This window comes from Peromyscus maniculatus, chromosome 19 (assembly GCF_049852395.1).
Source record: "Peromyscus maniculatus bairdii isolate BWxNUB_F1_BW_parent chromosome 19, HU_Pman_BW_mat_3.1, whole genome shotgun sequence".
NCBI lineage: Eukaryota > Metazoa > Chordata > Mammalia > Rodentia > Cricetidae > Peromyscus > Peromyscus maniculatus.
In genome coordinates, this window is record NC_134870.1 from 24,816,262 (window position 1) to 24,959,944 (window position 143,683).

The 143,683-nt window shown below is 45.6% G+C and overlaps 2 protein-coding genes and 3 non-coding genes across 8 annotated transcripts; 1 reads left to right on the top strand and 4 right to left on the bottom strand.

Moving 5' to 3' along the window:
• Positions 1-553: 553 nt before the first annotated feature.
• Etf1 (eukaryotic translation termination factor 1) lies at positions 554-33,848 on the bottom strand. 3 transcript variants are annotated; one of them, XM_006977905.4, is made up of 11 exons: positions 33,304-33,848; positions 33,039-33,142; positions 11,821-11,996; positions 11,405-11,544; positions 7,808-7,946; positions 7,424-7,614; positions 6,964-7,093; positions 5,547-5,702; positions 5,162-5,226; positions 3,936-4,083; positions 554-2,815 (listed from the first exon to the last, which is right to left on the bottom strand). In XM_006977905.4, the coding sequence occupies exons 2-11, from the start codon at positions 33,122-33,124 to the stop codon at positions 2,733-2,735; spliced, it is 1,314 nt and encodes a 437-aa protein (XP_006977967.1). In that variant the 5' UTR covers positions 33,125-33,142; positions 33,304-33,848; the 3' UTR covers positions 554-2,732. The 3 variants fall into 3 exon arrangements, with proteins under 3 accessions (XP_006977967.1, XP_015852090.1, XP_076411084.1); XM_015996604.3 differs by having other exon boundaries at positions 32,911-33,142; positions 33,304-33,382; XM_076554969.1 differs by lacking the exons at positions 33,039-33,142; positions 33,304-33,848 and adding an exon at positions 26,625-26,684.
• LOC121824177 (small nucleolar RNA SNORA26) lies at positions 6,219-6,335 on the top strand. The gene has a single exon (XR_006066007.1). It is a non-coding gene; the product is annotated as a small nucleolar RNA SNORA26 (small nucleolar RNA).
• A 5,916-nt stretch (positions 33,849-39,764) lies between the features above and the next one.
• On the bottom strand, positions 39,765-61,483 carry Hspa9 (heat shock protein family A (Hsp70) member 9). Of its 2 annotated transcripts, XM_076554968.1 has the most exons (18): positions 61,155-61,483; positions 58,993-59,363; positions 57,444-57,502; positions 56,948-57,035; positions 55,776-55,957; positions 54,331-54,455; positions 53,425-53,498; positions 53,228-53,334; positions 51,754-51,916; positions 51,037-51,129; positions 46,140-46,349; positions 44,508-44,735; positions 43,609-43,713; positions 42,694-42,811; positions 41,794-41,888; positions 41,212-41,304; positions 40,693-40,833; positions 39,765-40,533 (listed from the first exon to the last, which is right to left on the bottom strand). In XM_076554968.1, exons 2-18 carry the CDS (start codon positions 59,071-59,073, stop codon positions 40,456-40,458), a joined length of 2,040 nt encoding a protein of 679 aa, XP_076411083.1. In that variant the 5' UTR covers positions 59,074-59,363; positions 61,155-61,483; the 3' UTR covers positions 39,765-40,455. The 2 variants fall into 2 exon arrangements, with proteins under 2 accessions (XP_076411083.1, XP_042120274.2); XM_042264340.2 differs by lacking the exon at positions 61,155-61,483 and having other exon boundaries at positions 58,993-59,626.
• On the bottom strand, positions 44,010-44,082 carry LOC121824218 (small nucleolar RNA SNORD63). Its single transcript, XR_006066032.2, has one exon. It is a non-coding gene; the product is annotated as a small nucleolar RNA SNORD63 (small nucleolar RNA).
• On the bottom strand, positions 45,435-45,499 carry LOC121824219 (small nucleolar RNA SNORD63). Its single transcript, XR_006066033.2, has one exon. It is a non-coding gene; the product is annotated as a small nucleolar RNA SNORD63 (small nucleolar RNA).
• Positions 61,484-143,683: the final 82,200 nt, after the last annotated feature.

A 143,683-nucleotide genomic window follows, 5' to 3' on the forward strand; every position in this document is an offset into this window, starting at 1 on the left:
TGCCTGGCTTGCAGTCAGCCCCTCAACTGCTGAGCCACCTCTGCAGTCCCCTGGACTAGTTATTCTTCCTTTCATTTTTTGAGACAGAATTTTGCTATGAAGCCAAGACTAGCCTCAAACTTGCGACCTTCCCACCCCTGCCTCTAGTTTATGTACCACCACACTGGACGATGAGCACTTTTATAGTACTCAAAGGCAAGTGGACATAAGGTTAACTTAGGAATTGAGACTGGGATAAAATTTTGATTTCATCACCGAAAAGCTGCTAAAGAAACCCTTCTTACCTGTTAGAAGGTGGCACCACCTGTCCCTATGGAGTATAGGTAGGTTTGAAATATCTTAAACATAAATCCAAAGCCAAACACACGCAAATTTCCTTCCGGCATAACCCTGGGTTGCAACCCCAGCTATCCTTCGCACAGACAGAAACAGTGGGGTAACTCTAAGGCTGAACATGCATTAGGAACGGCTAATCTGACAAAGAGGAGCAGTCAGTCTCTGGAGTCCAGACTTTTCTAGGAATATTCCTAAAAAATCTCAAGCACACGAAATATATTCTTAAATATGGTTTAATACTCTTCTCCATTTCTGTACATCACAACACCGAGATTCTGCTCTTAGGGTCTCTCTGCAGAGGCTAGCGAGTGCGGGCTACGGTTTTCCCCTCACTTATGTGTGTTTGTATGCGGAAGTGTAACACATATCGGTATATATTGATACACACATCAATATATAATGCAATATATATCACCAAGGAGAACACATTGATTAAAGAAATACAAAAATTTGGCATCATTTCCAAACTTAAATAGTAAAAATAAAAACTACAAAAGGAGCTGCATACCCTAAATGTATCATGTGAAACAACAAGCATATTCAAAAATGTAAATTTACATCCAATTTCTCTGGTCTTGTCATATCACATTAGACCCATTTACAATGGCAAAACCCTAAGGTACTGCTGGGAAGAGTGTGTTTGCTCCTGGGTGTTCTGCAAACGAACAGCAGAGCCCAAAGCAAAAGCCTGTTCTGGTGAAGCCTCCCATGTTGGTGAACACCAAAGAATCGACTCTTCTCACCGGGGGTTGAGACATCAGGTTACACGACAGACAGTCATTTGGACCTCAGAGTACAGTGTGAGAACCAGAAGCTTTACACTGCAGACATACTCCCTCCATTCAAGTGAAACAGGATTATTGGAACGATAGGCAGGTCTGTAACCTGGGAACAAGGAGCTGGTTCAGACCAATAAAGCTACAAGTGACTGAGTCAAGTCAGTGAAGAACAGCAGTCAGGCACTAAAGTGTTAAAAGTACCCAATTTGATACCCAATGCACCCCACCATCCTGGAGAGTGTGGGTGGTGCCAATGGACTTGAAAAACCTTTGGTCCTAGAAGTCCACTTGGCACACTTTCCCACTGCTCCACTGGGCACGTCCTACACTCCGTTTGCTGTTGCACCTTGAGCACACCATGACCTTGTACTTCAACTGGGTTCAAATCCAACGTACAGCCCAGCTGCGAAGCATAAGCTTCAGGTTTCGGCCGACTTTTGGATCCAACATGGTTTAATCCATGGCACCAGAAGCCGTGTCCCGTCCCCCCCACCCCTGCCCTCCCCACCCTCCTCCCACACTTTCTCATCTGAGAGGGGCTTCTAAGTCCCACTTTTGAAAAAGATGCTCCAGCCCCACCAGGGGTTTGAGAAACATGCACAGTCATACATGTCTTGTCTGTCGTTCCTGTGAAAAATCTTGCAGTTCATTTGAAAGAAAAAAAAAATCAAAACATTCACATAATCTCATGCCATCCAACACAAGGAAACACGACCACCTCCCTTTATCAAGAATAGATCCAAGCAAATCACCTTTGAATTTTTTTGGTTCCACTAAAATTGCATGTTTTATTTCTCCAACCCCAGCAATAGCACAGAAGCCCCACCGGGTCCACCCCCAACTGGTTTCTAGTAGGCTGAGATCACAGGAGCCTCATTAACGTCAGGGACACCAAGGGCCCCCAAATGCTTGGCACAGATGTGCCTCCAATAGATGGAAGTCAGGAGTGCACTGCCCCAGTGTCTCAGCACTCAGTCTGACTTTGCATCACCCTGCACCTTTGAAACAGTCTGGGAGTGGGAAGTGAGGGAGTGAGGCCGAAATGGCCTCCTGTCAGCTCACCCTTTCAACATTAAACAGAGACCAAGAGAGAAACAGTTCCAATATTTCACCACATATATTTCTGCTTGTGCAGTCTAGTCTGAGAATGCCATGTAAATGGGTCACTGCGAAATGCAGCAATCGAGTTATTCTCCGATCAAAATAAGAACAAACCAGTATGATCTCACTTCTACTAACTTTTGAAGGTTTACAGCAGTTAAAGTATTTTTGCTTCTATGTATGAAGGTTAAAAAAATCATTTTTTTTTTCATAAAATACAAGAGCAACCAATTTTACCATCAAGTAAAAGTAAAAAGTGGGATTCTTTTTTCAATTAGTCCGGAGTGGCATTTAGGAACTTAGTTGTAGGCTGCTGCGCTGACACCATGACAAACCAAAGTGTAGGGTTGGGTCTGCTTTTGTTTCGCTTTGCTTTTCAGTATCCAATGCTCACGGATTAAGTTCTGGAAATGTTCCAATTGTAAGGCAGGGATCTGTTTGGACTCCACCACGGGTATGCTCCTTGGGTTGAATGCTGGAGGGTGAGGCACATGTTGCCGGACCCATGTCGACTACCTAGTAGTCATCAAGGTCAAAAAATTCATCGTCTCCTCCTTGGTATTCCATTCCCTGGAAATCTACTCGGTACCGCAAGATACCTGGAGAAGCAAAGCAGAGTGAGTAACCTGGGTTCTTGAAGCAGGAAGGGATTGTTCTTCCAAGAGAAGCTCATCCTCTTCCAGAATTACAAAATGGTAATGATCAGCTGCAGGCATGGTGACTCAGAAATATAAACCTCAGTACTCAGGAGGTCAAGGCATCAGGATTGCCCAGCTGGAGGCCAATTTGGGCGTACAGTGAGTCAAAGGCCAGCCCCCCACTAAAAAAACCACAATGGGGAGGGGAGAGATGGAGTAGATATAAAAATAGTGCCTGTGCTAAGCGCCTGATGACCCTTCCATTCCTGGACCCCACATGATGTAAAGAGAATAGACTCCCAGTTATCTCTGACACAAAGCTAAACTCCCTCAAACAAAACACAGGCCCAGCAAGGTGGCTCTGCAGGTAAAGGCACTTGCTGCACAACCAGACTCCCACGGTAGAACCAGCCCTGCAAGCTGTCTGACCGCCATGTGCATGCCATGGCACTCTATTTATTATGTATATATACAGCATGTGTGACTGCAGGCCAGAAGAGGGCACCAGATCTCATTACAGATGGTTGGGAGCCACCATGTGGTTGCTGGGACTTGAACTCAGGACTTCTGGGAGAGCAGTCAGTGCTCCTAACCGCTAAGCCATCTCTCCAGCCCCACCATGGCACTCTTGTGCCGACAAAGAAACACACAAAACAACAAAATCCCAGAGATTAAATATGACTGAAATACATTATGTACATGCAAAAAAAAAAAATCGGTGTAGTGGCACATTCATTAGTCCCAGCACTCAGGAAACAGAGGCAGGATCTGAGTGGATCTGAGTCCAAGCCAGCCCAGTCTACAAAGTAAGTTCCAGGACAGCCAGAGCTATACAGAGAAACCCTGTCTTGAAAAACCAAAACAAACAAACACCACACACATATACACACACACAAAAAAAACCCCTCAGGAGATCATTATTACACATAAAAACCATGACGATAAGCAAAGTGGTTCAAACTAAGGAATGTGCTCCACCTGCTGCTGGCCACACCTCTTCCAAGCAGAGCGAGCATATGCCACCCTGAAGTAAGTTATTTCAGGCCCTGGTAAGAAACCCTGTTTGGAGTTTGCTACTCACCTCCAATTCCACCAAATCCTTTCACAAACTGTGATCCTTCTTGTGACTTATCTGTGACAATTTCTAGTGTAGCTCCAAATTTTTTATAGTTGTTAGCAAACCATTCCAAGAGGGGCATGCTCTCAATCAGTTCATGTTCCTGTCCAGTCTACAGGGCAGTCACGACACAGAAACACCGGGATTAGAATACAAACCGCAGCCTCACCCTCTCAATGCCCCTGCCCATCATCACTCATCCTCCTAACCATTTGGAGTACTAGAAATGTAGGATCCTAAATACATCCTGGTTCTTGGGGAGAGAAACTGATTATTTCAGTATTTGCCCTCAAGCTGCAGCCTCAGCAACAAAACGTCAAACCATACTTAGTTGTCAACTTATGATTCCTATTGTTGATTCCACAAAGTAGGTTGTTGTACTTTCTCTTCATTCAACAGCCCAGAAGACAGAGCAACTCAAAAAAAAAAAGTACACCACATGTGCCTGGTGCCCATGAACTGGAGTTCCAAATAGCTGTGAGCTGCCATGATGATGATGACGTCACCGTGAGATGGCCTCTGGAAGGACAAGTGCCCTCAGCTGTTGAGCCATCTCTTCAGCCCACTTTTGAAAAGACAGCATTCAGTGTTGTAGGTATTTGGTCTATACACGCCATAAGGAGACAAACTGCTGGAGTCAGTCCTCAGGCAGCATGTGCCTTTTCCTCAGCGGCCCTTCAGAACTGAAGGCAGCTACCATTACAACTGTCTTGTTTTGGAAGGCAGTGTTCATTATAAATCATGAGATGCATTTAAACCGGGCTAAGTACAAAGGAAAAGCTGATAAAATGCTAATAAAGCAACATTGGTCTCACAGGGCCAGACAATGCAAATCTATGTTATTTCAAGGATAATAATGTTTTCTTGCTTTCATAACTTTTTAAAAAAATTTTTTTTTATTTTTGGAGATAGGGTCTTATTATGTAGTTCTAGCTGGCCTTGAACCCCCAAGTGCCTGCTTCAGTTCCCTCAGTGCTGGGATTAAAGGCATGTACCACCCCCCACCCCCACCCCCAGCTTCCTTGACTACTTTAGAAGTTTACACAACCCCGATTTCCTCCTCCCTGGAATCAGACCAGTGTGTGGCACTTAGATGAGAATAGGGCTTTGTTTCCCAAGGCTGATACTCTATGTTACCAGTGCTCTAACAATGCTTTTTGTATGTTATCATTAAATAAAAAATGACATACCTCTTTGTCTGTGAAGTGAGATTTATCCTTCTCTTGTTCTGGAGTTAAATAGAGAATTTTCTCCTCTGTAGTATTAAAAGTTAAAAAAGAAAAAAAAAAGTGTTAATCTGGCCATCACAATACTAATAGATATAAATAATAAAAGGACTCCTAGACTAACTCTAGCAAGCTGTCCCATGAACAGCATACACCCTTGGTACCCTGCTCCTATAAGGAAACATTCCTTGGCAAATTTAACTGGTGACAGACATTAACTAGCTGGGGGTGGGGTGGGGGGCAGGGACATTATAACCCTAGACCCTATGCAGTTTTATGTTCCTGTCTAACTGTGCTTCCTGAACACAGGAAATGTAATAGACAGCAACAGTATTTTCTTCTTTTTTACCTTCTGTGCCTTGGCAATGAAGAACGTATCTCATTATATCCAGATTTTCATAGACTATTAGAATTTCTACAGCTCCCATTTCCAAAGCCTTTAGTGTATCTTCAACTCCAAAACAGTACTTGCCTGTGTCCTGGCTAATTTCATCAAAGTATCGCCCTGTGGATTAGGGATATAACAATAAAATATATGATGGTTCTTGATATCCATGAACTTAATCAACTATGGATTAAACATTCAGAAAAGTAAGCACAGCATGCCAAAGTGTACTATGGAGCTAGGCCTGTGATGGTTATATTTGAATATACACAGACCTTTACTTGTCATCGTAACCTAAATGATAGCATACCATTATTTACATAATATTTACAATGTGCTAGCTATTACAAGCAATCAAGAGATAATTTAAAGTACATGGGAGGGTGTACATAGGTTATATGCAAATACTACACAGTTTCTCTAAGGGCCTTGCACAGCTGTGGATTTTATAACTCACAAGATTATGAAATCAGTTCTACTATTCCTGATCATTATAAAGAGAATCCTACTTTCAGGCCCATGTTAGACAGATGCACAGGCCCAGATCCTGTTCCCAGTGCCTAGCTGCAGGCCCACGTGGCTGAGGAGACCAAGGGTTCCTGGACCATCTCTGTTGAGCTCCTAGGTCCTCCCAAGTCTTCCTTTTAAGGTTGGTGCTGTACTTTAAGAGGCTAACACAGCAGGATAAAGGAACTCCGTAAGATCCAGGGAGAGACTGGAAGCCTCCCCTTTGGATCCTGTCTAGTTACAGCTGGGGGGAGAAAAAAGATTCCATGCAGGTTTTTGTTTTCTGCAGCCCAGGCTGACTTCCCGTTTGTTATATAGTTAAGGATGACCTTGAACTTCTGATCTCCCTGCCTCTAGCACCCAGAGTGCTGGGATTACAGGCTCCCTGACCAGTATACCAGTATACTGGAGCTGTGGAGGGCCTTGTGAATGCTTCCGAGCACTCTATCTACTGAGCCACTTCCCCACTGGCCCCACCCTCACCCCAGGGTCCCCCTGAAAGATCAGGCTGGCTGGAACTTGCCGCAACACCACTCCCTCAGCTTCCTGAGTGCCGGGATCACACAGGCACGTGCCACCTACGGCCAGCTGACACTTTCTTTCCCTCAGTGAAAATGTTGTTTTCCATTCCTTTACTCTCTTTTACTTTAGTTTTGTTTGAGACAGAGTCTCATATAACCCAGGCTGGCCTAAAAACTTTTATGGCCAAGGATGACTTTGAACTCCTGATATAACTTCAGCCACCCTAGTGTGGGGATTACTAGTATGGACTACTACCTCCAGGCCTTTCTTTAATGCCTTTTCAGTGTCTTACTTCAGACATACACCAAAAACATTTCACAAAACAAGCAAAATAGTAGCATTTTAGTGATACCTATTAATTTCTTCTCTTGGATGAACTTCACGTTGGAGAGAACTTCAGTAGATAATTCAATGGCTTGGTTGAATCCATTTTCACCACCATAGGATATATCAACTAATTTTAAAACTTTTGATTGCAACCTCTGGCACAAATAGAAACAAAAACATTAGGATCTCAAATACCTTACTAAAATCCCACTCTCTTTCTCATAAAACACAAAGACAAAATGTTACTGGATCCCCCAGGAGCTGGAGTTATAGGTATTTGTGAGCCATCTGATGTGGGTGCTGGACCAAATTTAAGTCCTCTGCATTAGCTGTGCGCACCTTTAACCACTGAGCCATCTCTCCACCCAGAGATTTTTTTTTTAACCTAGGGAATTTATGGCTACGAATGCAAACACATGCATAATATGCTGAGGATGAATGTATCCCACACTAGACTCCCGAAATGGCAGTTCCTTATCTCTTACCTGATCAAACATGTCAGATTGACTTAGTTCAGTTTTAAAGTCAGCTGATCCAGCTAAAACCAGACCAGCCACATTCACTTTGTCTCCAGAAATAAACAGCTGCACAGCAGTCTCTGCTACTTTCCGAACATAGTTATGTCGCTTTTCCATTCTTAAACGGGCAAAACGCAAGGCTGATTGACCTCCTCTGCCTTCGACACAAAAGTGGTGGGAAAGACAGGGGTAACTATTAAAAGAGTACAACATGCCATGAAGTAAAAACAAAACAACCCGTCAAGCTAAACACAGAAAAACCACCACCTCCGTTAACTGTTTAGCACAAACTGATGCTTAATGAGTACTGTTAGACGTAAGTAAAAGGACTCAAGCAGCCCTCCCATATACCGTGTTTCTTTGGGAGATCCACAGTGAATTTGTGCAGGACTTCTCTGGTGTTTCCTTGGAGCGTGCCAAAAAGAGCACCACTGCCGTCTATTACAATAAAACCAAACTTGCTGTCATCTGAAAGCAGTGCTGTAAGAGCCTAAAAAACAAACACAACACTGCATGATCAACTCCAGAGCTCTGCCAAGGCGGGGGTACATTCACAGTGACACACTGACTTCCACCCCACTCAACACGGTGTGACACTGTGGAGGGAAAGGGGTCATTGAGAGACCTCAGCTGTAATAGAACACTAATGTAGAATGGTGTTTTCTACTCTGCAGGGAAGAAGGGGAAGTATTTATTTTTACAGTTACAGTTAGTTCTGGAAACAAGCCAGTGATGGTACACAATGACCTGCACAACTAAAAGCAGCTAAGGTGATTTATCTGGATTTTACCACAGCGAAACCAAGAAGAAACAAAATATCTCCAAATCTCAACTTGGGCAGGCAAGATGGCTCAGTAAGTAAAGGTGCCGGGCAACTATACCTGGTTCCCAACCAATGCGGAGGGGACAGAGTCAACCAAGTTGTCCTGACCTCCACAAGCAAGCCACAGTGTCTGTCCCCTTCTGCCTCCCCCCAATGCACACAACACAAACTTAAGGTGGACACAGTGCAACTCCAGCACCAGAGAGGCAGACACAGGAGGATTTCAAGTTCAAAGCCAACCTGAGCTGCACAGTGAGAGACCATCTCCAAACCCAATCAACCATCTACCAACCCATCAAACAAAATGTCAGTAGAAGATTGTAGTCTCCTCATTTCCCTTTTCTTCGTTTTATTTAGATAGATGGTATATAGACTGTAAGGTCCAAATTAAAGATGAATTTCAAAATTTGGTTCCTAGTTTTCTAGAGTAGTGCTCTGAAGTACATGCACCCAGGGAGCCTCCTGCACTCTGAGCTAGTCACTCCCAGCCAACTTAACTTCTGTTAACTATCAATGATCTCAGCATTACTGGACAGCACTTCCACAGCAAAAGAATTTTGTAAATCAATTCTATAGTAACAAGTAAAGGAAAACAGACGCATCTGAAAAGACTTTAGTTTTGGAATGTTTCTCTCAATTTTAAAGAGTACCCACCTCCAACAGGGTTTCTCTATATAGCCCAGGCTACAAACTCAGAGTGCCTCTGCCTCCTGGGTGCTGGGATTAGAGGCTTTTTGTTTTTGCTTTTTTAATGTGCACTGATGTTTTGCATGTATGTCTATGTGAGGGTGTCAGATCCCCTGGAACAGGAATTAATAGGTGTGAGCTGCCATGTGGGTCCTCTGGAAGAGCAGTCAGTGCTATTAACTGATAAGCCATCTCTCCAGCCCCGGGATTAGAGTTTTATAGGAGAACTACTGAGTTACATACTGTTTCTGTATCTCTGCCTCTCCTGAGAGGTATGTAAGAAGCCCTGGGGCCCACAGAGACATATTTTCTGTGATGGACTGAGACTTATATAGCCTTGAACATCATTAATTGCCAGATTCTGATCTCTTTAGAACTGAGAAATTGGCCGGGCGTTGGTGGCGCACGCCTTTAATCCCAGCACTCGGGAGGCAGAGGCAGGTGGATCTCTGTGAGTTCGAGGCCAGCCTGGGCTACCAAGTGAGTCCCAGGAAAGGCGCAAAGCTACACAGAGAAACCCTGTCTCGAAAAACCAAAAAAAAAAAAAAAGAACTGAGAAATAATTTATCCTATTTTAATTAAAGAATAAGAAACCTTCTTTATAAAAAGGTCTAGAACGCAAGCTACTCAATCAGCAATCCATCTTTAGACAAATGAAACAGGATTAGGTTTGGTGTGGTGACATGCCTATAATGCCAGCACTTGGGAAGCAGAGGCATTGAGAACTGAGTCCAAAAAGGCTAGCCTAGGCCAGACAGCAAGACCCCGTCTTAAAACAAGAAAATCAGGTGTGGTGGGATTCCCTGGTAATCCCAAGCACTCAGGTAGAGTCAGAAGGATCAGAAGTTCAAGGTCACCCTTGGTTATACAACGATTTTGAGAACAGCCTGTCTCAACAAAGTAAACTCCAATAGGGGCCGAGGAAGTGGCTTGGTAGGTGCTTGCTATGCATAAGGACCTTAGTTTGGATCCATGTAAAAAACTAGGTATGGGGGAATGCTGGGTGCTTGGGGTATTAGAATCTTCACCCTTAGCTCTACTAGTCATTGTAATTATTGGGAGAAAAGTAAAAATCAATTATGCTAATGTAATAACTGAGCTAAATAGCCAGACAATACAACTACTGGGTACTTTTTAAATCAGAAAGATCCAAAGTCTGCTTTCATCAAAGTTGATATAAGCAAATCCATCAGCCAGAATGGCTAACAGTCTCAAGAGGCCTTTGCCAGGACACTGGAGGCTAAGAGGAAGCTAAGCTAGATCACCATACAGTCAACCAAGCTTCAACTGGGATTGGACTTCCTGTCAAAGTTAGCAAAAGTCACCCACTGTACACTGTGGACAAATTGTCAGCTCTAATTCCACAGCAGAGGGTTTTCTCTAGGTTGATGAGAGGCAAGGGACTAAAGGAGGTGCCAGCTGTGAATTCCTGATTGCTTCCTGTTGACTGATTTAGGTCAGTCTAATGAGGTTTCTTTTCCACTATTAATGTTCATCACAGCTCTGTCACTCAGGTTTCATAAGAACAGGAAAAGAGAGAAAACAAAAAACAAAACAAACAAAAGCCAAAAAACCTGCCATTAAATGCATTTTATTTGCTTATTTTTCAACAATTTGTGAGCTTAGCACTAAGGTGCAAGAATATAGGCAAGCATCATTGGTAGAGTGAGAGGTAACCAATCAATCAGCAGCCAATCACCTGCCTCTAATTAGTTCCAAATCCAAATTAGCACTTTCCCCAAACATCCTAATGAGTAGTATCACAATAACATACATTATTTTGAAAACAGCTGTGATGGAGGATGCCCAGATGAAGTGCCCAGCTGGTGGAGGCAGGAGGACCAGGAATTTAAAACTAGCCTCAGCAACATGGACCTTGTCCTCCTCCACCACCAGCACCCCCGACCTCCACACAAAAGAATGAAGGCGGGGGGGGGGGGGGGGGGGGGGGGGGGGGGGGACACGACGACGACAAACCTATGTAAAAGGTTACAGTTGCCTATGGTTTAGAAAAGTGACTTCTCAAAGGATTAACTATGACCACTATCTGAGCTACCAATTCTATTTCTACATATATAATCTACAAAAATAAAAGCAAATGGTTACGAACAAATCCCTGTGCATGAATGTTTACAGTGACATCATTCATGAAAGCCAGGCAGTGAAAAACAACCCAAAGATATCAATTTATAAACACATGAATAATGTGGCTTATCTAATACCACGGAGTACTCAATGAGGAAGTGGTAAAATAGTAGAGAACGAGGCTAGCACACAGTCCTGAAAAAGGATAAAGGAAAAGGCTCGACTATAGGATTCCACTCTATTAACAGACGGTAGAATAGTGGGGGCCTGGGGCTGGGGAGGCTGAGGGAAGAAGGGTAGCTGCTCATGGGCTCGGGGCTTCTTTAGCTGGGAATGCTCTGTGCTCATCTTACCTCTGTATGAAACTTGTTGTCACACAAATACAATGATGTATTAATTGGTTTGAAAGGTTCAAAGTCAATGTTGACTTTCTTTTCCTTTCCTTCTTCTGTTACAATTGTTCCACAGTAAACAACCAGACCATTTGGAGGTACTGCAAAGAACATAAACAATTTCTCTACTTTAATTGTTCCCATAGCCACAATTTACACAAAACAGAAAAACCCTTAAGACTCATAGGCAAAATTCTCACCCCACTTGCAAAACTTCCTCAGAGATGTTTCAGTAGGATTCACTCCTTAAGTACAGCAAACACTACTTAGTGCTCAATAAAACAAAAAGCTAACGACCAATGATGCCAGCTGGCTGAAGACCCAGGAAGAAAGCACTGTGGCAGGAGCAGGGTGGACAGAGAGAGAGAAATGGTTACCTTTGTTATAAAGTTTGAGTCTCTGTTGTACAGATGTGATGGCTCCCAGGACTGAAAGGCGGTTTACTCGTGACTTAATGTTAGATGCAGTTCCAAACTCATCTGCTAACATTTTTGCCACTCGTGAAATCTGGTCTTTAGGAGGAATGATCAGCGATATCATGCTCGTGCCATTGCTGGAGAGAGAAACACACCAGTTTAAATTCATGTTTACCATCAGTAAACTGAGCTCCTGTGAGACGTTCCAGAAATCATAAAAACACACTGTCTGAAGAGTACCAGAAGGCAGTAAGTAACTACCCAGGACCACTTTCCAAAGGAAGCCTAACGAGAGCCAGCAGATAGTAGGTGCTCAATGACTTCTGTACTGAGATTAACCACATAATGAAAGCACTCAAAGGGAAAGACTTCATTCTAAGGATGAAGAGAGAAGGTTGCTATGCAGGACCAACAAGCTGGAATCATTCTGGTGGCTCTTCAGTGTGAGAAGCTATGCCAGGACAATGCAACAAGTTTTCCAAAGTCTAGACATACTCCACTTAATACCATCCTTTTCTCCTTAAATATATATATATATATAGAGAGAGAGATAGGGTCTCTCTCTATAGTTCAGGAGCTATGTAGACTACACAGATACTCCTGTCTCTCTCCCAGAGTGCTGGGATTAAAGGGATATGCCACCAAGAATGTTTTTGGATTACAATGATTTGACTAAAAATTTTTGCAAGTGTCATATGGGGGCTAGAGATGGCTGGGTAACTGAAAGCACCTGTTTCACAATCCAAAGAGCCTGGAGTTGGGGGTCCCAGAACCCTTCAATAAGTCAGGTGAGTTCTGAACACGCCTAGTAACACCAGCTCCAATAAAGTCTATCACACAACCTGTGTGTGCAAACACACACATTAAATATTTTTAAAAGAGTAATGCACCAAGAGCCTGATTAAGTATCCAAACAAATTCAAATATCTAGAACCAAAAGATGAGGCTAAGGACGACCCAGGAAAATACCACCTTTAACCCGTTCTTTCAAAACCATCAGCAGCGGCTAACCACCTGGTTCCAGTATTTCTAGTTCTGTTTTTGCTAGCATGCATGAGGTCAAAGGTTCAAACTCTAGCACCAAAGAGGACAGGGCATGTCAGCAGCAATAATAACCAGTTTTGTATGTTGAAAAGCGTTCTGAAGGCTGGTTTACAACATGAACACACTCATCTTTATTTAATGACATCCACATAAAGTTGGTTGAGATGACTGACGCTAGAGAGAAGCCTCAGGAGGGAAAGGAATCTGCTTCATGCCTGTAATCTCAGCACTAGGGAAGCAGAAATAGGAGGACCCCTAGATTCACAGGTTCAAGTGGAGATCATCTCAAAACCCAAGTGGAGAGGGATAAGGAAACTACCAGATGCCAGCCTCTGGTTTCCACACAGGTGCATCCATGTGTGTAACATACACAAGATAACACATAAGATAGAAGACAATGCATGAAAATCACATGGTATGAGTTCTGTAAAGACTATGTAGAACACGTAAACAACTCCCAACACTCAACAACAAAAAGACAACCCAAATTAAAAATCAGCAAAGACTGGGCATATGGCGTGTGCAGGCAGATGATCTGAGTAGGGGCCGCCTTGTCTCAAAACAAGTCTTACACAAACAAACAATGTCAACAAGAGCCAGCAAAGGACATAGGTCAGTGGCAGAGTGTTTACCAAGCAAGCATAAGGCTCTAGGTTCAGTCACCAATACAAAAACTAAACAAAATAAAACTGGGCAAAGGGCTTGAATAGACATTTTTTGTAAAGACCACAGAAAGGCACTTTGGTCTGTCATGGGCTCCCTATCTGGGGTAAGTAAAGCTGTGTGTGTTGCGTCTCCCTGGGAAAAGCTTTGTTAGACAACATGGGGCTGGAGAAATGACTCTTGAAGAGGACCCAGGCTGGTTCGGTTCTCAGCACCCGCATGTCAGCTCCCAATTGTCTGTAACTCCAGTTCAAGGAGGATCTGATGCCCTATTCTGACCTCTGTGGGTCAGAGTCTGCAAGCACACAATTCACTAAACCTTGAGTGATAAGACATCCAATGTTGGCCTCTGGTCTCCACATGCACAAGAAAACGAACCCCCCCCCCCATAGGATACAGAAAAACAAAAACTCAAAGTACTGTCACAGGGGTAAAATGGGATGACTCCAGGAGAAAGAAGGGGTCAGTGGGTCAAGGCCTGAGTTTGACTTGTGGGGCTTACATGGTGTAAGGAGAGAGCCCACAACCTTAGGCCATCCTCTTACCGCATAGGCATGCTACTGCATGCAGACACCCACATACACAATTAAGATAAAAATAAATTTCAAAGCACTCGGGAGGCAGAGGCAAGTGGATCTCTGAGTTCGAGGCCAGCCTGGTCTACAGAGCGAGATGCAGGAAAGGCGCAAAGCTACACAGAGAAACCCTGTCTCGAAAAACCAAAAAAAAATTTAAAAAAATTAAAAAAAAAATAAATTTCAAGAAAGACTGATACACATACGGATTTAAATTATAGCAAATAAAATCAGTCATAAATGACCACATGTTGTCTAGCTAGTTCTACTTACATGAAATATTCATTCAGGAAACAATCTATAGATAGGTAGATATCATGGGATGCAGAGGACTCTGACTATGAAAATGTAGGAAAGTAGTTGTAAGCATGCATGCATTTCTTCTGTTCTTGACTGCAGACATGACTAGCTGCCCAAGAAATTCCTGCAAAACTTTCCCAAAATGATGGCTCACAGCCTGGAACTGCTGCTCAAGCAAACTCGTACTCCTAAGCTGCTTTTTGTCAGGGTGTCTTATCACAGCAACGGACAACTAGGACACAAATCTGAGTTATAACTTTTAAAGGGGGCATATTATATGGTATGTAAACTGCATTTTAAACTAGAAAATCAGTTAGGGCCAGGATAGTGCTCAGTTAGTGGAGCGCTGGCTGAGCATGCATGAGACCCTGGGTTCCATCTCCAGCACAGCTGAAGGCAGGGGGATCAGAAATTCAAAGTCATCCTTGGTGCATGTGTTCCTACAAATCACCATAACAAAACGTACTGGGACCAAAGGATAGACCAATACACCCACGCATGCACACATGTACAAGTGGACCAGCTAGGAAAAGGAAGCAGGTCAGCAGGTCAGCAGGAGAGAAGTAAGAAATAGTGATAGGATGTCCACCACATTTGAATGCTCCGGTTGGTGACACTGTTAGGAGGTTTGACCTTGCTGGAAGAAATATGTCACTGGGGGCAGGCTTTGAGGTTTCCAAGACTGGCTGCTATTTCCAATTTGTTCTGCTTCTTGCTTATGGTTGGAGATGTGAACTCTCAGCTGATTCCACTCCATGATGAACTCAACCTTTTGGAACAATAAGCCCAAAGAAACTCTTTCTTTTTTAAGTTGCTTTGGTGGTGTTTTATCACAGTAACAGAAAATTAACTTAAGTCATAAAACAGACACACAAACACATACCATACACGTAAAAAAAATTAACAGAAGATCGCCCCTTTTAAGGCTATAAAATCAAGTAATTATTAGTGTCACAGGAGTGGGTGGTATCAAATAAACTGAGAACAATATGAACCTTACCCCTGCTACTGAGCCCGTGCATGTTCACCGGAGCCCAAGCCAGTGCTTTTCTGTTTGTTTTAAAGACAGTGTGTGTACGTGTGTGTACTTTGTCGAGTCAGTTTTCTCCTTCCACTTTTATATGCGTTTTAGAACTCAAACTCAGGTTGCTATGTTTTTGCACTTCAGATGCCTTTACCTGTGGTGCTACCATGCTGGCCCTAGAGAGGTAAAGTTAACCAAAAACAGAGAGAGACAAACAGAAAGAGAGAGAGAGAGAGAGAGAGAGAGAGAGAGAGAGAGAGAGAGAGAGAGAGAGAGAGAGAGAGAAGGCAAGCAGGGCATGGTAGTGCACACCTTTAATCCCAATACTCAGGAGGGAGAGGCCAGCCTGGTCTATAGTATGAGTTCCAGGATAGCCAGGGCTACACATAGAACACACTGAGAAATCTGTTTAGAACCATCCCCCAAACCAAACCAAACAACCAAACCAAGCTATTTATTTTTAAGTATATGGTGTTTTGTCTGTACACAAGCCTGTCTTGTCTGCACTACTGCATGCCTGGTGCCCTCAGAGACCAGAAGAGGGCAGTGAATGCCCTGGAACCTAGGCTCGCTCTCTCCAAGAGAAATCAGGGCTCTTAACTGCTGAGCCACCTCTCCAGCCCCAAGACAAGTCACTTTAAATATAAGCTACTTTCTGTGAGGTTTTTTCTGATGAACAATTTTCAAGGACACATATACGGTCACTTTAGAGGCTCCCAGAATCTTTAGAGGCCATAGGAATTCTCTTAAAGGGCCCAGTTCTAAGCGAATACACTAGTTTTCAGAGTAGTTTCCTAAGAGATGGACTTGACAAAGGAGTAGAGTGAGGAGGGGCTCTGAGGAGAGCAGAGATGATGGCGCAGGAACCTAAACCCAAAGGACTGTACAATCTGAAGTTAACGAAAGAGAATATCGGGACAAATTGGGTAAACTCACAATACCTCAAAGCCAGAAAATGATGTGCAGTACAAAGTAAGGACCTTGAGATAAGCTGTTATCTTCTACTTCCCACAAAGCTAGGTTAAGACGATAAACATTCATTAAGCAATTTTGCTCTGAGAACAGCAGGGGAACCTTGCACCCCCACCCATCTAACATCCCAGAGAAGACAGGGCAGTGAATGCACTTAGGGATAGGATGTGATCTTGTTCCTGGAATCCACTGTTTGAAAGGTTCAGAAGTAGAGCAGGGCGTGGTGGTGCATTAATCCAGCATTAAAACCAAAACAGACAAACAAATTCAGAGGTATAGCTTGCCAGTTTTTTTTTTTTTTGAGGCAGGGGGGGGGTGGGGTACATTTCTACCAAGTTGCTAAATGTGAAACATACTACCTTAAAGTTTAAGACTGCTCTGAAGAGATGGCTCTATAGGTCTGAGCTTGGATGAGGACATGAGCTCAGATCCCAGAACCTACATAAAAAACATGTGCTTGTAACCCTGGGGCTGGAGGTAGACTGGCTACTGGGACCCTGTCTCAGGGAATAAGGACAAAGCGACAGAGCAGGATGCCTGAAGCCTTCTCTGGTGCTCTTACCCAAAGACACATTGTTTCCATGTATAACTCTCCCTATGCTACAGGGGAAACAGATTTCTGAATTCACCTTTTTAAGACACTTGACTAGAAAAGGCTGAAATCTAAATTTTGAAAACATAGCCTGTGGAGTGCTGCATGCCTGTATCCCAGTACTCCAAGGCTGAGGAAGGAATAGTTCAGGCTGCTAAAGCTGCCTGATAATTTTTATGTTAGCTTGAACACTAGCAGATTAAAGGCCTCTGCCAGGAAAGTTTCGGAGCAGATACCTTCATTTACTCCACAGGCAAGCCAAAGCTGTCAGACCAGTTTGTATAAACACAAGAGCAGATCAAGGAAGTTGAGTACTTCATATGTACACACAGCAAATACCTCTTAAAAGGAAAATGAGTGCCTAGCATGGTGGTGCACGCCTTTAATCTCAGCACTTGGGAGGCAGAGACAGGCAGGCCTCTTTGAGTTTGAGACCAGCCTGGTCTACAGAGTGAGTTCCAGGATGGGCTCAAAGGACAGGGAAACCCCGTCTTGAAAAAACAACAAAAAAAGGAGACTGAGAAATAAAATGTGCAGCAGGGGGACGTAGCAGCTCAGTGATGACAGGGGGCACGTCAAGGCCCAGAGTCAGATCTTCAGACAGTAGAAAAAGTTCTCACTTGAGGAGCTGCTAGCCATACAGGCCAAGTTACAGACTAGTCTGACTCTCACCACCTACCTCCTCATCTCGGAGACAAGGTCTCACGATGGCTCCTTGGCGGGCCTGGAACTCAGACCTGCCTGCCCAGGCTCCCCAGTGCTGGGATTAAGGCTGTGTGCCATACATTCTGTTTGCCTCCTCCTCTAATTCCAACCGTTTGTTTTTGTTTTTCCACGTTCTCTGCTGTCACTATACCTCCTTTCCAAAATCAAAAGACCCCAATTAAGAAGAGCCAGCGAGGGCACTGGAGAGATGATTGGCAGTTAAGAGTGATAGTTGCTCTTCCAGAAGACCCAGGGTTTGATTCCAACTATCTACATGGTAGCCCGTTCTAGGGGGTCTAATGCCCCTTTCTGGACTCTGAGGGCACCAGGCATTCATGTGGCGCTCAGACAAACATCTACACACATTAAAAAGGGGAAAAAAAGGCAATGAATATACATTTGTAATCTCAGCTCTTGGAAAGGCAATACAGAAAGAGCCCAAGACATCCTTGGCTATATGGTAAGACCTCGCCCACCAACCAACCAACCATAGGAGACCTTCCAGTCCAAAAAGAGCTTGGTCTCTGGAAGCATGGGGATTTAAACCAGATCCACAGCACTCCTAAAAAGCTAGGCGTGGCAATGCATACCTGAAAAACCCCAGAACTAAGGAGGCAGAGACAGGAGATGCCCAGGGCTTCCAGGTTAGTGAGTGGGGAGATGGTTAGTGAAGTAGACATTTGCCCTACAAGCTGGAGTCTGACTCCCCAGAACCCAGCCAAAAGAAAAACAAACATCATCAACATCATCATCATCATCATCATCATCATCAACAACACCACTATCTCAAGATGGAAAGGAGGACTCCCACAAGCTCAATGGCCAACTACTTGAACAGGAAGCAAAACAAAGAAACTCTGTCTCCAACAAGGTGGAACCAACAAACCTGATGTTGTCCTCTGACCTGCGTGTCACACACACACACACACACACATACACACACACACACACACACACACGACAAAGAGGACAAAAAGAAGTTACTATACAGCATGCTGGGGTTGCATGCCTGGAATCCCATATTTTAGGAGGCAGAGCCAGTATGGCCCTAAGTTTGAGGCCAGCTAATCTATACTGAGAGTTCCAGGCCAGTTGGGAACAAAGCATGATCCTGTCTCAAAGCAACAAGAGCCAGTGAGAGGCCTATGAGACGGCTCAGCAGGTAAAGACACTTCAACCCCTGGAAGCCACATGATAGAAGGGGAGAACAGACTGCTCTGACCCCCACCCCCACCCCCAAAATTAATGTAATTGAAAATGGGGGGCAGTGACTCATGCTGTATGGCAATGACTCATATACAGGTCTTAAAAACATACAAAGCAAGATACAACATAGAACAGTGACTAACACAAGCTCCCAAGGCCCTCTGTCCTCCTCATGCTCACCAGGATACTTTCCATTATCAAAGAATTTTCTTCAATGATTTACCCAGAGGATTAGTTTCTGGGAGTCACAGGGAAGGAATACTTGTAAATCGAGTAAATACACAGAGCAAACACAACTACGCCAATTAAAGCCGCAAACACAAGGCAGGAAGGAAAGACTGAGTCAGTCAGTAGCTTTCCCTTTCCTCCCTCCCTCCCTCCCTCCCTCCCTCCCTCCCTCCCTCCCTCCCTCCCTCCCTCTCTCCCTCCCTTCCTCAAGAACTGTTGACAGGGAAGTTTCTCTACCTAGGTCAACAGGACAGGATAGGAGCAGCAATACTCATCTAAGGATTCAGTCCCCAGCACTGTGGACAGGAAAGCATTTATGTGGTAACTTTACCAGGAGATAAAACATAAACATTGAAGGTAATCAGTGAATCTTGGCTTGCACAGAATGCATATGTTTGGTCAACTTCAGGCAAACAATACCAAAGCATCCAATATTCTGTCTCAAAACAATGTCAGCCCGCCCAGGGGCAGCAGTGTTTCTCTGAAGAAACCCGTGCACAGGTACAAGGACACTCCACAAAGTTGTCCTCTGACCCCACATACACAGTGGCACGTGCATACCCACAGATGCACATGGGCACACACCAGGAGACACACAGATAACAAATGCATATACAATGAGATTTCAAAAAGAAAACAAAACAGCAAAGACACGTTTATGTGTATGGCCTTTCTGCCATATGAAAATTGGTGTTCCTCCTGGAGGATGTAGCAGTCAAGTAAATCTTGGGGGTGCTTATCAGACACTGAAACTAACAAGTCACACTTCCTTAGACACTGCCCAGCAGCATCTGCAGTATTCCGCTTTAGCAGCACAGACAGACTAAGCTATCCTACTTATAAACAACCACACCATAACCCAACTTTGACCAGACAGAACACCACTCTTACTACAACTACTTTCAGGACTGGGTCAGAACAGTCTAGAGATGCTGCCCAAGTTGAGGATGAGCATAGCTTCTTTAAGACTCTTTCAGCTCGATGTTCAATGGTTGGGTGCTTCCTAGGATGTTAGTGACCCAAGTTATCATGCTCTCTGCTAAGACCATATCTATTCCATCTCAGAAAGTTCAACTTAGGCCTAGATCATTTCTGGGAAAGATGCCAAGCTAACAACATTATAGGGATTACTACCTGAGAAATCAGCCAATTCCTCTCCAATTTTTACACCATTTTTCAAAACTGTCCTTATTGGACTCACTCACTATAGGACTTCAATTCTTGCTTCTTTTCCTAGCTGTACAAAACTAAACAACTTTTGAAAGTGGGTTGGAGAGAGAGCTCTGTGGTTAAAGTTCGTGCCATGCAAGTGTGAGAGCAAGTTCAAATCCCTAGAAGATGGATATAGGGGCAATCTGTAATCTCAGTGCTCCTACAGCAAGATGGGAGCAGAGACCAGGGGTCCCAAAAGCTTGCCGGCCAGGTAGTCTGATGTGCACAGTGGCAAACTGTAAGAGGCCCAAGACCAACACCCAAAGTTGTCTTCTGACCTTGTGGTGTGGGACGGCATATCCACGCCCTCCTCTCCCCAACAGAAAAAAAATAGGTGATCTTATGACTTTGAGTACAGGTTTGGAATCATGGACATCTGGGCTCAGCCTCTAGTTGTTATTAAGCTATCTGACCCAAAACACATTACACAAATTCTTGTGAATCTTGGTTTGCTTACCTCTTCACAAGGTCAGGATGATTCTGTAGGATAATGTTAAGTACAGTCTGAACAGCAGAGTAAGTAAACACTAAATGATGACTAGATGGAGCTCTAGCTCTTTGTCATCCTGATGGCCCCTCCCCACAGAAACAGGAGAGCACCTGAAACACCACAGAAGTATTACTTGAACTTGGCTATGGCCACACAGAGGCAGAGTGGACTTTGGTAAGTGACAACCACTTTTCTAGGATGATGGCACAAGATTCAACACTATCTAAAATATTAAACAGTCGTACCATATAAAGTGGGAATGGCCATAGCCTACATCTGCAGCGTAGGTTCCATCAGGGTACAAGTCACTTCAAAGAGGCCTGCTATCTTGCCACAGGTTGGTGCTCTCCAGGGTAGAGATCACTGCAGCACACAGTAGTGGTCAAATACTTGAGGAATCAATAGTCTCTGATAACAAAAACAAGGTCGTCTTTATACTATATCTTAATTACATGTATTTATCTGCATGTGAGTACATGTTTGGAGGTCAGAGGTGGAGTCATCTTGCCAGCTCATTTATATATCTGTTATTGTGCCACAGTGTATATGTGGAGGTAAAAACAAAATACAAAAACCCCAACTTCTGGAAGTCAGTTTTCTCACTGTGACAAGGTTTGGAAGATCCAACTCGGGTGAGCAAGCGTGCACAGGGAGCACTTTTACCTGCTGAGTCATTTTACAGGGCCACAATATACCTTTTTCCGTTTGTTTTTGATTTTCAAGACAGGCTCTGCATACCCCTGCCTTTCTGGGAACTCATTCCGTAGACCAGGCTGGCCTCAAATTTCAGAGGTCTGCCTGTGTGCCTCAAGAGTGCTAGGATTAGCCGGGCGGTGGTGGCGCACGCCTTTAATCCCAGCACTCGGGAGGCAGAGCCAGGCGGATCTCTGTGAGTTCGAGGCCAGCCTGGGCTACCAAGTGAGTCCCAGGAAAGGCGCAAAGCTACACAGAGAAACCCTGTCTCAAAAAAACCAAAAAAAAAAAAAAAAAGATTATTTGCCGGGCGGTGGTGGCTCACGCCTTTAATCCCAGCACTTGGGAGGCAGAGGCAGGCGGATCTCTATGAGTTCGAGGCCAGCCTGGGCTACCAAGTGAGTTCCAGGAAAGGCGCAAAGCTACATAGAGAAACCCTGTCTCGAAAAACCAAAAAAAAAAAAAAAAAAAAAAAAAGAGTGCTAGGATTAAAGGTGAAGGCCATTGTACCTGGTGTCAATACAGTTTCTTATAAACAGACATCAGATATTTATTTTAAGCAGCTATAGAAAATATCAACTAAACATTTTCTACTCCAAGGTGGATATGATGATCTACATCTGTAACTCCTTGGAACACTTAGGTGGGAGAATAATGCTTTTGAGGCCAGTCTGGGCAACATAGTGAGATCTAGTCTTAATAAAGTCACTCCTTAGAGAGGAACACATGCTATCTTAAAATAACTAATTGTCTCTCAGCTTTCCCCTCACTAGAAAGCTCAACCTGCCAGGCATGGTGGATCTCTTTGAACTTAAAGCCAGCATGGTCTGTCTACACAGCAAGTTCCAGGCTAGCCTCAAACTCAGAGATTCACCTGCCTCTATCTCTCAAGGGCTAGGCTTAAAGGAGGACTGAGAAACCTTATCTTGAAAAACAAAAAAGAGGGCTGGAAAGGCTTAGTGGTTAAGTGGCTGCTCTTCCAAAGGACCCAGGTTCAAGTCCCAACAGTCAAATGGCAGCTAACAACTGTCTCCAACTCTAGGGGATCCAACACCCCCCCACAGACACACATTCAGGAAAAATACCAAGTCACATAAAATAAAAACAAACAAATCATTAAAAAAAATGCTCAAGTTAGCATATTATTTTACCATAATAAATCCTACAGTTTCAGCTGGGCGGCGGCGGCGGCGGCACACACCTTTAATCCCAGCACTCGGGAGGCAGAGCCAGGTGGATATTTGTGAGTTCTAAGCCAGCCTGGACTAAAGTGAGTTCCAGGAAAGGTGCCAAAGCTACACAGAGAAACCCTGTCTCAATGCCCCCCCCCCCATCCCAGTTTCCTCATATGATTTTGATCTCACCTTAACACCACTATGTATGCCGCAGGTAAGGCGGGGACAGACCCTGGTCAGATACAACACTGAACTAGAGCGTTAGCGACGGGCTGGGAACATAACTAGGTTGGTAGTATGCTTGACTAGCCAGCATACGTGAGGCCCTGGGTTTGATCTCTAGCATCACATAACAGGGTGTGGTGGCAGAAAGATCAGCTGTACAGGGCCTACTTTGAGACCTTGTCTACAAAAGGCGGGGGGAGGGACTACAAGATTGCTTGGGTTAAAGTCATTTTCTGTCAAGTCTAATGACCTGAGATCAATCCCCAGAGCCCACCTGGTAGAAGGAAAGAACTGACTCCCACAAGTAATCCTGACAGGCAGGCATGTGTGTGCCTGCAGACGCATGCATACAACCTATGTTTTTAAGTATAGAATAATTTAAATGTACCAGCCATTTTCCAGTAGTTTACAAAGATCATCTTAGCATTTTATCACCAAAAGCAGACTACTCAATCCTCTAAAACAAGAACACACTTGGTAATAGCCACCCTCACTAAAAGAACATCCCAACATTATCTATTGGAATATTCCACCAGGAAGCAGCAGAAGCTGGAAAATTTCTCTAGTTTTGTCAAAACAATGCACTACACGGAGATATCAATCTCAACCAGAGTTAGGATCTCACTATCAGTGCTCTGGCCAGGAAGCTATAAATGAAATGAAAAAAAAAAAAAAAAAAAAAAAAAATCCCCCTTGCTTGACCAGTGTGGAAGTAAAATAAAGCAAAAGCCACAACTCTCCCATGAATAACTGTCTTTTTGTCACACACTTGTTTCCCTCATCACCAATGTTCTGTTGAGGCTGGAATAAGAGCACCTGCTGCTTTTCCATAGGACCTGAGTTCAATCCCTCAAGCCCACACCAGGCAGCTCACAACTGCCTGTAACTCCAGGGTAATCCGACTCTGGCCTCTTCATGCACCTGCACACACATATTAATTAATTTATTAATTAAAATAAATTAAATCTAAACAACAAGACGTAGAATTTTAGGGCCCAAGAATGTGTAGCTCGGGGTTGGGGATTTTGCTCAGTGGTAGAGCGCCTGCCTACCAAGCGCAAGGCCCTGGGTTCAGTCCTCAGCTGCGGTTATTAAAAAAAAAAAAAAAAAAAAAGGAATGTGTAGCTCAGTGGAAGAGCACTTGCCTAGCATTTAAGGGTCATGGGTTCAATTTCCAATACCACAAAAGATTCTAACTGGTTCAGCCCCCAGCACAATACAAGAATGAACCACACCAGCTATGGGATACATGGGAAGTAGAGACAGGAGGGCCAGTTTCAGAGATCTTATCTCCAAACAATGAAACATCACCATGACAATCGTAAAACTGCAGTCATAGCTTTAGTCTACCATGCCAGAGAGTCTCCAGGCACACAATACAACAGGAATGCCCAAACCAACTTTTCTGCTGTGCCTGGCACATACGAGGCAAACACAAAGTAATCTTTTCTTTCTCTTCTGAGAAAAAGTCTCATTGCTCAGGTTGGCCTTGAACTTGTGATCCTCCAGCATCAGCCTCCCCCCACTACTGGGATCACAAATGTGGGCTTGGCTACTTTATTACTTGGCTTGCAAAGTAACAATCCTTAAAAAAAGGAAACAAAAAGAAAAACCCAGCTTCTAACTGCTGAGCCATTTATTTCTCCAGCCCTGCAAAGTAACATTGTTTTTAAACACCTACCTTACTAAGATACTTTCTAATTTTTGTTCAAGTGGTTAACCTACTTCTTTTTGGATAGCATCCAATATGTCATTTAAGACTATAAATTGGAGGCCAGGTGGCAATGGTGGCTCACGCCTTTAATCCTAGCATTCGGGAGGCAGAGCCAGGTGGATTTCTGTGAATTTGAGGCCAGCCTGGTCTACAGAGCGAGATCCAAGACAGGCACCAAAGCTACACAGAGAAACCCTGTCTCAAAAAACAAAACAAAACAAAAAGCAAAGACTGTAAGTTAGGCTTGGTGACTACTGCCTGAAATCACAGAACTTGGAAGGTTAAGGCACAAGGATTCCTGTGAACTCTGGGCTAGCCTGGGCTACAGAATGATACCTTGTCTCAAAAAGCAAAATAAAGATCACCGCCTATACTAACTCCTCTAACTATGTTAGTCTGTACTTAACTTGGGGCTGAAAATGGCTGTGTTACCATTCCAGGGATGACTAGCAGACCATGTTCTCATTTTTTAAAAAGAAACTTACCCAGGTAGTAATGGCACACCCCTTTAATCCCAGCCCTCAGGAGATAGGTGGATCTCTGAGTTTGAGACCAGCCTGGTCTACATCGAGTTCCAGGACAGATAGGACTATACAGAGAAACCCTGTCTCCAAAACACTAAAATCAAACATACCAAACCAAACCAAACCCCAAAACAAAACACAACTTTGATTACATGTATTTGTGTGCACGCACGCACAAGTGTGGCCCATGGCCATGACACTTATGTGGAGGTCAGAGGATAATCTGTAGGTTTCCAGAATAGAATTTAGGTTCTGATGTATAGCAGCATCTTTATTGAGCCATCACATGAGCCCCCACCTTCTCATTTTATTACGTACATTTTTCTTAAATATCTGTCTACGTCATAACAGATGGTTTGATAAACTTGTCACTTGACTGGCTAACAGTCAAAATGCATTTGTGGATTTAATTTTTGATGTGCAGAGAAAATTGTAACTTGAAAGTCACAGACCTGGTGGAATGGAGCTAGGGTAGGTCAGTGGCAGAAATACTTGTGCAGCATGGGCTGGGTCCTGGAGTTGATCCCCAAGCAGTACCACAAAAACAAACTAAAATACACAGTAGGAAAAGACAAAACCTTTAACAAGGGTCATCCCCCAAAGGCTGTTTCCGAAGATCAATGACAATGTGGTGACAGGAAACCACAGTCCTGGCCAGGTACATGGGTGCAGGCCACAAGCTTAACCAGCCTAGTCAGCCTGGCGCACCCTTTAATCCCAGCACTCGGGAGGCAGAGGCAGAGGCAGGCAGATCTCTGAGTCTGAGGCCAGCCTGGTCTACAGAGTGAGTTCCAGGACAGTCAGGGATACACAGAGACACCCTGTTTGGGGAGTGGGAGGAGGTAGACACACACTAGCCTGGCCTAGACAACACAAATAAGGGGAACTCTTTCCTTCAGCCAACTCAAGACACCAGACATGAAAGCAAAGTTAATCCCAGCACTCAGGAGACAGAGGCAGGCAGAGCTCTGAGATTGAGGCCAGCCTGGTCTACAGAGTGAGTTCCAGGACAGTCAGGGATACACAGAGGAAACCCTGTCTGAAAAACCAAAACCAAACAACAACAACAAAGAAAAACCATCAAGAAAGCATTAAAGGATCAATGTTAGACACTTATACTCCTGCACCTGGGAGGCGGAGGCAGGAGGATTTTCAGAGTTCAAGACTACTCTGGAGCAAAACCCTGTCTCAAAACACCAAGTATAAGTCAGGCCAATGGCCTCAGGTTATCAGGTTATCAACACGACTAGAAAGAGTTGCCAGGAACCCAAAAATGCCAGGTCCTTTGAACCTAGTAGGAAGGGCTGTAACAAGGTAGTAGCCAAGGGTCCAAAGTATGTCAAATGGCAATGATAAAGCCTGCTATTAGAGGCAGTCTCACTGAGCTCTCAGTGCCTGAGTGGGAAGCCACATAATTTCTAACCTGATGGAAAAAAGCTTCGAACCTTCCTACCCCCCCTTTACTCCCTCTTAAGATAGCAGGCTGCTAAAGAATGAGAAGACACCTACAGAATGTATCCTAGGAGAAGATTCTATTCTGAGATTCCTGGAGAATAGGCTGGACTCAGAATCTCTGCTGGAGACGATCTACTGGACAGACAGACCTGATAATGGGCAGGCAAAAAGTTCCTTCCCACTCTTCAAGCACTCTAAGACCATTAAAAACCCTGCTACAAAGCTAATAATTTTAGTTTTCTCACAAGCAAGTATCTTAGCAGAACTGGTATGCAAGTACTCTCTCAAGCCCTATGTTCAAAGAAAAAGAGTCCTCCTGGTCTAAGTAGTGTGGCAGGAAGGACAGGAAAAACCTTACTACACACTGCAGTAAATGCATTCTAACACTGCACGCTTGCTTTCTGAAGAGTGGGTCTAGAGACTCTCCCTTCCCTGGAAGAGTATCTCCTACCACAATGTGTGTGTCAAGACTTGAAACTCAAAGTGATTGTTCATTAGATCCATAGTACATAGTACTTTGTGCAGAATACTACCGTTCTGAATTAAGACACTTGGAGGGGTACCTGAGGAAGACTACCACATCCTATTATAGATGCGCTCATCACTCCCCTTCCTCTCTCTGACCACTTTTTTCTATGTGCAGGTGCATGTCGAGGCCAGAGGTTAACCATGGTCTTTCTCAATTACTCTCTTATTTTTTGAGACAGTTAGGATCACCCTGAACATGTTAGGCAAGTACCCTATGATGAATGATATCACAAGACTACTTTTTACATTTTATTTTGAGTCAGGATGTCATTTAGTTACCCAGGCAGACTTTGAACATGTAACTTCCTGCCTCAGCTTCACAGGTAGCTAAAATTAGTCCAGTGCCACTAGACCTAGCTCCTCTAAGCTATTTCTAAAGGATCAATGTTTGCGTATATAACAGGAAAGCACTAACCTATGCATTCAGGAAGAATGGCACATGCTTAAAATCCCAGCACTCCAAAGGCGGAGGCAAGTGGATAACCAGCTGGAGGGGAACTTGGGCTATTACAGCATACAGTGCTAGACATTTTGACCTATTATGTCAAACATCACCACTAACAATCTAAGATTCACCCCCCCCCCCCCCCCGCGTGGTTTTTTAAGACAGTTTCTCTGTGTAACAGCCCTGGCTGTTCTTGAACTCACAGAGATCTGTCTGCCTCTGCCTCCCAAGTTCTGGGATTAAAGGCATGTACCACCACAGCCCAGCACAATCCAAGATTTCTATTCACAGTTAAATATATATAACCTGTTATATGTCAAACAAGTCTCTGCAATTTGTTTTACAATCATCTCTCCCCTGAATGGAAAATATTCTGATTCTTTTCTCTCTCTTTTTTAAATTTCAGATGAGGGCATGGCACACACGACAAAGGGATGAATAAAAGCTCTCTCTCTTTCGGAGCCTGAATCTTTAATGGTTTAGGTGGCTATAGGAAAGCCTATGAAGATAGTCACCAAGCCCGAGACAAGCCAGTGGTAAAAATTGAGTGTGACTGTATCTTAACCCCCAAAGACTGAGGGCTGAGGCTGTGGCTTAGTAACAGGGTGACAGCCTAGAATGGACAGACCCTGGGTTCAATTACTAGGAGCAAAACCAGTATCTTTCAAAACGGCTTGGAAGGTTCACTCAGTGCTCCCTTGCAACTCTGAGTTCAATCTCCAGTACTCTTCCTCCCAATACATATTTGCAAATGCAGAGTATGCAAAACAGGAAGGAGTAGAGGAAGGGATGGAAAAGGGGCGAGGAGAAAGAGCACCTGACTGGAAGGTATCATTTCTGAAAACCGTATCACTGGTTTTACTTTAGAACTGTGCCATCAAGTGAGAGCCCTAGCCAATGCATTGCCTTTGTCACAACCAGCCCTTCCAGACTATGAAGAGCTACTTTCTCACACTCTTCCTTAAGAAGCCAATACCGGGGGCTAGAGAGATGGCTCAGCATTTAAGAGCACTGACTGCTCTTCCAGAGGACCCGGGTTCAATTCCCAGCACCCACATGGCAGCTCACAACTGTCGGTAACTCTAGTTCCAGAGGATCTGACACCTTCACACCAATGCACACAAAATAAAGTGAAGTAAATAAAAAAGAAAGAAAAAGCCAATACCACTTTCTTCTAAGTAACACATTCTCTTAATCCTCATGCTTAAACCCCATTTAAATATCTTTAAAACCCACATTCACTGAAATTCACTAGTTTGAAAATGTTCTGCTAGGTGGAGTTTGAGGTGAGCCTGGTCTACAGTTCCAGGACAGTCAGGGCTACACAGAGAAACCCTGTCTCCAAAAACCAAAAGAAAAAGAAAATGTTTCTTTTATTAAGAGGAGAAAGATGTGTATCTCCTGTAGCCAACTGACCCTGAACTCAGGACCATTCCTTTTCCCAAAAGCTGGAGTGATGAACTGGTCATGGTGGCTCATCCTATAATCCCAGCACTTGGGAGATTGAGGCAGAAATATCAAGCATTCAAACTCAGCCCAGAACATAGGAGACCCTATCTCAAGAAAAACAAAAAGACCTAGAAACCTGCTCTAAGTTCCTTATTTGAAACCAAATGTGGTTCAACTCATGTGGCATTAGATCCAGTTTTGTCTGTGTGCATGTTTTTCCTTGTAAGTCAACTTTGGGACTATACCTAGACAATCATAAAGAGGTGAAATCATATACAGCCAAGTATTAAGAGACATACATAAGAAAACAACTGGCTGGTTATCTATTAGCACATGTAAATTTAAATATTCAACCTCACTTCAATGAAAACAAAACAGGTACAGGCCCACCAGCTTAGAAACCTTTAGTCTTTGTAGGGCAATTCCACAAATACAGTCTGCGGGACTCAGAGTAATTTTTACGACTAGTCTTGCACATTTGGGTTCACAAATCAGAATGTGGATATTTGGATCACTACGCACAGTTACACACGTGGAAACCAGGCTTAGAACAAACATCACAGGTCACGGAGGCCTCCACAGCCTGCTTTTGCTCCTCTAGCCTCACATTTTCACACTGTGACATTCAGGACAACATTATCTAAGCTCTCAGCCTCAGCTGCTTCTGTGTATCAAACGGTGACATTTATTGATGTGAATGTTAAATGACAATGTATCGCCTCAAAGCATCTATGAAAAAATGCTCAATTATTTTGTGGTTACTTCATCCTGTCAATGTATTTGAACTATTGAGTCCATTTTGTGGGTAGTTCTTTTTAAGATACACTACATTTGGTTGGTTATATACCAAAAGATAACCACATACAGACTGAGTAAACTTCAAAACTACTGATTCAGGTAATTTTTAAAAAGTAGTGTTTAGGCTGATTACGGTGAAAGCACATACGAGCAGAGACACACACATCTCTGGGAGCTGGAGGCCATCCTCAGCTATATGTTGAATTCCAGGCCAGCCAGGGCTTCATATGAGAACCTGACTCAAGGGGGAAAAAAAAGCCGCTGGGTGGTGGGGCACGCTTTTAATCCCAGCACTTAGGAGGTGGAGCCAGGTGGATCTCTGTGAGTTCGAGGCCAGCCTGGTCTACAGAGCGAGATTCAGGACAGGCACCAAAACTACACTGAGAAACCCTGTCTCAAACAAACAAACAAACAAAAAAGTCTTGGGGCCCTGATGACCTGAGTTCCAGCCTCAGAACTTGATTAAAGTAGAAGGAGAAAATCAACCAATGCCCTAATGCCACAAAGTTCTCCTTTGCCCTCTACAAACATCCACTCGTACACACAAAGAAGTTGAAAGAAAGCTAACGGGACAGAGGGAAGCAGACCCACATCTTACCTCTGCCCACAAGTTCCTATTCATTTCTGAGACAATTCTAGGCACCCATCACTACCTTGTCTTGTGCTAGCTGCATCCGACTACAAACCTTAATTAGTTTTCTACTGACATTAACTGGTGCACCCCCAAATACTGGCACATATGGATCCACTTGCCATTTAATTTGTCTTTAAGGTTCATCACAATCATTGCAAGAATATTTTAGTATTAGTAGCTCATCCTCTAACCTCAGCACTTGGGGATGGAAGCAGATCAGGCCAAGCCAGCTTCAGCCAGCCACATAATGAGTTGGGAGGCCAGCTGACTCACAAAAACATTAAAAAAAATTTGGGGGGGGGGGTGTCACATAAAACACTATGAAAATTTAAAGTGTAATACATCTCAGCAATGAAAAATAAATCTTGCCATTTCCCAAAAGAAACTGGTATGTACTGTACCCAGAAAGTTCTGAGCCACATACAATAAAACTGTGGATTCCCTGACCAACATCTGAGATAGACAGGATCTTAACATTTCCATGGGCTCAAGGTGTAACCAAATCCTAGCTAAATTATTAAGCAAAATAGGACAAGATTATAAACTACATTATTTGTTTAGAGGAAGAGTCTAGCTATTTTAGACTGCATAATCCTGTCTAAAATATTGTTTAGCATCCTTACTGAACTTTTCTAAACTAGAAAATAAAGTTTCCAAAGGCTTTTAAGAGAGTCTTAAAACTTTCACGTTGGAGGAGAAAGAAAAGTAACTTATTAAGCAGTGTTGTCTTCAATGTTAACTTCACTCAAACAAGCAAATTAGTAAAGAATTCATAGTCGAACTGCTTCAGAGAATGCACTACATCCAAATTCTAACAAATGGACCAGCCTAAATGAAAGCACCGAGACAACAACGAACAAGTTCAAGTCCAACTTGAAACAATGTAACAGCAGCAAATCCTAAGTGTCAATACCCCACGAGAGCTTTGAGGTAGCCCACTGAAACAATGGTACCCGGCTACTTCTTGGCATCATAATGAATCATGACCTCCATTAACGTTCCTATACGGTATTTTTACATTTGGGACTATTTATTTTCACTCTCCACACGGTACAAGTTCCTATGAGTAAGTCCATTAAATTAAAAAAAAAAAAAACACCTTAAGAAATAACATTAAAAGCATCCACCTTCAACTCAAGTGTTTACACTACATCAAAGAGATGAGTAAAACACCAAACAGAACCAAACTTTCAGAAGTCTAATCCCAAACAGAAATTAGTGCTGCTCATTTATTAAGAATGAAACACCAAAGCAAAAGCACCCTGCTTTAAAAACCACGGACTTAAGTAGAATCAGGCCAAATCCATTTCAAAAAGTTAAACGAACTTGGTGCCAAAGGTGGTCCTCATATCACTGTCAAGCTCTCCACCAGCGACAAACTCGGGCTGAAAAACAGAATGTCATTTGTGTGCTCAAATCAACTTCCCACATGGCCTGGAAGAAAGCCACTCTGTTGTAAGAATGCTCTGGAGTGCAGGAATATATAATGCTCCATTTTTAGGGTGGGGACACCCCAAGTAGTAAAAAGTTTCTCTAACTGGGAAAGTAACAAAATACAGCAAGAAATAGAAGAAACACAAATACTCCTGACACACTCTCACACAAAACATATGGCTACTTTCAACCTCGCTTATTCACCCAGGAATGGGCACACCTACAAATTCTTATACAACTTACATGAGACAGAAACCTCACTTTAAGTCAGTTTTGAATTTCCACAGCATTATTAGTCCACCAGGCAACTCTCTTCCCAAGAAGCTCCACAGGAAAGCCAACAAGGACTCTGTTATTATGGTTCCTATCAAACAGTCCCATTACCTGGAATTCTCTTGAATAGGCACACAACAGATTTGTTAACAAAAAAACCACCACCACCCCATCCCGCACACGCTGGCATTTTCGGTTTATAGGCGGGTCTTGGAACAGCTAAAACCAGGAAGCTCCGGGGTAATTAGAAAACTTAGGGGAAGTCTAAGACCCAGGGAAATAAAGGTGAGCCAGGAAGATCTCTCTTGGCCAGCTCTCCTTCACCCGCCCTCCCCACCAAAACTTCACCCACACGGGACTTGTGAGTCCAAGTGGGGGAGGCCATTTTAATGAGGCCTGGCTGAGGAACGTGAAGCGAGAGGAAGAGAGAAAAATCAGGGTAGGGCGTTCGGAAAGGAACGCCAAGTACTTTGCCCCAACAGCACCCAAGTCGGGTGGCAGCACCGGGAGCCCGAAAAGTGAGGCGCTGGATTCAAGGGCTCGAGGGTGGGTTCAGAAGTAGCAGTGGCTTCCTCCGGAGAGGGGGCCGAGTGATCTGAGCCGTGGGAGCCGGACTCCTGACCCCCAATAGGGGGAAGGACTTCTTCCCCGGCCAGCCGCGCCGACCCTCGCCCTCCAGTCAGAGGCTACTACCCAGAGGTCCAGAAGGCGGGAGTTGGCTAGTGCCGGGTTCTCCTCATCCGGCCATGCGGCGCGGGGGCGGCCATCCTGAGGGGTCCGGGATCCGAGAGGGCACGGGGGGGGCCGGACGCGGCGCTCACCCGCGGGCCGCCTCCAAGCTCTTAATGAGCTTCTTGATCTTCCAGATCTCCACGTTCCTATCGGCAGCACTGGGGTCGTCCGCCATCTTCTCGCCTCCTCCTCCCTAGAGCGGCCCGGCGGGGCCCGGAGACACCAAGACCACAGAGTTAGCGCCGCCGCTGGGGCAGAGCGGCCCCCTTCTTCGCCACCCCCCCGAGCTGCCCTCTTCTCCCCGCCCCGACTGCCCGCCGCATCGGACGCCGGCCTCTCCTACGCCCGCTTTACCTAAGGGCCCAGTCCTGGGCGGTAGCGGCTGCTCCTCCCCGGCGGCGGCTCCGCGGCGGCGGCGGCTCTGACGTAGGACACCGGCTCCCTCTCTCCAGGCAGCTGCATGTGTTGCAATCCGCTCACATGGGGCCTCTGATCTCACTTCCTCCGCCAGGGGCGGAGTGGAAGTCGGCGGGCGGAAGGGAGGGGGCCGGTGCGACGAGGAGAGGCTCTGCGCGCGCCGCGACTTCCCATTGGCTCGCCGCGCTTCTGCTTACAAGAGGCTCGCTGATTGGCTGCCTCGGCGGCCGCGCTGCCTTGTGAGGTATAGGCCGGGAAGCGGGAGGCACCGCCTTCCTTCCGGACCGGCTAGCCGGGAGGAGGAAGCGGGCCGAATCCGAGGGCTCTCGCGAGCATTTTCTCGGCTTCTACGGCCTGGAATGGGGGTGGCTCTTAAAGGGCGCGAGAGAGTGGTCGTTGTCTTTCGTTCTTCCCCCCTTAACCTGCACGGACACCCGAAGCTCTGCGACGCAGGGTCTAGCTTCTCATCCCGACACGTATGTACGTGCGTGCGGTCAGCGGCGTTTGAAAAGCATGGAGGACGCATCTCTACGCGCTTCACCTTTATCGCTGACCAAGTGCATGTGTGCATGGTGGCTTCGCGAACCAAAGTTCAGAATCCCGGCCTCTAGGTCGGGATTAGGATCTTGGCCGAGGCTGGAACCGATCGGCTGCGCAGGGGTGAAGGAGGGTTTCTGATCGTTTCGGTGCTAGTTACTATGGGTTCACTTTGGATTTGGGACTTTTGGGGTTGAAGGATGAGAGGGTTGGTTGCGTGAGGTTGGAGACCCAAGGTATCTGAGAGCATGCATGTTTTGTTAACTGTTGAGCGTGGAGGTGGGGGAGAATGTTGGAAACATTAGAACTGTTACGAATTAAGCTTTCCAATTGTCTGTCTCTCTTCGCTTCACTTGTGTGCATTCAAATATTTGAACTCCGAGCAAGTGCTGGATCTCGTTTTTCTGGAAATAAAGGTGAACCGAGTAAGTAATGCACCTCTAATGGAGCTCATAGTCTGGTTGAGTTTATAATTTTTGAGTTCATAATTTTTCTTTTCTTTTTTCTTTTTTTTTTTTTTTTTTTTTTTTTTTTTTTTTTTTTGAGACAGGGTTTCTGTGTAGCCCTGGCTGTCCTGGAACTCGTTCTGTAAACCAGGCTGGCCTTAAACTCAGAGCCGATTGCTGGGTAAAGGCGTGCGCCACCGCTGCCTGGCAACCGTTCGTAATTTTTAGTTTTATTTGAGGCAAGATTTTAGTGTTGGCCTCAAAATCCGGCCAATACTCCTGCCTCAGCCTTCCGAATGGATGGGGTTACAGCTGTGAGCCACTAACCCCAGCTGGCTTTTATATTTGTATGTTAAAATAATTGCACGAATATTATGAGAGTGTATGACAAGTGGTTTAATTCTGAAATGAGGTATGAAGGACGAAAAAATTTATCTGTGGAGGCCTGATATATTTGAGGAGCTACAAAAAGGGCAGTGTGCTGCAGCAGCAGGGGGAAGAGGTAGTTGAAAGCCAAGCAAAGCATTTGAAAGACGGGTAGGTCTTTCATATGCAATAGCAAGAACCAGAAGAGATACAAGTCCAGGGCTCAGGACCCTCCTAGACTTTATTCCATGTATCCCTCATCAGGATGTTATTCTGTATCTTTTGTAACATCCTTTGGAGTGGATAAAGTGTTTCCTTGAGTTCTGTGAGCCATCTAGCAAGTTATCAAACCCAGCAAGAAGGATCCCCAGTTTGTCAGATGCACGGGTTTCAACCTGGAACTCTTACTAGGCGTCCAAAGTGGGGTTAGGCCTAGAGACTGCTCTTGTGGGATCTAGTGCTAACTCCGGGTAGTGTGAATTGAACACCCAGCTGGTGCCTAGTATGGAAAAAAACACAGGCATATGGCCAGACGTTGAATGTAAACAATTCATCAAGTGTGTTAATAAAACGAATGCCTATTACCTTGGCCGTGAGGATGCTAGGAAGCACTCTACCACCTGCTATCTGTGCTGTATCTGCAACCCTTCCTGGGGTTACATGTTTTTTTTGTTTTGTTTTGTTTTTGTTTTTGTTTTTTTTCTGCCCCAACTAGAGTCCCATAATAGGGATATACCTCAGTTGTAGAACACTTGTCTTGCATGAGCAAAACTCTGGATTTGAACTGTTTCACAGTGGGGGTGGAAAAAAAAAAGACCAAACTGGCTTGGTGGTGCATACCTGTAGTTTAGCTAGTCTATAGCCAGTCACAGCTGCACTGGTACTGTATGAGAGTTGAGGGTGGGGGACAGATTCCTATCTCAAACAAGGAAACCAAAAACTGTGCTTGGGTGGCAATCGGAGGGTAGGGTCATACATGGCCTAAATTCTCTATTCTTCAAAGAATGAGGCAGGAGGATCTTGAGTTCAAGGGCTGCCCAAGCTGCAGAGTAAGTTTAAGGCACCCTGGGTTATGTGAGACCCTGTCTCTAATGAATAAATAAAAAGTCCAGTGGGCCCAGGGCAGTTGGTGGTACACGCCTTTGATCCCAGCACTCAGGAGGCGGAGGCAGGTGGATCTCTAAGTTCGAGGCCAGCCTGGTCTACAGTTAGTTCCAGGACAGCTAGGGCTATACAGAGAAACTGTCTCCAAAAACAAAAGAAAAAGTCTCCAAAAATGTTCAGTGCCCAAGGACTGGCTGAAGTACACTTTGCAGTTTCCACCTTACAGACCACTATGTTGTTTCTAATCTCTACCTTCTGAGTCAAAACTTTAAAGAACTTCAGGTGTTTACTTTGGGATTGATGTGGTCCTATGCTCTATCAAAGGGATTGCTTTTATTGTTTTCAAGACAGGTTCTAACTGAGGTCAATGCTGGCTCCAAACTTGGGGAATTCCTGAGCCCCAGTCTCTTAGGTGCTGAGATTTCAGGTGTGAGCCACATGCTTGGTGGGGGTTTTAATATGGCTAAAGTGTTGTATCAATAATTTTCCTGATCTTGGTAATTGTGGGGATCATGCAAAATGCATGATGAAATACTTAGGATTAAGCATCAGGTGTGGGATGTGCAAGGTAACAAAATCTTAATCTGTATGACAAGTGTTCCACTATACTGTTTCGTGTGTTTTGTTATATTACACCTTCTCTAAGAGATTTGAAGATTTTAAAGTTGAGGGAATATTAATCCATTCATGTAAACAGCATAATAGAGAAACTAATAGAGAAACCTAGAAAGATTCCTTAATTGCCTAGGAAGTTTGAGTGCTATGGCTTGAATAGATCTCCCACCTGTTGAGTCTCTGAGGTAGGACCTAAAGGGGGATGCGGGTTATAGCCTCCTGAATGGACCAATGCTAATATAAAAGCGCTTGAGCCTACAAGCTCAATCCTTTGTTACTCTGCCGATCTATTTGGGATAATGCAGCAAGAAGAAATTTGGTAGCTGTCAGACCCTCAATTCTTGGGCTTTTCCAGTCTCCAGACAGACCATCATAGCAGCACCAAACAGGCCAACAGGATTGCTACTTATCCTGGCCATTCAAATTATGTTGCTGAGGAAACATCACCCATGCTTTTGGTTTTAATTTCTCTTTATATTCCTTTTATAGTTAAGAACTATTCTCCTAAACCAGTTGGTGATGGCTCATGCCTTTAATACCAGGGCTCTTTGGCAGAGGTAGGTGCGTCTCTGAATTTAAGGCCAGCCTACTCTACAGAGTGAGTTCCAGGATAGCCAGAGCTAGAGAAAACCCTGTCGTAGGGGTTATAAAACAAACAGCAACCAAAACAAACCCCTTTGATCTTTCTGAGCATGGTGTTGTGTGCACTTGAGATGTATTTGGGGTGCTGAAGCAGGAAGACCACTTAAACCCTTGAGTTCAGGTAGCCCAGAATTTTAATAATGGCCCTCTTACCTATCTTCTCAAGAAACACAAAGGCTGAGGATGTAGCTCTCTCTGTTGGTAAATTGCTGGTTTTTAAGTGTATGCGAGGCTGGGCTCGATCTCCAGCACCCGATAAACTAGGTGGTGAACACTTGGGAGGCTAAGGCTGGGAGATCAGAAATTCAAGGCCATCCTTCACGGCACAGCTGTCCCTCAAACAAAACACATACCAACAAAAAAACTTGTCTTAGTTGTGTTGTCAATAAAACGTGCCCAAGGCAAAGTGGAGTTTGATTCTTAGCAACACACACAATACCTTTATGTGCTGGGAGATTGACTTCTAGTGGTTTGAAGCCCTAGGTTCAATCTCTAAAGACAACAAAATAAATTCAGGCAGGTGTGATGATTTCATGCTTATAACCTTAGCAATCAGGAGGCTAAGCAAGATTTTTTTTTTCTCCAAGTGTGATGCCAGCATGAGCTAAAGCAAGACAGTCAAAAACTTATTTTCTGGGTTTGATAAAGTTGCACCCACTACCACAGATGGGTTAATCTCTACAATCTGTGTGCATTTGTTTTTGCCTGTATGTATTAAAAGAGCCTCATGCATTCCTGGTGTCTGAGGTAGCCAGAGGGTGCCTGATCTCCTGGAATTGTGGTTATGGATGGTTGTGTCAGTGTGGGCACTGGCAATCAAAACCTAGGTCCTCTGGAAAAGGAGCCAGTGAACAAAATGGCAATCTTTAAAAAAAAAAACAACAACCACCACCACTAAGACAAAGGCCACAAGTTTAAAACAAAGTGAAATCTAGGGCTGGCCAAGAGCACTTGTTCTTGCCAGAGGACCTAGATTCTGTTCCTAGCATCCACATGGTGGCTCATAACCTTCACAACTCCAGTTTCAGGGAATCTAATGACTCCTGACCTGAGCACCAGAGCCACTTACCTGGTGCAAACATATATTTGGGCAGAAGACAAACCTAAAATGAAATTAAAAAAAAAAAAAAAAAAAAAAGTAGCCACATTACGTAAAGCCTGTAGACATTTTTAACAGCTTTGAACAGGGTGTTTGTATAACATATGACTGCTGTGGAAAAAGGCTGAGATAGTATAGCAATCGATCTAAGATTAAATCTGGACTAATCCAACAAGATGATTCAGTGAGTAAAGGTTTTTGCTACCAACACTGATGATCTGAGTTCCATCCCTGGAAATCCACATGGTTGAGAGAATCAACTCCCATAAGGTGTGCTATGGCATGTACACACCCACAGACACAAATGCAAAACTTTTTTTTTTTTTTTAATTTAAGACTTAGGACAATCCAAGTGGTATCTTAGAAAGTACATGAATCTGTATGTACTTTGCTAACATTTTTTTACTAAAAAAGTTTGAGTTGAACAACCTGAAGTTTCAGCATTACCTTGCTGTAAAACTAAGCCTAGAAAGATTAGAGGAAGAGGGTCTAACCAAGCACTTTAGAAAGGGGGAAACATATGGTTTGCATTCCAACATGGGTATGAATCATTCAGCAACCTAAGGGGCTGCAACATAACATGGAAATTGGAATTCCTTGCTTCAGCTGAGGCCTTTACCTTCCGATCTTGGACTCAATCACCACTGGCTGTTTTGTCTACATCTTTTTTTTTTTTCTTTTTTTCCAGACAGGGTTTCTGTGTCGTTTTGGTACCTGTCTTGGCTCTCACTCTGTAGACCAGGCTGGCCTCAAACTCATCGAGATGCACCTGCCTCTGCCTCCTGGGTGCTGGGATTAAAGGTGTGCACCACCATTGCCCAGCCTTTTCCTTTTTTCTGTCTACATCTTAATGACAGTGAGTTGTGTGTGGGATTTGTTAATTCCTTACAGCATATCTAGCTGTATGTACTGTTATTTTTCTGTCTCGGAAACCCTAATATCCTCATCTCTATCTCAAAATGTTTGAAAGCTGATGGGTTTGGTGGTACAGGCCTTTAATCCCAGGACTCTACATAGACCCTGTCTCAAAAAATAAAGGGGTTTATATAGAAAAAGATCGACAGCACATACAGTTCTTCGCAGCACGACTGTTAGGGCTCAGCCGCCCATAGCTCCATGGGGTCAGCACTTGTGTACATAACTGCAGACACACAAGAAAAAAGTATACAAAGTGATCGTTCTCAGAAGGACAACTGTGAGAACACATCAAGGATGGGAAAGCAGAAAGGAAGAACTTTGGGCTCCTGTTCCAAGACTCAGAAACCAAAAATGAGGATGTAATACTAATGACACTGTTGCCTTTAAACCAACTGCAATTTTGTTAAAGCTGCAAACACCTTGCTCAGTATTTTTCCTAGACAGATGACCATGACAACTAGATTTGTTTGTGCCAGTCCTTTGAGACAGGGTCTCACTTTGTAGCCCTGGGTGTGCTTCTGCATCAGCATACATGCCAATATATTGTATTAGACCCTCCACATCTTCAGTGTGTCCACACTTTTAGCCAATGTTAGAAAGTCATTTTCATTTCTCCCTGCAAACTGATAGTGTAGTTACGGTCCTGAAGCTACTGACATTTACAAAGGAAATCAAGATGCTGTTGGAATTTTATTTAAAAAAAAAAAAAAAATCCAGAATGGATGAAAAGAACAATCATCAAGGATATAGGTGCCAGACATAGGCCAGCCAAGAGGAGCTAGAAACGTATGCTTTAGGACCACGAAGACTTCACTCTCTTGTATCTAAGTTATGGCTAACAGAGCTGTTATCCATTGACCTAGCTTCTGCACCTACAAATCATGGCACAGGTAGCTTAGTCTTACAAGGCCTCAGGTGAAGGACCAACCACGTTCACATAGGCCATTCTTTACAGCAGTACTCTTGGCCAACAAGGATCTACATATAGTCTCAATCAAGGTCCATGACAGACTACCTCCACTGGATGTGAAATGGGTTTTACACCTTGAAAACATGGCCACTTCAGCACAAACCAGATATACCTTAATAATGATTGGTACACAGCCCCATCCCACCCCTTCACATGCGGCTGAAAATAACAGGCTAGTGACAGAACAGTATGAACCTGCTACTGCTGAGTTATTCACCCATTAAATGAGTTAGCTAATTGTCACTAAACTTATATATTAAGGAAATTATATATAGAATACTGCAAAAACACAGTAAAAAGACTGAAGTTTGCCCCTTTTCTGCTCGGGAAGTCCCTTTACTCCCAAGCTTCATGGTATGTTGTACTTCTGGCTCCACAATGCACTGCCACTATTACTGTTTCTCCTCCTTCTGATCTTCCTTCTGTTCCCCGGTACCGGAACTTCCAGAACCTTCCCGCTCAGATGCCATCTGTTGAGAAAGTATTTGAGAATCACATTAGGCCTAATAGTTTGCTCTGTTCAACACACCTCATCCTGTATTTATCATTCTCTCCCCTGCCTTGCACACCATGGGACTCCTCTGCCTTTCCCTGTAACATGGACCAAAACAGCCCTCCAGCCCTTGTACCTTTTTATATGCCATCTCAAAGAGTTTCAATGATGCCTGCTGAAGTGAAGATGCTGCCTGTCGAATGTTTTCTCCTGTTTCACTGTCCTTTCGAGCAAGGAGTTCTCTCATTTTGGAAATCTCTTCCTTTAGCTTGTTGCACTGGAAAAGGCAAAACACAATAAAATAAAAATCCTTTTTCTAAATTCTGTCTCATTTCATGTAGTTTACTATTCAAATTTTTGCCCCCCCTACCTCTACCCTTTATTCGTATTTTTATTTTTTTTTTTTTTGGTTTTTCGAGACAGGTTTTCTCTGTGTAGCTTTGTGCCTTTCCTGGAGCTCACTTGGTAGCCCAGGCTGGCCTCGAACTCACAGAGATCCTCCTGGCTCTGCCTCCCGAGTGCTGGGATTAAAGGCGTGCGCCACCAACGCCCGGCTTATTCGTATTTTTAAAAAACTGAATCACTATCAAACCCAAAGAAAAACCAGCTTCAATGAATTGGTGAATATTCTCTTCAATTATTTTAAATAACTTACCTCATCAGCAGGTAACTGGTCCTTGAATTCTTCCATCTTGGTTTCTGTGTCATGAATAATTCCTTCAGCCATATTAACTGCTTCAACACGTTCCTTAGAAAAATTGTGAGTTTAATGTAACTGACTTTCCAATCACCAAGTTTCCTTAACTTCTATAGCAAGTGAGACAGTATAAGTTACTTGCCACACAGATAAACAGTAAAAAACGATAATGACTGTACTTAGAAGCACTCATGATAACCTGAGAAAGAGTTGACTTGGCTTTTTTTTTTTGGAGCTGAGGACTGAACCCAGGGCATTTCAAGCGCTCTACCACTGAGCTAAATCCCTAACCCCATTGACTTGGCCTTGTGACAGGAATTTTGACAGTGTAAGAGAACAATCCAAACCCAGTATGTGCCCTTAATCCCAGGTCCTAGGGAGGCTGAGAAACGATAAGGTTGTGGAATCATCCTGACTACATGGTGTATCTCATATTAAACAAATCATAAATTAAAGTAACAACAGGAGATGAGAAACTCAAGATCAGTGACCTGCCCATGGTCTATTGTCAGTTTTACCAAGTTCAGCAGAGATAATCACCTTCTTTCTCCGGTCTTCCTCAGCATATTTCTCTGCATTTTTGACCATATTTTCAATATCATCTTTGCTTAGTCCACCGGAAGACTGGATTACAACTGGAGTTAATGAAAAGAAAACTCTTTACTGCACTGAGCAGTAACAGTACACTGGGCATTGTGCACACCTTTAATCCCAACACTCAGGAAGCTGGCATCTGAGTTTAAGGCCAGCCATGGCTACAAAATAAGACCCAGACCCCAGTCATTCCCCCTGCTACCCCCTCCCAAAAAAACCCAACATTTAAGTAACTAATCTGAATAATTCAAATTATGAACATTAATCATTCATTGTCTTTTAAGTAAATTGTATAAAAAGATTAAGTAGTCAGCAATCCACAAGGTCAGGCTTGCCTGTTTGCCCTCTCCTAATGTTAACTTATAAAAATATAATTCAGAGATCTATCCCAGCATTGAAAAGGACTGCAGATCTCATTGTTTGAGGCCAGCCTTGTCTATGCAGCAAGGGCTGGAAGGGGATGGTTCAGTGCTTAAAAGCACTTGTTCTGGCAGAAGACCTGGGTTCAAGATTCCTAGCATCCATACAGCAGATCATAACTGTCCATAATTCCAGTCCCAGGGCATCAGACATGCATGAGGTACAAGAAATACATGCAAGCAAACCACCCATACACATAAACAAAGGCAGCTAGCTCCAACACCTGGAAACAGGGGCAGTGTGGTAGCAGTCTCCCTAAATAGGGTAGAAGAGGCATACAAACCGAGTATGTACTTCCCAATAACAGCCACCTTAGTTTTCCTTGATGGTAACTAAACCCAGGGCATCACATATGCTAGAAGGGACTCCACACCTGGACTAAGTCCTCAGCCTCATACCTCATTCATATAACTGGTAAATACTTACTCTGTTGCTCACGTCCTGTTCCTTTATCTTTGGCAGAAACATGTACGATCCCATTGGCATCAATGTCAAATGTAACTTCAATTTGAGGGACTCCACGAGGGGCTGGGGGAATTCCAATCTAAAATAAACATCCAGAGTGAGCTCCTTTCAGAGGCTCGTGTGCTCCCATTTCCAAACAGGACAACCAACCACTTGCTTCCTAAAACAAGTGCTGTCTTCACTTAATGTACAAACAACTTGAGATTTCAGGTGATATAGTTTTAGCACTTTCTGAAATCAACTGGGCTCAAGGCGTAAATAACTAATAGCTGTATGTGCCTAGAGTTGACAGTAAAGGAGCAAACTTCTCCAATGTAGCAGTGCTGACCCAAAACAGTTAGCTATCAAGTGTTTTTGAAACGAGTAATCATGCCACAACTAATTTCTGAGTTAGCACTGCTTCTGAATCTGAACATTTCCATGGCTTTTATAAATTTCAAGTATTGAAAGTATAAAGCACTTTCAGGTAAAAAGTGAATGTGGGGGGGGTTTCATAATTCACCTATGAAAACTGTTTTTTGAAAATAACAACAATATGGGCTGGGGAGATGACTCAGTGGTTAAGAGTACTGGCTGCTCTTCCAGAGGACCCAAGTTGAATTCCCAGCATCCACATGGCAGCCAACTGTCTGTAAGTCCAATTCCAGGGGATCTGACTTCTTCTAGCCTTAGAAGGTACTGTCTGTACTTGACGCACAGACATACACGCAAACAAAAACATCCATATGATAAGATAAAACCTTAGTAAAATAGTTAAAAAAAAAAAACAAAAAATGCCAGTATTCCTGTATGTCAGCAGTTTGGAGAGGTTAGAATACTGTCAGCTTTGCCAACTATAGGACCAAAAAGCATGGTATTCAGATTCAAAATACCTACCAAAGTAAACTGTCCTAGAAGTTTGTTGTCTCCAGCCATCTCTCGCTCTCCCTGACAGACTTTAATCTCTACCTGAGTTTGTCCATCAGCAGCGGTAGAAAATACCTAGGGAGGAAGAAAACCTTCTTAGTTGGTAATCTAATCTAATTATACAGAAGTGGGTAACCAGAGAAATTCACATTCTAATACTGGATGATTCCTAATGTATATTCCTCTCAGAACAAAGCCGCATACCTCTACAAAGGCAGGAATAGGACTAGTGTAAAAGGGCACACAGTGGCTATTGTTTCAGCTAAACAAGTATGTTGTACACAATGATGCTTTCAAGTTGAAGGCATCAAAACAAGGGTTTAAAATACTGGTTTGCTAGCCCAGGGAAACAGGATCAGAGACAGGTATCATGCGCTCAGTCATAAGATGTCATCACATACTTTTTTCAGAATGATGTGTTGACAAATACATACATCACTGCACAAATACCATTGACAGTTTGAGACATGGTCACACTACATGGTCTAAGCAGTTCTCAAACTCAATTTCCATATCTCAGCTTCCCCAGTGTTGGGATGACCCAATCCACAAGAAGTAATTTTTCATCTAAGACCATGTCATGTCCATATATTCCTGCTTGGTATTACACAATCCAGCCCCTATCACCCTGAAATCAAGCCTACCTAGTCCCATGTCTCTAGCCACCAGGCTTTTTATAATTTGCTTCTGATAATAGAATAATAATACAGAGATTTCATTAGCAAAACAAAACCCCAAAACATGGGGTTCTCAAGCCACCCACAGCAAGTGTGGATTTAGAGACAAAATTTTAAGAAGTTCATAAAGTGGCTACAAGCATATCATTCATAGAACTTTAAACTTCTGTTACGAGGGAGGACTGCTCTTACCTGGCTCTTTTTGGTTGGAATGGTGGTGTTCCTATTAATAAGTTTGGTAAAGACGCCTCCTAGAGTCTCAATGCCCAGAGAGAGGGGGGTGACATCTAGGAGCAACACATCGGTGACATCACCAGCCAACACACCTCCCTGAATGGCAGCTCCAATAGCTACAGCCTCATCAGGATTAACAGCTTTACTTGGGGCTCTGCCAAAAAGATCTTGCACCGTCTGCTGAACCTATACACCGAGGAGAGAGAACTTGTTAGCCACACCTGAGGCAACTGCTGGAGTGAGACAGAGCACTAAGATGCCATCACAATCAGATGGACTCAGATCCAAGAATGCGGACTTCTTGTTCATGTTTGACAACTTCGGAGTATCTCACTGTCCACTTAGAGAATCTGTGTTTGCTTCAATTATCTGGCTTCCCAGAGGACATTAATCATTTGAAACAGAAGGCACAAGGCAAGGGATTATAAAATACAGTCTAAGGCAGATCTCTGTGAGTTTGAGGCCAGCCTGGTTTAAAAACTGAGTTCCAGGACAGACAGGACTGTTTCACAGAGAAACCTTGTCTCAAAAAACAAAAACAAACAAACAAACAAAAGTCTACATATTCCAGATAATTAATTGAAGACCAATTTGAAGGATGTAGTAATATCAATTCTGTGGCTGATCTGAGGGATAGTTTTTGATCTATGTTTTAAAGCTAACACAAGTACACAACATCTTGGGATAATTTGTTAATATCAATGTATCCTCCGGACCAGAGTCCTAGGTCTAAATTTATTCTGTACCCATATTCCAATATCCCAGCATTTCAACAGAGAAACAAAACCACCCACCAACCACCACCAAAAGCAGTAACCACATCATTAACTTGGGCCCAAGATAATTCTATCCAGCTACCAAGGAGCAACTGCACCTTCAACGGTCTGTGCTCAGTCACTACTTCTCTACACACGTTTTCAGCATGATGTGTTCATAATGCATCATCGCACAAACCATTGTTGAAGAAACGCAAGTGGCCCCAAGTACTATGCTAGGAAGATGTGTCCAAAACATCTCCTCAAGAATGACTATCATCAAGGCTTGACAACATTATCTTTATAAGACTGGGCTTAAGATTCTCCCTGATATTCTTGCATCTTTTAATTAAAATAAACTAGCCAGGCGGTGGTGGCACACACCTTTAATCCCAGCACTCGGAAGGCAGAGATAGGTGATCTCTGTGAGTTCGAGGCCAGCCTGGGCTACAGAGTGAGTAGTTCAGGAATGGCTCCAAAGCTACACAGAGAAACCCTGTCTCAAAACAAACAAACAACAGAAAAAAAAAACAAAAAAAACAAAAAAAAAACAACCCACAAAACTAAAAAGGTTTCTTGGTGGGACAGAGTGTCACTCTAGCTGAGTCTTGCCTGGAACACCACCATCCTCCTGCCTCCTAGGTGCTGAGATTACAGGAGTAAGCCACTAACCCCAACTAAAAGCACTTTTTGATGAGGTTAGTCTCATCCCCTTTCAAGTAACCAGGTAGAATGGATCATACTCATGTCCACACACAACATAAACTATCTGCCAAGAATGCATTATGTACTGACTTTTTCTTTTTTCCCTATAAGGAATACCATGAGTACATACCTTGGGCATCCTCGTCATGCCACCAACCAGAATCACTTCTCCTATGTCACTCTTGCTGACTTCTGCATCCTGCATAGCTTTCTGGCATGGAGCAATAGTCCTCTTGATCAGATCTGTGACAATGCCTTCAAACTGAGCTCGAGTCAGCTTCATATTCAAATGCTTGGGTCCAGAAGCATCCATTGTAAGATACGGCAAGTTGATGTCAGTCTACACAGAAAATATTTAACTACAAGTCAGTAGGGAGACTAATCTTAATACTCCAATTAAGGTCAAGACCATACCCTAGGGTAAGATGTAGAGAGCACAGAGTCAGCCTCACTAAATTCCTAAGATGCAGGGGAAATATACTGAAATCTACTTTAATGGGGGCAGGGGGGTGTCTCTACATATTAATAATGAAGACTGGGGCAGACAAGCTTAAGAAATTATCATTTGACAGATGTGTCGTGGCAAAAAAGATCTTTAAGAAACACACTGTGGCTGGGAGGTGGTGGCACACACCTTTAATTGCAGCACCCAGGAGGCAGAGGCAGATGGGATCTCTGAGTTAGAGGCAAGCCTGGTCAACAGAGCGAGTTCCAGGACATCCACAGCCGTTACACAGAGAAACCACACACACACACACACACACACACACACACACACACACACACACACACACAGAGAGAGAGAGAGAGACAGAGACAGACAGACAGAGACAGAGAGAGAAACCAACAAAAAAAAAAGCGAGAAAGAAAGAAAAAGATAAAAGAGGTCCATACTGTGTGGGGGATTGTCTTTCACACTGAGTTTTAAGAATTACCCCGGCCGGGCAGTAATTTGGCGCACGTCTTTAATCCCAGCACTCGGGAGGCAGAGCCAGGCGGATCTCTGTGAGTTTGAGGCCATCCTGGGCTACCAGGAAAGGCGCAAAGCTACACAGAGAAACCCTGTCTCGGAAAACCAAAACCAAAACCAAAAAAAAAAAAAAAAAGAATTACCCCATGTAGTTAAGAGTGCTTGCTGTTCTGGCAGAGGACTTGAGTTGAATTCCTAGCACCTATGTGGGGTAGCTAACTAACTGCCCATACTTCCAGTTTTGGGGAATCTGATACTCTGTTCTAGCTTCCATTGGTACTTGCACTCACCTCTCCCTATACATTTAAAAAAAAAAAGAAGAAGAAAGAAAGAAATTCCATGTGCATAAATAAAAATGTTCTTTATCACCAGGTGATAACTGTGCATGCCTTTGATCCCAGCACTTGGAAGGCAGAGGCAGGTGGATCTCTGATGAGAATTCGAGTCTGGCCTGGTCTACAGAGCAAGTTCTAGGACAGCCAGGACTGTTACAGAGAGAAACCCTAAGCGGCAGGAAATGATGAGAAATCAGAAACAAGAGGAATGTTCTCCATCACCTCTTAACATATGCAGACCAAGTTCTAGGAAATTAGTGTTACAGATGATCTTAGAAAAACCAGGACCAATGTACACTGGACATGTTGGTACTGCCTGCAACCTAAGCCCTCAGGAAATTATACATTCAATCATCTTCAGCTATAGTGAATTCAAGGCCAGTCTAAGCTTCAAGAGACCTTGACTGAAGACATCTGACTTGACCATTACATCCATAGAGAACAAGTAATAACTAATATCCAATAAATTCCAAATCCCATAGCTTGGGGTGCTATGTGTGTAATCAAGCATATTTAAATTCAATATGGTAAACATATTATATACTTATATAAAAATATCTTAATAAAATTTACCTAGTTAGTATTATGCTCCTGTCAATGGCCAATTGCTGTGGATTATAACACTAATTGGCCAGTGGCCAGGCAGGAAATACTGGTGGGACAAGGAGAGAAGAATTCTGGGAAGTGGAAGGCTGAGTGTCAGAGACACTGCCAGCCACCGCCATGACAAGCAGCATGTGAAGATGCCTGTAAGCCATGAACCACATGGCAAGGTAGAAATGGATTAATTTAAGCTATAAGAACAGTTAGCAAGAAGCCTGCCATGGCCATATAGTTTGTAAGCAATATAAGTCTCTGTGTTTACTTGGTTGGGTCTGAGCAGCTGTGGGACTGGTGGGTGACAGATTTGTCCTGACTGTGGGGTAGGCAGGAAAACTCCAGCTACAGCCAATAAAATAGTTGGCCTAAGAGAAACTTGAGTCTTTTTTTTTTTTTTTGGTTTTTCAAGACAAAGTTTCTCTGTTTAGTCCTTGCTGTCCTCAAATTCAGAGACAGGCTCAAAACTATCCTATCCTTAACATGCTGGATGCTACCACCTTCACCTTTAAGTAGTTTTAAGTAGTTTTCCTAAGCATTTATGTATGCATTGATCTAGTAAACCTCACAATTCTAAGAGGAAGTTACCACTCAGCCTCACTTGCAGGTTAAGAAAAGAAGTGAAACAATTAATTTAAAACCACACAGCTAAGAACCTTAGGAGTGGGGCTGGAGAGATCCCTCAGTGGTTAAGAACACAAACTGCTTCAAGGCAGGTGTGGTGGCGCACGGTTTTAATCCCAGCACTTGGGAGGCAGAGGCAAGCAGATTCCCAAGGCTGTCAGCCTGGTCTACAGAGTGAGTTCTAGGAAAGCCAGGGCGACACAAAGAAAACAAAACAAACACTGGCTGCATTTGCAGAAGACCAGAGTTTAATTCCCAGCACCCACATGGCAGCTCACAACCACCTATAACTCTAGTCGCAGCTCTGACACCCTCTTCTGACCTCTGCAGGCACCAGGCATGTATGTAGCACAGACATACATGAAAGCAGGTAAAACACCCATACACATAAAATGAAATAAATAAATAATAATAATAATAATAATAATAATAATAATATCTTCTGTAGACCAGACTTGGCTTTGAACTCAGCGATCTGCCTGCCTCTGCCTTCCAAGTGCTAGGACTAAAGCATGTGTCACCACAGCCTGGCTGATGTTAATTTTCATCTTCCAAAGTAAACTATTAATTAAGTCTGCTGAGATGCTCCTAAACTTTACAGATTTACAATCACAGGTGTACACTGACTTTGCTAAATATACCTTGCTAAAGTGCTAAAGGCTATAAAATATCCCTCAGTAAGATACAGCCACATAAAAGTAGCCAACATCTTCTCCTGGTATCAAATTCTAAGATTTATATGTTTCTCTTTACTGGCAATTTCACATCCTCTAAACCACAACCCTAAAAGTTATTTATTAAGTCACACAAGTTGTCACTCAGCAGGGAAAATGATATCAATATCCATGATGATTATGTACAACTTTGTAACTACTCACAGCCACTTACAACATTGAAGGTTTGGGAGCTAGGGCACAACTCAAAAAGGTAGATTATGTATACAGCACTCAGGTTCAACAAGTTAGTTAGCAACAACCACTTACCCAACAGCTACCATAGCCTCCTTCTGGTAATCTAACAACCTAAAGCAGTCACAGGATTAGACCATTCAAGTTCTACCCTGGTGAGCCTGCAACCTAGATTTTTACACTAGTCTACTTGGTGGTTAAGATAGGGAAGCTTCACCTCTCGGGACTGAGGTCAACAAGCACACAACTCAGAGGTGGAGCAAACCTGTCCTTCAAAGGGAAACTTGCCTTCACATGAGAGGCAGATTTTTCTTTACAGCTCACTTTCTAAAATGGTGATTCAATTTATTAAATGACAGAGAACTAGCAATTCATATAATTCACAATGTAGTACAATCATGTGAAAACATTAATTTTCAAGTTAATAATTCTAATTCGCCACACTGTTTTTATTAATGCCTTGCCTTTTTTGGAGGGATGATGAGATCTCTATCGATCAGGCTAGTTCAAATCCAGGACCTTCCTTGCTTAATTCCTGGGATTAGGGGCATCACCATGGATTTTTCATCAATGCTTTGAGGGTGGGGGATATAGAGCACGGGGCTAGCAAATGCTGAGACCCTGGGATCAATCACTAGCCCCAATGAAATAAAACCCATTTTTTCCTTTTTTTGAGACAGAGTCATACCACATAGCACAAGCTGGCTAGAACCCACTATGGACCCAGGCTTGCTCTGGTAATACTCTAGCCTCAACTACACCAGGCTTTCCTTTTCTCATCGTGAGGATGTAACTCCAAAGACTTTATCCATGTGAGCTAAGTCCTCTACCACCGAGCTACCATCTCCTGTTCTAGAAATCCTCATCTTATTGGATGTGGTGATGCATGCCTTTAATCCCAGCATTAAGGAGGCAGAGACAGGCAGAACTCTGAGTTTGAGGGGCTATACAGTAAAGTCCAAAAAATAAAAAGAAAACCCCCAGTTCTAACTTAAAATATCCAATTTTGTTCAAATCAGACCTATAAGCTCTTATTAAAAATGTTTAGCTCAGGGGCTAGAGAGATAGCTCAGCGGTTGAGCACTTGCTGTTCTTCCAGAGGACCCAGGTTCAATTCCCAGCACCCACATGGCAGCTCACCACTGTAACTCTAGTCCCAGGGGATCTGACACCTGCATACAGACATGAATGCAGGCCAAAACACCAATGCACATAAAATTAAATTAAAAAATGCTTTTCTCAGGGCAGGAGAGATGACTCAGTGGTTAAGAGCACTGGCTGCTCTTCCAGAGAACCTAGGTTCAATCCCCAAACTCAACATGGCAGTTCGAGGATCTAAGACTCTGTTACAGCCTCTGCAGGAACCAAGCACACATGTACTACAGATATACATGCAGGAAAAGACCCACATGCAAAAAATCTACCTCATTCATGAAAAAGAACTGATCATCACATTGTTCTCTGGCTCAAGATTTTTAGCAAACAGAAAACTGTACAGAGGCTACACTGACAATAGGTAAATTAGAATATACCATTCAAATAAGCTTAGGCTAAAATACCCACCAAAACGGTTTGGATTTGTCCATGACTCACCTGCACAGATGAGGAGAGTTCACACTTAGCCTTCTCAGCAGCTTCCCGAACTCTCTGAAGTGCCATGTTGTCTTTGGTCAAATCAACCCCTGTCTACAAAATAGGATTCACGAGACAGTTAATAGAGAAATGGCAATGATACAGAAGATACTTTGTTTGCTTATGAAGGGACCATCCCTTTATAATAAAAAGGAACACAAATCATGAGGCTTTATGGGCTAGGGGATAGAATTGGGTGGAGATAGTACACTCCTTTAATCCCAGCAATTTCAAGGCAGAGGCAGGTGGATCTCTGTGAATTATAGTTCAGCCTGGTGTAGAGTTTCAGGACAACCTAGACTACACAGAGAAACCCTATCTTGAAAAACCAAACACACAAACACCCCCCCCCCCAAATTACCACCTGAAAAATAACCTAGTATGAATCAGTTTTCTGATCTACCATTAATAAACTGAACTCCCATCAACTCTTCCAAGCTCAAGGTCTCTTAATTCAGAGTTCCTAAAATTCTTCTCTAATACTGTAACCAATATACTTCTTTTGTTCCCAATCTAGGGCGTTATATGTAACTAACATGGTTCAGTTTACCCATGAACATGAATGTAATTAGTTACCTTAGCGCAAAAAAACTATTCAGAAAGCAAAAGAACAATCTGAACAAAAAATTCTGAACCTCCCCCACAAAAGCCTACACATTAACCACAATGGTAACTAACCTCTCTCTTGAACTCCTTGACAATGTGCCGTAACAATGCTTGGTCAAAGTCTTCACCTCCTAAGAAAGTGTCCCCATTGGTGGATTTCACCTCAAAAACTCCTTTCTGAATTTCCAGGATAGAAATGTCAAAGGTCCCACCACCTAAATCATACACAGCAATGCTAGAAAGGAAAGAAAAGCCAAAACAAATAATTTTTAAAGCCTTAAGAAACAAAACCTACTACAAAGGAATGAATTCAATAACCAAAGATTAATTTAGAAATATTTAATAATTTTGAAATCTAGCAACCCTAAATGATATGTCTGTTAACATATGCATTGGTAACAAAGAAACGACTAAAATTAATAACATACAAACCATGATTCCCAAAGTATTTATCAACACCCATAACAACAAAATTAAAATTGTCAAGGGTCCCCACAGTAAAATGGTCTTGAAAGAATGAAAAACAGACCATACATACAAATATGGAGAGAATAAGTACATTTTTAATGCATTTCTATGAAATGGAAATAATATAGGATAAATCTTATAGCTTTTATAACTTGGTTCACAATTCAGGTTAACACACAGCACAAGCTTAGTGGTGGTATCGCACAGCCTTGATCCCAGCACTCAGGAGGCAGAGGAAGGAGGATCTGAGTTCAGAGCCAGCCTGGTGTACAGAGTTCCAGAACAGGCAGGGATACCAGCAAAACCCTATCTTGAAAAACAAACAAAAAATTTACAGCACAAAGGCTGGCAAGATGTCTTTTTATCAGGTAAAGATCCTTGGCTCCAAGCCTGATTCAATCCCAGGAACCTACATGAAGGAGAGAATTAGTTCCTCCCAGTTGTCCTCTGACCTCCACATTCACACTGTTAGGAACATGCCCCACCACACACGAGGGGATGGGCTGGAGTGAGCTCAGCAGTTAGAAGCACAAACTGCTCTTCCAGAGGACCAGTTGATTACCAGTACCAACACACCAGGTAGCCATATCCACCAGTAATGTAAGCTCCAGAATCTGACACCTCTGAAGGTGTGTGCAATAACATGTATAGACCCACAGAAACACATTTGTAATTGAAAATAAGAGAATTTTTTTAGCCTCACAGTGGTGGCACACGCCTTTAACCCAGCACTCGGAAGGCAGAGGCAGGTGGGTCTCTGTGAGTTCAAGGCCAGCCTGGTCTACAGAGCGAGATCCAGGACAGGCACCAAAACTACAGAGAAACCTTGTCTCGGAAAAACAAAACAAAACCAAACAAAAAAGTAATCTTTAGAAAGGGTGAGGGCACTTGCTGCCAAGCCTGACCCAAGACTCATTTTGGAAAAAGGCAAAAGCCAGCTCACACATTTTATCTTCTGACGTCCACATGCATGGCATGGCATGGCATGGCACATTGCACCCACACAAACTTTAAAAATGTAGTAAAAATTACATAAAAACCCGTAATTCAGGTAAGAATATTTACTTTATTAACTTACACTTTATCTTCAGACTTGTCCAGACCATAGGCCAGAGCAGCAGCTGTAGGTTCATTAATCACTCGAAGCACATTTAGCCCAGATATCTGGCCAGCATCTTTAGTGGCCTAGGGAAAGTAGAAATAAATGTATCTTTCCATCCTTTAACTTTGGCACCTTTTTTCCCCCAGGCAAAAAAGAGGTATAATTAACTTTACCTGTCGTTGTGAGTCATTGAAATAAGCAGGGACAGTGATCACAGCATTTTTTGCTGTGTGACCCAAGTAATTTTCTGGAAAAGAATGAATTAAAATTCAATTGTGGCACTAGTCAGAAAAAAATAAGCATCAAAATTACCAATGAAGCCTAATATTCCATCTCTCATCCTTTTGTGGAGTAGCAGACAATATTTACCTCCTCTGTAGCCTAACATGGAGACAGACCATGTAGAAGACACTGAGCACTGTACTGTATGTACCCTGTACTCTGGCACCAGAGAGGCAGCAGGAGGAAGATGAGTTCAAGGCTGTCATGGGTTACACAGTTCAAGCCTACAATCTTGGCATTGGGAAAGCTGAGGTAGGAAGACCACAAGTTTGAGGCCAGCCTTGGCTACAAAATTAGTGCAAAGACAGCCTAGACTACAGTATGAAATTTAATCTCAAAAACAAATCACCCTAACCACTGTTAGCATTTCAGAGGCTACAACTGTAGTATCAGACGCTCAAGGCAGCCTGGGATGCGGTCACCAGCAACCCATTCCCAAATGTTAGGAGGCCTAGGAAGTATTTTTGTGTAACTCAGCAGCAGAGGTGGGATAGGCTGGAAATTCCAAATTACCTTAGCATTTCAGTCAAGATTTATCAACATCGAATGACCTTTAGACTGAAGTTTAACGTGTAGCTTTCTGTACTTTAACAAACACTACACTGCCCCCTACTGAAAAAGGGACAGCAGCAATCATTAGGGAAATTCAACTCAATCTGCAGATTAAAAGTCCCAAAGCTTTGCCATTCCTAGCCTTTCTGTGCAGAGCTTCTGACCCCATAAGCTACAGCGCATGAATCTATAAACTCAGAGGACACTGCACTTCCAGTTTCCCAGAATGAACTACATCTACTCACCCGCAGTCTCTTTCATCTTCATCAACACAAAGGCTCCAATCTGACTTGGAGAATAGAGTTTTCCATGAGCCTCAACCCAGGCATCACCATTAGAGGCACGAACAATTTTAAAGGGAACATTCTTACTGAAAGACAAAAAGAACTGTCTAAGAAAACTGGCTGGGCGGTGGTGTCGCACGACTTTCATACCAGCATTCATGAGGCAGAGGCAGGCAATTTCTGAGTTTGAGGCCAGCCTGGTCTACAGAGTGAGAGCTCCAGGATGACCAGGGATACAAAGATAAACCCCAGAGGAGGTGGGAAGAGAAGACTTGACTGGCAATGAGACTTACCACAGCAAGGCCATCATATATCTACCCATTTCAAATTATTAAAAAAAAAAAAAAAAGATGGCCAACAAATGATAATTTCTAGAGACCTTTTTATTAAAAAATCTTTTTAATTACTAATATAAGCCTGATGATTTTTGTTATTGTTTCAAAAATTGTCTTGGCAGTTCTGTTTGAAAATGACAAAGTATTCACATGCATGACACACAAAAAACAAAGCATGCTCACATTAAAAATCTGTACACAGCCAGGCTTGGTGGGGCACACTTTTAATCCCAGCAATCAGAAGGCAGAAGCAGGTGAATCTCTGTGAGTTTGAGGCCAGCCTGGGCTACAGAGTGAGTTCCAGGACAGCCAGAACTATAGAGAAACCCTGTCTCCAAAAACCAAAAATAAATAAATCAAATAAGATAAAAAAAAAAAAAAAAAGAAAAAGAAACAAACAGACACACACACAAAAAAACCCCAAACAAACAAAAAAACTAGGCCAGTGAGATGTCTCAGCAAGTCAAGGCTCACATTGCCAAGCCTAATGACCTGCTCTTCAACACCCAGGACCTACATGGTAGAAGAACAGAATCCTGCAAGGTGTACTCTGACCTCCACCTCCACTAATGTGAGGTAGGATGAACACACCCACAAACAAAATGTTAATAAATAAAAGCTTAGCCAAGCAGTGGTGGTGGTGCACGCCTTTAATCCCAGCACTCGGGGAGGCAGAGGCAGGTGGATCTCTGAGGTCAAGGACAGCCAGGTCTACAGGCTGAGTTCCAGGACAGCCAAGGCTCACAGAGAAACCCTGTCACAAGCAAATAGTAATAATAATAATAATAGAAAGCAAAGGACTATGCATACACACATGTAAATAACTTAAGGATGCACAATATAAAATATGCCGTTACCAGCCTTACGTAACTGATGACGACAAACATCGTTCAGGAATGTCTCACAAACCTTAATGTATCTTAACCTAATCTGTGAAAGCACAAATGGGCTTTTAAAAACTGTTTACTCTTCTGGTGGAGATGCGAATTTCTCCCAGAATAATAATAAAAGGTGACTAAGGTGTTCATAGGACCTCGATCAAAGCATTCTGTTGTTTTTCTTATTACTCACGTGTCTTTCTGTACTTCAGGGTCATCATAGCGACGTCCAATTAGACGCTTAGTAGCATAAAATGTATTGTTTGGGTTTGTGACAGCCTGTCGCTTTGCTGGCATGCCAACAAGTCGTTCTCCATCTGCTGTAAAGGCAACAACAGAAGGGGTAGTTCTGGCACCTTCGGCATTCTCCAGGACCTAAAATTCCCAAAGATAATGATTGAGATACTAGTCATCACGGGCATCTTCATAGCAGTGATTTAAGATACGACCACAACTCAAATCATAAAACAAATGCTGAAAGGACAACACACTAAATTGGCATGTTTTACTGCTGGGAATGCTACAGAATATCAATTCAAATGTACAGAAGTCTATGGCCATACCACCTTGAATATGCCTAATCTTGTTAAATGTATGTGGAAGCTGAAGTTTCAGAAAATAGGGGAAGAAGGATAAGCAGCATAAATCAGGACTAAGGGCGGGCTTCTCTTTTAGTACCAAACAAGTCAGACTCCTCTAAATAGCCCAAACTGTTTCAGACGAGGGCATAGGAAAAGAAGACGCACGAAGGGCCAAGAATGAGCAGACACAACTGTAGACTTCCAGATGCTCTAAGTCTTGACAGCTCAAAGGAAAAGGTCTGTGTGTCCTGAGGGGCTCCAACAACCTCCACATTAACACAGACACCTAAGCCTTGCGTGAATCCAAACAGCAGGACACTTCGAGTCCTCTAATGGCACCATCACCTCCACCTCTAGGAATCCCATTTCCATCCTATTCTGGGAAGTTGTAGTCATTCCATTATCAATAGCCAAAGGTTAATTCCTAAGCCTAAAATAAATAAATAAAATAAGAGCAACTTTAAAGTGTAAATTAGATGTCTGGAGTAGAAGCTAATAACTGATGCTAGCACTGAATAATCTACATTTGAGGCCAGCCTAGGATATACAGGGTCTGAGGAGAAAAACCAGCACAAAACTGAATTAAGCATCCTTTTTTTTGGGGGGGGGGGGTGTGCTTTTTCAGATCGGAGTTCTCTGTGTAGCCCAGGCTGGCCCCAAACTCAGAGATTCCCCTGCCTAAACGTGTGTACCGCCATGCCTGGCTCGAATTCAGCATTCCTAAGCAGCTAATGCCAGACTGGAGACCTAATGACCGCAGGCTTCCAGGTTTTTCCAGACTCACCTTTGCTTGTTTGCCCTCCATAACTGCCACACAGGAGTTGGTAGTGCCCAAGTCAATACCAACAACGGCACCCTTAATTGCCTCTGATCTGTAAGAAATTTAAATACTACAGTTATCTCAACAATAGTCTCCAACATAAGAGGAAGAACTGTGTTTTATGCTGGTGTTGTTAACAATGGCACATTTCAGGGGCTGAGAGATGGCTCAGATGTTAAGAGCACCATCTACTCTTCCAGGACCTGGGTTCAATTCCCAACACCCACACAGCAGCTCCACAATTGTCTATAACTCCAGTTCCAGGGGACCTGGCACCCTCATACATGTTGGCAAAACATCAATGCACATAAAACAAAAAATTATTAAGAAAGTGGCACATTTCATAAACTACAAATACAAATAAAGTTATATGGAGAAAATTATTAACAAAATGTACAGATCACAGCCTGGGATTCAATTAATATGTATTTTCTCTCAAAGAAACTGAAGTTATACTTACGCATAATCCCTTCTTGAAACAAATCTAAAAGCTTCATGACTAAGGCCATTCCAGCCATCCTGAAGGGGGAAAAAAATTGCATCAGCCATTAACTACACCAGTAAACTTGGGCTTTTTCCAATTACTACTCTGACAAACACATGCAAGCGTTAAGATTAAGCAGTAGCCTGTATAAAGCACACAATGAGGACACCTTAGTATGTAATATATACAGGTATATAGCTACATATCTATCACATACCTCCAAGTTTTCCCGATAGGCAAACATAAAATTGTCTTAAATTACCAAAAAAAAAAAAAAAGAAAAGAAAAAGAAAGAAAGAAAGACCCAGCCAGGAGGAGGTGGTGGTGCATGCCTTTAATCCCAGCACCCAGGAGGCAGAGGAAGGCAGATCTGTAAGTTTAAGGCCAGTGTGGTCTACAGAGCCCCAGGACAGCCAGAGCTACATTGAAACCCTGTCTCAAAAAAACCTAGAATAAAAAAAAAAATTACATTGCAATAGAGACTTTTTCAACTTTGACACTATTGATCTTGTACCAATATTTGCTAAGCATGGAATGCTTACAAGCAACTCGGGCCTTTACCAACAAGAAACCATATATATGAAGTGGCCCTCAAAGTCACGACAACCTGGAAGCTAGGGACGCGCCTCCGCCCCTGGGGTGGGGAGGACAACTGCTGGAGAAGACCTGATTAAGGAAATGCTATTCAAGAAATTCAAAATTATTTTACAGTTTCGGGGCCTGGTGGCAAACACCTTTAATTCCAACACTTGAAAGTCAGAGGCAGGCCTGGCCTAGCTAAGTTCCAGGTCAACCAGGGCACAGTGAGACCCTGTCTCACAATAAGTAAACTCACAGCCTGTGCCCCTGATTACGTGTGCACTCCAAGGCACTGGAGACCCTGCCCAACAACTACTTGGGAGAGCTACAAGTCTCATCCTCCAAAGACGTACTTTTTCTTACTTCAGATCAAGATCTGAAACCCTTTTCCTGTTCTATTACAATCCACAAGTACATCGAAGAAAAAAAAAAAAAAAAAAGGCTCTAAGGTTGGAGCCAGGCGTGGTGGTCCACACCTTCAGTCTCAGCACTCGGGAGGCAGAGACGGACGGGCGGGTCTCTGCGGAGTCTACGGAGTCAGTTCCCAGGCAGCCAGGCCTCCGAAGACACCCTGCCTCCAAAAATAAGAATAAGTAAAAAATAAAAATAAAAAGAGAGTTGGGACTGTCCTGCGGCTCTTAAGGCAGCAGACCCCAGCGCGTAGTTCTGCCTTCCGACCGACGGCATCCAAGGCGCCACATGCTGGCTCTGGAGGACCGCTACCTCGCGAACCGGTGCGGTGAAGACTCCAGAACGCCAGGCATTGTGACTCAGCAGAGCCCGGGGGGCAAAGCCCTCGCCGGGGCCGGCAGCGCTGGCCACCGCAGGGCCGTTACCTTGCTTCGCTCTCGATTTCTCCTAGAGTCTGACCCCGAAGGGCAAGGCCTGCCGCCCTCGCTCACGCCCGGGCCCCGAGCCCCTTCCGGGAGGCATGGCAGTTCCTCACCTGGTGACGGGCGGCCGCGGGGCTCCGGGAGGCGGCGGTGCCCACGAGACGCGCGGCCGCGGCCCTGCTGGCGCTGATCATGGCGGCGGGACGGAAGGAGTACGAGGGCAGAGACCAGACGACACCCGACAGGCCCGGAGCTGCGCGGCTCGGCGGCGGCTACGCTTCTGGAAGCCTCCAACCACGTGGGGTGGGGGTGGGCGGGGGCTGGCCGCGGCAGCCCGGAGGCCCCGCTCTTCCGCCGAGGCGCCCAGCGCAGTCGCCTGACCAGAGACCGCCCGGCCGCGGCTCCCGGGACCGGAGCTCGCCGCGAGCACGCCCATCGGCACGATGCTCGAAAAGCCCCTGTCCTCTTCTCACGGCTCCCGCGGCTGTGGGGGCAGAGGGAAGGGAGGCGGAGAAGAGGAACCCACACGGGCAAATGCTTCAGACAGCCCCGGTCCTTCGCGGCAGGAAAGACTCAAGGTCACACGGGATAAGTTACGAAAGGATTACAGTCGCCTTGCGTCAGTTGCGCGGGAGGCGGAGCCTCCTGCGCCTGCGTCCTGGGCGCCCGGCGGAGGCCCTGGAGCGCATGCGTGAGGGGCGTGGAGGAAACGGGTTAGGGACGGAAACCGTGGCCTCTATTGGATGCCCCGGTGCACGCGAGTCGGCCCCAGAGTCCCCGGGGGGCGCGAGCTCGGGCGCCTGGAACTTTCTCCTCGGGCCTCCCCTGGCCGCGGACGCCATCTTGTCCCGGGGCTTTGTCAAGGGCGCCTTTGTTCCCGCGCTGACCGTTCGTTCGCAGCGTGAAGCACGCTCACGCGGGGACGGGCACCCCTTACACCAATCTGTGCTGCACGGGGCGGCAGCGGGGTCGGGCATCCAGCCCTCGTGGCAGCAGCATCCGCTGCACGCCGCTTTGAGCCCCTGGAGGCTGTCTGTCCTGGGGACGGTGAGGAGCCAACTGCGCGAGCTTCTGCTCCTTCCTCCCCCGCCCCGGTTTGCTGGGCACACGGGTGCCCCTGCGCCTCTTTAAACCTCGCTCTGGCCGCCAGGTGCCCTGGTGTCAGTTACCGCCGTGTGACTTTTCGACGGGGTCCGCGGTGGAGGGGGTGGGGGAAGGACAGGGTTGCTCTGGGTGGCCCTGGCTGCCCCGACCTCGCTCTCTAGACTTGCTTGGCCTTGAACTTGCGGAGATGCAGTCTCTACCTCCAGTGTGCTGGAATTAAAGGCTTGTGCCACCCCACCCAACCCTACACCACGTACTTTGTATCCTTAGGTGTCCCCAAACTCAGTGTTACACTACCTGACCCTCGCAAATGCCTGGATTACACAGGTCAGGTATATCTAGCCAGATAGAGACTTTTAAGGGGAAAGAATTGAACAAATCTTGTGTCAGGTTTTCTCAGGGGCGGTAAACAACAGTTCAGTGATTTAAAGACAGTGAAGCTGAACTTGGTTTGGGAGGTAAGCAGTTTGAAGTCGATAGGAAACAGCTGGGTGGGAAGGGGTTACACACGCCTGTAATGCCAGCACTTGGGAAATGGAAGTAGGAAGGCAAGAAAGTCATCCTTGACTTCATCACAAGTTCCAGGCCAGCAAAAGCTACATGAGACTGCCTCCAAAAAAAAAAAAAAAGTAAAAGTGGTCATAGAAGGGACTCTGTGGTAGGCATGGCTCTGGCAGGCCTTGCCCTTCTCCCCAATTCCCTCTGCCTTGTTAAAAACCGTTAGATTACATTCCTGAATCTAGCCCCCAAGGTCCGTTCCCTTATTTGGCCAAACACCCTTCCACCCCCACCCCAAGGCTACCAAGGTTCACCTAGCAAAGTCCTGAAGTCCAGCAAACAAAATCCCCCTTTGGCTCACCTAATTAACATGTCCAATTAAAATTAAACACCTCATCCTAACACGGGGTTTCCCCTTGTAACTTTATAATCTGCCATTTTCCTATGTGTCACACCTGTTTCCTCTTATCCAAAGGCCGTCCTTTGTCCCTCCTGGACAAATATACCTGCTCCCTTCCCCTCCTTCCCTTCCCCTTCCCCTCCTTCCCTTCCCCTTCCCCTCCTTCCCTTCCCCTTCCCCTCCTTCCCTTCCCCTTCCCTCCTTCCCTCCCCCTTCCCTCCTTCCCTTCCCCTTCCCCCTCCTCTTATCCTGTGTCCATCTCTTATTCCCTACCCTGTCCCTCTGAGGCAAATCTCCTTTGTGCTGAGAACTTGGTCTTGGGGTCCTGAGCCGATACTTTTCTTTGCGGTCATCAATATGACAAATTGTGAGGAAAGTGTGGGTAAATTAGGAGGTAAAGAAAATACAGTTTACATTATGAAAAGGATGAAAGTGAAGTTAAAATATCTGGGCATGGTGGTATAAGCCTCCAGCACTTGAGAGGAGATAGAAGCCTAAGAATCAGAAGTTCAAAGGTCATCTTTGGCTACATGAGTTGGAAGCCAGCTTGATGACTATATGATTCTGTGGCCCTGTTTCAAAATCTAAAAATTGAAAAGGTCAAACATAACAATTAGTCATAGATAACACAGTTTCTTTAAAGGCCTGGTGTGGTGATACAAGCTTGTAATCTATCCCAGCAGTATGGAGGCTAAAGTAGGATCTGAGTCTTAACACAGAGATCTGAGTTTAACACAGATACATAGTAAGACCCTATCTCAAGTAAAAGGATTGGTTGGTAGAGTGCTTGCCTAGAATGTATGAAAGTTGTGGGTTCAATCTTCATCACTCAATAATCAGGTGTGGTGGCACACACTTCATCCCAGCACTCCGGAGACTGAAGCAGAACCAGCGTTATAAATTCAAGGCCAGCCTGGGATGTATTTCTAGTCCCAGGCTAAACAGAAGACTGTCTCAAATCAAAAGGAGCTTCTCACCCTTCTTTGTAAAATTACAGTCACTATATCCTTATTAGTAGATCTAACACTTAAAAAAATTCTCTTGGAAATTATTTTGCCAAGTTACCCCTGGTCCTGCAATGATTTCCTGATATAAAAAAATCAGGTGGTGGTGGTGGTGGTGGCACACGCCTTTAATGGAAACTCTTGGGAGACAGAGGCAGGCAGATTTCTGATTTTGAGGCCAGCCTGGTCTACAGAGTGAGTTCCAGGACAGCCAGGGCTACACAGAGAAACCCAGTCTCAAAACACACACACACACACACACACACACACACACACAACATAGGAATGACAGATACCAAATACTGAAACAGAAGTTGAAACCATTACATCTCACATTGAATATGACAAGCAGTAAGTAAGCCAAATGAAAAGAATTGACGTCATTGCATTCTCTGAAAGTTGGTATGGTATCATTTGTCTTTGAATCTGAAGCAGGAGTTCAAGGACAGCCTGGGCTACTTGGCAAGATCCTGTTTTATTAAAAAGTTATGGGCTGGAGAGATGGCTCATGGTAAAGAGCAACTGTAGTTTCATGAATTCCAATGCTATCTTCTGGTGTGCAGATGTACATGCAGACAAAAACACCTATATACATAAACAAATAAATCTTAAAAAAAAAATAATAAAGTTTGCCCTGCAGGGCCAATAGTTAGAGGCCAGCCAGGTCTATATAGTGAGTTCCAGAATGAGAAGGATTATATAGCAAGACTTTGTCTCCAAAAGCCCAGAAGCAACAACAAAGTAAACATTTGCTTTTCTTCTTGTTCCATACACTTAAAAGCCAGAGCGAGAGCCCTAGAGTTAAATGTTACATATTTTATCTAGTTTATATCCCAGAGTGTCCTCAAATTCACTATATTTGAGGTATTGAGCCCAAGATTTTGTGCATGCTAAATAAAAACTCTACCAACTGAGCTATACCCTTAGCCCAAATAGTTCTACCTGTAAGGTAATCACAGTTTTATGGGCATATTTATGTAACTGACTTTTCTTAGGGTTTCTTCAGGTCCCTCAAAAATATTCTTTATGACCACAAGGGGGATGTGGCAGCTACATGTTCAAAGCGTGAACCTAACAATAGGAGCATTTAATATTACCAGTAGGAAGGACAGCCTTCCAAACTGCCTTGCAAATGAGCATTTACAGCCTGAAGGCCAGAAGAAATAAACTGAATCTAAGAAGAGAGGGTCCAGTGTGATCCACAGCCCAGTGGCACTGTTCGTCACACAGCACTGTATTGTATTTGATTTCTCTGTTGGCATTTCAGTATCGACTGAGATGGAAAAGACTGGGGCATAACTTGCATGAGGATAAATGTTTATGGAAAAAACACAGATGATCGTACAGTACCTGTGCACAATACGGATGGATGGCATTTATTTGTCCGCTTTCTTGTTTGTTTGATACAGTCTCACTATGTAGTCCTGGCTGACCTCTGATTTGCTATATAGATCATGCTAGCCTCAAAGGAACAGATCTGCCTGGCTTGTGTTGGTATCAAAGGTGTGCACCATCACACCGAGTACTTTTTTTATTTTTTATTTTTAGACAGGGACTAAGTTGTGCAATCTGGCCTTGAATTCACTCTATTTGGAGTGTTTAACACATACATGCATTTAGCAGAGTGACTACAGATTTACCAATCTACACTCTAAGGAAAAATGAGAACTCCCAGGAGTGGGAGGGATTCCAAGGGAGTAATATCCTGGCTTATATTTTTAATATTCTGGGGTCTGGGGAGTGTATCTTAATGGCAAAGTATGTACAAGGCCCTGGACTCAATCCCATTATCCTATAAAATCATAGCATTCTAGTAGGCATGGCTTTAAAAATGTGTAAGTGCCATTTACTCATTTGTGTAGGGGAGGAGCTTTATGGCATGCATGTGGAGGTCAGAGGACAATTGCCAGAAATTGGTTCCTTCTACCATGTGGGTCCCAGGCTTGATGGCAAATACCATCTCATGGGCCTCATGATTGATATTTTGGTATGGGTAAATAGTTTCAATTTAAATGCTTAGTTGCCATCCACTAATAGAAATTGTCATCAGCTTATTGCATGGTTTCAAGTAAGTACTGTTGATCTTCCTATTTTGCAGATGTAGAAACTCAGGCGTAGAGTAGTTGTATATGTGAACCTTTAGTCACATAGCAGTTGGATAATAAAGCCAGAATTTGAAGTCAGAACCTACATTACACACCCTAACTGAATTTGATCTTTACTTTTGTTGTTGTTGTTGTGCTGGGATCAAAGGCATGTGACACCACCGCCCGGCCTGATCTTTGCTTTTGTGTTCACATATAGAGATGAGTAGTGTAACAGGCCTACTCTGTTAGTAGCAGTAACTTTAGATGTCAGAATTAAAAAAAAAGAAGTAGTCAAAAGTGTCTAAAAATTGTAGGATAACCACAGTGAAATTCAGGGATTAGCCAGGCGGTGGTGCGCATGCTTTTAATCCCAGCACTCAGGAGGCAGAGGCAGGCAGATATCTGTGAGTTCGAGGCCAGCCTGGGCTACAGAGGGAGTTCCAGGAAAGGCGCAAAGCTACATAGAGAAACCCTGTCTCGAAAAACAAAACAAAACAAAATTCAGGGATTAATATGTAGGTGATTCAGAAGCCTCTGAGCTTCACTTCCAGCCCAAAAGAACATTTAAAAAAGGTTGAAAGAAAATTTAATCTGTGATGTAATCCATAGGATTTATACTATAACTTGTGGACTGTAAGAACTATATTTTTTTTTTGAAGCAGGGTCATGTTATGTAGCCCAAGCTGGCCCTAAACTTGAAATCATCTTGCTTCAGCCTCCCAGGTGCTTGGATTACAGATGTTAACCACCATCCTTGACTACTTTTATGTTTTTAAAGCAATGTCTCCTTAAACTGGTAACTGAGATGACGTTTTATTCAATCCCCTCAAAGATAAATGTCATGTGGTGGCACCTTCCATCTTCAGGAAATAAAAAATGTGGTGTACTGTAGGAATTTGTCACTTTGGTTCTTCTTGCCATTTTTCATGTTCCTGTAACAAATTTCAGGAGTCAGTTCCCACGCTTATCTTTTGGTGTTAGCCACAAGCGCTGAGGCACTGTGGTTCTGCTCCTCTGCTGCCTTCTACTGAGCTTCCCTCATGAAACAAAGTACTCAATTAGGATGGTGACAATTAATAGGTTTTGTTCTATGGGATGCTTACTAACTCATCAACTTGGCTGCCTTCTGATAAGACAAGAAAGAACTACAATACATCAAAATAAGATGTTCCTTTGATTGGCTTTGACAGCTACATTTCAGGGAAAATGCTGTTACACTGCACTGTTACAAGTCAGTCTTGCTCTGGATTTTCCTTCAGATATGGAGCACAGTTACATATAAGACAGATGAAGGACTGGCAGGTGGGAATGGTAGAGATTTGCTCTTAAGAGCCATATAAGACAAGAGGTGTGGTCGTTCATACCTGTAGTTTTAGGATTTTGGAGGTGGAGACAAGCAGATTAAGAGTTTGAGGCCATCTAGGCTACATGAGACGTAGCATTTGTCACTGAGCCCAGCTAATGAACTGTTTCTAAGCTTGCTAAAGTGCACAGGTCCACAGAGGCTGTAGGTATAGCTACCCTGCCTGTACACTACAGCTTGGCATAGAGTCCAAAGTCTGATTTACCCTGGTTATGGTTGTGTGAATATGTGTGTGAGTAAATAAATACCAAGGGGAAAAATCTCCCTAAAATGTAGTCTTTTTGTTAATAAATTTGGAGGTAGATTATGTGTGTGTGCATGTACTAGGAATTGAAAGTAAGGCCTCATACATGCTGAGCAAAAAAAATAATCTAGCATTGAGTCACAACCTCAGGCACTACCATCATTTTGTTCAAGTAATTTTCCTACCTCTAATTGAAGACCTCTTAATTTTCAGCTTTTTTCCTGTATCCTTTGAGCGCTAATGGGTCTATATTTTCTTTTACTTTTTTTTAGATTTTTTTAATGTATGAGTGTTTTGCCTGCATGTTTGTATGTGCACCACATAAGTGCCTGGTGCCTAAAGTTCAAAAGAGGATGTCAGATCCCCTGGAACCGGAGTCACAAATGACTCTGTCACCATATTGGTGATAAGAATCCCACCCCAGGTCCTCCTTGAGAGCAACAAGTGCTATTAACCACTGAGCCATCTCTCCATCCTATATATTCTTGGTTGGTGTTTGTTTCGTTTTGAGACAGGGTCTCTCTTTATAGCCCTGGCTGTTCTGGAACTCACAGAGATCCCCCTGCCTCTGCCTCCCAAGTGCTGGGATTAAAGGCATGTGCCACAGCCCCCCATCTCAGCCCATGTATCCCTGAAAGCTAGAAGGAAGGATGACTAGTTCCAGAGCTCTGCAGCACAAGGAGGAGCGGGGCACTTCTGGGGTTCAGGACGGCCAGCACTCATGTCTGCATCACCCACTTCCTAATTGATGGGGACCTTTGAAAAGGAAAACTGGCAAATTACTCAGAGCTCCATTGTTTTCACTTGGTTTTTCTTTCTTTCTTTCTTTTTTTTTTTTTTTTTTTTTTTGGTCCCTTTGTGTTCTCCTTTGCCCCTGCTGGGTATTATCTAAAGTTTTTTGTATGTCAGCCTGGTCCCATATAGTTGTCATTTTAATGATTATCTATATAGTTATATTTCCTTTCTTTCTTTCTTCTTTCTTTCTTTCTTTTCTTCTTTCTTTTCTTTTTATTTTTAGGCAAAATCATTTATTCCACATACTCATCCCCAGGGTCTGGTGCCCACATTATAAGCTACTTTTCAATTGATAACAAAGATCTGTTTTGAGTACATGATGGGCACATTTTAACTTTCACATACTGGTAAACTGAAACTTGTGACAATGTACTGATGTTATACAGCTGTTTATATACCGTGTGTATTAAAATGACATTAGGTGGCTTCAGAAGTGTGTGGAGAATAAATCTAAAGTGTTTACCAATGCACGTGTGTGTGTGTGTGTGTGTGCAGTTTATTTAAATCAAATATTAGATTTTAATGTGGCCATTAGACAGTGCTGTGGGAAAGTAAATCCATATGTCCATTTTGGAAAGCAATGGATATTACATTATATAAACTGATCATTTAGACCCACAGAGAATATTTTCACATGTTTTACCAGAATAGGTACACCAAAAAATACAAGAGTATTCAGGACATCTATACAGTTGTATTTCTTGAGATACTTTTTTTTTTTTTGGTTTTTCGAGACAGGGATTCTCTGTGTAGCTTTGTGCCTTTCCTGGGACTCGCTTTGTAGCCCAGGCTGGCCTTGAACTCACAGAGATCCGCCTGACTCTGCCTCCCGAGTGCTGGGACTAAAGGCGTGCGCCACCACCGCCCGGCCGAGATACTTTTTATTTCACTGAGTCCCCTGAATTACCACATTTTTTTCTTTTTGCATGGGTACAGGATAAGATCTGCTGTATTCGTAAAATATTTCTGAAAACAAGCTGCATTTCAGAACCCTAGTCAGCATTTGAGTTCCTTCATTTTGAGGGTGTACATAGGAAGCCACTGGATACATGGCACTCAATTGTCTTCTCTGAAGTCAGTATCTGTGGATCTGTCTGGGCCACTTGAGAAATCCTAGCAAGAAGCCTCATACTACACTGAGGGGAAAAATTAAACTGACAGAATATTTGCCATTTCCAAGGAGTCACTTGGGTTTGTCTACTACTGCATTGTTCAGAACATAGAGTTCAGGGCTGTGATTAAAGTGACTTTTGCTGTTGGCCTCTTTGTTCATAAGATATAGTAATGGGCTACAGTCATTTCGTTATTTGAAGGTAACGGTTAAAGCTGTTTTTCTCCAAAAGGCCAGGTATTTCTTTAGTTTTTCTCTAAAACTTCAGCTTCAGAAGAAAGGAGCTATAAATTCTGTGACATGGCTGTCTTATCTGTCTTGGGAGTTACAGACTATACATAGAAGACAATTCAAGTACCTCTGCATAATGAGATGAGCTTTATAAGTCATAAATCCTCAATTACCATGCAGGTGGTGGTCGGTGCCAGGTTTAGAAAAGCTGATGTGGTTGCCAAGTTCATGAATATCATAAATCATTCATGCTGAGGTAGCCCAGAATCCTGCTGTCATCTGAGGCCGGCCAGTTTCAAGGTGGTTGTTAAACACAAAAATGTGAGTCCCTGTGATTGTCTTTCAAACTCAAATGCCCTTTTTGTTTGAAAATTAAGACCAAATGCTGTCTTTTAAGCGAAAGTTAGTTTTCTGAGACTCTTTCACTGAGAGAGCATCTATCAATAACAATATCTTTTCTTCCCTGATCTCTGATTTCTACCAAAAATATATCACAAAATACATCACCTGTGCATTTGCAATCCAGAGCTTTAATGTGCTGAAAATGAGATTTAGACGTTTCAATAAATCTTGCTCACTTTTAGGGGAAGAAAAAAAAATCCTTTCTGGAGTTGGGGGTTACTTTCTTCCTCTATATTTTACATGAAGTTGCCTTGAAGTAAAGATACACTGTACTTAGGCAAGTATAGCCCTCTTCCACAGCATAAGGCAGGGAAGGGAACAGGCTTAAAAAGAAGTCTTCTCCAGGACAGCACAGAAGCGTGCACCACTGACGTGCTCCTCTAACTTCCAGACTGCCCAAGAACCAAAGTGATTGTGCTGTGTCTTGTCATCTTCTAAAAGGGCCTCACTTGGTAGAGGAGGAAAGCTTTGTTGACTAATTGAGGTAGAAAACTGCTACTGCTTTTGGGGAGAAGCACTGAATGAGGAAACAGAAAGATGGTTTTGACAGAGATGATCAAGTTTCTCAAGGTACAGTTGCCAGCCAGCACAGGGCCACAGGACCTATGACATGTGACTTCTTTTGCTCTTCCTCGGTCGTCCTCCTGTGGTGGTTATGTTCATTATGAAGATTATGGAGGCCAGTTCTAGGGAGAACAACTTTTTTTTCACTGAGTGCAATTAAGTTTTCACCTGGGCTTTGGGCTATGGTTTAGATGTGGGTTGTCCTCCCGAAGATTCATGTGTTCGAAGCTTGGTCCTCAGTGTGGATGGGGGTAACCCTAGCAGATGACTGGGCCAAAGGGGCACTGACCTCAGAAGGGATCTGATGACCTCCATGAGTGTCATCACACAGGCAGCATCTACTCACATGTAAACACATGAGTAAAATATAAAAAATATAATTTATTTATGCCTCTGTCCTTCATGTATTCTTTTCCCACTTTCTAGAATATTATTTTTCTTATCCAAATGTCAACCTTCTTCTCATCCTCTAAAACTTAAATCTCACCTTCTCTGGCTTCCTGAGACAAAATTTGTCACTGGAATCTTGGCATTTCTAGAGCATTTACACAGTTTTGTCTTGACATACCACAGAGGATTTAACTATCTGTTAGCATATCATCCCTCTCAGTAGATAATTGGTATCTCAAAGGTAAAAACAGTTTTAGTAATCCCAATATTACTAGTACCCAATATATGTAACATAAGTAAAAACTTGGTTATTAAATCTCTTTTATTGAGATGAGCCTGCCCACCTGAGCTCTAGCATATTGCCTTGGGAGAGGACAAGACTTTTGAAAGTTGTATTTCATCCTAACTTAGAGATGCTAAGACTGACTCACAGCATTGACTTGAATCCCTGTAGGCATGCCTCTGGGTGGAAAGCAACAGGCGAGAAACTTCCTGCATCCTCAGGGTGTCTGAGATCTTTCTGTAGATTCTGAATGAGATGGAGTCCTGATCTTTATTTCTGCATAATATCATAGAGTTTTTACATCCTTACTTTCTCTTTGCGTTCATTCAAACTCTCATTTTCACACTTGAACTTTGGAAATTATGGTATGTCTGGTTCAGTTTATAAATTCATGTGTATAGGAAGTATCACATTTAATTAACTTATTTATTTTCATTATTTATTTATTTATTTATTTGTTTATTTATTTATTTATTTAGTTTTTCCAGACAAAGTTTCTCTGTGTAACAGTTCTGGCTGTCCTAGAACTTGCTTTGTAGACCAGGCTGGCCTAGAACTCACAGAGATCCACCTGCCTCTGCCTCCGAAGTGCTGGAATCAAAAGCACGTGCCACCACGCCGAGCTGCTATATTCTTAAATAAAGATAAACTCACCAGGCGGTGGTGGCGCATGCCTTTAATCCCAGCACTCTGGAGGCAGAGCCAGGCAGATCTCTGTGAGTTCGAGGCCAGCCTAGGCTACCAAGTGAGCTCCAGGAAAGGCACAAAGCTACACAGAGAAACCCTGTCTCGAAAAACCAAAAAAAAAAAAAAAAAAAAAAAGTCTAATCATATGCTCAGATTCACCTGACTAGTATTTTTTTTTTATTTTAAAATTATCTTTAAGTATATGTCTGTGTAACATGTACAGGTGCTTGGAGAGGCAGAGGTGTCATATACTTCTGGAGCTAGAATTACAGGCAGGTATGAGCTGCCTGATGTAGGTGCTAAGAGTTGAATTGGATCTTCTGGAAGAGTAGTATGTACTCTTAACCACTGAATCACCTCTCTAACCCTGTTTAGTTTTTTGTTTGTTGTTTTTAAGATTTATCTAAGCCAGGCATTGTAAAGGGACATTTCCTGTTTCTAAATACCTGGCCACCACTTACCAAATAATTGAGTTGGAAGCTTAATATTACTTATAAATGCTCAGCCAATAGCTCAGGCTTATTACTAACTAGTTCTTATTTTAAGTTAACCCATATTCCTTATTTACACTCTGCCATGTGATGGTACCACGTTCATCTCTTGCTCCCTCTACATGTGGCTGGTGACTCCTGACTCCACCCTTCTCCTTCCCATCATTCTTAGTTTGGTTGCCCCACCTGTACTTCCAGCATGGATACTGGCCAATCAGTGTTTTATTAAGCCAATTTGAGTGACAAATCTTTACAGTGTGCAAGAGGATGATTTCACAGCAAGGCATGGTGGTGCACACCTTTAATCCTAGCTCTTGGGAGGCAGAGGCAGGCGGATCTCTTGTGAGTTGAAGGCCGGCCTGCAGCACAGTGAGAATAAGGAATGAAGAGAGAAAGGGGTCAGGTTTCATTACTGCTTTAATAATGGTGTTTCGTTTGTTTGCATCAACAAGGGGCAGCCTCTGAGTACTGCTACCGCACTGGAAGAAACATGCCCTAGTAATGATGCTCAAGCTCCATTTACCAGGGTATATGGCCAGGGCTGCTCTGAATAGTTCACTCTGCCTTTGCTATCCTTTGGCTTCTCTACATGCTCTCTTCAGTCCTCACCAATAGGCTTCTCTATTAAAAATGAAAATAAAGGGTTGAGGATTTAGCTCAGTGGTAGAGCACTTGCCTAGCAAGCGCAAGGCCCTGGGTTCGATCCTCAGCTCAAAAAAAAAAAAAATGAAAATAAAGCCAAGTGGTGGGTTTTTAATCCTAGCTCTTGGGAGGCACAGCCAGGCGGATCTCTGAGTTTGGGGCCAGCCTGGTCTACAGAGCAAGATCCAAGATAGGCACCGAAACTACACAGAGAAACTGTCTCAAAAAAACAAAAACAAATAAACAAAAAATAATAAAAAAGGAAAATAAGCCAGGCCTTCTTGAACAAATCCACCTCCCTGTCACTGGTTCAAAGTAATCATTCTTTCAGTGACCGTTGGTTAATGAACGTGACTGAGTGGTTATACACTTTTTGGCAGCTTCATAGGTTGTAGGTCTGTCTGCATGCAGATATGCTGACCTGAAGGCCAACTCAGTTCACACAACAGTATCCAGGGGAACTAAGAACCCTCTTGCTTCAGCCATTAAGTGTTGCTGGAGAGCTTCTCTCCAGGTTCCCCAAGCCCCGCAGTCCCACAATCCACTTATAAAATAATCACTCAGACGCTTGTATCACTTATAAACTGTATGGCCGTGGCAGGCTTCTTGTTAACTGTTCTTATATCTTAAATTAACCCATTTTTTTTTTTTTTTTGGTTTTTCGAGACAGGGTTCCTCTGTGTAGCTTTGCGCCTCTCCTGGGACTCACTTGGTAGTCCAGGCTGGCCTCGAACTCACAGAGATCCACCTGGCTCTGCCTCCCGAGTGCTGGGATTAAAGGCGTGCGCCACCACCGCCCGGCAAATTAACCCATTTTTATAAATCTATAGCTTGCCACGTGGCTGGTGGCTTACCGGCTTCTTTACATGCTCTTCTCCTGGTGGTAGCTGCAGTGTCTCTCCCTCCTTCTTCCTGTTTCCCCAATTCTCCTCTCTCTTTGTCCCGCCTATACTTCCTGCCTGGTCACTGGCCATCAGTGTTTTATTTACATAGAGTAATATCCACAGCAATTAAGCTTCACTTGTTCTCTTTCATAAGTCTCCTCTGACTTCATTGCAATCTTTTCTGACAAGCATTTGATTCAGTGATAGGGAATGGACAGAGGATATCAGCATCATTTAGGTGGGGAGATGATACACCATAACTTTCACTTGTTGTATATCTTTTTTTGCTTTATTTTTTGGGTGCTGGGAATTATTGAACCCAGATCCTGCACATGCTAGGCTGGCGTCTCCTGACTCAGCCTTCCTCTTCCCAGAATTCTCCTGTCTGCTTATCCTGCCTATACTTCCTGCCTGGCTACTGGCCAATCAGCATTAATCAGAGCAACATATTTACAGCATACAGAGCAATATCATCATCAGAGGTAGGTGGATCCCTGTGGGTTCCAGGACAGCCAGTGCTACAAAGGAAAACCGTGTCAAAAAAATTATCTTTAATATGTGTATATGGACTGGGGGTGTGCATATGTCTGTGGAGGCCAGAAGAAGGCATTGGATTACACTTAGAGGATCAGGAGTTCAAGGTCATTCTTGACTACATAGGGTACACAGCTTACATTGTTTAAGGTTGACTACATGAGATCCTGTCTTAATAACAACAATAATAAATTTCCTTTTTGCTGATGCTTCTTCACTTTGGTAGACATACATACTATAAATTGGAATCTCTGCTGAAACAATACTGAAACAAAGTACCTATAGGATAGTTTGTTTTACTGAAACAAAGTACCTATAGGATAGTTTGTTTTACTGAAACAAAGTAACTACAGGATAGTTTGTGTTACTGAGACAAAGTAACTACAGGGTAGTTTGTGTTACTGAGACAAAGTAACTACAAGGTAGTTACTGTAGCCGGGATTGCAGGAAACACACAACTAAGTAAGAAGGATAGGCAATAACATTGTTCTCCTCCTTTCTGTTCAAGAATTATAATTGTCTTTATCTGGAAAATGCACCCCATCCTCTCCTTCCCTCAGTCAGAGCAGATAAACAGCAAATTGGGAGAACTAAGATGACACTGGGTGGGCCGCAGACCCTAGGCAATAATTAGACAGTAGAGGAGGCCTCTTTCGTACAGGTGACAGGTAGAGATGAAAGACTTGATGAAAAGAAGAAAAATGTATTTTTTTTCTCTCTTAAACATTCTATTGTTATCACGGTTGGAGTTACTGTCTATGGAATCTAGGCAAGTCTGAATTCCAGTCACAGCAATCCTTGCCCGAGTGGCTCGTTCCCTAGATACCGTTAGAGATGTAGCTGTACTTGGGTCTGTGTCTACAGTTTGGGGGGGAAGGAGTAGATGCCATCTCAGTTGATGAAATGGCTGGATACCTTTATCATCATAAACATAGTTGGGTCTCTAGGTTCAGAGCCTGAGGCTGCTTTACAAGGAATTACGGCTCTCACCTAGAGCGCCTGTCAAGCCAGCAGATGGAGTAGCAGCTCTTTGTATGCCTCTGGGCCCACCTGGGCTGGTGTTATCGGTGATGTAAGGTCCAGCTCTGGCCAGAGGGGACAAAGCAATGAATAAAAAATGACTTATCACATTGCCACAACTATTATCCTGCTGCAGGAGACTTAGCTGCCCTATGATCCTGGGGGGGGGGGGGCTGTTTTCACGTGCCTCTCTGGAATTCTACAGAAGCAACTGTAAGGAGCTAGTGTTTGTTTGCCTGAAGTGACTGTGGCCGTAAGAGAAAGTATAGAAATGTCAGAACTGAGGCCTGGGTGGCAGAGGACTTGGCCTGATTTTCTCATCCCTGAAAAAAAACGGGGAGTACTCAGGTATAAATCTAGTGACTTTGAGTAGGAAAGGGTGTTGTATGACACTGTGTCCTGGGGGGATGTGAACAAGTATCTACCCACACCAGCTAGGGAACTAATGACAATCCAAAGTACTATACCACCAAAATCCACCTTGGTTAACACTGAGGGGTTTGTTATGTTTTAACATTTATTTTGCTTTGTTCATATGAATGCTTTGCCTGCATGGATGATTTTGTATGACATGCAAGCTTGTTGGATCTCCTGAAATGATAGGTGCCTGTGAGCCACCATATGGGTGCTGGAAATCAACCCAGGGCCTCTGTAAGAGCAACAAGTGCTCTTAACCTCTGAGCCATCTCTCTAGCATGAACTAAAGAGTTTCATTGGGGTACCTTACAGGAATATGGGTGAAGGGTTACTTAGAGGAACAGAAATGACACTAAGACAGATGCAGCACCAAAGTCCACCCCAGCATGGGTGACAACTCCCAAAAGCAGGAAGCCTGGAGCATCCTGCACAGCCTGCTGGCAGCTGCACAGGTTGTGAAGTGTCCTTTCTAGGTGCCTCATTTGGTCTGAGCTTCTAACAGGTAGCTCAGCTTCTCTCTGCTTCTTCTAAGCTGTTCGGTCTATGCCTCTTCTAAGCAGTTCAGCTTGTCTGAGCATGATGCTCAGTAGTCTTTACTGTTTATAGACTCTTGGGGGTGGGACAGAGAGACCTAACAGAGCTGGTCAGTTTCATGAACTTCCTGAGCTATTTTGAGTTGCTTATTTCCTGTTTTAACTAGCTTCCCTGGCTGATGGAGTGTGCCACCCCTCTTAGAATATCCTAATATTGGGACTGGAGAGATGGCTCAGTGGTTAAGAGCGCTGGCTGCTCTTCCAGAGGACCTGAGGACCTGAGTTCAATTCCCAGCACCCACATGGTGGCTCACGACCATCTGTAATAGGATTTGATGCCCTTTTCTAGCATGCAGGCATATATGCAGAGCACTTATACATAAAATATAAATAAAATAAAAGAATATCCTATTATTTCATTCCTTGTGAACATCTAGTCCTAAAATGTCCTATTGTTTCATTTCCTATTTTGCATCCTATATTTTCAGAAAATTTTCTCCAAGGTGAAAGAAAGAAAGAAAGAAAGAAGGAAGGAAGGAAGGAAGGAAGGAAGGAAGGAAGGAAGGAAGGAAGGAAACTGACTTTGGGCTAGTAGAATTTAAGTGCCCACTAAATAGCTGAACAGATGGTAGGTCATAATAAATACTAGAGATTTGGATGCTGTCCTCACCAAAACCTCTCTGGCCCTTTCCAGCCTTCGGGACAGTGGTGAACTGGGGAGTCCTGTCTTCTCATGTCAGAATGAGGAGGGGAGCGAATAAGCTGCTCTTCTGTCTGGACAGCCTGTGATTGTTCCAGCTGACTTGCTTTATTGAAATAGCCGGAACCAGGCCAGCCATGGTCTCTCTCTCTCTCTCTCTCTCTCTCTCTCTCTCTCTCTCTCTCTCTCTCTCTCTCTTTCTCCCCAGAGCTGAGGACCGAACCCAGGGCCTTGTGCTTGCTAGGCAAGTGCTATACCGCTGAGCTAAATCCCCAACCCAAAGCCATGGTTTCTCACACCTTTAATCCCAGCGCTTGGGAGGCAGAAGCAGGTGGATCGTTGTGAGTTCAAGGCCATCCTGGTCTACAGAGCGAGTTCCAGGATGGCCGAGGCTGTTTCACACAGAGAAACCCTGTCTGGGGTGGGGGGAACTAAACCCAGAAGTAGGCATAAACTGGAGGACTCAACAGGAGCACTTCCTTACAGACTGTCCTGGAAGCCAGAGAGGAGGGCACATCTCAGGCAGCTTGGTTGGTTCTTGCTCAATGTGTTTGCCTGTAGGGGGCATGGCAAGGGTGCAGGGGGGGGGGTCCTCAGCTGCAGAGCAAGTGGTGCATTCTCCTCTTCACTGGAGATCCAGAGCTGTCTGGCAAGTCTCTTGGCTGCAGGTCTCCTTGCAGCCCGGAGCTCTTTGTAGAGAAGAAAGGTTCTGGGAAGAAGGAAGCTGCTGCTCTTGATGAAAAAGTCAGAAGGAGAAAATGAGACTAACAAGGGTTGAAGAGAGCTGTCTGAGTGAGGAAAGAATGTTAATGGCTCTGCTCCCACGCTTCCAAAGCTGAGCGGGGTGGAGCACACACAGACACATCAGCTGTCGTGCACAGGATACTGCACAAGGGCTGGGTGGGAGCACACGGACACATCAGCTGTCACCCACAGGATACTGCACACGGACTGGGCTGGGTGGGAGCACACGGACACATCAGCTGTCACCCACTGGATACTGCACACGGACTGGGCTGGGTGGGAGCACACACGGACACATCAGCTGTCACTCACAGGATACTGTACAATGACTGGGCTGGGTGGGAGCACACACAGACACATCAGCTGTCACCCACAGGATACTGCACACGGACTGGGCTGGGTGGGAGCACACACAGACACATCAGCTGTCGCGCACAGGATACTGCACAAGGGCTGGGTGGGAGCACACATGGACACATCAGCTGTCACCCACAGGATACTGCACAAGGGCTGGGTGGGAGCACACACGGACACATCAGCTGTCACCCACAGGATACTGTACAAGGGAAATATTTATACACATAAAATAAAAATATAGTTAAAAGCAAAACAACAAATAGTAGCTCACAGGAAATACCAGGCATGATGATGTCCCACAGGACTGCTAACAACTGTCCATAACTTCAGTTCTTGAAGACCACCTCCACCCCCACCCCACCCCAACCCCCCACCCCCACTTTCTGGCTTCCACAGGCACTACACACACATGATACCCAGATATACATGCAGGCAAAACATTTATACACATAAAAAATTTGAATTACACATTTTTTTTTCATTTTTATTTCACATGTGCATTCCTGGTGCCTGCAGAGGCCAGACAAGGTACCAGATCCCATAGAACTGGAGTTACAGATGGTTGTGAGCTGCCATGTGGGTGCTGGGAATTTAACCCTAGTCCTCTGGAAGAGCAGCCAGTGCTCTTAACCACTGAGCCATCTCTCCAGTCACCAAAATATATTAAAACTTTTTAAAAAAAAAAAAATAGAAAATGTGAGCTGGGTGGTGGTGGCACACCCCTTTAATCCCAGCACTCGGGAGGCAGAGCCAGGCGGATCTCCATGCGTTCGAGGCCAGCCTGGTCTACAGAGTGAGTTCCAGGAAAGGCACAAAACTACACAGAGAAACCCTGTCTTGAAAAAGAAAGAAAGAAAGAAAGAAAGAAAGAAAGAAAGAAAGAAAGAAAGAAAGAAAGAAAGAAAGAAAGACAGAAAGGAAGGAAGGAAGGAAGAAAGAAAGAAAGAAAGAAAGAAAGAAAGAAAGAAAGAAAGAAAGAAAGAAAGAGAATGTGAAAGGCTCCCTTTTGCTTCACCCATTTGCTTTCTAGCCCCTTATTTCTTCTCCAGCATTATTATTAGTTTCTGTGAGATCTGGGTCCTGCTCCATGTGGGAGGGATAAGAGTGGATTCTTTTTCTCCCCTTTTATTAAAGATTGATTCTTTTCTCATACAGTATAATCTGAACATGGTTTCCCTCCCCTCTTCCAGTTTCTTCCCACCTCCTCTCCCATCTGGACCCATCTCTTGTTAGAAAAAAAAAAGCAGGCTTCTAAGAGATAACAAAACATAAGACAAAAACCGTCATGTCAAAGTTGGACAAGACAACCCGACAGAAAAAGAAAAGAGCCCCAAGAGAAGGTACAAGAATCAGAGACCCACTTGTTCACACATTAGGAGTCCCAGAAAAGTACTAACCTGAGAGCTTTCGTGTATATGTAGAGGAACCCGGGGCAGACTTGTGCAGACCCTGGGATTGCTGCTCCAGTCTCTGCGAGCGCATATGAGCTTTGTTCAGCTGACTTGGAGGACCTTGTTCTCCTGGTGTCCTCCATCTCCTCTGCCTCCCCCACTCCCCCACCTCCTCTTCTGCAGGGTTCCCTGAGCTCTGAGGGGAGGGATTTGATGGAGACATCTCATTTAGAGCTGTGTATTCCAAAGTCTCTCTCTCTCTCTGTATATTGTCTGGCTGGGGGTCTCTGAATTTGTTCCTATCTGCTACAGAAATAAGCCTCTCTTATAATGACTGAATAAGGCACTGATCTATGAGTATAGCAGAATTATCATTAGGAGTCATTTTATTGTCAAAAAAAAAAAAAAAGATCAGTGATATTTTGTTTTACCCAAGGTCTCTGGGCTATCTAGTTTCTGGTTCTTGGTCACCCAAGTAGTGTCAGATATGGGTTCCATCTTCTGCAATGGGCCTTATCAGATATTGGTTGGTGACTCCCACAAGGTTGTACCACCATTGCCCTAGAATATTTTGCAGGCAGGTCAGATTGTAGATCAAAGTTTCTTTTGTGGTTGGGTTAAGAGTGAATTCTTATTCTATAAAATCCTCTGCACATCAATCCTTATTGCTCCTGGTCACATCTCTTACAGCTTAACTTCAGTGCACTATTATGCTGGAAGGTGCCCTTTACTAAAGCAGTGAGGACCAGAAGGGATGGAGTGGGTTAAAGGGGCAGGGAACTCTTTCTTCCCACTTGGAATAGGCCAAGACCTGTTTCCATGGTGGCCCTCAGGACTCTACAGAAGAGGACAGTGGGTGATTATCGACATGCTTCTTAAAGGTTTAGGACACATCTCAAACATCCCTACTGTCTCTAGCATGTATTTTAGTTTATTCGCATTTCTACAGTGAGACTTGCTCCTGATCTTTGTTCTCAAGAGAACTGGAATCTCGTGTTTACACCAAAAGTAAACAGAGAATTTGGGACTACTCTTAACCATTTCTGTAATGTTTCTTGCAACATATTTTATGGAGAGAATAAAATAGCAGTAGTTCAACATAAATTATAAATAGCACTTCCTAGACTCAGATCAAGACTGTAAATCAGTAGAAAAAGCATTAACCAGACCAGCTATTTTGAGGACCCTGATGATCACAGTGCTCAGAGAAGAAGCTGGGAGTGTTGGAAACCACACACAGGAGGAAGCAGGTTTTCTATGAATCTAAAGGTTGTGCCAGGAAGAACCGTCTGGCACACGGTGGCTTTCAGTGTTTTGTAGCTGTCTTCTCATGAACAAAAGAGGAACCTGGGAGATGCAGGAAGAACAAAGGATTGAAGGCAGACTCCTATGCTAACTCAGAATTCATGTTTTGACAAAACTATATTCCTTCAGTTTGCTAGATTATACAGAGCTGACTTATGCTAGCACTTTCCTATACCATAATATAAAGTGGTTTTGTTGTCGTCATTCTAAACAGGTACAGGTGGTAAAGTATATAACTTTCTTATAAAACCCAGGGAAAGACAGGACCAGGAAATGACTGGTCTCAGGGTGCTAGACTCAGGGCCAGTCTTCAGGAAAAGAACATGTGTGGTTGTGCAAGCCTGTAATACCAGCCAGGATGCTGAGACAGGATGCAAGACCAGCCTGGTCTGCACAGAGAGACCCTGTCTCAGAAACTAAAACAACATAAAACAGCAATCTTCTTGAGAGTAACCTTTAGAATTTGTGACACTGCAGTAAATTATTACAATTACAGACAATTGGTATCCAGAAAGATTTCACAATCAGGCTTTTTATCTTCCAGTGCCGGGTATTAAACTGGGGTATCACATATGCTAGGAAAAAAATTACCCTACTACTGAGATACATCTCCAGCCCATCCAGGGCTATTTCTTTCATTCAAATGTTATTTGTCTACACACACAGAGAGAGAGAGAGAGAGAGAGAGAGAGAGAGAGAGAGAGAGAGAGAGAGAGAGAGAGAGAGAGAGAGAGAGTCTTATTGTTGGTTGTTTTTTCTACTCTTTTGGGGACCCACCACCCAGCTCCTACATAAATACACAGAGACTTTTTCTTACTTATGAATGCCCCACCTTAACTTGGCTTATTTCTTGACAGCTTTTTTTTTTTTTTAATTTAAATTAACCCATCTGTCTTTACCTCTGGACTTTTCCTGTTCTCCTACTTCTGTAAATCTTACTCTTACTCCATAGTTTGTTGTGTAGCTGGGTGGCTGGCCGCTGGAGTCCTTCTCCTTCTCTGGCTACTTTTTTTTTCCTCCCATATTCCTCTTATTTATCTCCTCTGCCTGCCAGCCCCAACTATCCTTTCTCCTGCTTCACTACTGGCCATTCAGCTCTTTATTAGACTATCAGGTGTTTTAGGCAGGCACAGTAACACAGCTTCACAGAGTTAAACAAATGCAACATAAACAAAAGTAAAACACCTTAAAATAATATTCTCCAACATTCCCCCCCCCCTTTTTTTTTTGTTTTGTTTTTTTGTTTTTTTGTTTTTCGAGACAGGGTTTCTCTGCGTAGCTTTGCGCCTTTCCTGGAGCTCACTTGGTAGCCCAGGCTGACCTCGAACTCACAGAGATCCGCCTGCCTCTGCCTCCTGAGTGCTGGGATTAAAGGTGTGCGCCACCACCGCCCGGCTATTTCCCCCTTTTTGTCTAAATAAAAAGAAAGGTTTTAACTTTAACATAATAAAACTATACACAACAAAAACAGTTATCAAGTAAGAATTAATTTACTATATTCTGTCCTTTTGTAGTTAGCATATTCAGAGAAAATAGGGCATTATCTATCCTATCTTAGTGATCCAAAATTTTACACCTAATTTACTTTTTAACTCAATCAGAGTCCAAGAAGAATGTAATATTATCTAACAACAGAGACATTTAGCTGCCTAGACAGTCACCTCTGCAATGTTGGGGCCTCCATCATCCATCTTCAGCCTACAGGTCCTTAGTATCTGACAGACTCTTCAATGAAGCAGGGAGTTTCAAAGACTGTCTCACCTTGTATTGAAAAAGTTTGTCAGTCACTTTCATCTGTGTCTTGCAGAATATTTGGCAGACTCTTGTGAAGCAGGAATTTTTAAGGACTGTCTTGCCTTGTTTTGGCAAAGTTCAACAGTCTTTTTCCTGTGTGTCCTGCATGTCCACTCTGCACAGGACATTGTCAGCAGTCAAAGGCAAAAACAGTTTCTTTGCTCAATGGCTAACCTTGCCACAGTGAAAGCAAACTGCATAAGGAGTTTCTTCAATGCCCATCATCTTCTCTGATGTAAATTGGTGATGCCAGGAGCAGATGTGTCTCATTGTCATGAAAAACTAAGTTAACAAAACATTTTAAATGCCATATTCTGTAGGTCTTTGAAAGGTTTGAAGACCATCTATCTATCTAAAATATATCTCTATATGATCTGAAAAGCGTACCTAACATATCTACAGATTTGATTGTTATAAATGACTAACCACTAACCTGTTTCCTGATTATCCTATATAGTTTATAATAACAGCTTTCAAAAACTAGAATTTTACCTTACATTTTAAAATAAACTGCACCACCTATAGGTACAATACCTTAAACAAAAATACACACACACACACACACACACACACACACACACACAATGTTGTAACAAAAATTAAATTTTTATTAATATACAAAAATCCTGTAAACAAGAATAGAAACATATATACAGTGTAACAAAAATAACTTTAGATTTGTATCAATATACTATATTCCCCTAAATGATAAGAAACATCCATAACCCACCAAACAACCAAAGCCTCCCACATCCCTCTTGGGAATGTGGGAGTAGTTTTCTCCAAACTGCTTCCTGCTGTCTCTGGATGAAATGTCTTTAAGGTCCCAGAGAGAAAACTTTGAGATAATGACCAAGTCCTGGGAAGACCAGCAGTAACCTTTGCTGATAGATCTCACCTGTCAAGTTTCAGGAGCTCTCGCCTGATCAAACATCCATATAAGCCCTAAAGGAATTCACAGTCTCTCATCTCCTGTGGGAACAAAACTCCAAAGCATTTTTTATTTCCATTTGACAAATACAATTTTTGACTTTTTAAAAGTTAAAGCATTCCGAAAGTATATAGGCTGATTTATTTCAACAGTACCTCTTTTTTTTTTTTTTTTTTTAAGATTTATTTATTTATTATGTATACAGCATGTATGACTGCAGGCCAGAAGAGGGCACTAGATCTCGTTATAGATGGTTGTGAGCCTCCATGTGGTTGCTGGGAATTGAACTCAGGACCTCTGGAAGAGCAATCAGGGCTCTTATCCCCTGAGCCATCTCTCCAGGCCAACAGTCCCTCTTTCAATTCCAGGTCTCTTTGCAGCTGTCCTTTGCTTTTCAACACTCAAAAAATTCAAAATCAGCACAGTAACACACAGGATCCAGACTCCCTGTGTATTTCCCATCTTGTGTGGCTTTTTTCTTTTATATTACTTTTACTCTCTCTTTAAAGACTTTATTATTATTATTTTTAAACTATTCATTTATTTCTACAACTGACTATACCCTTTTTCTTTTCTTAATCCTACCTACATTGTAAACACATTGTAACCTGTTTAGAGGGTTTTTTTTTCTGTCTGGACCTCTTTTACTGTGTATCCTCAACCTTTTTTGACCATGTGAGCAAACCTTTAAACTGCTAACCTACACCTGGATCCTCCACAGGTGGCTCTCAGCTGGCTCTGCTAGCTTTTCAGGAAGTGAAAACCAAGCGTGAAACTCGAGGCCAGTTGGAGATTTGTCTGACCAGGAGCTGCATTCAGCCTTCCCAGAGCTCTAGATGCTGATGCTTGCACTGTGGCAGGCACTTTTACTTAGTTTTTTGTTCCTATTGAACTACTGGCTGCTCAAGGGCTTGCCAGCACAAAGAAGCTCTTAAAGGAGCCAATCCTTTTTTTTTTTTTTTTTTTTAAGCTTTCTCAGGCACTATGGAAATCTCAGGCGCACATTGGGTGCCAAAATATTGTTGGTTGTTTTTTCTACTCCTTTTGGGAGGCCCGCCACCCAACTCCCACATAAATACACAAAGGCTTTTTCTTACTTATGAATGCCTGACTTTAGCTGGGCTTGTTTCTTGCCAGCTTTTCTTAACTTTAAATTAACCCATCTGTCTTTTGCCTCTAGGCTTTTCCCATTCTCTCTCTCTCTCTCTCTCTCTCTCTCTCTCTCTCTCTCTCGTTTTTCAAGACAGGGTTTCTCTGTGTAGTTTTGGTGCCTGTCCTGGATCTCCCTCTGTAGACCAGGCTGGCCTCGAACTCACAGAGATCCATCCACCTGGCTCTGCCTCCTGAGTGCTGGGATTATAGGTGTGCACCAATGCCACCTGGATCCCATTCTCTTACTTCTGTAAATCTTACTCTTTTTGATTGTTGTTTTTTGTTGTTATTGTTTTTTCAAGACAGGGTTTATTTGTGTAGCTTTGGATCCTGTCCTGGATCTCACTCTGTAGACCAAGTTGGCCTCGAACTCAGAGATCCGCCTGGCTCTGCCTCCCGAGTGCTGGGATTAAAGGCGTGCACCACCACTGCCCAGCTATAAATCTTACTTTTACTCAGTCAATGGCTTGCTGTGTAACTGGGTGGCTGGCCCCTGGAGTCCTCCTCCTTTTCTGGCTATTTTTTTTTTCCTCCCAGATTTCTCCTTCTATTTATCCTCTCTGCCTGCCAGCCCCAACTATCCTTTCTACTGCCTCTCTACTGGCCATTCAGCTCTTTATTAGACCATCAGGTGTTTTAGACAGGCACAGTAACACAGCTTCACAAAGTTAAACAAATGCAACATAAAAGTTCACACACCTTAAAATAATATTCTCTAACACTCTCATGTAGCAACAGAGGTGGCCTTAAACTTCTGATCCTTGTCTCTTCTCTCATCAAGTCCAGGATTACGGGTATGCTACACAACCCATCATGTGATCTGCAGTTTCCCTGCTCCAGTCTCCTGAGTACGGGGATTCCAGAGAATGCTTTTAGAAAATGTATTTATTTTATGTGTGTGTGTGAGTGTAAGTATGTATGTGGACCATATGTGTACACAACTTTGCAGAGGCCAGAAAAGGGCACTGGATCCTCTAACCAGGGTTATAGGTGGTTGTAAACTGCCATGTGGGTGCCAGAACCGAATCTGAGCCTTCCGCAGAACCACAAGTGCTCTCCACCGCTGAGCCAACTCTCCAGAGCCCCCAACCAGAGTTTTTTTTTTTTTAATTATTATTATTTTTTAAAAGATTTTATTTATTTGTTATGTATACATAACAAATGCAGGCCAGAAGAGGACACCAGATCTCATCACAGATGGTTGTGAGCCACCATGTGGTTGCTGGGAATTGAACTCAGGACCTCTGGAAAATCAGTCAGTACTTTTAACCTCTGAGCCATCTCTCCAGCCCCCGCCAGAGTTTTTTAGAGTAATATTTTCTTGTGCTTGGGTGGGCTTTGAGAGATGTGTCCTCCCCACTGCCCAATCTCACCTCCCCATGCCTTTGTGGATGGCGCGTAAGCTATCGTCAGTGTGAACTTGAAGGAATCAACTGGATTCTCAGACCCAGAGCTGCCCTTCGGTAATCTGGATGTAGCACAATGTGAAACGAACATAAAAACCTGGAATACATAGAATAATGGGTTCGGGCCCTCTGCCCAGTCAGCCTAATGCTCTGGCAGCGGTTACATTTAACCGCTAACTCCATTACCTTCCTGGACAACTCCATTAGCTTCTCCCTTGAGAGGGTTGGGGTGGGTGAGTGCACATGGGTGAGTGGGTGGGGGGCCTGAAATGGGTCATGGCACCCACTTGTGGTGGTGCATGCCTATAACCCCAGCTCTCTGGAGGCGGAGCAAGAGGGTCAGCAGTTCAGTCATCCTTGGCTAAGGTGAAAGTTTGAAGCAAGCTGGCTTATATAGATCATGTCTCAAAGAAACCTAAATAAATAAATAAACGGGAATGTCCCTTTATTCTTTCTTAGCATCTCTATTTTACAGTTCTAAATCTATCCATTTAGCTTTTGTTGTTTTTGTTGTTTATTTCCTAAGGAAATTCTATGGGTTCCTTATGCTGCATGCCATCATTGGCTTTGGCACCTGAGATAGAGCTGGGTTGGGTAGTGATTTGGATGAAATAGAAGATGGCTTAGACCATCGGTTTTCTATTTTTAGTTCCACGAGCTGGGGAGGAATAAGAAGGACTTCAGCATTTCCCCTTGTCATGGAGAAATTGGTGATTCTCTAATGTAAACATGGGGGAGTAGCGGATAGCTCAGTGACGGTGTGCTTGCCTAACAGCTGGGGGGTCCTGCCTTCAAACCCCAGGATGGCAAAAAAAAAAAACAAAAAAAAAAAAACAAAACCTAGGGCCCTTGGGATTCTCTCAGAGAGATTCTGTAATGATGCTGGTCAGGGAGGAGAGGGCAAAAGAGAGAAGGGAAGTCCCAGGACCCTGGAGCAGGGGTGAGTGAGAAGAAACGGATTGCTGCTTCAGCAGAGAGATGGGGCAGATCTAAAGATGGGAACAAACCGGGCAGACTCATTGTCTGCCGGGGCGTACTTAGGTTCAGCCCCCCTCTGAAAGCAAGGAAAGGAAGAGATGCCTCGGACTCCCGAGGCTGATGCCTGACACTCAAAATATCAGATCGCTGTGGGGCCCGAGACGCGGCCATTGCCTGGCACACACAGAACACACGAGGTAGTAACAAGAACCCGTATCTCCACTGAGGGATTCTCCGCTCTAGTATCTCGCCATTCCAGCCTTTCAGCGGCTGTCAACCCATATTAGGGCAGAATATTGAACCCACCATATCCCAGCTGCTGGGGATTTCCCCGGAGACGAGCGCGTGACAGAGCAGGGGAAAAAGCTCTGATCCCAGACTTTGCTCCTGGCGTACCTGAATATTCTACCAGTTCTCCTCCTCTCAAAAGTCACTTTCAAAATCCAAGCTAGTTACCTGGGGTGCTGCCTACCCACAAAGGCATGAAACTGAGGACAGGCTACTCAGATACCAGTTCTTAGAAGTCTGTGAAGTCTTGGTTTGAGAGAGGCCACAGGAGAGGGGATACTGGCAGGCCCTTGACTGAGGAAAAAAAAAAAAAAATATATATATATATATATATATATATATATATATATATATGTGTGTGTGTGTGTGTGTGTGTGTGTGTGTGTGTGTGTGTGTGTGTGTGTGTGTGTATTGAGTCCAGGTTCTGGTTGTGTTCCCCTGTAGCATGTCAACTTGAGCTCTTGCTGAGTTCTCAACACTCTAGGGTATTTCATCTCTATAATACTGATAGTAATAAGAGGTCAGGTGTGATAGGGCACACCTTTAATCCCAGCACTTGGGAGGCAGAGGCAGGCAGATCTCTATGAGTTCGAGGCCAGCCTGGGCTACAGAGCGAGTTCCAGGACAGCTAGGGCTACACAGAGAAATCCTGTCTTGAAAAACAAAGCAACAACAACAACAACAACAAAAAAAATGGATTACGACCCAGGGATAGCCAAAGTTCTGGGCATGAAGAATGAGGAGATTTTAGACAAGTTGCTTGCTGTGATTCTCCACGCCTTCAGCTTTACCGCCACCCCGAGTCATCTGGCCACAAATGACATTCCCAGTTCTTCAGAGAGAATCTGATTCTTCTCCCCTCTTCACACCTCATCAGGTTGCCCTGGTTCAGAGCTATGGCTGCGGGGACAGGGCTCTAATAGAATACATGATTATGTGACAAACAAAGAAACAAACAACAAACAGTAACTCACAACTCTTGAGGGATCCCTACATGCCAGGCACAGTACAATTTTTTTATTTATTTTTTCTATTATCAGCTTGATACAGTATAAATTCTTATCCTAATAGTGAAATGTTTCATTGAGGCTTGCCCAGTAATTGAGTAAAACCAAAACTTATTATAAGCCACAGTCATCCTAGGGTCCCCCCTGCTATGTAGCCTCCCTGGTTCTGTGGGTTGCAGTCTGATTGTTCTTTGCTTTATATCTAGAATCCACTTATGAGTGAGTACATACCATGTTTGTCCTTCTGAGTTTGGGTTACCTCACTCAAGATGATATTTTCTAGTTCCATCCATTTGCCTGCAAATTTCATGCTGTCATTGTTTTTCTCTGCTGAGTAGTACTCCATTGTGTATATGTGCCACATTTTCTTAATCCACTCTTCAGTTGACGGGCATCTAGGTTGTTTCCAGGTGCTGGCTATTACAAATAGTGCTGCTATGAACATAGTTGAGCATGTATCTTTGTGGTGTGATGGAGTACAATGTTTTCGATGGCTTAACTCCCTGGTGCAACTGTCCAAACCCCACCGAAGTAGACTGGCATTTCCCCTATTGTGTGCATAAGCGAACTGGAAGCAGCTGTGACTTAGGATTCAGTTGCAGGCAGATGCTTCAGAGCCAGAGCTGTAGGGCTGCGTCTCCTGCTGCTGAGGTAGAGCTGTGGGTGAAGTTGCTGCTCTAAGGAGGGACAGGCAGTGTGTTCTGACAATACGCAGTCCAGATGCATCCTGCAGGAAGGCAGGCAAACAGACCTGATTCCAGAACCCCCCCCCCCCCTCCCCGCTGTTTTGTGAGTGCTCTTTGAGGGTGTGGAAAAGTCTCCAGTTTCCATTTAAACACATGCTCCGCCCCCTGTCATATTCTAGTAAAGATGCTGGTTTTTCTTAGTTCTAATCTGGAATTTCCCCAAGTTATCTGAGCAGGAAGTCATGTCTGTCTTTGCAAACACATCTACTCATAAATAGTGAACCTTAGGACTGTAGGGGATGCTTCCCTTGGCTCTCCAGACACCCGACCAACTCTACCCAGCCCCTATAAGTAGTAGCAACACCTTAGCTGGCAGGTGCAGATTTCTGTAGAGCACAGAACTCGGTGACCAGTCAGCTCAGATGACAGCCACAGGGCGCTAATTAATCTAGGTTCGGCAGCAGCTGATGTTTCTAGGCTGCAGGAAGAAGCCATCTAACCGAATTGGGTGGTTTATTTCTTTCCTGAACCTCCCTTGCTGCTCTTGTCTAGACCCTTTACATATCACATCTGGGCTGTCAAAACAGCCTCCTGACTAATTTCCCTGCCTGCTGGTTTTCCCTAGTCCGTCCTCCACACCTGGTCAGAGCTGTCTTCATAAAGCACTGCTTTAAGTCTGCTGCTGTGCTGACCCAGATGTAGTAATTCAGCCAGTGAGTCTGTCCTGGATCGCCCTGGCCTACCTTCCTCCACATCCTCCACTGTAGATGGAGCTGAATCATTTCAGATGCCTGCGTACATGCTGCTTCTTCCTCCAGCCGGTGCTTGAAAAGCTCCCCACTGCTTTCCCTTCTGCTTCTGTCAGATTCCTGTGTTCCCATTCAGTCTCTTATCCATTCAACAGCAGTTAGTTTGTGCCTATGTGCCAAGCACTGTGATAGGTTATGGCCCAGTCCTTTGCCTCATGGAGCTAATACAAACAGATAAACATACAACTAAAAGCCAGATGGGAAAGAAAGAAAGAGAGAGAGAGAGAGAGAGAGAGAGAGAGAGAGAGAGAGAGAGAGAGAGAGAGAAGGAAGGAAGGAAGGAAGGAAAGAAGGAAAGAAAGGAAGAAAGCCAGGTGGTGGTGGTGCACACCTTTAATCCCAGCACTTGGGAGGCAGAGAGAGGCAAGTGGATCTCTGAGTTCAAGGCCAGCCTGGTCTACAGAGTGAGTTCCAGGACAGCCAGGGCTATACAGAGAAACCTGTCTTGAAAACAAAACAAAGCAAAAATCCAAAATATACAACTGAGGTGACTGTTTTCTTTAAATTTAGATTTATTATATTTTATGTGTACGAATGCTTCACCTGAATGTGTGTGTGCACCACACATGTGCCTGGTGCCCATGGAGGTCAGAAGTGGGAATCAGATCTGGAACAAGAGTTCAGGTGGTTATGAGCCTCTTTGTGGGTGCTCGGAATCAAACTGTGTCTTCTGCAAAGAGCAACAGATGGTCTTAACCACTGAGCCATCTTTCCGGCCCTGGTTTGTTTGAGACAGGATCTGGTGTAGCACAGGCTACCCTCAAAATCACCATGTAGCTTAAGAAGACTCATGATCTTTCTACCTCTATCAACTAAGTGCCGGGATTGCAGACATGTAGTACTGTGCCTGGCCAGTTACTGGATTTCGCAGCAGGGCACCTGTTCTTTCTTAGGGCACATAAGGCTGGCTGGAACAGGCTGCTTGGAAGAAAGATGTTGAAGCCTACAGGATGAAATGCTATTAGTCATTTGAAAGGCAGATGGTATGTGCTAAGATGGGCTAGGTATATGGGTTTTCACTGTAGGCTAAGCAGGACAGGCGCTCACACCCAACCCCCCATCTTCAAGAAGAGTGCCTGGCTGACCTTGTTGATCTGGAGAAGACAGGTAAGAGAATGTATCAGGACAGTGGAGCCGGGAAGAGGAAAGGCAGATAATGCCTGGCCCGTTCCCTCCATCCTCTGGTTCAGGGACTGCCTCCCTCCTCCCTAGCTCCCAGGCTTTTCTAAGAAACACATTCAGGCAGTTGGTTGCCAGGGCAACCCCAGAAGGCAGTCACAGTCCAAAAACAGATGCTGAAGCCCTCTCCCCGAGCCTCAGTGCCTGGCTCTGACAGACAGCAGGTAGGTGGCCAGTCCCCTCTAGAAAGCACCAGAGCAGGGCCAAGGGACGTTCAGGTGGCTCTGCATGGAGGGTGTGGGAGATAGCCTTTCTAAAGACTCTGAAAAAAGAGGCGACCCACAGAATCCACACAAATACTCCATACTTAACATGAGCAACATATCCTTGTTTTCTGAGACACAGCTAATTTATTTCAGGCCTCAGGCTCAGTACCGTACAGTGACAAGCTGCAGGTCTCATGCATGACTGTGGACTCGCAGAGCTAATGAGATTGTGGACATGGTGGATTTCCCCTGCCTGCAGTTTTTCTGCTCTGGTGAGGCTGTCTGCCAGTAACCCTCTCCTCTTCCTGAGCTGGGACCTGTGATCTGGGCAAACAGGTACTAATTATAGGAGAAGGCAGAAAGCTCAAGCTTCTTAAAGAGATGCTCAGAGTCACCGGAACGTAACGGTGCTTGCCTGGGCTCACGGCTTCTCCCATCTCCCTCTGTTCCGCCTGCTTGAATTACCCACCGCTCTCCCCACAGCAAAGGAAGCTGTGCTGTGTGCAATCAGAACTCTGGCTTCGTTCTCCTTCTGTGGCTCAGGCAATTTATCTAAGTACCCTGAGCCATTCTTCACTCATGAAATGGAATCAGTACCAGCTGCCCCACTAATCACAGGGTTATTGTTAAATGCCACATAAGATGATTTTAATTTGTTTTTAATTTTCTATTATTTGATACAGGGTGGCACACACCACCACCACCACTACCCAGCTCATCTCCCAAGTTCTAAGATTACAGTCTCTGTCCAGTTTTTATGTGGTGTTGGGGACAGAGCCCAGGCTTTGTACATACTAAACAAGAACTCTCCTAAGTGAGCTAAATCCCGGCTCCTATTTTGTCTTGCTTCGTTTTGAGATCGTCACACACCAAAGATCAAAGGCCTAGTTTCGGCTCTTAGCAGTCTCTCTACCTCAGCCTCTCAATTCCCTGGGATTCTTGCTGTAACACCACGCCTGCATAGGACAGTTTCTGAGAGAGCACTTTATAAATGTGGGTAGCAAAAATGAGAAGAGGAGGAGGAGGAAGGCACCACCATCTGTGTAGTTTGGGAGCCTGTCTTGGATCTCGCTCTGTAGCCCAGGCTGGCCTCGAACTCACAGAGATGTGCCTAGGCTCTGCCCCCCGAGTGCTGGGATTAAAGGTGTGCGCCACCACCGCCCGAGACCGCTATCTTCTGTCTTCATGGGATCCCCTGTTGATGAAGATGCCATTGGTTTTACTGCATCCTTACTGCCCACTGTGCATCTTCTGCTGAAATCTGCGGCGCTGTCAGTCACGGGGCCCTCACTTCTCCGAACCAGTTTGTACTGCTCACTCACCGTTGTCTCCAAGCTTTCTGTTCCTGAATAGACTGCAAACCTCAGGAGAGCAACTAGTTTTAGTTGTCACCCCAAGATAGTGAACACGGGGCGGGGGGGGGGGGGGCTGGAGTGATTGTTCATTGGTTAACAGTCCTGGCTGCTCTTCCGGAGGACCTGGGTTTGATTCACGGGTTCCCAGTACCTGCATGGACACTGACCATTTCGAGGGGATCTGGTGCCCTCTTCTGGCCTCCGTGAGCACTGAACTCATGTAGCGCACAGACAGACATATAGGCAAAACCCATACACATAAAATAAAATGAAAAAAAAAAAATTAAAGGCACTGAACACATTAGCTGCTAATGGAAAACCTGAGGTTGGCTGGCAAGATGACCTAAAGACAGACTGATGACCAACCATGATGACCTGAATTTGAGACCTGGAACTCACGTCTGGGACTCATGTAAAGCGGGAAGGAGAGAAGTGATTCCACAAAGTTGTCCTCTGACTTCCACACCTGCATTGTGGCACATGCACACACAGTAACAATTTAAAAATATTTTTTTTTTATTTTTCAAGACAGAGTTTCACTGTGTAGCCTTGGCTGTCCTGGAACTCACTTGGTAGCCTAGGCTGGTCTTGAACTCACAGAGATCTGCCTATCTCTGCCTCCCTGTTTGGGCCTCTGAAGGTACCAGGCATGCATATGGTGACAGACATACATTCAGGCAAAACATCCATACTTGTACAATAATAATAATAATAATAATTTTATTTTTCAAGACAGGGTTTCTCTGTGTAGCCCTGGCTATCCTGGAACTCACTCTGTAGACCAGGCTGGTCTCAAATTCATAGAGATCTGCCTGCCTCTGCCTTCTGAGTGCTGGGATTAAAGGAGTGCACCACTACCCGGCAAAAAAAAAAAATCATTTTTAAGAAAAAGAAAACCTGAGGTTGGAAATATCTAGGCCATTAGTTATTGCACAAGTTGTCAATATCCTGTGGTTAGTCAGCCGAAGATGACCTTGAGCTAATAAATAATTTAAAAATCATTTCATATGTGTGTGTGTGTGAGAGAGAGAGAAAGGACAGGTGCAAAAGTCAGAGAGTAATTTTTGGGGTTCAGACTCAGTCATTAGGCTTGCAGGGAAGCACTTTAACCCAGTGAGCCATGTTGCATGCCCAGCCTTGAACTTCTAATGCCCCTGCCTCCACCTCCCAAGTGCTGTATGAGCATGTGCCACCATGCCTGTTTTATGGGGCCCTAGGGTGATCACTCTACTAACTGAACTACACTGTCAGCCTGAGAATGCCCTACACTTTTCAAAGCAAAGCCCTGGGTGGAAATAGAATTATTCTTCTTGTTCTTTGCCAAAAGCCAAGAACCTGTCTATTCAACTCAGGTTGCTAATCATCAGGATTTTTTAAAATTATTTTATCCTATGTGTATGAGTGTTTTGCCTACATATATGTACATGTGCCATGTACTGGTGCCTGTGGAGGTCAGAAAAGGCATCTCCTGGAACTAGAATTATAGATGCTTGTAAATCACCATGTGTGTGCTGGAAATCAAACCCTGGTCCTCTGCAAAAACAAATGCTCTTAACCATTTCTCCAGCCATGCTCATCTTCATCCTTCCTGAGCTCCCGAATTGAGTCTTCTCATTATAGGAGCTGCCTTTAGAGGTGCTGGCATGTGTTAGTAATATAGCTGTATATTACCATATAATATATATATATTACTATATGTAGTAATATAGCTTAATGATAGAGTGCTTACCAGTCTGTGTGAGCCTCTAGGTTCAATCCCTAGCACCAAAAAAGAAAAAGAAAAAACAGTGCTAATCAAGCTACCCCATGTCTTCTTTTAAATTATTATTATTAGCCTGGCAGTGGTAGCACACTCCTTTAATCCCAGAGGCAGAAGCAGGCGGATCTCTGAGTTGGAGACCCACCTGGTCTACAGAGCGAGATCCAGGACAGGCACCAAAACCACACACAGAGAAATCCTGTCTTGGAAAAAAAAAAAAAAGTATTGGTGAAATTATTATGGCCACTCCACGTAGTTAAAAGGAAGATTTATTTAGTGGGTAACTTACAAAAAAGGGAAAGGTAGGTTGTGGGGTCTGGGGGAGGTGTATCGAAGTCCAGCGGTGTCCTCTGGAGCTCTGCTCAGTCAACCTCCACCGTCCAGGGTCCCGGCTCAGAGAGAGCCCTGCCCATCCAGATCTCCGGTCTCCAGGCGCCTCCTCTGGCCCCGCCTCATAGGCGTGACAGTTGCCAGAGTCTCAATGGGGGTTGGAACTTCCAGATCCAAGCTGGAATGGCTACCCACTACATCTCCCCTTTTTGTCTAATAAGAAGGTTCTAACCTAATACAAGACTATATACAAAGGAATGGTTATCAAATATTGTCCAGGAGTAATGAGGGATAATGACCTAGATAAGATGGAACTACAACCAATGCAAACAATATCAAGCAAGAAACACATACAAAAATCCAGAGAAGTATAGAGCATAGGTAAATGGCATGTTATAAAGATCATTGGCTACCCACTACAAAAAAGGAGGAAAGAAAAAGAAAAAAACTCTGGGACCGACAGCTTCCTGAGGGATGTGTTCCTGTCTAAGTGATTGACAGGGCCATTTGGATTAATTCTCAAGGAAGTGGTATACCCTTGCTCTTTACCCAAAAGCTTCTGGCTAGATAGTAATCTTATGATTTGATCTTGGATCTTTTTGGTGGTTTAGAGACAATTCTGATCCCTCCCTGGTTTGTTTTGTTTTTAGCTTTGTGTATGTTTCTATGTACATGTTCATGAGTGCATATGTGTGTGCAGGTACACATAGAGGCTGGCATCAGGTTTTTGTTTTTGTTTTTGTTTTTTCAATTGCTCGCCACCTTATTTTTTGGGATAGGAACTATCCTAAACCCAGACCTCACCAATCTGACTAGACGAGCAGGCCAGCAAGCCCCAGGAGTTCTCCACCCCCTCCCTGCCAAACACACACATAAAATAAATACATCTGGCCTCCCAGGGTATCAGGCATACATGTGGTGCACATACACATATATAAGCAAAATAAGTGTTTCAAAAAATAATTTAAAAATGCAAATATGAAAAGAGAAAGAAGCCTGGGCATGGTGGCGCACACCTTTAACCCCAGCACTTGGGCAGCAAAGGCAGGTGGATCTCTGTGAGTTGTTTTTTATTTTTGTTTTTGTTTTTGTTTTGTTTTCAAGACAGTATTCCCTGTGTAGCCCTGGCTATCCTGGAACTCATTCTGTAGACCAGGCTGGCCTCAAACTCACAGAGATCTACCTGCTTCTGCCTCCCGAATGCTGGGACTAAAGGCGTGCGCCGCCGCCGCCGCCGCCGCCACCGCCACCACCACCCAGCTTGATCTCTATAATTTTGAGGCCAGCCTGGTCTACAGAGTGAGTTCGAGGACTGTCAGGGATATGTAGAGGGACCCTGTCTCAAAAAGCAAAGCTGTTTCATCAGCAGATGAAGCAAGTGGTGGACAAGCCTGACAACCTTAGTTCAATCCCCGGTTACACATAAGGATGAAAGGAAAAAACCAAATCCACAGTTATTCTTTGATGTTGGCATGCGCGCATGCACACACGTGCACACGCCCACTCTCTTTCTCTCTCACAAACATACACACACACACACACACACACACACACACACAGAATAATTATTTTTCTAAAAGAGGGAGTAAAAACCCTGTTGTACGTGCCAAGACTTTTTTGTTTACTTTATGAATTGTAGTTACAAAGCAGGTGGTGGAACCAGGCAAGGGTGGCCCAGGCTTGTAATCATAGCTCTCGGGAGACAGAGACAGGTCACCTCAAATCTGAGGCTAACCTGGTCTGTGCAGTGAATCCCAGGCCATCCAGGGCTATGTACGACAAACAGGAAAAATAATAAGGTGGTTGGCAAGCTTGGAGTATTGCTCATAATTTGTATGGTCCACGCTCTGTTGGATCATTTTCTCTGAGATTCACCCTGGTACTGACGAGTCCCTTGTTCCCTGCCTGCCCATCCCCCACTAAAATGCAAGCTCGGAGAGAACAAGGTAGTTTTCTGTCTTGGTGCAACCACATCCCTCCGCCTGGAATGGTTTCTGGCCCAGAAAGAATCAATAAGTTCTTGTGGAATAAATATTTGAATGGATTGTGTTTGGGCTACTGAAGAGGGGCTCCCTGTGGAGGGAGCTGAGACCAGGGAAGCTTCTGGTAGACCCTCTGGGAAGAACAATTGCATCTCTAGCTGTCTTCCTGAGGAGAGTCCAACCTTCGTTCTTTCTAGGGGCTGCTTATCCCTGCCTCCCAAAAGCACATAGGAAACTGACTACTGCCCCTCTTGGGATATGTTCCAGAAGGCAGGCAGACCAATGGATTTGCCATTTTTCAGGTTTGTGTTTTTTTTCCCCCAAGTACTGTAACACTGAGCTACATCCCAAATTCCATTTTCAGTTTAAGATGAACACACAGACACACAGACACAGACACACACACAGACACACAGACACACACACACACACACACACACACACACACACACACACACACACACGGCCTGGCCGAGGTGAGACCTCTAAGTCTGGGCAAACAGCTCAGTTGGCAGGTTGAGTTTTGCAGACTACCAGTCACCCAGCCCGAGGGGATGAGGGAATGACTGTCCTTTCAGAACACATGGGTGACAGCCAGGACCCCAGAATGGGGAGGAGCTGGAGGAAGAAGAAGGCAGGGTTTGGTGCTGTCCCATTTAGGCATTGTCCTGAACAAACAGCCCATGTCACTGCGTGCTTATTAATTTTAAAAATCTTTCTGAGTCAACACATTCTTTGGATGTCCAGAGCTGGGCTTTCTGTAGCCAATGAACACACTTCCCAAAAAGTATATGGTCCTAAAGGAGAAATGGCTTCAGATGACTCACCCATGGCCCTGAGCACCGCCTGCACAGAACAGGGCACAGGTCCACCCTGCAGCCTGCTGAAGATGAGCAGAGGCTCCACAGACTCCCAGCATTCCCCACCCCAGCATCAGCTGACCGCCAGCTGCTGGTTCAGAGGAAGCTGAGCCCTGGTAAAGCAAGGGTAAAGGTCCAAAGTGACCCATTCCTTGGGGCGAGTCCACTTGTTAGTCATGTGATCCTGATCAACTCATGTAAGCTTTCTCAACTTTCTCTTCAACAGTGTTTTATGGAGTTCTTTAAATCGAATAACGTGCGTCAAGTTCAAGGACTAGGGTAGATGCCTGACAGAGAGGACTTAGGCAGGTAAGGCAGTGCATGTGGCTAGCAGAGGCTAGCAGAGGCTAGCAGAGGCTAGCAGAGGCTAGCAGAGACTAGCAGAGGTTAGCAGAGGTTAGCAGAGGCTAGCAGAGGCTAGCAGAGGCTAGCAGAGGGTAGCAGAGGTTAGCAGAGGCTAGCAGAGGCTAGCAGAGACTAGCAGAGGTTAGCAGAGGCTAGCAGAGGCTAGCAGAGGCTAGCAGAGGCTAGCAGAGGGTAGCGAGGAGGGAGTCCGCCTGGCACTACTTGTAGCCAAGCCCATAAAATCTCATCTCTCAACGAGGTAGAAGAATGTCCTTCTGACTTTCCTAGCGGGACCCAGGAAGGTGGCGTTGTGTCTTCCGATCTGCAGGCACACCCTCCTGGCTTACTTTTCTTTTCCCTCCTCCCTCTGACCTGTCCCTCTTCTTTTCTTCCATTTTCTTTTGAGACAGGACTTCACTATATAGCTCAGGTTGGTCTTGAACTCACAACCCTTCTGCCTCAGTTCCTGATCACTGACATTACAACTGAGTACTCCCTCACCCTGGCTTTCGTTGGCTGGTTCTCATAGAGCTTGAGAGAATTCCAGAGATCATTGAGTCCTTCTTTTTTCCTTCACACAGTGAGGCTTCAGCCTCAAAGAAACTCAGGACCCCTCTGCTGTTAGCTGAGCCTGAGGAGAGCAGGGCCACCCTTCTTTGGCCCCATGACCAGAACTTGTGTCTGTGCTTTCTAGAATATGCTGCCGGAGCCACGAGGAAGAGCCCCAGGGTCCTCCTCCGCAAGTGCAAGTGAGTGGGTCAGTCTTTGGGTGTTCACTGCCCCTGGTGTTCCCTATTAGAAAGTGCTGGGAAGATAGAATCCACGCACTCAAGACTCGCCATCCTCTGCCCTCACTGCTCTAAGCCAAAGGGCTGACAAGTGACTCCTGCCATTCTGCACTGCAAGCATGCCAAGCACCGGTGCTGTCACAGGACGGTCATTACAGAGAGAGAGCAGAGGAGGGGGCAGGGTCGTGGGCTGCTTTTGTTTACACTTATTTATTGTGTGTGTGTGTGGGTAGGTGGGCATGCGGGCGTGCACTCCATGGCATGAGTGTGATCAAAGGACACCTTGCAGGAAACGCATCTTGTCTTCTGCCATGCGTGCTCTGAGGTTCGAACTCGGGTTTTCAGCCTTGGCGGCAAGCACCTTTACCCACGGAGCTTCTGTAGATTTGTGCCGGTGTGACACGGGATTTCCTCCCTGAGTATTACTGTCAGGTTGTGCTTGCTCAGTTCTAGAGCCGTGTGTGTGTGTGTGTGTGTGTGTGTGTGTGTGTGTGTGTGTGTCCGTCCCTGTGTGTCCATATGGATGTCAGGGAAGGATACACCTCTCTGTGTGCACACAGGTACCATGGGAATGCAGGATGGCCAGTAAGTCCAGGACTTGTCTGTAGCCTGACCTCCCCCCCCCCCCCCCCCCCCCCGTCACTGTTCCTGGAGGGGAGCTGTAACCCAGTCTGGAGGCTGCCTAGCTGCCATCCCCACCCCCACGCCCAGCATCTCACTCTGTCACAACAAGAAGCTTTGGCAGGAAGGGCGGGAGCGTGGGTGCTGCCGAGAGAAAAACACCCTCTAGTTTCAGTAAAACGGCAGGAGAGATGCCAGCACTCAGGGAGCCGCGCCTTCTGCTTCTCACAGCCTGCACTGCTGGGCCAGGATGTATACCATGATTTCCTTCCCTTCCTCCTTCCCTTCCTCCCTCCCTGCCACACCCTCACTGTGTGATTCAGGAAAGGGAAGCCCACAATGAGACAAAGGGAATAAGAGATGCTATTTTTGAGTTCTGCTTGCTTTGGGCAAAAAAACAATGTGTGTGTGTGTGTGTGTGTGTGTGTGTGTGTGTGTGTGTGTGTGTGTGTGTGTGAATGTGGGGGGTGTTGTTACACATGAGTGCCTGTAAATGTGTGAACATGTGTATCTGTGTGAATATAAGTGCGAGTGTGTTAGTGATTTGAGTGGACTGTGTTCTGGGGACAGCGACAACAGAGAGTGACTAGACTAGAAAGAGGCAAACGCTCTGTTGGTGAGATACCTGCCTTGGATAATCCGCACAGGTGTGGTTGGAAACGTGAAGGTATTTGTGCAATAGGTTGGCCATCACTCCATTTTATACAGCTCTGGATAAAGATGTATGAAACAAAAACCCCTCAAGGTAGACACTTTTCACCTGGTTCTTCTGAATCAGGGAACTAGCAGTGGTTCCGGGTCTGCAAGGCAGACGCTCACAGCTCAGAATGGTTTCATGATCGGTTCACTTAAATGAGGGCTGGGGTCTATCTTATTCTATTTGCTTACAAAATATTTGAGCTTGTAAACAGAACCCCAAGGGCAATATTTATCCCACTCAAGAAATGGAGTTCTTTTCCACCTTTTTGAAGTGTCTATTTGAATTCCAACAATATGGTAATTATAAATCACTTCTTTCCAGCAATTCATTAAAGCAGGTCCTAGAGGCAATACTTGCTGAAAATAGGAAGACTGTTTCTTTTTACTTAAAAAGCCTATAATGAATTCTAACAGTTTATCTGACTTATTAAAGTAAATTCACATATGATCATAATGACTTCCAGGACTTACTGAATGCTTATCACAAACCAGGCATTGATTTAAGACTTGTAATATATGGTCTGGCCTGGTGGTGAACATCTTTAATCTTGGCACTCAGGAAGCTGAGGCAGGCAGATCTCTGAGTTCAAGGCCAGCCTGGTCTGTGAAGAGAGTTCCAGATCAGCTGAGGTAACACCGTGAGACCGTGTGTGGAAAAGAAGAGGAGGAGGAGAAGGAGGAGGAGGAGGACACGGACCATCTCAGGTATGAAAAAACCCAGAAGGTTCTAGGAAAAGGACTGTGATGCTTCTGGATCCCCCGGAAGGAGGAAGCAGGGAGAAGAAAATGGAAGATGCTGAGGAGAGATTATACAGCCGGAAGAATCATGGAGAGTGGCTTTATTACTTTGACTCTTTGAAGTGAGAACTAGCTTATGAAGTTGGGGAGGGAGCAGCCTGGGAATAAACTAAGAACAGGAAACGGAAACCATGCTCTCTGCCTGCCGAAGAGGTTGTCAGCATGTCCCTCGCCTCTTGCTGGATTCAGTGCCTTTCCAGAGGTAAATGGCAGGGCTCACAGAGGTTTCATGTGGGGCCTGTGCTGGTACTTGATGGCCCTAGGATATTTTAGTCACACGAGAAAAGTCCTGGAAGTTGGAGACCAGGCCCAGGCTTCCAGTATCTCGAGGTCGATTTTGTTTTTGTTCTGTAGGCGTTATTTCACTGTTACCACTGGATTTAACTGTGAAACTGAAAAGAGATCAGGCTATGGTGAGACAGATTGCAGTCCATCCAGTTGGAAGGCTGAGGCGGGAAGATTCTGAGGGCAAGGCAAATATAAGCTATACACTGAGACCTTGATTCGCAAAACCAACAAGAACAAAACAAAAAAGCTGAGGTGATCTGGTGGCAGTGGTGCACACCTTTAATCCCAGCACTCGGGAGGCAGAGGCAGGTGGATCTCTGTGAGTTCCAGCCTGGACTGTTGCAAAACAACAACAAAAGAATCATCTTTTCTTTTCTTTTAAATGGGAATCTCAGGCTTGTATGTTCCCCAGGCTGCCCTCGAACCCCTGAATTCATGCCTCAGCCTCCATAGTAGTTGGATTTACAAGCAGATGCCACCAAGCCTGGCTAGAATAAGAGATATTATAAGATTACAAGGTCCTTACCAAGGTGACACTAGAGATTAACTTGTTGGAGCTTTAGAAGGCAGAAGTCAGAGCTTGGTGGGTTAACCAGGTCTCTGGTCCTTTGGATGTCTTTTGGATGTTCCAGGGTATTAGCACCTGAACTCAAACTACATCCCCCGCTTAGAGCAGAGGGCTTGTGCTCTGTGTAGGGACTGGTCTTACTGTTGCAGCCGAATACCTGGCAAATACATAGGGGAAGAGCTTATTCTGTCTCCAGTTCCTGTACGCAGTCCATCATGGTGGGGGAGGCACGGCGGCTGGTGTGAGCGGCGGCAGCTCACCTCGCACTCGGTCAGGAAGCAGCCAGAGATGAACGCTGGTGCTCAGCTCGCTCCCTCCTTTTATTCAGTCTGGAACCCCAGCTATGGAAATGGTGCCCCCCCCCACATTCAGGCTGGATCTTCCCAGTTCAATTATCCTAATCTAGAAAATTCCTCATCCCTTAGTGATTTGTCTTCATGTGAACTTTATTTATTTTATTTTATTTTATTTTTGGTTTTTTGAGACAGGGTTTCTCTGCGTAGCTTTGCGCCTTTCCTGGAGCTCACTTGGTAGCCCAGGCTGGCCTCGAACTCACAGAGATCCGCCTGCCTCTGCTTCCCGAGTTCTGGGATTAAAAGCGTGCGCCACCACCGGCCGGCTTCATGTGGACTTTAAATCCCATCAAGTCGATAATCAAGGTGAATTCTTCTAGGGCTAGACAAATGTAGGCGTCACTATGAGGCATGCTGGTGGTTTGAAGGGAAGGCTCGTGTGTGAGAATACTCGGTCCCCAGTAGACAGGACTGTTTAGGAAGGATGGGGGCGGGGCTTTGTTGGAGGAAGCGTGTCGTTTGATTCCTGTTCTCTTTCTCTCTGTCTCATGGCTGCTGACCAAGGTGTGAGCTCTCGGCTGTTTCTTTGCTCCAACATCATGGACTCTAGCCCTCCGGAGCCTTAAGCCAAATTAAACGCTTTCTTTTGTAAGTTGCTTTGGTCATAATGTTTTATCACAGCAATAGAAAAGTAACGGGCAGTGGTGGCGCATGCCTTTAATCCCAGCACTCGGGAGGCAGAGCCAGGCGGATCTCTGTGAGTTCGAGGCCAGCCTGGTCTACAGAGCAAGTTCCAAGATAGGCTCCAAAACTACATAGAAAAACCCTGTCTAGAAAACTTGGGAGAGGGACACATGAAAGCGATCGCAGTCCAGCGTTCTCAGCGCAAGTATAAAGTCACAACCAACTGTGACAGAGAATCAGTTCAGTATGGGCAGAGGTAAGAGGCTAGTGGAAGTATCTGAAGAAGGGACTCGAGGGGTTGGGGAAGACGGCTCAGTGGGTAAGGACACTAGCTGCCAACCCCCTGGCCCCACGTGGTGGAAGGAGAGAACTGACCCCTGCAAGTTGTACTTTGGCTTCTACTTAGACATCTTCATGTGCGCGCACGCATGCGCACGTACATACACACACACACACACACACACACACACACACACACGTAAAAGAAAAACATTTGAAAAAGAAAGAACCAGAAACGGGACAGTAGAGCCTAACTCGGAAGGCCACCCCAGAAGTGGGTTCTTAGGAAGACTGCTGAGGCGTGGTGGCTGAAGACAGGCACCTGGGGACTGGGAGAGCTTCTCACCCCGGCCCCTGCTCCCCGTCTCTCTTCTCTCCTTCACCCTGCCCCACATTCTCTTCGCATGCCCGGCCAGAAACATCCTCACAGGCTGCTGCTCTAATTACTTTATCCCATTTTAATTCTGCTGAGTTAGGAGCCTGTGAACTCAAGAGGAAATTCATGCAAAACACGGGACAAATTGAATGTTCTGGCATTTTAGAATCAAGTCTGACCCTATCTGCCCCCTTCATCCTTTCTTCCTCCCAGCTTGAAAAATCTGGGGGTGAACGTGCTGCTGGGAAAAGGGTGGAATGGATGGGTAAGATGTTGGGTTTGATTGAATAATTTGAGCATTTTTGAAAGGGAACAGAGGACAGAGTAGAACTTTCCAGCCTGTGGGTGTGGGTTTGGGTGAGGGTGTGGGTGTGGGAGCTTTATTGGGTCCTTTTTGGAACCAATGGAGTCCATTTCTACAGCTCTGAAATACTGTTTGTGGGTCATAATGTTTCCCCATGTGTCACAATATTTACAAAATCAGCCTTTGGGACGCCTAGCCAGGAAGACTGCGTTCAAGGTCAGTCTGAACTATAGTGAGACCTCATCTCAAAACAAACAAAAACCCAAAAGAGGCAAGACTTCCTGTTCCAGTCTGTTTGTAGGAGCTGAATGAGAGGCTGAGGCAGGAGGATTCAGAGTTCAAGGTCTACTTCAGTGTCTAGTGAGTACAAAGTCAGCCTGGGCAATTCAGTGAGACCCCAATCAAACTGAATATATTAAATGGTGGTGGGGTCCTAGCTGGGCAGTGGTGGCACACGCCTTTAATCCTAGTACTTGGGAGGCAGAGGCAGGTGGATCTCTGTGAGTTCGAGGCCAGCCTGGTCTACAAAAGTGAGTTCTAGGACATCAAGGACTGTTACACAGAGAAACCTTGTCTCTGGGGGAAAAAGTGATAGAGGGTCCTAATGATGCAGCTCAGTGGAAGGGAGCTTGCCAGGCATGCCCAGGGCTCTGGATTCAACCCCAGTCCACAAAAAACAAGGGATAACCAGGACAGTAAAGTGACATTTTTATGAGTCCATGAAAATGCAATAAGCAATCATGATATGTTAATGTAAGGAACTTATTTATATGAAAAAAATTACTGTTTTCTAAAGAAAGAACAGACTGGGTGTGATAGTGCACACCTTTAGTCCCAGCACTTGGCAGGCAGAGCCAGGCGGATCTCTGTGAGTTTGAGGTCAGCCTGGGCTACAGAGCAAGTTTCAGGACAAAATAGAACCTGTCGGGGGGACGGGGACGGGGACGGGGACGGGGACGGACAAAACAAAACCTGAAAACAAACCCCCCAACCTCAACATGGGATTTTGGTTCTTTAGAGATATTTATTTATTTGGCTTTATGTATATAGATGTTTTTCTCCCATGTATGTCTGTGCACGATCTGCATGCTAGGTGCCCGCAGCAGTCAGAAGAGGTCGTTGGATCTCCTGGAACCTGAGTTACAGATGGTTGTGAGCCACCATGTGAGTTCTGGGAGTTGAACCGAGGTCCTCTCTGAGCACCCCCGTGGTGGCCCGAATAGTTATAGCCTCCACAGACTCAAGTCCTTGAACGTTTGACCCCTAGGGAGTGGCGCTATTAGGAGGTGTGGCCTTGTCAGAGGAAGTGTGTCACTGTGGAGGCGGGCTTTGAGGTCTCATATATGCTCTAGTCATGCCCAGTGGGACAGACTCCTGCTGCCTGTGGATCAAGCTGCAGAACTCTCAGCTCTTCCAGCACCATGTCTGCCTGCACACTGCCATGCTTCCCACCGTGATGATGATGATGGACTAAACCTCTGAAGCTGTAAGCCAGCCCCAGTTAAATGTTTTCCTTTATAAGAGTTGCCATGATTATGATGTCTCTTCACAGCAACCAACCCCCTACAAACACACACACACACACACACCTTTTTTTGAGACAGGGTCTCATTATTTTCCTTGTCTGACTGGGAACTTCCTATATAGCCCAGGAACACTAGTTTCTAAATTTTATTTATTCTAAGTTTGTGTCTGAGTCTGGGTGTGTGGCTGCCAGTGAGTACATGCCATAGCATACATTTGGAAGTCAGGACATCTACTAGAAACTGGTTCTTTCCTTCCACTGTGGATTCTGGGACTTGGACTCAGGATGTCAGGCTTGAGTGGATATTGATTAGTCTTTATCAACTTGACACAAACTAGAGACACCTGGGAAGAGCGCATCTCAATTGATGAATTGCTTCCATCAGATGGCCCTATGGACATGTCTGTGGGCATTTCTTGATTTCTAATTAGTAGAGGAGGGTCCAGTCCACTGTGGGAGTACCGCCCGTGTGCAGGTGGTCCTAGACTGTGTAAGAAGGGTAGCAGAGGACAGAGGGTCAGTAGCCATCACCCACCTGATGGCTCACAACTTCCTGTAACTCCAGTTCCAGGGGATCGGATGCTCTTTTCTGCTTCCCTCGTGGGTACTGTACAGACCTACAAGCAAACAAAATGTCTATACACATACAATAAAAACGAATCTTTGATAAAAGAAGTTGGTTGACCAATGGGAGGAGAATTAGCCTGTCTGAGGGATTAGGCACAAACAATAAAAACAGACTCCACAGGTTCTAGTTACATATGTGTGTGTATGTGTGCACATGCACGTGTACACACACACACACACACACACACACACACACACACACACTTAGGTAACATAATCAAAGAAAAAGAAGCTATCAACTCGAGAGTGGGGGAATACAGGAGGGGTTCGAGAGAGGGTAATTGGGAGGGGCTGGAGGAAGGAAAGAGGGGAAAGTGATGTAATCCTATTTCAATTTAAAAAATTAACAAATTAAATAAAAAAAGGGAGTACTGTGTGTGAGCCTGTGAGACAGCTCAGCAGGTAAAAGTCACTTGTCACTTGTCCTACGGTGCTTTGTGTTGCTGTGACAAAATACTAAGACCAACCTGGGGCAGGAACGGGTTTCCTTGAGCTCCAGGTCACAGCGCATCCCTGAGGAAAGCTGGTGCAGCACTCACGGAATGGAGGATGCTGCTCACGGTTCTCTTCCGGCTCACAGTCAACAAGTAAAAAAGAAAAAAAACCAACTAGAGTCGTTGTTCTTTTTGTTTTGTTTTGTTTTTATGACAGGGACTCTCTACATACTCTGGCTGTCCTGGAACTCACAGAGATCCCCTGCCTATGACCCCCTAATGCCAGGATTAAAGGCGTGCGCCACCATGCCACACTCCCACATAGTAGTGTCTCAAAGATCATTCGCAATATGGAATCTAGAGCCATATCAAGTAATTCCCATCCATTACATCAAAGTTTATCCATTTATCTTACACTTTAAAGAGACTTTGTGACATAGTATATTGGGTATTTAGAAAACACAAGTCTACTACAATATGCAGACCTTCTAAATGTTGGTGCATGTCATTATCTATAGTTACTTTAAAGATCACATTAATTAAATCACCATCAATCTCAGAAGAGACATCTTTAAGTATTGGGAAGCATTCAAGTTCATGGTGGCAGATACAAATGTTCCAAAATTCTAATTTTTCAATTGAAAGTGCGAATTTTATCATTGTCAACAAATACTGTCAGTTGCTTTCCTTGAAGTGACAGGTTTACTTTGTTCATTTTTGGGAAACTATCTGCCAAATCCTCAAATCTGAATCACTGAAGTTTGTGTCTCAGTCATTCTTTCAAGTAGAATGGACTCCATGAAAAAAAAAAAAAAAAAAAAAAAAAAAAACGAGGCTATGCCAGGCAGTGGTGGCGCATGCCTTTATTTCCAGCACTCCGGAGGCAGAGGCAGGCGGATCTCTGAATTTGAGGCCAGCCTGGACTACAGAGTGAGTTCCAGGACAGCCAGAGCTACACAGAGAAACTCTACAAACAAACCAAAAAAAAAAAAAAAAAAAAAAGACAAGGCCAGTTCAGCTTGAGATGGCAGGTAATGAGTGCAGAAGAGTCATCACTCCTGGGGAAGGTCGCTACACTCAGGATGCAGCCTGGCTTCTTCATAAATGCTTCCAATTCTGTCAGAGTATTGAAAAGACACACTCAAGGCTGGGCAGTGGTGGCGCAGGTCTTTAATCCCAGCACTCGGGAGGCAGAGGCAGAGGCAGGCAGATCTCTGTGAGTTCGAGGCCAGCCTGGGCTACAGAGTGAAATCGAGGAAAGGCACAAAGCTACACAGAGAAACCCTGTCTTGAAAAACCAAATATATATATTCATATATACTCAAGCCTGGGACTTAGTAGAATTTCTTTTTATTACTGTTTTGTCATGGTATTCCTAAGTGAGCACAGAGAGTGCGGAGTAGCCCGTGACTGCTGGGACTGTTCACTACTGCTCAGATCTGTTTCCCGGAGCAGGCTGTTTTACCCCCAGTTGCTTTTCCACCATGACAAGCGTGAGCAGAAGCATTGTACAGTGCTAAGAAAATGGTCTAACCTCTGGCCTCCTGAGAGGCTCATGGTGATCTCTGGGGTTCTGTATTAGTTGCTTTTCTCCTTGCTCTCACAAGACACCTAACGAAAGCAACTTAAGGTGGGAAGGGCCCATTTGGGCTCAGGTGGAGGGTGCGGGTGACCACGGCGGGGAAGGCATGCTGACAGAACACAGACTCGCTCTTCTTCCTTCTCCTCAGATGAACTCATCTACTGCCTGTCAACGGCTCATACACAAACAACCCACACATTTAGCATCTTTGGCCTCTCCCTGAAGTCTTAGACCAGGTGTCAAGCTGCCAACTCCATCTTGGCACTTGGATGTTTCTGAGACCCTTCAAGGGCAACATGTGTAAGAATTTGCCTATAGTCGGGCAGTGGTGGTGCACGCCTTTAATCCCAGCAATCAGGGAGGCAGAAGCAGGCGGATCTCTGATTTCGAGGCCAGCCTGGGCTACAGAGTGAGTTCCAGGAAAGGCGCAAAGCTACATCGAGAAACCCTGTCTCAAACAAACAAACAAAAAAGAATTTGCCTATAGCCGCCCATCTAGTACTACACTATGTCAATGATTCTGCCTCTCCCCGTACACACATTAAATCAAGTCCTACAAATGTTATAGCCTAAATATCTTTTAATCTGTACCTTTTCCTCTCTCTGCATTACCACTGCTACTCACTACCATTCCCACAATGTTATCCTTTAATAAGAATCCTTTAAAAACACACTGTTAAGCCGGGCAGTGGTGGCGCACGCCTTTAACCCCAGCACTCGGGAGGCAGAAGCAGGCAGATCTCTGTGAGTTCGAGGCCAGCCTGGTCTACATAGCGAGTTCCAGGACAGCCAGGGATATACACAGAAACCCTGTCTCAAAAAATCAACCAAAAAAAAAAAAAACAAAACAAAAACAAAAACAAAACAAAACAAAACAAAAACCCACACACAAGTCAAAATCTTGTTTAAACTCTTTAACAATTCCCCCATGACCCTCAAGACGAGGATCAGTATTTGGCACAACCTTGCTCTCCAGTGTAGGTCAAATTCTTTGTTGAAGTTCTGGGGTCAGGGGTTGAAGGCAGATGGCTCCACAGTTAACACTCACTGGCTGCCTTTCCAGATGACCCTGGTTTGATTCCCAGCATCCATATGGTGGCCCAGAACCATCTGTAATTCCAGTTGCAGAAGACCCAAAGTCCTCTTCTGACCTCTGTGGGCACACAGGGTGCATAGACATACACGCTGGCAAAACACCCATACTCATAAAATAATAATTACAAAAAGTTCTGAGGCTAAGGACTAGGAGGTAGCCAGTGATAGAGTGCCTTAGTGATATGTTCTTTCAATTTCTTTTTTTAAAAACTTTTCATTTATTTACTTTGTGTGTATGAATATTTTGCCTTCCTGCATACACATACACCATGTGTGCCTGTTGGGTCCCCTGTTATTGAGGTTGCAAAATGATTGTGAGCCATTATGTGGGTGCTGGGAATTGAACCCGGGTCCTCTGCAAGAGCAACAAGTGCTCTTAACCACTGAGCTGTCTCTCCAGCCTCAAGTCTCTTGATTTCTTAAAGAGAAAGAAATAGAATCATGCCCCTTTCTTTATATACACTCATCATGGGATGTATGTATATTCATTAATAGTATTGTTAGAGAGGGAGGCTCAGGAAAAGGACAGTTATATATAGGCAAGAAGTATAGGTGTGTCGGCACACACCTTCAATGCCAGCACTTGGGAGGCAGGCTAATCTCTGAGCTCTCAAGGCTAGCCTGGTATACCTAGAGATCCAGGGCTACAGAGTAAGACCCCGTCTTGAAAAATAGATAAGAAGGAAGATAGGAAGGTGGGCATGGCTTCTCAAGACAGAGCATGTTTTAGTGCAACTTAAAAAATTGTTTTTAAATTCATTATTGTGCGTGTGTGTGCACAATGTGCATGTGGGAATGTGATGTGTGTGTGGAGGTCAGAGGATAACTTTATGGAATTGGTTCTCGACTTCCACCTTTATATGGTGTCTGGGGATTGAACTTAGGTTGCCAGGTGTGGCAAGTGCATCTACCTGCTGAGCCATTTCACCGTGGGCATTGAAATGACTTTTTTCATTTTTTATATTTTGAGACAGGGTTTCCCTGTGTAGCCCTGGCTGTCCTGAAACTCATTCTTTAGACCAGGCTGCCCTCGAACTCAGAGATCCGCCTGCCTCTGACTCTTGAGTGCTGGGATTAAAGGTGTGTGCCACCACCACCCAGGCAAATGTTTAAATATATATATATATATATATATATATATATATATATATATATATGCAGAAGCAGCCATATAGTGTATATTTGTGTGTGTGTGTGTGTGAGAGAGAGAGAGAGAGATTGAGAGAGAGAGAGAGAGAGATTGAGAGAGAGAGAGAGAGAGAGAGAGAGAGAGAGAGAGAGAGAGAGAGAGATTGCCCACCAGAGTGAAAGGCTCGAAGGATCAATATAGGCTCAAAGGATCGATACAGGCTCAGGTGACAGACACCCCATGACCAAGTTCTCAGCACAGAGGGCAGGGAATAAGAGACAAAGACCGGAGATGGAGGACGAGGGAGAAGGGGAAGGGAACAAGAGAGGGGACAGGGATGTTTGTCCCGAGGGATGTTTGTCTCTGGATGGTGGAGACAGACATAGCTCATAGGCAAATGGCAGATTATAAAGGTAAAAGGGGTAACCGCATGTCAGGATGAAGTATTTGATTTTAATTGGGCATGTTAATTAGGTGAGCCAAACGGGGCTTCTGATCGCTGGACTTTAGTACTTTGAGAGCTGGACCGTGGTGGCTGGCTTTAGGACTGTAATGTAATGGTTTTTAGCATTAAAAAGGAACGGGATAGAAGGGTCAGGCCTGCCAGAACCATGTTTGCCATGCTCAAGCTGGCTAGAGTCCCTTCAGAGAGTGTGTGTCTAAGACAAGATATTGCTATGTAGCTCTGGTTGACCTGGTACTCACTTGTGTATCCCAGGCAGGCCTCAAACTTGTAGTGATCCTCCTGCCTCAACCTCCCAAGTGCTAGAATTGCAGGCATGGGTCACTGCTGTGTGACAAAACTTCCTGGGAAGATGCTACACATGTCTATCTGCCCCAGACAGGGAGCCATGACAGACCAAAGTATGGATACCACCAAAATCCAGCTTGGTGAATCAGTGAGTTTTACTGGGGTTACTTACAGGAGCAGAAATCACTCAATGGCAGCCGTATCACCAAGGCCCACCCCAGCACAGGTGACCGCTCACGAAATCTGGGACCCTGGAGCACACTGCACAGCCTGCAGGCAGATCCACAGGTTGGAGAAGGTCCCTTCCAAGTGATTCAGTTGCTCTAAACATGCTTCCAGGCAGCTGGTGCCGGCATCTTCCAGGCAGCTGGTCCAGACTCAGGGTGGATTTTGCAGGTTGGCTTGTCTGAGAGTCTTGGCAGCTTTTATCGCTTCGTCTGGCAGGGAGGGGCCTAGTGAGTCTGGTCGGTTTCAGGGACTTCCTGAAGCCATTTTGAGTTGTTTACCTTCCTTCTTAAGGAACTTCCCTGCAGGATGGAATCTTTCAATCTCAGAGGAAACTTACACAGCAGCCACAACGCCAGGATAATAAATATTGTGGAGTCAATGGTTGAATGAGGCCTAGGATGGCTCCTGTGAGCACGGATTAATGGATGGAAATAAGTCTTCTGCCCCAGGCTCCCACGCTAAGGAAAGACCTATTTTTATTTTTTATCATGTCATAGCATTTCAAAGAAAAATCCTGCCTTGTCTCAGGCATTTCATCAAAGTGTCCTCCTAAGCAGAGGACACATTTGTCTTCCTTTTGACACAGGAAGCCTTTTGTACCCCATCACTCATTCTGCCAATTGCTCTGAAGAAGTTTAGTTAGAAATACTGGCCTTTCAGGCTTATAAGAGAGAAGATCTCTTCCTTCTCTCCCGTTGGCACTTGTCCATTTTAGCAAGAGAGAACAAAATATGTGTTAGGAAAACAGAGAATGAGCACTAACAAAGTTCGGCCCTCCACAGAGGGAAGGGGAGGGCAGCTGCCGTCTGTTGAGCACCTACTAAGTTCCAGGTCTTTGCCCTTTGGAGACAGGGTTTCACTAAATGGTCCTGAAGGGCCTGGAATTTGTGTTAGACCTTCTACCTCTGCCTCTTGAGTTCCAGGATTAGAGGCCTGGCCACCATATCTAGCTTGTTCGTTTTGAGACAAGAACTTGCTATATAGTCCAGTTGGGCTCAGACTTGCCATTCTCCTGTCCCAGCTTCCTAACGCTGGGACTGCAGGTACATGTCATCATACTCTTGTCATTCAGTCTTTGTAGCAGCCCTGTAAGGTGGAAATAATTGTCCCATTTGTGTATAGGAGGGAACAACAAAAGTCCAGAGACATTAACTAACTTCTGAAGCCCAACATTTCAGTGTATCAGAATGGTTTACCCACCCACTGCTCAGCCCGTCTAAGGGACTCAGTACAGGTCAAAACCTTGCAGCAGGCCAAACTATTTACCATAGGACACAACCCTTCTCAGTTTCCTGAGCCGCCACAGTCTGTCCACATTCTTTTCTGTTTTAGTTAATTAAACCAGAGAGGAACTCTGACGTCAACCTACCAGTCCAGGCCCAGCAGTGGTGGTGGCGCACGCCTTTACTCCCAGCCCTGGGGAGGCAGAGGCAGGTGGATCTCTGTGAGTTTGAGGCTAGCCTGGTCTACAGAGTGAGGTCCAGGACAGTCCAGGGCTACATAGAAAAACCCTGTCTCGAAAAACAAAACAAAACAAAAAACCTACCAGTCCATAGCCTGTCCAGTTACCACTAGCTCGTGGCCTGCTGCAAAAAGATGAACTGTCTTAGGAAGCACGAGTTCCCTGATGGGAAACAGTGGCTTTTCTCTCAGGTCAGATACTCTGAGGAGAAAGAGCCATTACTTGAGGCCAAAAATGAGTCTTGAATCCGGATTTAGCAGCTACTCCAAGGGTGTCCCGAGGAGCCCCATGTGCCTCTTCAGGCATGTGATACTAACCTGTGCTTGAGCTAACTTGAGAGGGCCTTCTCCCTCCTGAAGAGTCAGACTTCGATGACTGTGGAGTTAAAGAATTCAACCCAGGCCTGTCTGTTTGCAGAGCCCTGAACTTTTCATCATCCTCACCACAGAGGCTAGGTCCCTGAGCCATGATGAAAGGTAGAGCGAAGTACTGTGGTGGTTTGAATTAAGTATGTCCACCATAGACTCACGTGTGTGCAAATGCTTGGTCCATAGGGAGTGGCCCCACTAGGAGGTGTGGCCTTGTTGGAGTGGGTGTGGCCTTGTTGGAGTGGGTGTGGCCTTGTTGGAGTGGGTGTGGCCTTGTTGGAGGAAGTGTGTCACTGTGGGGGCGGGCTTTGAAGTATCCTATGCTCAGGATACACCCAGTGTAGCACAGTGTCCTGATGCCTATGGATCAAGACGTAGATCTCTCAGCTTCTTCTCCAGCACCATGTCTGCCATGTCTGCCTGCATGCCACCATGTCCCACCATGATGTTAATGGACTGAACCTCTGAACTGTAAGCCACCCCCAGTTAAATGTTTTCCTTTATAAGAATTGCCATGGTCATGGTGTCTCTTCACAGTCATAGAAGCCCCAACTTGGGCAGGTGCCAACACAAAGCAGGCTGCAGTAGCAGCCATTTTCTCTAGGCTGCGTAAGATGGTCTACAGAGTAAGAGACTGCGCTGTCGCTTCCCCAATGCAGGCCACAGTTCACTTTGTCACTTCTTGTGCTAAGTCACTGGTCATCGGTGATAGTACTTGGTACTCCTAGCCAGATAATGGCCCAGAACTCTCTGGAATCAGACAGAAGAGTTCAAATCCTCTTCCTGCCTGTCTGAGAGAGGCAACACTATGCATTTCTGTTCCTTGGTGTTCACATCTATAAAAATGGGTATAATCCCTATATCACAATATAGATTCCTATATCACAAGAAGTAAATGCATAAGACCCCGGGTTAGGGGAGTTAATATTTAATGGCTGTAGCGTTTTAGTTGGGGAAGATGCAAATGGAGATTGGTAGTGATGACAGTGTACTCAAGGCCCAGAACTGTACACTTGAAAATGGCTAAAATGATGATTTTTCCCCAAGTGTGTGTGTGCACATGTGCTCATGTGCCTATGTGTATGCTATGGTGCACGTGTACAGATCAGAAGACAATCATATCTGTCAGTCTTTACCTTTCACCTTATTTGACACAAGGCCTCTTGTAGTTCACTGACACTGCCGGGGATTCACCCGACTGTGCCCCAGGTCACTGCAGGAGCACTGGATTGCAGGTGTGTACTACTGCATCTGGCTTTATGTGAATTCTGGGGATTCAACAAACAAAGACGTTGTCCCTGTAGCAAATGCCTTATAAATGTCGTTTTCCATGTTTATCTCCACAGACGAGAACAAGGTTAAGTCAGTCTTGGTGCTCTTAACTAAAAGTATCTTTCAGCTGCTGTGGAACAATCTTTTTGTTCACTGTGAATATGTATTACTCTCATTGGCTAATAAAGAGCTGACTGGCCAATAGCTAGGCAGGAAAAGGTTGGGTGGGACTTGTGGACAAAAAGAGAGCACAGAGAGCCAGGCAGTGGTGGTACACATCTTTAATCCCAGCACTCAGGAGGCAGAGGCAAAGGCAGGCAGATCTCTATGAGTTTGATGCCAGCCTGATCTACAGAGTGAGTTCCAGGAAAGACAGGGCTACACAGAGAAGAAACCCTGTCTCAAAAAAACAAAAAGGGGGGGGGGGGCGAGGGTATGGGGAGAAGAGGGTTGCCAGTGAGACACAGAGAAGCAAGATGAACATGCTATGCTGAAAAAAGGTACCACCACATGGTAGAGCATAGATAAGAAACATGGGTTAATTTAAGTTGTAAGAGCTAGTTATTAACAAGCCTAAGCTACCACCCAAGCATTTATAATTAATAATAAGTATCTGTGTGGATTATTGTCATGTAAGTTATTGGGGAGCCAGCAGTCCCAACAAAAAAACTCTGCCTACAGTCAGCCTTTCTTCTAAGACCCTGAGACATAGTCTTCTGCTCCAGAGAGCCAGAGACCCATTGGAATAATGAAATAAGGTATCCAGACCTGAGAGATCAAGATACTTCACTGAAGGGGCTAGAATAATATATATGTATATAAAACCATTGAGGTGGCTCAGTGGCCAAGTGCACGGGCTGCCTTTCCAGAGGATCTGGGTTTGAGTCCCACCACCCAGAAGGCCTCTGACAGTCACCTATGACTCTAGTTCCAGAGGACCAATATCTTTTCCCGGCCTCTGCAGGACAATGCACACACATTTGGTGCCTAGACAAACAGGCAGACATAACACCCATACACATAAAATGAAAACAAATACATCTAAAACAACGGAACGCTTCTCCAGGCTGAGCACTTTTCCCAGCTGGTTTCCAGGATTAGAAATTTCTGGGACAGTGAATAGCTGGGCCTCGCTTCAGAACGGCAGGCCACAGAGCAGTGGCCAGGGCCCTGGCTGCTGGGGCTCTCTCCTCTGGAGTCTGGAGCAGCATACAGGCTCCTCCTTCTTTGGGGAGAGCAGATGATCCAGCCCCACCTCTGCTGGAAACTCAAAGCTCATCTGGGAAGGTACCTCTCTCTCCACTCATCAGTTTTTTGACCATGCCACTTGTCACGTTATTGTGTACCGTGTGGAACTGCCCTGGTTCCCCCATCTTTTCCTCACAGCAACCACTCTGCCGCTCCAAAGTCAGTGTCTGTGTTAATACGATAATGTCGTGATAATGGCCAGGAGATGTCTTCCGCTAACTGATTGGGCCCTCTGGAGTGGCATCCAAGCCCAGGCTCGATTCTCCCTGGCTAGGAGGCAACAAGGACCCAGGGCTAGAGCACAAGGTATTGGCTAGGAAATTATATCTGGGAAATCACTGAGGGGGAAAATTGGAAGTATCAGAATTTCCCAGGTTACTATTCTACGGGGGCCAAGCATCGTTAGCAGCAAAACTAATTATGATCCAGAAGAGCCAGGCCAGACTGCCTAGCATGCCAAAGCAGTCCTTCAGAGCAGCCTTGGGAGCTGGTAGGGCAGAGGCGAAGCTGCAGGCGGGTTCTCGGCAGGGAGAATCTGAGAGAAGAGACTGCAGGGTCATTCAGACACGAGGCAAAGAGGAGACGGAGAGGTTTGCCTGCTGGAGGTCCTCACATCCTTCAGAGGGCTTGGACTGCAACAGGAAGTGAGATTGCTTTAGTGACTTCTACCTGCTAAGAACTGAGTTTTCTATGCCTTTCCCGTGTCCTTGCTTTCCATTTTCCCTCTTTTTAAAAAAATTGTTTTTATTTTATGTGTATGGATGTTTCCCCAGCATGTCTGTGCACCGTGTGTGTGCAGTACCCACAGAGGCCAGGAGAGGGCGGTGGATCCCCTGAGACTGCAGTTAACAGGTGGTTGTGAGCCCCTGTGTGAGCGCTAGAATGGAACCCAGATTCTTTGGGGAGTAGACCTGTTAATGCTGACCCGTCTCTCCAGGCCTTCTCATTTTCTCTCGTCCTCACTGTTCCTCAGGGAATTTCATGTTAGTGTCATCAGTGATGTTCGTATTACTATTCTCAAATGTATTTTAAATTTTTGATTGTGTGTGTGTGTGTGTGTGTGTGTGTGTGTGGTACTTGTAGTGCTCAGAGGATAATTTGTGGGAATTGGTTAGCTCCTTCAATCATGTGGGTCCTGGGAGTTGGACTCAGATTTTAGAATGGATAGCCAGCACCTTTGCCCATTGAACCATCTTACAGACCAACAAATGCCATTTTTATTTTTTATTTTATTTTTATTTTTATTATTATTTATTTATTTATTTATTTATTTATTTTTGGTTTTTCGAGACAGGGTTTCTCTGTGTAGCTTTGCGCCTTTCCTGGAACTCGCTTTAGAGACCAGGCTGGCCTCGAACTCACAGAGATTCGCCTGCCTCTGCCTCCCGAGTGCTGGGATTAAAGAGGTACCACCACCGCCCGGCTGCCATTTTTATTTTTATTTTATTTATTTATTTATTTATTTATTTATTTATTTATTATTTATTTATTTATTTATTTATTTATTTATTTATTTATCTTTTTTGTTTGTTTGTTTGTTTGCTTTGTTTTTCGAGACAGGGTTTCTCTGTGTAGTTTTGGTGCCTGTCTGTAGACCAGGTTGGCCTCGAATTCACAGAGATCCACCTGCCTCTGCCTCCCGAGTGCTGGGATTAAAGGCGAGTGCCTCCGCCGCCGCCATCACCACCCCCTGGCCAAATGTCGTTTTAAGTCCTCGTTTGTTGTAGAAGTATTTAGATGGTTGTTTATCCCTTCTGACAGGTGTGGTGCTGCTTGCCTTGGATCATAGTACTCGGGAGGCAGAGGCAGGTGGATCTCTGTGAGTTCTAGAGTAGCCTGGTCTACATAACGAGTTTCAGGTCAGGCAGGGCCCATCTCAAAACAATAAAGACAAAACCAAACCCTCTCTCTTCATTTGGCCTCCATGCTGCTGTTCTGCCCTGTCTCTACGGTCCCCTCTATTAGTCCCATCTCCTCCCCATCTGTGGGGTTACCCAGACTGCCCACACACCTCACTCTTCACACCCATCCTTTCTCTCTGCTAGTAATCCCAGCAATAATTGACTGCTACTTAGGAGAGCTGGGAGGTAGAGCACATGCTTAGTAGGCAGAAAGTCCTGAGTTCAAGCCCTAGCAACCAGATAAACAAGTCCACACGGTTAGTTCAAAAGTAAAGCTAACTATGTGACTAACTCCCAGCCCTCACGTGCTGGGTCCCCAGGCTTCCCTGAGGCAGCCGGTGTCTGTTCCACTAGGCTCAATGCTAGCCCCGCCTCTTGCTTTCACACCCCTCAGGCCATGCTGTGTCCCGCCCCTTACACAGTCTTCAGAATCTCTTCCCTGCATCTCTGGTTCCACAACTGCCGTCACCAGGACACTCTCCATCGTTGCTGGCCCAGGGGATCTGTAATGGCCACTGAATTAGTTAAAACATGTATTGGATTGGGATTTAGAGGTCTCCCACCCCATCACAGTGTTGTTCACCAGAGAGAAGACTGATTCCTTATGAGCCCATGCAGAAGCAGCTGAGGGCTCATGGATCCTACAAGGTCAGGGACCATGGTTCTTCATGGCTTGCAGCTATGTTACCTTCAATATGTAATTTCCACTGAGTGGTGGTGGCACACGCCTTTAATCCCAGCACTCGGGAGGTGGAGCCAGACGTATCTCTGTGAGTTTGAGGCTAGCCTGGGCTACAGAGTGAGATCCAGGACAGGCACCAAAACTACACAGAGAAACCCTGTCTCGGAAAAACAAAACAAAACAACAACAAATATATATCTATATCTCGATAGATAGATAGATAGATAGATAGATAGATAGATAGATAGATAGATAGATAGATATAACACTTCCATATTGTGGCCTTAGATGGCTGGTCCCTCATCTGTGAGATTTCAGTTTAAGGAAAGAAAGAAGTGAAGGGCACCCTCCCCCCTTTTAAAAGAGTGACCTGGCCAGCACTTGGGAAGTAGAGGTGGATGGATCTCTGAATTCAAGGCCAGCCTGGTCTACAAATCGAGTTCCATGACAGCTATGGCTACACAGACAAGGGGGGAAAAAAAAGGTCTATGACCTGAAAAAGGCTACTTGGTGTTTATTGTCTGTCTATTTGTTTTTCAAGACAGGGTTTCTTTGTGCAACAGTCCTGGCTGTCCTGGAAATCCCTTTGTAGACTAGGCTGGCTTCGAACTCACAGAGATTCGCCTGCCTCTGCCTCCTAAGTTCTGGGATTAAAGGCATGTGTCACCACTGCCTGGCTGAAAAAGGCTATTTGTTCAATGTTCCATTGCTCTGAAGAGATGTCATGATCACGGTAACCTTGTTTACTTATTTTTATCTATTCTTCTCTCATACAACACATTCTGACTGCAGCCTCTCCTCCCTCCTCTCCTCTCAGTCCCCCCCACCTCCCCTCTCCCCCAGATCCACTGCTCCTCCGTTTCCCTTCAGAAAAGAACAGACTTCCCAGGGATATCAACCAAACATGGCATAAAAAGATACAATAAGACTAGGCACAAACCCTCATATCACAGCTGGATGAGGCAACCCAGTAGGAGGAAAAGGGTCCCAAGAGCAGGCAAAAGAGTCAGAGACTGCCCACTCCCTCGGTTAGGAGTCCCATAAAAGCACCAAGCTACACAACCATAACATACATGCAGAGGACCTGGCAGGCTCGTGCAGGCTCCATGGTTGCTGCTTCAGTCTCTGTGAGCCCCAATGAGCCTTAGTTGGTTCTGTGGGCTGTATTCCCTGGTGTCCTTGACCCTCTGGCTCCGAAAGTCCTTCCTCCCCCTTTTCCACAGGGTTCCCTGGGCTCACCAAACTGGCTGAGCAGGGGGCCTCCACTGGAGTTGGGGGCCAGGATTAACCACGATAACTCTTATAAAGGAAAGCATTTAATTGGAGAGCTGGCTTGCATTCAGAGGTTTAATTAGTCCATTATTGTCATGGCAGCACACAGGCAGACGTAGTGCTGGAGAGGTAGCTGAGAATTCCACATCTGGATCCACAGACAGTGGAAAGGAGAGAGAGAGAACCAGTGGACCTGCTGGGCTTCTGAAACCCCAAAGCCCCACCCCAGTGACACACTTTCTCCATCAAGGCCACACCTCCTAATCCCTGTCAAGTAGTGCCACTCCCTAATGACCAAGCATTCAAATCTACGAGCCTATGGGCCATTTAAAAAATAAATAAATAACTTATTTAACTTTTATTTTATATGCATTGGTGTGAAGGTGTCAGATCCCCTAGGAATGGAGTCCCAGACCGTTGTAAGCTGCTGTGTGGGTGCTGGGAATTGAACCTGGGTCCTCTGGAAGAGTAGCCAATGTTCTTAACCACTGAGCCATCTCTCCAGGCCCCTACGGGGATCATTCTTATCCAAACCACCACACTACTGTTTGAGGTGGTGGATATATTAGTTTGATTGGGATAATAATTTCATAACCGTATGTATCACAAAACATCACACTTTATATATTTACTTTTGTGTATGTGTGTGTGTGTATATATGTGTATGTGACTATCTCCCTCAATCACTCTCCACCTTATTTATTTATTTGTGTGTGTGTGAGTGTGTGTGTGTCTCTCAGTCACTCTCCATCTGATGTGCGGTGCATGTGCATGATTGTGCAGAGGCCAGCAGATGACATCACGCCTCTTCTCCATCACCTACTGCCTTAATTGTCTTGATAGAGTGTTTCTCACTGAACTGGAAGCTCACCACTTTTTTAGACTAGGTTGGCTGGCCAGCAAGCTTTTGGGATCTGCCGGCCTCTGCCTTCCCAGTGCTGGGATTACAGACGTATGCCATTGTACCTAACTTTTTAAGTGGCTTCTGAGAATCCAATTCCACTTTTCTTGCTTGCCTGACAAGCACCTTGCTGACTGAGCTGTCTCCCCAGGGTCCTAAGTATTTGCACCCTGTGTCAGCCAATTACATCTCAATAAAAACTGGGCGGAGGTGGGGGCCAGCACAGTGCCCGGCTATGCCGAGCCCTCCAGAACTTGACTTGAACGTTGTAAACACTGCCCTGCTTGGATGCCATCCTCCGGCATTTTGTCCTATGGCTGTACTTAGCTCCAAGGGAGATTAGGGAATGTAACTCCTTTTCTGAACCTAGTTAAAATGTGGATGAGGACAAGTTTGGGGAGAAAAATCTTGGCTCCGGGAATAGTCTCCTCAGCAGTTACCTGTTGTTGCTGGAGGGCTTCTCTCCAGGTTCCCCAAGCCCCGCAGTCCCACAATCCACATATAAAATAATCACTCAGACACTTATATCACTTATAAACTGTATGGCCATGGCAGGCTTCTTGCTAACTGTTCTTATATCTTAAATTAACCCATTTCTATAAATCTATACCTTGCCACGTGGCTGGTGGCTTACCGGCGTCTTTACATGCTGCTTGTCCTGGTGGTAGCTGCAGTGTCTCCCTCTCCTTCTTCCCGTTTTCCCAATTTTCCTCTCTCCTTGTCCCGCCTATACTTCCTGTCTGGTCATTGGCCATCAGTGTTTTATTTATATAGAATGATATCCACAGCAGTTACCGTACTGTTCTCCATGTTTGTGTTTTGAGACCAAGTCTCAAGCAGGGTATGGTGGCGCACGCCTTCAATCCCAGCAGTTGGGAGGCAGAGGCAGGTGGATCTCTGTGAGTGCTTGACCAGCCTGGTCGACACAATGAATTCCAGGACAGCCTGGGCTACATAGTGAGATCTTGTCTAAAAGTAAATCAATAAAAAATAAACAGTTCTGGAGCTGAAAAGATGACTCAGAGGTCAGGAGCACTTGTGGCTCTCGCAGGGACCCAGGTTTGGTTTCCAGCACCCACACGGTGGCTCACAACCATCTGTAACTCCAATTCTAGGGGATCTGATGCCTTCTTCTGACCTTCTTGGGCACCAGGCATGTACATAGTACATACATACAAACAAGCAAAACACGCACACACGTAAATGTGAATAAACTTTTAAAAAGGAATAAAGCCGGGCGTTGGTGGCGCACGCCTTTAATCCCAGCACTCGGGAGGCAGAGGCAGGCGGATCTCTCTGAGTTCGAGGCCAGCCTGGGCTACCAAGTGAGCTCCAGGAAAGGCGCAAAGCTACACAGAGAAACCCTGTCTCGAAAAACCAAAAAAAAAAAAAAATAAAAAAAAAAAAAAAATAAAAAGGAATAAAAAGTGCCTTGATAATAGACATGCACCACCATGTCCAGCTGAACTTTATTTTCTATAAGGCAACTAATACCAAATGAAATATCTTTATTTGCTTTTTATCTGTTTCTCCCACAAGGGCATTGATCAAGTGTCCACAGAGACATGTTTCTGGAGTAAGGAGAAGGTAAACGTAGCAGTACGTGGTACAGGGCAGCCAAATTGGAATTTCTGGGCTCAACTCAGAAGGACCCACTTCTTTTTCTTTAAAAAAAATTTTTTTAGAATTATTTATTTTATTTTTTTGGGTTTTTAGTTTGTTTGTTTTTCAAGACAGGGTTTCTCTGTGTAGCCCTGGCTGTCCTGGAACTTGCTCTGTGTAGACCAGGCTGGCCTTGAACTCATAGAGATCCTCCTGCCTCTGCCTCCAGAGTGCTGGGATTAAAGGGTGTACCACCACTGCCCAGCTATTTACTTTATGCATGTGAGTATTTGTCTGCGTGCATGTATGTGCATCCCATGGTGCCTGGTGTAGAAGTCAGTAGACGCTGTTGAAGCCCCGGAGCATGACCTCACTTGCTGCTGGTCTGTCTAAGACATGGTTTGAACCAGTTCTCATTCAGTGGATGGGGGGAAGATGAAGGAAGGTTACACACCCAGACAGCTAGGGGAGATGGACGGGAGGGCTTGGACTGTCGGGGGACCCCACGTGAAGCGGGAGTCAAGCGGAAAATTTGGAGCTGATCAGGAGATAAATTTCCTCCACCATCCTTTTCTGCTCTGGGCAAAATGCAAAGGTCATGGTTGTTGTTCTCCGCAGCTGGCTCCTCACAGGGCCACTTAGACACGGCTCTGACATTTATTACCACAGGAGAAGATCAAAGGCCTCCGCTGAGGCCCAACTTGGGATTTCTGTACCAAGAAGTTTCCGTTCCTCCGCTTGGATGAGGCTGCCTGTTGACCCTCTCCTGGGTTTTCCTTCTCTTGACTTTCTTCCAGGCTTGTGTTGTGTGTGTGTTGGGGGAGTAGAGCCAGGAGTGTGGGGACAATTCCCACAGAGCTACCCCTGGCTCGGCTCCAGAGTGCTAGCCCCTATCCTTAACCCATCCTTTGCTTCTCTGGTTACCCTCTGGGTGAATCTGAGTTTCTAAGGGTGCAAAGCCTATGCAGACCTGGCAGCGCCAAAATCCAGAAAACTGTGATATTCCGTAACTGAGACTTTGCATTTGGCACTGTCCCTTGGGGAAGCTTAGATGAGAGACGTTGGGGACAAAGCTACAGTGGACCAGTCCGTGGAGACGAAATCCCCCTGCAGCTGGGACAAGGAGTCATCCTCTGGGTGCCTCTGCCTCTTGCTTCCACGGACCCGTGTGAACCCACACCCACACAGGTACACAACACAAGAGCAACAGGAACTTTAAAAAATTTTATTACACTTAGTTTTTAAAGACAGAGTGGCTTCATTTTACACTTCTTTGTCTAATTTGTTTACTCTGTGTGTGTGTGTGTGTGTCAGTGTGTGTGTGTCAGTGTGTGTGTGTGTGTGTGTGTGTGTGTGTGTGTACACATGGAGGTCAGAGGACAGCTTGCTGGAGTCAGTGCTCTCCATGCACCACGTTTGGGTCCCAGGAATGGAATTTAGGTCATCGGGCTCGGTGATCAGCATCTGTCCTGACTGAGCTCCTCTCTCTCCAGCTTAAGCAATAGTTCTGAAGCTTTATTTTATTTTTTGGTGTTTGAGACTGGGTTTTTCTGTGTAGCCCTGGCTGTCCTGGAACTCACTCTGTAGACCAGGCTAGTCTTGAACTCAGAGATCCCCCTGCCTCTGCCTCCTGAGTGCTGGGATTAAAGTGGAGCACCACCACCGCTGGGCCATAGTTCTGAAACTTTAAAGTGTGTGCTGTGGCATGTACACACTCACATATACACAATGAATGAATGAATGAATGAATGAATGAATGAATGAATGTCCATAGACATTACTTGGGGAACTTGACATTGTGTATTACCTGTTGTCACACCTAGACTTTCTGATCAATAGATCTAAGTAGGACCTGGAGATATACATTTCTAGAGAGTTCCCAGCTGGTGCTGACACTGTTGGTTCCAGTTACTGGCCTGGAGCAAATAATTTGGGTTTAAAGAGGAAACCTGTCCCAGTGGTCCTGATCTTAAGTCCTTTCTCCTCACTCCCCAACTGGGGGAAGTGGGCTTAGGTTATCACAGAGTCATTCAAATTAAATGTCAATGACTTTCTGACTGTAAGAGCTGTTGGCCAAGACCTCTGTCCCTCAGACCCTCATTCTTGCCACACCCCTCCCTTGGCAGGGCATTCTTGGACTCGGGAATTAGCACCAACTGTTGCAGGTGGAGAATAGGAGATAATGGACGCAGAGCAAGCAGAGGGAACCCCTTCATCCCTACACTCTGTTTCTCGAGGTTAAACTATTTGTTCCTTCCGGGGCTGTGCTCAAGCTGATGTCCATGAAAGCATTTGTGCTTAATGTCCCCAGCCCATCAGCAGCCCCACCTGGGGCTCTTCTAACAGACTCCTTGGAGGCAGCACAGTGAAAAGTGAGGTTGCGTCCGCACCTGCTGCCCAGCCTCAGCTGGAGAGGGAGTGTCTAGACAAAGTTCCGGTCCAGGTGGGCTCAGAGGCGGCCTGATAATGACTCCTCCCTACTCCGTAGTCCATCCATCGATAACCTGTCCTCCACTTCCTGTTTGGTAGTAGTGCCAGCATAGGCTTCCTGGTCACCTTGGCTAAAGTAGCAAGACACTGTCCCCACCCCACACATACCCCATCTTACTGTCTTTCCTTAGTTTAGAAAACAGTGGCCAGCTGGGTGGTGGTGGCGCATGCCTTTAATCCCAGCACTCAGGAGTTTGAGGCCAGCCTGGTCTACAGAGTGAGTTCCAGGACAGCCAGGGATACAGAGAAACCCTGTCTAAAAAAAAAAAAAAAGAGAGAGAGAGAGAGAGAGAAAGAAGAAAAAGAAAACAGTGGCCTTAGGCCATGTATATACCTTAGTTGGTAAAGTGCATGCTCCAAGTCCTGGGTTCAACCCTAGCACTGCACAAAAATGCAGGTGATTTTATGTAGCACATGCCTTGGCCACGGAAGTGTGAGACCAGACCCTTCCTCTAAAAAAGAGAAGGAAGGAAGAAAATGGCCTCCTTGGCGTGTGTTTCTGACTTCTTGTCCCACTGTGCTCATCCAGCATTGATTGTTTTACCTCTATAATTGCAGTAAGGAGGGGAGGGAATGGGAGGGGAGGGGAGGGGAGGGGAGGGGAGGGGAGGGAAGAGGAGGCTTTCCCATACTGCTAGCTTCCCCTTTCAAAGTCCAAAATCCTAGGGTGAAGATGTGGCTTCGTTGGTGGAGTGCTTGCCTAGCATGCACAAACCCTGGGTTTGGTCCCTATCACCGCGTACAACCAAGTGTGGGGACACGCACCTGTAATCCTAGCACTCAGGAGCATCAGAAACTGAAGTACCTCCTCTCCTACACAGTGAGTTCAAGGCCAGCCCAGACTACATGAGAGCTTATCTTTTATTTTTCTTTTTAATTATCTTTAACTGGCTTGCTTGAGGACCTGGCTACAGTCTCTCAATCTCGTGGTTTCTTTGAAGGTCAGATAAACAACTCAATTTTGGCTTGGTGATATAGAGCATCAGCACAAGTGACTCCATTTTGGTTCGTCCAGTTGAGTCTAGTTGGAGGAGGTCAGTCTAGACCTATGGTCTTCTATACATTTCATTTAGCAGGCCTTTGGGAGATAATGAAGATTAGATGGCATAGAAGAGTGGAAACTCACAAATGAGGATCAGTGCCTCGAAGATTGTGGCAGCTTGCTTCTTCTCTACGGTTCACCATGTGAGGATGCACCGGCAATCCAGTAGTGGGTTAAACATGTTGGTATTCTCATCTTGGACTCCCAGCCTTCAAAACAGTGGGAAATTGATTCCCGTTGTTTCTAAGTCACCTGGTTTGTTTTAATAGCTGGAACTGACTAAGATTATCCCACTAGATAACCCCCCAACACCAGCAAGTGTGCAACCTGCTGGAAAAGAAAGACACTTGTGTCCCCAACCCTACCAAGGACACACTTGAGAGAGGAAGGGGTTGAGTTGCCCCTGCTAAGAGAGAGAGGACCAACAAAGCGCCAGAGATGAGCTCCTGCTTATCCTCCCCTCATTTGGAGGAAACCTCGGGTCCCCAAAGTGACAGAATCCGGCTGCTATTAGAATCACAGGGCTGAATACTGCTGACTTTTCTCCTCCTAGGCAGGGAGAGTCCATATGGACACCAGTATTCCAGGCTACAAACAAGCTGGCTGGTTGGCCAAGAGCTCAGGGCCTTCCTCTTTCCTGCCTTTCCCATCCTGGCTACTCATCCTGAGGTCTGAGCCACGGGAAAGGCTCTCCAAGCTGCTGGAACAGAACATCACAAACTGTTCCTGTTGTGGTCTGGGCAGCCAGCTCCCCAGCCTGCTGCTGCTCGAAGGTAACTGGGAAGTAATGAGCACACAGCATCCCTCTACGCGCCAGTCTCTTCATTTGGACAGAATCACATCCGAGGCAGGCAATTTAGGGAGTGATCGGGAGAGTGGAAGGAGACAGAAGCGCACCAATAGCCAACTGGGCAAAGGCAGGCCGCAGTATGCCGTATGCTTTCCCCCGCTAACCAGCCTTCTGGCTCAGCCAGTTCAGACCCATCTGCCCAGCTTTCTTCCAGGCCCTACAGAAATACCAGATCTTCCCTTTTCGGCTTCCAGGCCCCACCTGGCCCATCCCCAAGATGTATCAGCTGCCCAGCTGGAGGCTGGCTTGGTGGAGGGCCATGTGAGCAGGGCACAGGCGGCAACCATAAGTGTGAGTTGATGAGCCCGTGGCTTACAGCTAAGTTGGGCAGGTGGGTGCACTTAGAGGCTGAAATGCCATCTGCTCCTGGCTCCCTTCCCTCTTAGGATGTGAACACCCAGAGAGTAGACTTTGGAGGTGGGAGACCCATGTTTGACCCTGACTTTGGAGGTGGGAGACCCACGTTTGACCCCGAGCTGTACTTTTTTAGCTGGTAACTTTAATACAGCCAACCCCGCTAAATTCTATGAGTGCAGAAGCACAGAGTGGCGGTATAGACCTGTCATTCTATCATTTGGGAGGCTGAGACAAGAGAACCCAGAGTTTGAGGCCAGACTGGGCTAGATAATGAGACACTGTCTTAAGACAAATAAATATTGTTTGTTTGTTTGTTTGTTTGTTTGTTTTGAAGGTGAGGGATTGGGGATAAAGCTCAGTGGTAGAGCACTTGGCATGCTCAAGGTCCTGGATTTAATCTCAAGTACTGAAAGAAAAAGGCAATTATTAGAGTCCTTTGAGAAGGAATGAGCCGGGTGGTGGCGGCGGCGGCGGCGGCGGCGGCGGCGGCGGCGGCGGCGGCGGCGCACGCCTTTAATCCCAGAACTCAGGAGGCAGAGGCAGGCAGATCTCTGTGAGTTCGAGGCCAGCCTGGGCTACAGAGTGAGTTCCAGGACAGGCCCCGAAGCTACACAGAGAAATCCTGTCTTGAAAAACAAAAAACAAAAAAAAAAAAAAAAAGAAAAGAAAAAAGAGAGAGAGAGAAGGAAGAGTAAGCCAACTGTATACAGATCTCAGTCGTCTTTCTCTTGCCTGTCCCTGGGTCCTCCTGGGTCCGGGTCCCACAGGAGCCAATCTCTTAGCTGCCAGGGAGGGGGAGATGCTCCCGGAAGGCAGCCCCACCCCACTGAGGGGCTGCCAGAGCCCTGAACCTCTAGGACAGGGTGGCGGGCTCCATGTCTGTGTGGTTCTTCCATCTTCCAAAGGGACAGAAGCTTGGGTCAGGGAGACATGGGCAGTAGATGGGATGAGGCCTGGTTTCTGCTGCTTCCTCCCAGAAGTCTAAGGTTCTACGTGGTTTCCACACCTGGAAAACAGGTTCCAAGGAGGAATCGCTGCTGGAGATTGGTGTCAGGAACTTACTTTCCCTCTGGGCTTCGTCCTCGGTGATTTACAGGAATTATTTGGACATAAGAGTTAATGGAAGTAGGTTGCCAGTGTGCAGGCAAATTCATCACTGTCTCCTTGCATTCCAGGAGCGGATCTGTCTTTCAGGGTAATATATCCTGGAGACACTTTCCAAGACCTGAAAAATATAGGCTACCTTGGGAGGACAGGGCCGGGCAGCCAGGGCAGGGATTTCATAAACTTGAGGGGTGATTATAGACTGCAATGTAGCTGCAGGAATTGTCTGGGAGGGTTTTTCCCTTTGTTTCTTTAATCATGGGGCAGAAGCGGTGTGTGGTGGGGGGGGAGGGGGGGCAGAGGGTATCAGCTTCAGTGGGGCCTAAGCTTAAGGCTTCCCTTTCCCCAACCACCGATCCAGCTCCTGCTCTGTAAAACAGGCTTGTTCCCTGTGCCCACTGTTTAGTGTGGGAAGGTGGCAGCGGGGGTGGGGTGAGGGTGGGGGCCTTTTGCGGGTGCGTTGCTCTGAGGGGGGGTCTTCTACTTTGACTCCATTGCCTGCATCCTGTTTCAGCACTCATTTTGCATATGGGGGTGGAACTCACTGAGTCCAGTGAGAGCTGCCCCCTCCAACTTCACATTTGCCGGGCCGGCTCCACGGACTGAGTGGTGTGTGTGTGCAGATGTCCAGGCTCCACGGACTGAGTGGTGTGTGTGTGCCGATATCCAGGCTCCACGGACTGAGTGGTGTGTGTGTGCGCGTGTGCGTGAGTGCAGATGTCCAGGCCTATGTGTAGTGTGAACACACACAGCAGCTGTAAAGTGCTAAGTGGGAGATGACCAGTGATGATGCTGAAGCCTGTCCTGACCTTTCCCGCCAGCCAGAGCGCCGCTCTTAGACATTCACTTGGGGTTTATGGCTCTGTTCCTGATCTTCATCTAACCAGCTTCTCACCATCTATCTCCTCTTTCCCCCTCCCTTCCCGATCCTGGAAACGGAGCAGGTTGGAGGGAAGCACCTCCCTCCCGGCTGCTGTTATTTACGATGTACAAAATGAATTTAAATCAGAAGGAAGAAAGAGCTAGGAATGGGGGTGAGGGGTGGATGTCCTGAAGAGAACGCGGCCCTGGAGAATCCTGTAAACTCATGGAATCTAAGAACCAGAGAACGAGGGACTCGTGGCTCTCTCCTGGGCTTAAAGACAGGAGCTGGAGGCCTTTCTGGAAATAGCTATTGCCTGCCAGTGAGAAATGTGGACCTGTCCCGCTGGCCCCTGGGGAGTTGCTGGGAACATTAAAATGTCCCTTCCTGGACTCCTCACAGCCCATAGTCAGAGCCCAGAGGTGACCGAGTGTCTCAGCTTCTGCTCTCTTGGGCTCAGAAAAGGACCATACTTTTTTCTTCTGAAGCTGGTGACATCTGTCTTCAGAGCTCTTTGCCTATGTCTAGAGGCCACACTTCAGGGCCTGGGGTGTGACAGCCTGGGTGTTAGCCTCCTGTGGGGTCCGTCTACCTCCTAGGGAAGTCCGGTTCTAGTTCTGGAGGTGTTTGGAGGGCTCTGGAGCCAGGGTCTTGTTGGCGGCAGGGCCTCCTGCAGTGGCAGGATGTGGGCACCGCAGCTGGAACCCTTCCTTCCCCACTTCTAGCTGCTGCCAGGAAAGCTGAACAGCAGGGGGCGCTCCTGAGTCACCCCAGAGGAGTCCGGCCGTCTCGGCTCAGCCTTGGCTGGGGAAATCTTGCCGGTCAGGATGAAGGTGAGCTGGGCAGACTATCCAAGCTCTGTCTTCTTCTGGCAGACCGAGACGGGAACTTGAGTGGGAACTGCCTCCGACTTGTGTGGGGCCCCGTGGGTTTCAGGAAGTGCCCTCTGTGCCTCTGGGAGAACAGCTTGTGAGGCAGGTCTCTGTGGGGATGTCCTGGCCAAAGCCGGCTCCCGCCTCGCTTGGGGCCATGGAACTTTAGGCCCTTTGCCAAAAGCAAACCTCAGGCCTTCTCAGGGAAGTGGAATATCTCCGTTTTCTTCAGAAATATCTCCAGGTTAATCCGTGTTGCTGTTGTCCATGCCCTGCCCACTGGACTCTTCGTCATGGGGAGTGGGGACGGGAACCTTCTCTCCCGGATCTGACACAGTCCCAGACCTTCCTCGAATTTACTGGAGTCAGAGAGGATTGGACCGAGGCTGAGGCTGCTAAGCAGGTCTAAGGGTGTGGCACATTCCTGACCCGGCACCCGCCCTTACAACGGCCAGCAGCTGCTGTGGAAAGGAAGTCCAGAGGGGGAGGCTTCCCAACAACCCCTTGGTGCCACACCCAGAATGTTTTCCAGTTGTCTTTCTCAGGTTTTCTCCTCCCCCTCTCCTCCTCCCCCCCCCCACAAAAAACAAAAAAAAACCCACAACAAGTGACTTGTAAATTCCCCCTTCCCAATACCACCTGTGTGGTGTTGATTTATGAGTCTAGCCAGGGTAAGATGTCTGTGTCAGGTTACACAACCTAAAAGAAAAGCCAGGCCTTTTGGCTTTTAGCACCTCCAGGGTCTCTTTGTGGATAGGACTGGGGTTGGGGAGCCCAGGCACAGTACTGGGAAGAACAGAACCTCTGGGCTGGAGCAGGCAGAGTTGAAGGTCAGAGTTGTGTGTTTGTTACGGGGGATTGGTTCATGTCCTGATCTGTCGCCCTCCATCCAAAGCAACGCAGGTGTTCTCCCTCGAGTTTGGCTTCCCTGGAAATCAAAGGCCTTGGAGCCTCCCGCCGAGCCACAGGCTTGCCTAGGGGGAGGGGAGCCTCCACTTTCTTCAGACGCCCTGGTTTCTGTGTGTTCAAGCCGCTAGCGTTGGTTACCCAGCCCCACCGAGGCACTAACTGCAGGGTGGTAGGGGTGAGGATTAGCCCTCTCTGGAGGAAAATCTGAAGAGCAGTAAATCCCATAAGCCCCTAGGCCTGAAGCCTTTGCCCTGTGTCTCCCAGGTCTTTCGGTCAGGGCATTTCACCCGAATCCCCCCCTCAATCTCCCCCCCTGCACTTTGACCCCTCCTTTAGCACGAGGCACACACCAAAACCCTGCGATGCTCACTTACACCATTGGTCATAATGCCAGACTAGAGGAAGACGGCAAGGGAATGGACAAAGTCCCTGTCCCGTCCCTGTGTCATGTCCTGTCATGTCCCCCACCTCCCCACAGGGTTTCTCTGTGTGGCCCTGGCTGTCCTGGAACTAGCTTTGTAGACCAGGCTGGCCTCAAACTCAGAGATGGACCTGCCTTTGCTTCCAAGTGCAGAGATTAAAGACATGCGCCACCGTACCCGGCATCTATCACTTCTTTTTGATTGTAGATTTGAAACACGCAGCTGTAGGAAGGACCAAGGATGGGGAAGGCTGCATTGGTTCCAATACCCAAGATCAGTCAATCTCAAAAGTCAGGAGTGTAAACTGGGCAGTGTTGGCGCACGCCTTTAATCCCAGCACTTGGGAGGCAGAGGCAGGCAGATCTCTGTGAGTTTTAGGACAGCCAGGGCTACACAGAGAAACCCTGTCTCAAAAAAACCAAATTAAAAAAAAAAAAAGTCAGAGTGTGAGCTGGGTGGGTGGTGGCGCATGTTCAGACAAGAGGGCCAGAAATTCAAAGCTACCCTCAGTATATAGTGAGTTCAAGGCCTGGGTTGTATGAGATTGTTCAGTAAATGAAAAACAAACCAAACAGGCAAAAAGGCCTAAGTGTGACTGGGCCTGGAGGAGTGTTGGTATTTTTAGGGAGAAATACGCCGAAGTTTGGGGAGCAGCCTGTCCTGCTCATTGATGTCTTAAAACCGGGCCTAGAAAAACCAGGGAGTTGAAGGTCAACTTGGGCTACATAATGAGACTCTGTCTCAAAGAACCAAACCAAAAATACCAAACCCTCAAACAAAAAGAGGGGATCAATGAACTTTGTCCATCCCTGTAGCCCCTTCCCTAGCCTGAAGTTCGGACCCTGTCTTATAGAGACAAAACTTTTTCCATCTTAAATGGCCATTTATTCCTTTTCTAGACTGAGGTCAGCCTGCTGGGAAGCCTCAGGCTCTGGAGGAGGAAGTGATAGAGGGCAGAGACAAAGGCTCACATCTGGTCTGGAAGTGAGTTGAAGTTCACGAGTACTACCTCACTACTACTTCGTCTTAGCTCCAGGAACTGGTCAGTCTCTGTCTCTCTGGTGTGTGTGCGTGTGCGTGTGCGTGTGCGTGTGTGTTTTAGGAATCAAAATCAGTGTCTTATACACTCTACCCCTGGGCTGTACCTCAGCCCCCCAAGTCTCCCTTATTGCTTAGGTACTAGGAATTTGGGGTTGGTGATGACCCTTTAGCATGTAATCTATTTGGTTCTGTTCTGTTTGCTTTTAAATGGGGTCTCACATAGCCCAGGCTGGTCTGGAACTTATGTAACTGAAGATGACCTCAAACTCCTGGTCCTTCTGTCTTGCCTCCTCAGTACTGGAATTACAAACATGAGCCCTCATGTACAGCTTTTTGTTTTCTTTTGAGATGGTGTGGTGGTTTGAATAAGAATGGCCCCCATAGGCTCATATATGTGAATATTTGGTCCCTAGGTGGTGGAACTGCTTGGGAAGAATTAGGAGGTGTGGCCTTGTTGGAAGAGATGTGTCACTGGGGGTGAGTTTTGAGGTTTCAAAAGCCCAATCCATGACCAGTTAGCTCTCTCTGCCTGTGCTTCTGGATCAACTCTCAGCTACCTCACTCCCCCACTCTCCACCCCCCTCACCCCCGCATGATCCCCACCGTGATGAGCATGAACTTCTGAAACTGTAAGCCCCAAATAAACTGTCTGCTGAGTTGCCTTGGTCCTGGTGTCTCTTTGCGGCAACAGAAGAGTCATTAAGACAGAAAGGCTCTTACTATGTAACTGAGGCTAGCCTTGGCTTCTCAACTGTCCCATCTCCCTCCTCAGTGCTAGGATTACAGGTGTGCACCAACATCCGTTGCAGTGAGTGAAGAGAACGCAGAGCTGGCTGCCTCCACTGAGGCTAAGGTACGGGTGCAAACACGATTCTTCAAGGAATCCGCAAGCCACAATTGAGTCAGTTCTAACCACGATTCTAATTTTCCAGATAAATAAGCCAAGTGCACAGTGCTAATAATAATCAAAATGGGGACCCATTGGTAGCCTGATAACCTGAGTTTAATCCCTGGGACCCACGTGATGGAAAGAGAAAAGCAGCGCCTGCAAGCTGTCTTCTGACTTCCCCGTGTTAGCTGTGACATGTGCGCGCGCGCGCGCGCGCGCGCACACACACACACTAAATGTAATTTAGAAAATAGAAATAATGATAAAGTTTGTGCAGCTTAAGGAAAAACTTCAGTGTTGTGCCTTATGCAAACATATTTATAGGATTGTTAAATCCTGGGACTCATCACGTTATCCCTATTTCCACCTAAGAAAACAGAGTCCGAGAAAGTAAGTGAGCCAAGAGCCAGGCTACATCCACCACACAGACAAGCCACGATCTCTCCCTTCCCAGTACTGCCTCCCACAGGCGAGGCGTGGAGAGCCTTAGCGGAAGTACCGGTGGTCCATGCTGGGCCGGGAACTCAGTGTCTGCAGGTCTTCCCCTGTTTTCCCCAAACCACCCCCAGGGAGGGAAGCTTCGTGGCTGTCATGGCACCCGCCTGTGAAACAAGCCTCCAGCCTGAGCCCAGAGCCTCAAACCAGCTGAGAACGGAGAGGGGAGCTGCTCACTCAGCCCGCAGCCTGCAGTCTCCTTGTTTACCCCCAGACACACACCCCAACCCTGGCATCCTGTCTGCGGCTCCTGTCAGTCTCTGCTCTCTCCCAGAATCGCTGCGAATCTTGCAGGGCTGCGGTTGCCTTGGTAACTGGATGGGAGGCTCTTGAGGTTTTGTAGAACCAGAGAGGGATGTGGGGGGCGGGCAGGAGGGAGGGAGGAAGGGAGGGAGGGAGAAGCAGGCTCTGTTGGGCTGCCGGTCACAAAAGGGAAGGAACAGTTCTAGCTCTCACTGCCTCTGTCAGCCAGCCAGTCCTTCCCTGGGTTTGGCCTTGGTGCCTTCTGGTGGGGGGTGGGGGTGGGGGTGGGGGCTCTTTAAAGTGGAACCCGTGAGGTAGAGAACCGTGAGGGAGCTGCTCTGTCCTTGGAGTGGACTCCCATTGTCACCCAGAGCTGCCGACTCCTGCTTGCTCCCGAGTGCCCTGGCCCTGAAGTCTTAATTGGTTTTATGAAGTTCAATGCCTGTATTTTATAAGATAGATAATTATGGTGAGGGGAGGTCAGGCCCTCCTCGGCTAGACTTGGCAGGGCCTCCAGAACTGCTGACTTTCCAATCAGCACCAAACAGACTGATGGGACTAGGGTGGGAAGGGGCACCCAGGCCGGTGATACTCACGGTGGGAGGAGGCCCGTGTCTACCTTCCAGTCCCTGTGGTGGTCAGCGGGGAGAATGTCCACCGCCTTCCTCTCCAATTCCCGTTCTGGACTCTCTTGAAGGACCATACTGTGAGGCAAGCACCTAGGGGGGTACAGGGAGAAGAGGCAGGGGGGGGGGGGAAGGTGTGGTTCTGTGGCTGTCTTTCTAGGGCCCAGAGCAGCTTTCTTAGGCTTCCTAGAGGAATCCTATAAGATGCAGCCCCCCCCTCCCCACTTCCCCAGGACGGGACCAGCTAGCTGCCTGCCGGGGTGCTGTTCCACTGACTCCCTCAAGCTGGCAGAGGCAAGGTCTGAGGAAGGTGGGGATAGACAGGGAAGGAAAGACAAGGCACTTGGCTGGCTTAGGGAGGAGAGCTTCCCACTGATGCTCACCGACAGGAAGAGGGGGCAGGGCGGAGGGTTCCATGTCCTTCCTCGGGCCATCGGCTGCCATCCAGGATTGTGATTCTCAGAGACAACGATGGGTTGGCTCCTGGTCCCTGCGCCAGCCTGCGTCCCCTGCTCCTCTGGGGAGGAATTTTGACAATGGCACTGGCTGTAGTAGTTACCCCCCCCCCCCCCCGCCTCCTCCTTCAAAAAAGGGCAAAAGTGTCCCATCCATTTGTGACAGGTACAAACCTATATTTTCAGGTTGAGCCCAGTTGCTAAGTACAGCTGGCTAAGGGACTGAGGGCCCAAAAGGCCTTTTCCTCTTTAACAAATTACCAAGCTCTGTCCTCCCCCTGCTTTCTGGCCATGAGTGTCTTACTCTCTAGAGAAAGTCCAATCTTCGGGAAAGAAGAGAGGAACGAGAGCCACCCAGGTCAGAAGCCTGGACACCACCCCGCCATGCCCCTATCAATCCCTTTTCCCTCTACCCCTCTTCTCTTCCTCCCCCTTTTAATTAGCTAATGTCTATAAAGGACCAGGTGCTATAAAAGCCCTCTACAAATGTTGAACACAATTTCATTTCCAAGACTAGCAAAGAATGTATTTGCCAACTTGAGTGAAAGGTCACTAGGCCTGCCTGGGACAGAGGCGGACTCCCCTGTCTGCAGGGTCCAGAGGAAAGGCATTCTGGGGCGCGAGGCAGGGAAAGGGGAAGCCCTGAAGGGACACAGCACCAGTCATCTGCCCTCCTTGGACCTCAAGCTGGACACCATGCCAGCCTCCTGCCTGTAGTAGTTGCTTTTCTAATTACTATGTGACAAAAGCAACCTAAGAGAAAAAAAAAAAGGGATTTATTTTGATTCACCAATTAAGGAGCCATGGTTCGTTGTGAGTGGGAAGGCATGACGGTTGTCACAGGGATTGCTGGTCACGTGGCATCCACAATCAGGAAGCAGAGAGAGATGAATGCTGGACTCAGTTCACTTCCTCCTTTTATTCAGTCCAGGACCCCAGCACATGAAATGTGACACCCACATTCAGCATGGGGCTCCCCTCACTTAAACCTCTTGGGAAATGTACGCATAGACATTCCTGGAGGTGTGTCTCCTAGGTGACTCCAAATCCAGTCCCGTCAACAATGAGGATTAGCCTTCACAGCCCCACCCTAACACACACCTGACTTCCAGAGCTCCAGAAGATGAGCATCCTCGGAGGTTCTTCACCAGGGAGTACGCTGACATTCACAGTTAACATTGACTAAACATTGACTGGCTAGCAGCCTGTGCTAAGGGCTAAAGCTCTCCAGCTTGGGGACTGGCGGCTATCTCTGCAGTGGGGAGTAGAAACTTGTCCTCTGCACAAAGGACCTTGAAGCCTTGGGCAGAATGTTATCACTAATCATCCTGGACCAGTGTCAAGGGTTTCTGTTTTATGCCCTCCCGAGAACTTTCAGTATGGACATTGCCTAAGCTTCTGAACTCTACTGTCCTTTCCCTGGCCGAAATCCATTAGGAAAGAGCAGGAGATCATGTAGGTCCAGTTTGGGGGCGGCAGCTCTTCAGGACAATAATTGCTTAGCAGATAAGAGGTGCCAGGGCTGGGGAGATGCTCAGTGGTAAAGTGAGTGCTGTGTGACCATGAAGACATGAGTCCAGATCCCAGCACCCACGTAAAAGCTGGGCACAGTGGTACATGTCTGTAACCCCAGTACTAGGGAGGCAGATACAGATGGATCTCTGGGGTTAGCTGGCCAGCTAGTCTAGTTAAAACAGGTATCTCCAGGTTCAGTGAGAAAACTTGACTCAAAAACAGATATAGATAGATAGATAGATAGATAGATAGATAGATACATACATACATACATACATACATGCATACATACCTACGTAAACACATACATACATACCTACGTACACAATACATACATACATACATACATACATACATACATAGTAAGATATGGTGGAGCATGCCTTTAGTCCAGCACATAGTGAGTTCCAGACCAGCCAGGGCTACATAGTGAGATCTTTTCTCAAACAAAACAAAACTAAAAAAGGTGAGAAGCAATAGAGAAAGACTCCTAACATCCCTCTCTGGCCATAACACGCACATGCATGAGTGAGCATGCCTATATATACAGGCACATTTGCATATACACTGCACACACGCACACACTATACAAAAAATTAAAGAAGCAGCCCTGGTTTTTATCCCCAGCACTAATGAAGAAAGAGAGAGAGAAAGGAAAAAGAAAAAACAATATTGAGACCAATTAACCTTGACAAGTTCCATGTCCAAGGGGCAGCTTTCCAGCTCCTGGTGCCCCGAGGCCTGTGCCAGTCACGGTGAGTCTCGGCCTCCTGAGAATTCTATTAGCTAGTACTCAGGAATGCCCTCCCTCATCTCTGCACAGAAACTGGCTTTGGTTCAGCTCCAAGGTGAAGGGGACTGGGAGATTAGAATAGGAGTCTTGACCTTTACAGCTCCTAAGGTGTGTGTGTGTGTGTGTGTGTGTGTGTGTGTGTGTGTGTGTGTGCACGCGAGTGCACATGTATCCATCCAGACAGCAAAAGAGAGTGCCAAGCAGGGATTGTAGGTTCATGAAGAAGCAGGGAGATGAGATGGATAATGTGTTTCCACATCTCCTGGGCCTCCTTTGTCTACACCCGCTTAGCCCTCTAAAAGCTGAACAGAGCCGGAAAGGTATCTGGGAGACTTGCGACTCCAAGGCCCTCCCGCCCCCACTGTGTTCCTAAATCCTCCTTTCCGGCTGGTCTTCAGGGTCCAGGTGTCTCACCCTGTCATCCGTTGATTATCATTCTGAAAAGTTATCTGTCCTTGAAGAAGCTGAGGCCGGTCCCCCACCGTTGGAGGGGAGTGCTAATGGTCAGCAACATGGGGAGGTCACAGGCACCCGAACAGCACAATGGTACTGGCTCCCAAGAGCGTCTCAATGGACAAGACCCACTAGCACGCAGACCCACACCTTTATACAGGGCCACACGGGGCTTTTCATGTCACCCAAACTGCCGTGCCATGGCAGGCACACAGATGCCACAGTCCCCATAGGGTCCAAGACCACAGCTCCAGCAGCCTCAGCATCTCACACAGGCAGGGACCAGGCTGCCCGGGCTCTGGGGGTGCAGGGGGGTGGGGTGGGGGCAGGACAAAAGTGGAATATGGAGCACAAGGTCAGAGATCTCCGAGTTCCATTAGCCAGAAGCGTGCCATGAATAAAAAAGCTTGGGGACAAGGGCACTGCTGAGCTCGTTCCCGACAAATGTGTCCTCACTTCCCACCCCGTCTCCCCCCAGCCAGGAAGCTTCTCGCTGTCAGCAAAGCCATTTAGGGATTAGAGCAGCCCTCTCCCTCCCTCCTGCTGCTTATTCAAAAGGTGCTTTCAGTTCAGGAGCCTCCTTTTCTTCGTGGAGATTGTAATGCACGGAGGAGTTCCCCCTCGGTACCCACCTGGAGTGCCTGGTCCACACAAGGTAGCCATTTGGGCTGGCCTCGGCTTTCTGGCAACACCAGCCAGTGATTGTCCTTCTCCAAGAAGGCAGCTCCAGACAGCCAGGAGAGGCCATGGGTGAAGTTTTCCCTAAGAACAAGAAATGGTTCTGAGCTGTGGAGACCCTCGCAGTTCCCCCAGCAGGTGGGGTGGTGGCGGCCTCTAAGACTCTCGGCAGGTACCCTACATGCATTTAGTTGGTTCATCGTATTTATTAACACTCAGAGGCTAAGTACTAAGAGGACAATATTCAGCTCGCTGGTGGTGGTGGTGGTGGCGGTGGTGGCGGCGGCGGCGGCGGCGGCAGCAGCAGCAGCAGCATACACCTTTAATCCCAGCACTCAGGAGGCAGAGGCAGGTGGATCTTTGTGAGTTTGAGGCCAGCCTGGTCTACAGAGTGAGTTCCAGGACATCCAGGGCTGTTACACAGTTCTAGGACAGCCAGGACTACACAAAGAAATCCTGTCTTGAAAAAAAAAAAAAAAAAAAAACCCAACATTGAATAAAATAACATGCTCATCTCTGCCATCATGAAGACGCCAAGTCTAAGGATGAGAACCTGGAGAAAACCAGATAATAATTCAAAATTTTAACAAGAGCTATAAAGAGAACAGACAGGCTACTAAGATAGAAAGCAAGAAATAGATCAGGGCTTCAGATGGAGTAATCAGAGAAGTATAGTGCTATATACTTAGGCCTCAAAGCACAGGCAGGAGCCAGGTAAAATCATTTCAGGCAAAAGCCCCAGGGCAGGGATAGTGGAGGACAGGCAGCTGGGTGGCTAATGAGGTGATGGGGGGAGGGGGCAGAGGATGAGGTGGCAAAGGATCGATGTGGTTAAATCTGTTACCCTAGGAGAGGAAGGAGCTTACAAGGCTTAATTGGGAGTGGGGAAGGCTTGTCAGCAGGACTCTTCAGAGGGTCCAGGTGGGTCCAGGGAGGTCACCAAGGAGGCAGCTGTAGTCACACCAGTGAACAGGAGACAGGAAGAGGAGAAGGAAACATCTAATCCCTAAAAAAATGATGTTCTCAAGATACTTGTTAGGTATGAATCAAATCCTTGTCTTGAGGTTGAAAAGATGGCTCAGTGGTTAAGAGCACTATTTGCTCTTTCAGAGGACCCTGGTTCGATTCCCAGCGCCCACACAATGGCTTAAAAATGTATGTCTGTAAGTCCATTCCCAGGGGATCCCTGTGGTGCATGCAGATATACATGCAGATCAAACACCCACACACATAAAATAGATATACAAATAAAATAAAAAAAATCCTTGTTTGCTGGGTGTGGTAGTGCATGCCCATAACTCAGGGGGCAGAGGCAGGTGGATTTCTATGAGTTCAAAGCCAGTCTATATAGAATCCTTGTCTTAAGGTGGGTAATGTGACTCAGTGGGTAGAGCACTTACCTAGTATGCACAAAGCTCCAGATTTAATCCCCAGTACTAAATACACTGGGCCGTGACAAATGCCTGTATTCCTAGTAGTCAGGGAGTACAGAGTTTGAGGCCAGCCTGGGCTACATGAGACCCTATTTAAAAACAAAACTAGGGGGCTGGAGACATGGCTCAGTGGTTAAGAGCACTGGTTGATCTTGCAGAGGACCCGGGTTTGATTCCCAGCACCTACATGGCAGCTCACAATCATCTGTCACTCCAGTTCTAGGCAATCTGATACTTCTTCTGATCTTCAAGGGCACCAGAAACATATATAGTACAAATAAATACATACACATACAGGCAAACCACTCATACACATAAAATAAATAAACCTAATTAAAACAAGACAAAACAGAAAGAATCTCCATCTAAATTTGCCCTTTTCTCCCCTCCAAGGTCCACCACGTCCTTCTCCACTCCAGATCAGAGGAGGCCCAGGGCTGGTACTTCTCATTTCTAAATAAACCCACGGAAAGGGCACTGTGTTTTGGAGATTCCCCAGGAAGCTGTCACCCTTCTGGCAGGGATGAGAAGAGGTTGCCATTTGGGGGAGGGGTCATGTCCAATGCCTTTCTGCCCTACTGGTCTGGAGTATAGCCACAGTGCCACATATTGGGTAGACTGAGGCTGACGGAACCCGAAGTGTGGTCCCAGGGCCAACCTACAGCCAAGTCCAGTTTCCCCATGCCTGTCCCATCCTGCATCAGGGAACAAGAACAGGGCAGAATTAGAATTTGGGGAGGGGCTGCTCGGGGGCCTGAACTACCCTCCAGGGACACAGGAATATGAGCTTCAGATCTTGAGCCTGAACATTACAGGTAGCACTCAGGATTGAAAACTGATTTACAGTCACAAAGCAGGCGGGAGGGAGGGGGAAGGGGGGGCTCTGTGTACAGTGCAGCCTTGTGGGGCGGTGGTAATTACACATCACATTGAACTGTCCTTGCAGCACACTGAAGGGCAGTGGGAATGGGACTCTAAATCACACTTCCCTGATGCTCACCATAGCTCACTCCTGTGATGTGGCCCCAGAGGCCAGGGCTGACACTTCTGGACGGACGGACACACACACACACACACACACACACACACACACACACACACACACCCTGTTGGGAACCAGCTTCACTGTTATTAATTCTGGCAGCTTTCAGGAGCTGCACATCCTACAAGCCTCACTGTTTATCCCCCGACCACCCGATCTCAGCACTTCTCACTCTCCACTTCCTGTCTTCCACTGGGCTCGGAAGGACTGGGCATCATTTGCTGGAGACGCCCTGTCCTCCATTTCTCACTCTTGCAGCATCTCTGCATACAGTGTTGCCTCTTGGTTCATTAGGGACCACATACCTCTTCACTTCATTGCAGAACAGGGGATCCTCGGAACCAAACCCAGGACTTCCCATCTCACCCCCCACCCCCATATCTCTATACACACCTCTGACTCCTTTTTCTTTTTTTTGAGATAAGATCTCAACTGTGTAGCCTTAGCTAACCTGGACACTCCCTCCCCCATGTAGACCAGGCTAGTCTCAAGCTAACAGAGATCTACCTGCCTCTGCTGGGATAAAAGGCCTGCTGCTACTATACCCTCTGGCTATCTGACTCTAACTTTAATTTAATTGCCTGAAAATTCCAAGAATGGAATGTAGCCCAGGCTAGCCTCAAGTACACTGTGTAGCTGAGGATGACTTTGAACTTTTGATCCTCTTGTCCCCCGCTTCCCAGACACTGAGACTGTAGACCTGTGCTATCTCCCTTGGTGTCAAACTGGTTCACGAGGGCTTAGGAGGCAAATGACACCCCGTTTTCTCTCACAGCTCTCCCCAAACTCCTTTAGGCAGGTAACTGATTGCTAGCTTATTTCCTGTCCTCAACTAGCAACCCAGGAGGTACAACTTTTTTTCCTCAAAGGGCCCTTTCCATGTCCAGATAGACCCTGCTTCTCAGAACCAGTCACATATACTTTCCATCATCTCCGAGTCCCTCCCTCCTGGCCCCTGCACTTCCTGGTTCGGGTGCACAGCAGGATGTAGCCATCAGACAGAGCTGGATTTGAATTCTGGCCCCTGACCGCACAAGTTATTAGGATAATGTACAGACTGACAGTCTGCACCATCAGATGTCAGACACTGCGCTGCTGTTCTCTAGTTTGGTTGGGACAAATGACTTGCCCTCTGTTTCCAAAAGGAGGGCAGTGGCAGTACCTCCTGATTGCTGTAGTGGAAACAGACACTGTGACCATACAACAATTAGTGCTCGAGCTCTCCGCACTGTGAGCCTTACCTCTCCAGCCTCTGGTTCCTTACCCGGGACAAACCTCCATACTCGGGTTCCTAACTTTCAAAGCTTTGCTTTGTTTTCACTTTTCTTGGGCTGTGCCCAACAGGACCCTTACGCCTCCCAGTCAGGCTTGGCCCCAAGGCTTTGCAGTGGGGATCTACACTTCAGTCCTGCCATTTCTTTTAAAATATTTTAATTACATGATTGATTGATTGATTGAGCCTGTGTGCAGGTGTGTGTGTGTGGGTTCACTTGGCAGTCAGTTCTCCCCTCCACTATGTGGATCTTGGGGATTGAACTCAGGTCATCAGGCTTGGGAAGAGTGCTGACCTATCTGGCTGGCTCCTCCTATTATTCACCCAGTATTTGTTTCTCCAATTCTCAGAGTTTGGGCAAGAGGGTTATTTCCTTGGCCAATGAATGCAATGGCCAACTTTCTTCCTTCTTCACCAAATACATTTGGAGTCCTGGAGGCCTTGGGGTTTGCTTCCATTCCAGAGCAAAGGCCACGTAGACATACCCACCTTTGGTAGAGAGAAGATTTCAAAGGAATGCACACCTGGACCTGATGGTGCACACCCACAATGTCAACAGAAACAAGAGGGTTACTATGTCAGCTAAAGGCTATCCAGGGCTCCGCAGCAAGACCTTAAAACATCAAAACAAGCTGCGCAGTTATGGTGCACATCCTTCCAGCACTTGGGAGGCAGAGGCAGGCGGATCTCAATGAGATCGAGGCCAGCCTGGTCTACAGAGTGAGTTTCAGGACAGCCAGGGCTACACTGAAAAAGCCTGTCTTGAAAAACAAAACAAAGGCTGGGTGGGCGGTGGTGGCGCATGCCTTTAATCCCAGAACTCGGGAGGCAGAGCCAGGAGGATCTCTGAGTTCAAGGCCAGCCTGGTCTACAGAGCAAGATCCAGGACAGGCACCAAAACTACACAGAGAAACCCTGTCTCGAAAAAGCCAAAAAAATAAAATAAAATAAAATAAAATAAAATAAAATAAAATAAAATAAAATAAAATAAAATAAAATAAAATAAAAAACAAAAACAAGGAAACAACAGAAGCAGCTGGAGAGCTGGCCTGACAGTCAGTCATTCAGGGCTCGTGCCTGAAAGCTGCTCTTTCGGCCTTTTCACTCCTGAGCGCAGTGGCACCCCCAAACCAGACCACTCCAGGGTAGAAAGAAGGTTCACTGAAAATATGAAACTGCATGGCTAGCTCTTGGCGGGGGAGGGGGGAATAACAGAAGGTAGGGAAAGTCTGACCAGTTTCTATTTTTTCAAGATTTATTTATTTATGTATTTTATGTATATGGGTGTTTTTTGGTTTTTGTTATGTATGTTTGTTTGTTTGTTGAAACAGGGTTTCTCTGTGTAGCCCTGTCCATCCTGGAACTCACTTTGTAGACCAGGCTGGCCTTGAACTTCCTTTGCTTCCCAAGTGTTGGTATTAAAAGCGTGTGCCTCAATGCCTGGCTTGTATATGGGTGTTTTGTTTGCATGTACATCTGCACACCAGAAGACAGCATTGGATCTCATGGGACTATAGTTACAGATGGTTGTGAGCCACCATGTGGTTTCTGGGAATTGAACTCAGGACCTCTGGAAGAACAGCCAGTGCTCTTAACCGCTGAGCCATCTCTCCGGGCCAAGTCTTGTCAGTTTTAAAGAAAACAGACTGAGAAGGCAGGGAACCTGGAGATCAGAACAGCGTAGAAGTTAGAGGGCAGGTTTTAGGGCCAGAAGAGGGGCGTGTGTGTGTGTGTGTGTGTGTGTGTGTGTGTGTGTGTGTGAGAGAGAGAGAGAGAGAGAGAGAGAGAGAGAGAGCGCGAGAGCGAGAGCGAGAGAGAGAGAGAGAGAGAGAGAGAGAGAGAGAGAGAGAGAGAGAGAGAGAGAGAGCATGAGCATGCTTTGATATGTGTTATAGGTCTGTGCTAACCGTGGACTAGATGTCCCATTTCCTTAACAGCGTTAAGAGTAGATGAGGGAAGTGAGGACCCTTCCCGACAGACAGAAACCTACGTCACAGGTTTCTGAGGAATGCTGAGTGTTATTCTCCAGCAATACTCCTGTGGGCCAGAGTCAGAGTCTAGTGTGAGCTGAGCCCAGATTGTCATTTCAGGGCTTGGGACCTAACGCAGAGGACCCAGGTTTGGTTCCTCGTACCCACAGCGCGGCTCACAATCACCTATAATCCAGTTCCAGAGATCCTAACACTTTTTATGGCCTCTGCACATGTGTACAGATACATGTGCAGGCAAGACACCCATACAAGTAAAACCATTTTAGTAATAGTAATAATAATAACCCCACAAAATTAAGTGCAGGCTTTGGAAAAGATCTGAGGAGTGCTGTGACGCCTAAGCTCTATCAGCTTCCTGGAAATGCTAGGTGGACCTTTGATAGGTCCATCAGCAAGTTGCTTATAACCAGAAGCATCCCCAACAGGCATGGTGGGCGGGGTTTCCAGAGGACGCTGCATCCAAGGCCCAGCCTCCAGAAGTCACCCGGGTACCAGGCGTGGCTCCTCCAATGGCTTTCATCTCATGCTAATTGTTCATTTTAAAGACTTAATCAGCTATTTATTTTTGTGTCTGATTAATTTGCATGTGATTTCCATAACATTAATATTCACACACATGTTTGGGAACTCTTCCTTCCTCTGTTCTAACTTAAGCTGGATTCCTGGGACTTAATTACGAAAGGAGGAGAAAGCAAGCAAACAACACTCTCCTCCCCAAGTACAGAGCGAAAGGCAGGCGTTATCTTTCCTGAAGCCTCTGGCTCTGCTCAGACCCTCTTTCTCTCCACATTCCCAAGACTTAACCAGTGTCCCTTCAGTTATGAAATTGAAAGCACATCGTCTCAAGGACTTAATGCTCTCCCTGATGTTGGCCTCCAAGGAGTGGCTCCTAAATCAGGAGGCACATGTCATCAAGATGCCTGCAGACAGGAGCATATGGGGTCCTTCCTCAGATTGCCCCTCACCTCCAGCACAGTCCCCTCGAATTGTTCAGAAGCCTCATTTACATGGTCCCCCCGACTGTCAGAAGCAGATGGCAGGTGGGCGTACGTGTGACTGTGTGTGTGTGTGTGTGTGTGTGTGTGTGCTGGCATACACATGAGCTGTGCACACATATCAGAAGTGTGCATACATGTGAGACTGTGAGTGCCCACGTGCACATTAGTATACCCACCAGAGGAGGTGGAGGTAAGGATGTGGGAAGGCCTCCACCCAAGAAAACTGTGTGGTAGTTCTGAACGTCACCGAAGGTGAACCTTGCCTCCCCAGCCCTACCTACCCTGCAGTGGAGAGGCACAGAGAAGTCACAAAGGCAAGAAGAGGTCTCAGGGAAGTTGGGCGCCAGTGCCAGTTCCAGCAATGACGTCACTCTCCCAGACCCCTCCCCTGAGGCTGTGAGTCACAGAAGCCAATCAATACCGGATTCCACTTGTCTTGGCCTTCTTCATGCTCCTGTCCCAGGCCAGGCCTCTGCCCCCATGTGCTTGTGAGGTCCCTGCAGGCGGCCATCTGGGAAGGCAGGGGCCCTGCAAGAAGTGGGTGAAGCAGAGACATGTAAGGAAAGAGAGGAGACAGAAAAGCTTTCTTGTCTGTGAAGGGAGTGTGGAAAGAGAAGCTGAAAAACAGGCCAAAGTGAGGAGGAGACAGACAAGAAAAAGAGAATGGAGAGAGCATGAGGAGAGAGAGAGAGAGAGAGAGAGAGAGACAGAGACAGAGAGAGAGAGAGAGAGAGAGAGAGAGAGAGAGAGAGAGAGAGAGAAGCAGGGCTGCACTGGGAATATGGCTAAGCAGGTCAGTGCTGGCTAGGCAAGCGGGAGAACCTGAGCTCACGCACCCGTGGAAATCAGGTGTGGAAGCGCACGTCTGGAATCCCAGTGCTCGGACAACGCAGTGGGAGACGGGGGCAGGAGAATCCTTGGAGGCTCGTGGACCAGCTACGGTTTA

Excerpts from the sequence above, each read along its gene's own strand:
- Etf1 (XM_006977905.4), bottom strand. The coding sequence starts at position 33,124 with ATGGCGGACGACCCCAGTGCTGCCGATAGGAACGTGGAGATCTGGAAG. Across the intron at positions 11,545-11,820 it reads ACTCAAACTTTATAACAAAG|TACCTCCAAATGGTCTGGTT; the intron begins GTAACCATTTCT and ends TGTTCTTTGCAG. Across the intron at positions 5,227-5,546 it reads TCATTGCCAAGGCACAGAAG|AGGAGAAAATTCTCTATTTA; the intron begins GTAAAAAAGAAG and ends TTAATACTACAG.
- Hspa9 (XM_076554968.1), bottom strand. The coding sequence starts at position 59,073 with ATGATCAGCGCCAGCAGGGCCGCGGCCGCGCGTCTCGTGGGCACCGCC. Across the intron at positions 51,130-51,753 it reads TCAAGGAGTTCAAGAGAGAG|ACAGGGGTTGATTTGACCAA; the intron begins GTTAGTTACCAT and ends CCTATTTTGTAG. Across the intron at positions 46,350-51,036 it reads AACTCTCCTCATCTGTGCAG|ACTGACATCAACTTGCCGTA; the intron begins GTGAGTCATGGA and ends TTTTCTGTGTAG.